Below are 144,179 nucleotides of genomic sequence, written 5' to 3' on the forward strand. Positions count from 1 at the left end.
CCTACCTACCAAGCTTAATTTGTTCCCATCCTGCCATGAGCAAAACTGAAGGCAAACACTGCCTTTAATGGCAAGAGATGAAGAGGAGCAGCAGCAGGTCCCACCTACGTCAGGTCATGCACAGAGGTGTACCTCAGTTCCCTAGCCTTGCACTTCGGAATAGGATCCCAGTCTCAGGCCATCAACCACTACCTATCCCACTCCATTCTTTTTCAGTGCAGAATTTTGTGTTTTCCCTTGTTTCCCTTCTCCTCTCACATGGATCAACCTCTTCAATGCCCTAATTTACCTCTCAGTTCTAGTGCTCCCTGATACATTCTGTCATGATCTACCACTGTAGCTTGAATTACAAGTACTGATCCTAACTGTGACTCATTACAGATTTTAGGAAGCAAAAAGAAATAAGCTGGGATTGCAGAGATGTGTTGAGCAGTAAGCTACAATTGCCTTTTGGGAAGCCAGCTTCACCACTAACACAGCTGTCAGGGCTGCAGTGTTGGCATCCAGGCAATCACTTTGAAGTTGTTCAAGGGTAAATACAAATAGTTTGGGATTTTTATTCGCAGATCAAGATGTGTAGCATTTACAAGTTTGCAGCATAAAAAGCTGTCATGGCTTTCTCTTAGAGGTCTGATGCCTCCCTGATTTTCAGCAGGATGCTGATATTTGGTAGAAAAGTAATGCTATGATATAGAAAATTAAAAGCTAGGACAATTGCTTCTGTCTGTGTCTCATATGGCACATAGCTAGATGGTGTGTGTTTTGGCAAAACACTCAAATCTCTTGACAGCATGAACACTTTAGCATACACCAAACTGAACTTTTCTCTGTAGCAGACAAAATGAAAAATATCAGTGATTTTCAAAATTTTGCTCCTGTTTTCTGCTCAGATTACAGAGTGAAAACAAATGACCATGTGATCATAATTGTTACTCCCCCACTCTTCTGCAATTACTTTCATGTAGTTCAACTGTATTAAAAATATTAAATATAACAATAGCAAACTTACAGAGAGTGGCTGGAACAGTCTAGCAGAACTCTTCCCATTATATGAATTGGAATTAGTAAAGTCATAAAAATGTCAGTGGATGTTTACAACAGAAGGAAAGCATTGGAACAAGAACTTCAAGAGTCCCATTTTGTTTACTTTCAAAATGTTTACTTATTAACTGGTGGGAGTGGCAAGGTGTGACAATCATCAAGCCACAAAGACTCTGGGCAGTAAGGGAGATGAACTGTCTGGGGCTGTTCTGATGAATAAGTAAAATGTGAAGTGATATGTAAATGAACATGAGGAAGTGACTGAGCATAGCAGATATCGAGTTCTTTTTGTACATTAACCTTAAATGTTTGACTGTGGGGCATGTGCAAATAGCTCCTCCACAAAAAAGTTTAAACAGGGCATGTAGGTGCATTATGATTATACTGTGAATCTGACTAATGAAGAAAATGCATGAATCCATGAGCACACAACAAAATAGATATATTTTCAAATACATTAACGATTTTCTTGGTTTTGGGGAATTTTATTGCTCTATTTTACTGCACTATCATTTTCTATTGAGACATTGTTTCAGCCAAGGAAAGGTAAGAATAGTGTGGAATTTGTAAACACTCCTTGCTCCTCCTATTGACTTTTTTATAATATACATGAATTTATGGTTGTATATTTAGATAGTTAAAGCTTTTATTACTAACCTGATTTGGAAATCAGTGTTTGAAAACCATGACAATTTTATTACATGGCACTGGCAAAAACTTATCAAGCAGATAACTTCACATCTCCCTTTTCTCAACTACTGATGAGCATACCTCTACAATGTGTAGCCACATAATTTCTAACATATGTTTCACTCCCTTTACATGTTTACCCATTTTAGAAAGTTATTGGTTTGTTGTAAGTTAGCTCTTTTCTGTCTTAACACTTGTTATTGAATCCTAAATATATCACAAACCATACCTCTTCGGTCAGTCAAGATGATTAAGCTTTAGGGACTTTAATACCTCCCTCATGTTCTTATACTGCCTGACTTCCCGCCTTTGCTATGAGTAGATATTCTTCCTCTACTGATTTTCAGAGCTTTAAATCTAGGTTTAGCTTGATGCCCTACATTTGTGAGTCTGCTTCAGGAAGAGGTGGGCTGATAAAGCTGGGAGCTTGTTTTTCTCAGGGTCCTGGTACAAGATTAGAGACAGGAGGAAAAGAACTGAGATCTTTTTTGTACCTCAAATGGAAAAACAAAACAGAGGAACTGAAATATTCCCCAATAGACAAGGAAACCCCTGAGCAACAGATTCATGCCCATTGTAGAAGTAACTTGTTCTTGAATATCATGCTTAATATTGGTTTCTCCAAAGAACAGTGTATGCCATGCACTAGCTGAAGTAACTATTAACATCATGAGATGGTTTCGACTTTTTCAGTGCTATCATTGTACTAATGAAACAAATAATATGGTTATTTTCTCCTTAAGTCTTGCTCTACTGTCCAGGAGTTCCCCTATGTGATGCAGTGCTACATGGACACCTAAAGTGCTTACGCAACTATGTTAGCAATTACTGAGCCAAGAATGGATTATCAGGCTTTCTTTGAGGCAGCTAGCAAACTAATGAGCTCTTTGATGAAACTGTGCTCCTATTGAACTACTGTTTGAAGGACACAGACCAAACCAGGCAACTGGGCATCTCGCAGGTGAGCAGGAGAGCAAACTATAGTCTTGTGCTGCAAATGAGAGATATATGTAGTCTTTGCTACAAGAAGAGGTGCCCAAGGAAGGATACGTTTGACTTCACACCTCTCAGAAGAAAGTCATCCCCTTTATAATGAAAGCTGTTGCCCTGTAAGAAGTTGTTCCAGAAGCAGCAGACATAACAAGGCCTCTCTTCACTGAGATTCATCTCCTACATCTGCATCAGTGTACATTTTTCCTGTTCTGTCCATCTGCAGGTCCTCCCATGCTCCACTGCAGTGCCCGGGTGGTCCTTCCTGCCCTGCATCAGAAATAGTGTGGCCAGCAGGACTAGAGAAGCGATTGTCCCCCTGTACTTGGCACCGGTGAGGCCACACCTTGAGTCTTGTGTCCAGTTTTGGGCTTCTCACTACAAGAAAGACATTGAGGTGCTGGAGGATGTCCACAGGAGAGCAACAGAACTGGTGAAGACTCTGGAGTGCATGTCCTAGAAGGAGCAGCTGAGGGAGGTGGGGGTGTTTAGCCTGGAGAAAAAGGAGACTCAGGGGTGACCTTATTGTTCTCTATGACTACCTGAAAGGAGTCTGTAGCCAGGTGAGAGTCAGTCTCTTCTCCCATGCAACTAATGACAGGATGAGAGGACAGAGTCTTAAGCTGTGCTGGGGGGGTTTAGTTTGGACATTAGGAGGATTTTCTTCACAGAAAGGACGATTAGACACTGGAATGGACTGCCCAGGGATGTGGTGGAGTCATTGTTCCTCGAGGTGTTTAAGAAAAGACTGGACGTGCACTTAGTGTCATGGTCTAGTTGGCATGTTGGTGTTCGGTGAGAGGTTGGACTCGACGATCTCAGAGGTGTTTTCCAACCTAAGTGATTCCGTAATTCTGTGATTCCCAGGGCTGTCCCTCCAGCCGCCTCAGCGTCTCTCGTGTCACGCCTGCCTCCCTCCTCCGCAGCGACCAGACACTTCACCAGGGCACCCCACCTCCATGCCTTTCCCTCGGGAGAGACCCCATCGAGGGGCTCCTCTGCCTGGGGACCGGCTAAAGAGACCATCGCTCTAATATAACATGGCTGCGCCAGCGTCTGCTCTCCGTGCGGGCGAGTCGCACCGAGGGAACCTTCGGGCGGGTTATCCCCCTCAGGCAGCGCAGCCGCTGCCACACACTTGCCTCCGCGGAGGCAAAGACGGAACGCCGTGAGCCGTAGGCGGCAGCGGCGCAGCCACGGCCGAGAGCGGGAGCGCTGCCTCTGGGCGGGGCTTCTGCGGGGACGTTACAACTCGCCGGGGCTGGCGGCGGCGCCATTTTGAATCGGCCGAGGGTCGGAGGCGGCGGCGGTGGTGGCGGAGCTGGGATCCGCGTCACCCGAGCGAGAACCGGCGAGGAAGGAGCGGATATGGCCGCGAATAGGAACTTGAAACAAGTGCGGATCGAGAATAGCTCGCCAGCGGCGCCGCTGGGCATGGTGGGGGGTGGCGGCGGCGGCGGCGGCAACCTGAAAGGATTGCGGGGCCTAGAAACGGAGAGTGATGCGGCGGCGGCCATGGCGCTGGCGCCGAGCAAAGAAGGTGGCGGAGATGAGGAGCAGGAGGGTGGCTTCACCATCGATATCAAGAGCTTTCTCAAACCTGGAGAGAAGAGCTACACTCAGCGCTGCCGGCTGTTCGTGGGGAATCTGCCTACGGATATCACCGAGGAGGATTTCAAACGCCTCTTCGAGCGCTACGGGGAGCCCAGCGAGGTCTTCATCAATCGGGACCGTGGCTTCGGCTTCATCCGCCTGGTGAGGAGCCGGGCGAGCCCCTGTGGCTGCCCTGTGACCCAGGGGCTGCCTCTGCAAGCGGGACGCTTCGGTCCATTGCCCCCCATCCCCTTCCCTTCCTTTTCGGCGGGTGTAAAAAAATGGCAATGTCTGCCTCCCATTCTCTCTGCTCGCTGCTAGCGCTGGTCCCTCCCCCTCCTCTTCTTTCTCCCCCCTCCCCTGTTACATGCAAGCCAAAGCCTTGCGTTCTGAGTAGCCCTCCCGGCCCCTGGCGTTTCGGACCGCGCCTCACCCGTCGGCGCTGGGCAGAATTGTTTCGAAATACCGCTGCTCACACATCGTGAAAACAGAACATACAATCATGGAATTGCAAAGAATGAGGGACCTTGGTTTGTTTGAATTACTTGTGCCCAGATAAGACTGGATTTTTAGGGGTAGTACAGTATTTGATCAAACGTGCTCGAGTTGAGCATGCAAAAAAAGGAATTATCCGGAAAGTTTATGATATTGTATTTAAATGGCAATTTGATATGCAGTATTGGTTTTCATGACTGCCGTGTCTAGAATGCACCTATTTATATCATTCTCAGAATAGGTTTAGAGTTCCTTGGGTGTCTCTAAATATGATTTTTTCATATATTTTACTGGCTAGCAGTTTTTTTCTTTTTGGTTGTCATCTTTCAATGCTTGTGGCATTCTACCATACATCTTTTACCCTGAGAGTTCCCTAGCCTGAAATAGCAATTTTTTGGAGGAAGTGTGATGTATTTACGTGCTATTATTCAGTTTTGTATGTAATATAGATTAGATAGAGCTTTTATGTGAACTTCCCTTTTCCATTATGTTCAGGAAATGTTTATATATATATATATATATATTAGCTTACCTAGTCAGTTGAACTGTGGAGAAAGATCTTAAGAATAATTTCTTTAAGGGATTGCAGGAATCAAACTCGGTGAAGTGAGGAAAAAAAGCAGTTGTTCATGCACACTGTCTCATGGATGTGGGTGCAGAAAGCCTGTAAATGTGAGAAGATATGAGCAAAGAAGGTGATTTCATCATTTGTTGATGAAATTTGAATTAGACATCCATTGAGAGCAAGTGTGATATTTTCACTTATGAAAAAGCGAAAGAAGCCAAACCAAAACACCTTAGGTGCTGCAGTGTAGTCTTTGAAAATACTGTTCCTGCTATGTGGAGTTAGGAATGCAGAATATAAACATCTGAGTAGGTAAATATGAAAAAGCATCAAGTTTTCAACTCTACTCAAAGCCTTTATGGGGCAGCACTGTCGTAATGGAAATTTGTTAAGTCCTCAAATGTGCAACAAAGATTAGTGTGTGTGTCATTTTTTAGAATAAATCATAGGGGATGACAGATGCCTTTTTTTTTTTTTTTCAATCAAAGGACAGGAACTTCGGTGATTTTTTTTTGATAGGTGGGGGAAAAGGTTGAATGACCCTGATGCTGGTGTGGTCAAGTCAAAGAAAGCAACTTTGCTGCTTCTTGAGGGGGGGCACACGAAAGTGGCATCTGTTGTCTTTGAAAATAAAATCTATGAAATATTTTATATCTTGATAAAGGAATCTAGGACCCTGGCTGAAATAGCGAAGGCAGAACTTGATGGTACTATTTTGAAGAGCAGACCACTTCGGATTCGATTTGCTACACACGGAGCTGCCTTAACTGTCAAGAATCTTTCGCCTGTGGTTTCTAATGAGCTGCTGGAACAAGCATTCTCTCAGTTCGGGCCGGTGGAAAGAGCGGTTGTTGTAGTAGATGATCGTGGCAGAGCTACAGGAAAAGGTTTCGTAGAGTTTGCAGCAAAACCTCCAGCACGGAAAGCTCTAGAAAGATGCAGTGATGGGGCATTCTTGCTAACAACGTAAGTTCCCCAGCTTTTGTCTGAATTTGTGTGAGTGTATCTTTCTGACGTGAACAAAAGCTGCATTCATGGGCATTTTCTAGTTCTTAAGGAGACTGGGGTTCTGCCGAGGTTTATAACAATAATCTCTGGAAAACTTCTATTTCTAGGGCAAGCAAAGGTACAAATTGCAGAACTTCTCTTACATCTCTTATTTCTGTAAGCGCTGAAGAGAGTTGTTCAGTGCTGTACTTCACCACATTCACAGGTGACATTTTCAAATGCTTTCTGAAAGACTGTTTGAAATGATGAATAGTCATGGTTTTTTTTCAATTTTTATTTTTCTGATTCTCATTTGGGAAAATAAGACTGTGCTTTCACAGTCTGGAAACTTGCTGCCATTGAATTGGGGAACATGTGGTTCTTTTTTTGCCTTGGCTGTGCTGTTGATCTTTTTATCCGCTTGAGAACTTCATGATATTTCCGTAACCCTCTTGTGCTTGCTGAAAGAACAGAAAAGCATTCACTTTTTCTTGGGCTCTTTTTGGTCTGTTTAAACACATGATGGTGCTTGCTAATGTCAGGTGCAGGAGAAAATGTTATCAGAAGGAGATTGCCCGTGGGTAAGGGGTCTGGAACTCCTATTTCTTGTGATAATCTCATAAATCTCGTGTACCACTGAGCTGATTTGGTTGCTACATAGTAAATTCATTCTGAATAGGTCTTTACTGTTATCAGGAGGTGCCAGCAATTTGTTCTTATCCCCTGGGTTTTCTTGGCATTAGTATTTGAATGGAAGCGTGTTGAGCCAAACAAGGGAACGAATCTATTCCAGTGTTACATGAGTGTTATTTTTGGCAGGAGAGATGTGGCAGGGGGAAGAAGCCAGGATATGAGGGGTAGTAGTCTTGTTTTACCAGCTGGAGAGATTAGTTGAATTGACCATCTAACTGTGGCCTCGGTGAATAAAAAGCACTTGATCTTTGTCTTGCTTAGGTGGCTGACATGTTCCCTAAAGCACAGTTGCAAAGATAATTAGCATGAATCTGGTGCCATGATATTTTTAAGTTTTGCTCCCGAGTCTAAATCACATTTACTAGCTGAAAACTCTTTGCCCGATGAGAAGAAAATCCTTAAATTCGTGGGTTAAATGTATCAAAACAAGACATCTGAAACAACGATCTATAGATTTAAAATTGTTTTGAATCGTAACTTGTTAGCGCCACAGTTCGGTTGCGTTTAAAAAGCAGAACTGTCATCAATTGCCATGCAGATAGCGTCAGAAGAAACAGTTGCTGAGTTGTGCCCTGTGATTCCAGAATTCATCTTTTTAATCTAGACTTGATGCACCAAGTGGTGGGCGATGATCTGCACGGTGAAATAAAGGTGTGGAACATAATAAATGAGTGCTGGTGTTTTGTAAATAGTGTTTCTAGCGGTTTAAAGTATGTTTTGTAGGCTCTGCTCCCAGGACTGATGCAGAGAGTGTTTTACACAGTTCAGGATTCTTATACTGCTATCTCTAGCAGTACTGCCTAATACTTGCCTCTAGTTACTACATTTCAAGGACTTGATTTTCAAAGATAAATTAGGATTCTGATTTGTGAGTGTATGGTTGTTCAAAGAATGGGTTTTAAATAACTTAAGCAGAAATGTCTTTCTAATTATCACTGGAATATTAATGCCAAATTACCAAGGTGTTTTCAATTGTAGAGAAACTTTCAATAATAAGTTCTAAAAGTCTGTAGAAATATCAAATTAGGTTGTGTTATTCTGTTTTGAATTTGAGGCTTGCTCAGTATAATCATGGCCCCTGTGTTGCCTCACTGATAGAAACAAAAAGGTGTAGTTCCTTCCTAAGTATGTTGTAATTGTTGGTAGATGGTTTTGATATTTTCAAAAATCTTTGCTTCATAGCAAACAGAACTATGTCAAGTAAGTTGTGGTTTCTGGACTGAACAGCTGGTTTTGAGCATAGAAACAATTATTTTCAAAGGTAATTCTTAAAATCAGGATTCATTGAAATTCTGTGATTTAAGGCAAGATACAGGAATTATAGAGTATGTATTAGCTTTCTGGAATGTTTCCTCAAAACGCTAAAATAACTGTAACTGCTTGATCTATGATTCAGTTATTAAATTGGAAATGTTTTCCAGAACACCTCGACCTGTTGTTGTAGAACCAATGGAGCAATTTGATGATGAAGATGGACTCCCAGAAAAGCTAATGCAAAAAACACAACAGTACCACAAGTAAGTTGTGATTAGCTTTATTTTATAAAACATGATTTATGTACTTAGTTACCTTGATAAATATACACAGATTTTCATTTTTGGGTTTGAGTAACAGGAAGTAAGTACTGTGTTGTATGTCATGCTGTTTTGTGTCAGAGGATTAAACAGGGCCTTCCAGGAATTTTCTAATCATAGTAAAATTCTGACTTGGCTTGTTGGTTTTACATTCTGTGTGGTTTTTAAAGTAGAGAGATTCTTGGCCTACACTGCAGTCAGTGGGAGCCTGGTGCCAGACAAGCTGTAGTCTTTTATGGATTAGGGGTGTGGTCTAATCCTGCAGAGATTTTTATGTACCACAGATTTTTATGTTCTGTGAACAGTCCCTTAATTGTTTGCAAACTCAGTGGATGGTACATCTTTGCAGCTTCCACAGTTCAGATAAAACTTTGAGCATGACATGAAAAAGTGAGTCTTGATCATGAGGTAGAGAAGTCACCTAATCTGAAAATACTTATTTTTAGTATTGTAATTTGCCATTAAAAAATCATGTTGCTTGAAACTAAAATGTTTATTCTGGTAAGGCTGTAGAATACCACTTCCTAAAAATTTGTGACTGTTAGGTACAGTATTAGTGTTAGAACAGGAAATAAAATGTTGACACCTTTTAATGTGTACAGATTCTGGTTAATATTCTGAACTGTCTAGTAAGCTTTTGTAGTTATCTAAATAACTGGTTTTATGAATTGACTGCTTGCTTTAGAAGGCTGAACACAGTTAATCTGGTGTTGTACCTTAGTATTTCGTAATGATGTAAATATGAATTTTTATCTTAAATTGGACAGATCTTTATTGGACAGTTTTTGGAAAACTGTTACTTTGTTACTTGACTTAACAGCTGAATTAAGCTTTGTCTGGTTTGGAATCTGGCAGGTTGATGTAAGGTCAGATCTGCACTTGAAGTTATTGTTTATACATTCTCTGGCTGTTGCAGCTGTTGATTTAAACGTGTCCTTCTGTACATTTTAACTGCAAAATTTTTATTAGGGAAAGAGAACAACCTCCACGTTTTGCTCAGCCTGGAACATTTGAGTTTGAGTATGCTTCACGATGGAAGGCTCTTGATGAGATGGAAAAGCAACAGCGTGAACAGGTTGACAGGAACATTAGAGAAGCCAAAGAGAAACTAGAGGCAGAAATGGAAGCAGCTAGGCATGAGCATCAGTTAATGCTGATGAGGCAAGGTAATATTGGATAATCTACTAGTATTAAATTTGTTTTGTCACAGATTTTTTTTTTGTGTAGCATATCGTGCTGTATGTTATACTTGGAGATTTTGCCAGCCACTATTTAATGAAATGCATTTAACTGAGAAAAAGGAGGTAACGTTTCTCCTTACACATATTCCTCAATGATTTGCAGAAATGAATTAAGAAACTGAGAAAGGGGCAATTGTCTAGGTCTGTTTTCTTCACTTAAATTTGTGTAGTTACATAGTTCGTGTAAAATAATTGACACTCATCACTCTCACACTCAGCAGTAAAGATTATTTTCCACTTTTGATGTTCCTTATGGTACTAGATAGGACTGAGTACTATTTGCCTGTCATGTGCAGGAAAAAATAAAATGATAGCTTGTACTTGTAGCTGTTTTGTACACCTCTAGTATGATATTAAATGTTCCACTAGCTAATGTTACTTTTTTTTTCCTTTGAAACCCAACTGAGAAGTCTGATATGTGCCTAGTATTATATGTATGTAACAACTCAAAATAGCACACAGTTGCCGTGAATTTCTTTTGTTGTTCAAATTTTATGTATCCCTTTTTTGTAATTATTTGAACATCTTGTCTTCTTTCCTAGTTGGGGGCAAAAAGTTCTTTAGCAATTGCTTTCAAGCCTTATCTTTACTAATGGAGCAGGGTGAAGCTTGTGTTTCTTGGGCAGAGAGAACAGTAGCGGGGCAAGTACTAAAGATTTTTGTTTTTTAAATCTAAAGGGAGATCATGGCTGCCTAAAAAAATTCTTATCCCTAGGAGTGTTAGATCATAAGACAGTACAACAAGTAGTTTGACAGACTGAATAAGAATGCCTTGTCATTTTGGAGTGATGTGAACTTGATGAGATTCTAAGTAGTGGATGCATTTCGAAACCTAAACCCAATTAACTGGCAGAAGTTGTTTGCTGCAGTTACTTGGCTTTACTTAAAGCTTACACTTACAAAGGGACATTTTTGTCAACAGTATGACCTCCCTGTGTGGGACTGGTTTCTTTTAATTTTTTTCTGCTTACTTGGAGGCAACGTTGAAAGTATATGAGGTAGATTAGGTTAGTCACTAGACTGGTGGAATTAGAGAACCTAAATGCTTGAATATATTGCATGTAAATGCAGAGTCTTCTAAAATAAGCTTTAAAACATTTTCATAACTGGGAAGGAGTTTTAAAGGAACGTACTTCATTTTTTATATAGTATTTTTAAAACCACTGCAACTGAAAGTTGTCATTAGGAAAAAGTTTATTTAGCGGTTTTTTCCTGACTAGGCACAAATGCTTTCAGTGTGAAGCCATGCTGTTTTTATAAGGTCTTATATAGAGCATAATTACTAAAAACATAATTTATATATATAATAACATATAAAGCATAAGATCTAATACAGAGCGTAGTAACATCGTAAACTGTGTTGCAGCACCTGGAATGACAACTGTCATGTTGTTTCTTGGTTTACTTTCCAAGAAAAAATGTTAAAGTGTTTAGTTTGTGTGTAAGCATAGGTGTATCTTACAGGTGAGGAATGTGCATGTTAATAGGATATAACAGCAATGCCTGTAATACACCATACAGCCCTCCCTTTTCAATTAGACATATGTTTTTAATTCTGTGTGTATATGTGATGGATATTTCCTAAGATGGTTCAATGCTGAAGATACAGGTTGGATAAATTTACCATTGACTTACCTAATTGCTAATATTTAACTGTGTTAATGGTCCAGTTCTAGAACTCATGCTCTTGTATTTTCTCAGAATTCATTCACCTGTTGCCTGTGCTTGAGGGGAAGATTAGGGATTACTTTTTCTTGAATTATCATGCCTTAATTATGTTGAGTGAGACAATATGACAGTAGCCTATTTATTAAGATAGCAAAGCTCTTGATGGTAAAACATGGGAAAACAGCTTAGATGTGTTTTGTAGATACTGGGGTTTCTTTTAAGTACAATGTGAAGGAAAAGATATTCCTCTTTTGGAATATCTATTAAACCCTGCTTTTATATGGAAAAGGAAGAGAATTACTGCTCCCATTAAAGAGCCACTAGAACATAAATGCATTTGGTGCTAATACTCCAGTGAGGAAATGTGCTTTCTGTTAGTGTGGGAGGAGGATTTTTTTTCCCCTCACAGTTCAGTTAGCAGAGTACTTTCTTGGTACCAGATAACTTGGAATTTTGTTCAGCTAATTAGATTTCTGCTGATTCACCTGCAGATGTTTTCCAAGATCTAGGGATTAGTAAGTATTCCTTCTGTTTTAAACTCAATTCTCCAGCTTCAGTATGTATGAAAATAAGGTTGTGGGGTTTTTTTGTTTTTTTTTTTTTTTTTTTAGAGATTAGCTGCCTGTAAATGTTATTGGTCTAAGCAGTGTCTGTGGGTCTAAGTTTATGCCATGCTGAGAATATTAATTTTATTAATGAGATTGCATCACAGGGTTTTTAAGAAAGATGCAGTGAAACTTCTAAGGCATCAGAACCTAGAATTAATATTTTTGTATACCTGATGCACCAAGTCAGATTTAAAGGTGCATTAGTTATTATAAAATATGAAATGCAATATTTTAATTATGTAGGAACTAAAAAGGAGATGAAAGGATGAGCTTACTGGTCCATATACTCCTGCAAGTGAAGGTTTTGGAGAAACTGCTTTATGAGGGTTAGTAGGACTTGAACTCTAGAATGTGTTGGTTTAAGTACTCAGATTTTTGTGGTGTGGTATTAATACTGAAGGTAGATTTCATTCTTTTGATATGTGTAATTTTTCACTTTTAAGTGTCATGTTTTGACAGACTGAGTCAGAAGTAATTTGTAAAGCAGAATACGTGTTTCCATGTGTAAGTAAATTACATGGTATTTCTGGTCTACATACTGTGGTATGTGTCAAACTTTTATAAATATTCTCTCATAATGATGGTTAAATAGATTATGAAAATATTGGGAAGCGTGACTGAATTTAAGCAGAAGCTTAATTTTTATATCAATTAATGGAGGCTTGGCATTTATTTTCAAGTTTTAGAGCCTGAAAAATCAGCAGCTAAAACTGCTTAAAAGTCTTTGTGGAGTTGGTATTCCAACTTGTAGGATTAACTTCTGAGGTGAGAGTACACTTTTACCTTCTTCCATGTGGAAGGATGAGGATAAACTGAAGATGTTGTCCTTTTAGAAGCACAAGAAAGTGCAGAGGCTTTTTGGTTTTTTTTTTCCACAGTTGGCTTACTGCAGATTTTTTCAGTTCAGAGAAAGAGCCTGTGTCCAACATCTATCAGTAAAGAACTACCCTAATTGCAGAGCTTTTGATACGAATGGCTCTTGTGCACAGCCCAAACCTGTATATCAGTATTTTCCCTTGGCTCATAAGGCTTTGTGCCAAGATTCTGCTGTTGTCAAATGCTACTGAATCATCGATTGCTATGTTGAACTTTAAAATACTAACAATTTCAGCAAAGGCAATAATCACAGCTATACAATGGAAAAAAATTAAGAGAACAGTGGGAAAAGTAGTGTGCTACACCTTAAGAGCAAAGGGCAGTAAATGATAAATTTGTAGCAATTACTAATGGAGAGAAAGTAGGAAATCCTGTGCCAGTGTGCACGAGAAATAGGGAATGCTACGTAAAATTGAAAGAACAAAGAACTGAAAAGGAAACATCTTTTCCCTCAGTGGACAGTGTTGAGTATAGAGTGGGTCAGTTCTTAATCTCTAATACCCTGAAGCAAGCTAAAGGTTCATTTTAAAAGAAGAGTACACTTGCACTCTGAAATATTCTGAAGGTTATTTAAGAGGAAAAATAGTGTGCTTGTGACATTCCTGAAGTATCAGGATAACAGTGGCCAGGCATTTTATGGCAAGCACTGTTGGAAAGAAGTGACCCTCAGACTTTGTGATTTGAGTGAATCTTCCATGTAGTCATATTCTGTTCAAGTGTGAAATGTGTTAGTTTTGCAGAAGAGATTGGAAAAGCAATCCTGCAAAATGTGCTTGAGAAAAGACTTCTAATGTCAATAAGGATGTTGTGAGAGTAAAAATCTGATAATCTTTGTTAGAAATGAAAACAAATACATGATATTTGGGCAAAATATACTGGTCATTGTAGTTTTGGGATATCAAAGTAAAATTTTAAGTTATAATAATTTATGTTGATGCAATTTTGAGGAAAGTGATTTGCATAGCTAGAAAGATTATTTTATTAGTATAGTGAAGAAACACATAGAGAAATGTGCAGAAGAGTTGAACTAAAGCATAAAAGGCATATAATAGTTTGTATGGGTGGAATGTTCCTGGTGGTGTCTATAAATAATGTCTTGTGGCCAATGTACTCTGAAAATAGAAAAGACAAAGAAGTACTTCCTAACAAAAGGTAGAATTAGTATTCTTTGAAGAAAGGATAAATTTCCAGGCAGGAATCAATAATATGACTGGTCAGCAAAAGTAATAACTATGAGTTGTGCCCTGCTATTTAAGAGCATTTTAAGTGCTTCTAAAGAGGCTCTTCCTTTCTGGTGAGGGTTAAAATACGAGTAATGTCTAAGTTGCTATAGAGTCATGTGATAAATCTCCATGGAGGTTTGGATTTCATGCACAGAAATTCATATAACTTTTCTTTTTTTTTGATGTGTGCCATTTTAGTGGTCTGCAATAGATAGTGGAGAGTATAAGTAAGTCCATATATATTGTACTAGCAGTGTACCAGGTGTAGGGTACTTCATACTTGGTAGTATGACTTTAGCAGTATACGGCATTGTGAGAACATTGATGCCCTGCCCCAGATGTAAAACCAGGATGTGATTTAAGGGACTGTGAGGTTTTTCTCCTTTTCTTTGAGGACTTCAAATTTCTGTTGTCATAACCTGCTGTGGAGGCTTTGCCCGTCCTGTACCTTTCTGCCTTTGTGAGCCATAGATCCAGTGTGTTTTTTCATAGCTTTACGGGAAGAAATGAGTTAAATGCATTGATGAGTTTGTTTAAAATTTGAATGTTATAACCGTAACCCTACAATAATAACAATTTTTATGTTGCCACACTGTTAATTGACAGCTTTTATATTTAAATACACTTTTAATCCCGGTAGATCTCATGCGTCGTCAAGAAGAATTGAGGCGTTTGGAAGAACTTCGAAATCAAGAACTTCAGAAACGCAAGCAGATACAACTGAGGTATTTTGTCTTCTACTGTGCAAAAGTGTGGCATGCAGCTGCTGTAGGCCTGTGTGAATTTAGATACTTCAGCTTGTCGAGCTTGCTATTGGTACCAAATAGAAGTGTTTCTGCTGCTAAAAACTTGCTTTTCAAAAGCATAATGTGTGCTGTTTCTGATAATGTTAATATAATGCTAATGTAAAAGAATGGTTTCAAGTTTTCCCTGAATTTTTTCATTTGTGTCAGCTCTACTAGTTCTGTTGTAAATTTCTGAGATTTCTAAATAGTGTAGAAATGTTTTACCATAGTTTTTTTGTTTCATATTTATTTTAACCTTGTCACTGCAGCATAGCTGTGATAGATGTGAACATGCTTCTAAGATTTTATGGGCAGGGGATCTGGAGCATTGCAATTTTATAGTCTGACATGGGATTTTGGAGGGTGATTTCACTTTATGTTCTGGTATATTGCAAATATTGGTTTTCATGTCTCTGCTAAAATTTAAGAAAATAGACATAGTATCATCATGCTGATTAAGTTTATACTTTTTGTGTTAAATATCACAATAAGTGTTAAGAAAAAAGAACAACACAAACTCAGAGTTAAAAATGTATGTGTTGGCAGTATTGAAATGTTTTAATCCATAGTGACTTGTTAAAAAGTTTTAACCTGCTTACCAGTATGTACCTGAAAGTCTACACAGTATATACTGGTATTGCAATTACCTGGATTCCAGTTTAAAAAAATTTAAAAATACTTCAATAATATTCCAACTCATCAAGTGGAGTAGATTAGTGCCTTACACTGTATAAAAAGAATAAGTAATGACCAGTTTTGTGTATATGCTTGGTCTTACGTCCTGAGACTGAGGTGAAGATACTAAGTTGACATAATTTTTGAAAAATATTCTAGACATGAAGAAGAACATAGACGTCGTGAAGAAGAGATGCTACGGCAGAGGGAACAGGAGGAATTACGACGGCAGCAGGAAGGAGGATTTAAGCCAAATTTCATGGACAATGTAAGTCAAAATCTATGATGAAAGTCCAAATTGCAAAATAATTTTTTTATTGTATTATTTGTTGTATTAGCCATTGAACTGCCATCTTCATGTTTACTGTTTTTAATTTAGAATTCCGTCATTCTCCTGAGAGAAGTGGTGCATATTCAGTAGTGTAGTGGTTCTCTTGTATGATGACATCACTGTTATTTTTCCTACAAGCTGGTGATGTAACACTTCAGTTACCTTAAGGTGTTTAGATAATTTGTCTTTTTTTATTTGGGAAAAGGGGATGGGAATCAATGATGTTTCCCTGAGGAGGTGCCTTAATCTACTTGAAGGTTTAAATTTGAAACCAGTTCATGGTGTTAAGCTTGTTTGAATTGCTTGTTTTGGTTTATGCTCACCTTAAGAATAATATACTCTAGAAATAAAATGGGCAGTGTTAATTTTAATGTGGAGCCTAAAATCACTCTTCTTTTTGACCCTACTGTAAAACTAGATGAAGAAAATATAAAAATCTTTACTAAAGGAGACTGAAAGATTATTAAGGTGGGGAAAAATTGTCCTCTTCTATAATTTCAACATTATTTATATTAGTAATTTAGATATTGTCTGCCTCTGCAGGACTAGCAAAATGGTGGTATCAGAGGAGTCAGCTTCTAAGTTTTCGTGATGCTCTGTTTTGGTAAAGGAATATGGCTCTCTCTACCAACCAAATCAGTTAAATGAATGCAACCTGTGTTGCAAATGCCTTAGTTTCATATGAGTAGGATGTCTTTTACTGTTACAGCTATTCTTAGTGAGGAAGCAATGAATAAGTGATTCACACAATGCTCTTTTATGTTATAAACAACTGTAGTCTGCAGGAGGGAAATTTACTCCCCTTCACAGATACAACTTGATACATGAATCAAAAATGAACTGCTGATTTCTCAGCTACTTTCTGTTTTTGTGGAAGAAATACCTATTTTACATTCCATACCATAAAATTTTCTGTGTGGTTGCAAAGAATTTATTACATATGTTCTGAGACATCCTAAGAGATGCTAGAAAATAAATGATTTCCTGCTCTTGGCAGGACATTTTTCCCATCCTCTGCCACTTAGTGTTTTTAGTAAAGATTGGGAGAAAGCAAAATAGTTCTTTTGATTTTACTAACAACTATCAGTTGATTTTTCACTCGGTGTTTTGAGGGACTTGGATCAGAAAGCAGTTAGTCTTTTATTTCTGTAAGTGCTCACACTGTAAAAGAAAATTCTTTCAGCATGTCTTTTTTTCGGGCTGATGAAGACCAGGAGTTCAAAACTCATACTGTCCTTTAGTGTGTTCCAAATATTATTAAACAGACTTTGGTAAATAGCATGTAACAGTTACCTGATGTAATTTAGAAACAGTACTTACTGATTGTGACTTCTGTACTGCCAAATGTGAAATTTCATTTCACCTTAATATCTTAATGTAGCATCTTTTAGGGTCACCTGACTTTCTGACCCTGTAAGCTACCTGTCAAAATCCTCCTGTGCCTGTTGTGTGAGGCCCGTGCCTCTCGCTGCAGAGAGCTGCACCAGCAGGAAGCTGGGGAGCCAACCCACAGGCTTGGGATAGCAGTAGCTCCTGCAGATTGCATTGCTGTCAGGATGTTGTGCCTATATTCTGCAGCTTGGAGTGCTGGGGAAAACCAGATAAAGTTGGCCACCACAGCCATAACTGCTTTTCTGATTATATCTGTCTTGAGAAAATGTTATTTAGTCTCTGTGCTTGAATTGCTTGCCACGGTTTGGCCGTCCTCATTGCTTATCTACGTTTTTAAATTCCAAACTCTGTGTAAATAGAAACTATGCCAAGCTGCTTTGCTGGACTTGGCAAAAATGTAGGGTAAGAAGGGAAGAGGAGTGGTTCGAATGGAAAGCACTTCAATCACTGTGCACAATTTTTGTGGCTTTTATACACTGAATTTTTTTGAAGGGGAAAGGCAAAGGTGGAAGAATGGTTTGGAAGAATGTAGCCTCCCCACTGTGTTGGGTTCATCTGGAACTAATTATGCATTGCTAGAATATATATTTGTAGCTGTGCAGTAACAGCCCTACTGAAAGTGCAGAAAGTTATATGTAAAGGAATATGTAGTACAGGTGTATTTTTAAATGTCATATGAAGTGGCATATACAATAATATATGACAAAAATCTTTTATCTAGACTAGTCTTTAGTATTCTGGTCATGTTCTGACGTGTGTTTTACTTCTGATGTTCTTTGAAACTTAAAAAAAGGAAGAATGAAACAAAATTGAAAGTTATGTGTTTACTTACTTTCTTTAGCAGCAGTTTCTAATCAGGGCAGCTCTGTGACTAAGCTCACCTGTCATTTTTTAGGTGTTTGTTACAACATTTTTTTAGATAACTGTACTGAGGTAGTGTGAATGGGAATTGAAAAAACCTTTGCATTTTGCAGCAGACAAAAATTGTAAACTGTGTCCGGAGATTGCAAAATGATACATCAAATCTGTTTTCGACTTAGAATTTCTTATACAATGATTTGTTTTTATTTGTTCTTACTAATACTTGTTTACTGGGAACAGATTCCATCTGGTACTTACTTCTAGTCTCAGATTACCATTGTACATATACTGAAAAAGTTATTCTCTACTTTAAGAGTTTAAAAGTTGACTGTTGGTAAGAATTGCATTTTTTTATATTGGTGGATAGTTTTTTACCATATCAGGTCTTGATAAAAACTCTTTTGGCATAATCCTTATAACATATTAAAGTCTCTTGCCAAGCATTTAGAAGGACAATAATAATTGTTTCTAATCCTTGTTTCTGTTTCTTAAAAGCTTTGAAAAGTAAGCTTTCTTCGCTTATATCCTATCCCTTTTTACTGTTCAGTCTAAAAGAGGAAGATAAATGGTAAGTGTGACAACCAGAATTGGAATCTCTCATATAGGGCTGCAGTGTTACGCTTTCCTGTTGAAAGTTTCTATCTCATCTTTTCCCTAAGTCATTAAACTTTGATTCTTTTAAGTATAACTACTTTTGAAAAGCATCTTGTAATCAAGTTTAATGCAGTGTCCAGTTACTTTGTTTAGTTACAGATGATAAAAATATTTTCTGTGGGGGGATTTCTTTTCCTGAAGCATTCTTGTTTCTGGTGATGTACGTTAGAAATTTGATTGTATTGATTGTTAGTCTAATGGGCAGCCTAGTGATGCCTAAAGAATTTACTAATTTGGTTCTGTGATCTCTACTAGATAAGTTATTGATAAACACTTCCATATTGCTTAGAGATTTTCCCTTGCTTTCTAAAAGTCGGTTAGTTAAAATCTGTTGTTATATCTCAATATATGTGCGTTCTAATTTCACAGTGCCTTAATTGGGAAATTTGTTTTCCTGTAGTATTTTGGTAATTTTTATTTTGTGTACATTCCTCTATCTGAAAGAGGATCTTGCTGATGGTGATTGAAAGCAATATTGTATTTTTCAACAGCACAAGTACTTTTTAAAAAAAAGTACTTTTGAGTGCTGGTTAATACATTAGTTGTTCAAACATGCAGTGGTTACTATCCAGTTGTGAATCACTTGCTTAGATTTACACTGTTAAATCTCAGTCGAAGCCTTTTTACCAAATAATTCCAGTTCCAGGAAATACTTTTATTCATGTCACCAGCTTAGAGTGATTTGGATTTAGTATATTAAAATAGTTTTCATGTACCTACGAGAGAGACCAAAATATGTAGGAGTTGTAGTCTTAGTTTTGTGGTGTACAGATTTAATTCTGTAGTAACAGTGTGCAATAGGTGGTTATTGATGAAACAATAGTTGCAATAAAAACTTTCAGCTCTTCTTACTGATAGTTTAAAGGGGGAGTTGAGATTTTTGGATGTCCTTGCCCTCTTCTCTCCGTGGAAACTTCTGTTTTTCAAAGTGTAACTTGCATATGTAAGGAACCGATTCCTGTGAAATGAGTTTAAACTTCTGAATGCTTCGTGTTCTTTCATGTAAGACTTCGTATATTAAATACTTTTCTTTTTAATCTCATAGTCTTTTCAGGAATTATTTGTAGATGTTTTGCTTTTCTTCAGTTTTTCTTGCAGGAGCACTGCTGCTCAAGTGTGTTGTGTAAGTATCGGCATAAAGTGGCAACCACGAAGGCAGTGGAGATTGCTTCAACAGTGGAGATTGTAGTGGACTTGTATCAAAAGCTGTAAGACAGATGAGAACAAGGGAGTAAAAGAGCACATTGCAAAACAAGAGTGAAGTTCATAGCTTCATATTCCCACCATATTTAGTTTTTCTTCTAAGAGTTTTGTCCTTCTTTGGAGCATTTATAAATGTAGCTTTCCGTTTCTTACTGTTTGGAGCCTACTGAGGCGTGTCTTATCCCTCACCTCTATGTTAACTTGCAAGTTAAGCATTAGACATGTTTGAAACAAGACTGTCAGATTTCCTTGGACTTCTGTAATTCAGGAGTAGTTTTTTGCACTTTGTGCCTCTCAAGTGAATGGAACTGTATTTTTATCCCGTCTTCTGATACTATTATGCTCAAAAGCTCTAGTAGCGTAAACAGTTTGAATTGTTCACAGAATCATTTCCTACCTTACTCTAGACTAAGGCAGATGCCCAGTGAAATTAATAAAAAATTTCCAAGGGTCTTTTCAAATTTGATCTGTTTTCTGATAATGTTGGTTATTTTATCTTGACAGCTTAGTATACTTAGTGAGGCTGATGCTGGTGAAGTTTTGAGAGGTTGTATAAAGTCTTTGTTTCTTGATGCTTTATAAAAGCTCTTTTTTTTATAGAGAGAGACATGGTTGGGAGAGATGATTTACCTCCTTACTGCAATCCAGCATACATACTTGTGGAAGCAGTAGGTCATGTTTGACACTTTAAAAGCCTTTTAAGGTAAAAGGAGCTTGGAGAAAGGCAGATCATTAAACATAGAACTGAAAAATGCCAACCTGACAAAACATTCCTGCTTTTCTTGGCAGTGGTTTTACTTCAGTGATCAAGTTTCTTCCTGTGCCTAAAGCAACATGCTATAGGCCTTTGAGCAAGCAGTTTATAAATATGCAGTTTGCGGTTTTGTGGGTGGTTCTAGTTTTGGCAGTAGCATTAAATTATTTTTATTTTTGCAGGAGTACAGTGATATACACCAGTGGAGCGATTCTTAAATCATGCGTTTCTTCTGTTCCTTTGTGTTTTGGATACTAAATTTGTTACTTTAGGCAAGAATAATACTTTCTTAACAGGCCTTAAAATATTCAATTCGTATTATTTTCAGAAACTACATACATTATTTTCAGCCTTTAATTACATTGTCAGGTAGGAAAAATTATTTTAACTGCCATCTGCTTTTAGTATGCAAAGACATTGCATGAAAACAATGCAGAACTTCAACCATCTTTTTGTGGCATATTATGTGCTTATATACATGAACTGAAGCTATTTGTGGAATAAGATATCTTTGGGTTATAAGTATTCTATGACCATTTTAGGATGGTTCATAATTGACTTTCTAGATTAAGTTTTTGTGTCTCAAGGATGCTGCTTAAAGTAATTTTTTCAGTAACACAGCAAATAATTGTTACAATGTTTAATTTATAATTTTGTATTTCTGTATGTGTGAACTGTGAGTATTTAGGTGATGTGATAAATTTTTTTTGTTCTGTATTTAGGAGACTAATCTTTTACTCTGTTGCAGTTATTTTCTAGTGTTTGCACAAAGTGCTTTAGAAAATACTAATATGTACTTCATGTGAACTTGCAAACAGAACAAGTGACTATTCATAAGTAATTTTTGTACCTTCATGTGCTATCAAATGTGCATAAACCTCTAGCATGAAATTAGGTGTTGCAGTATGCTTTTAAGCATTTCCAGATTTGTTCTCTTCTACAGTAATTGATAAGGAATTTTTCTTCCATGTTCTCTAGATTATCTGGTTTTGTTTATAATGTTATTTTCCCTGAGTAAGACTGATGATCAAGAAACTAAACGCCTTTCAGATGTTTCAGATATTTCATATGTAATGGCAAAATGTCATCTGTCTTTGTCAGTCTTGATGTTTAATGAGGCCTCAGCTTTAGCAGATGCCATTTTTGTTCAATTATTAATAGAAAGACCTCAAATGCATCTGGTATGCTTGTTTGTAAAATACTCTGTTTGCATACTTGGCTTTTCCTGTTTCATAACAATTTTATCATAAAATGATAAAATCTATTAAAGAGCAGATTTACTAAGTCTATATTCTTTATTTTAATATTATTTCCAAAAATTATTACTGCTCACAGTTTAAAAAAAAAATCTGCTTATCCAACTTAAGTTCCTCAAATATGGAGTTCTTCAGTTTTTTATATTCTGACAAGTAAGAATGAGGCTTTTGTATTTTGTTTGATAAATGCCGTAGGTATTTTGAAGAAGCTGAAATTGATGTTTGCCTTAATAATTTTCATTTTTTCTTCCTCAGCTACTGCAGTTAAGTTTGACTTGGAGTTTGTACACGTATTTACCCAGACTAAGAAGAAACTAACTTTCAGTTTCAGTTGTCTACTTGGTACCTATTTTGGACTCACCCACCTGTCTGAATCCTGAGATCTTACTTGGTGGCATTGAGACTTGCAGCCAAAATAAGTTCCTCCAGTTAGAAAAGTCTGTCTTTATTCAAAGGGTCTGTGTTTAAAGAAAGAGGAAAACACCCAAGAAGCAAGAAGTGAAATAGTATTTTTTGGTGTGAGGAAACCTGTTAAAGGGTCTGTTGTGTAGTGTGAGGAAAACTTGTTTACAGATCTGGTTTGTCTCTTACAGATAGTGCCTTCTGAGTATTTTTTTTTTTTTTACTGTGACCTTTTGCTTCACCTCTCACGTTTTGCTTCAGTAGCTCTCACAGAGCAGAAAATTTTAATAATGATGATGCAGTAAACTGAGACGTAGAAATTAGCTTGTCTTAGTGCAGTTACTTGTCTATTGATACCAGGCTAAAGGGTTTTTTAATTAAAATATTTATAATTTTTCTCCTGAATATTTCACAGGCCTTTTTGTGAGAGTAAGATTATCTCATTACCAGAACTAGTGCTTTTCTTATGTCTTCCATGAAGAAAATGGATTTTAAATCTGATACTTCTGTCTTCCATCAAGTACACTTTAATTTTCCAGAGATTAGGTGTTAGATTTATTAGCATTTTTAATATGTAGTGTTTTTTGGTAAAAAGATCGGTTTTGGTAGAGCTGTTTTGTAACTGTTCAGATGGGGAGTTCTATAGAAGCTAACACTTAAAGAGCCAATTAAATATATTTAAAGTTTGCCATTTGAAGATGAGTTTTCCTGAACGTTATCTTAGAAACATAGGTTTGGTTTGGAAGAGACCTTTAAAGGCCATCAGTCCAACCCACTCGCAATGAGGAGCCACATCTTCAACTACATCAGGTTGCTCAGAACCACGTCCAACCTGATCTTTAATGTTTCCAGGGATGGAGCATCCACTCTCTGTCTGGGCAACCTGTTCCAGTGTTTCATCACCCTCATTGTAAAAAACTTCCTTACATCTAGTCTGAATATACTCACTTTTAGTTTAAAGCCATTACCCCTTGTCCTGTCACAACAGGCCCTACTAAAAAAAATTGTCACCATTACAATTTCCTACAATGGCTACTGGCTCACTAATTTAGGCCTAGAATTGTGTAGGATGAAAAAGTGTTTGTATTAGTTTTGTTTTATACGTGGCACAAAGCACACTGCTTTTAGTAGAGTTCCTGAATGCAGTTTTGTGTATCTTTTTTTTGGCTCGATAGCTTGTAGTTGTCACTTCTAAACATATTAACAGGAAAGATCCAAAAATGACATGAAATTAGGTTCTTCAGGCTTTGTTTCTCTTCTGTACTTGATGCTGGTTTTTATAACTTTCTAAGTATTATTATTGAGTCTTCTTGTTCATTTCCCCCACTCTTTCTGAATTATTAAACATTTGTTTAACTATAGGGGAACTTTTATGTTTAGATAAGATCCAGCTGTTTTTGTTTGTCCCTAATGATTGTGATCCCCACTGTGTCCCTAACATGATTCTGACCTTTGGGTCTATACTGCATAAATAAAATACTAGTCTTTGTTGGATATCTTTTGATGAAAGCAGACACTGTAGCTGAAGAGTTACTGTGTGTGGACTTGAGTTAGGGTATTTAACTAGAAAGCAATGTTTCTTAATCTTTTTGGATTTGTTTAGATGACCAGTTTCTTAAACTTTGCAAATACTAGAATTACCTGTTACAGCGTGTTTTCCTCAGTCAGATCTTCATTTATTCAAATGAATAAATGAATGAAGATCTATCTTTGTTCCAGTCTACCTCATGTTCCTCCAGTTTTACAGTATCTGGCCTACAGGTTGTAAAAACTACTAGCTGGAAAATTATGGAGCCTGGTTTCATGCCAGAAAGTTTCATTTATGCTTCTCTGTTCATGTTTTTCTATGTTTTATGTGCTGTATTTGTGGACAGGCCAAAAGTTTATTGGAAAAATCTTAAACTGAACTATTCTGGTTGTAAGCAACGTATGTAACATATATAAAAGAGAGTGGTTGCTTGTTAGAAGTTTCTCCTACAGGACCTCTTTGTAGCGTTGAAAAACTTCGTCTTTCAGCTTCCTTTTGGCAAATACTTGCATGTTCTCTTACTTGGGAACTCAGATGAGTTACAGGATAGCAACTACAAGTGGACTGGTTTCTTTGTTATAATTTAGTCAGCATATCTACTATCTGCTTGGTGAGGAAAAATTGTTAATACAAAAGTCTGGCAAAGAGTCAGATTTAGTGCACTGTGACTATAAGTAGTGCTGCTTTTAAAGTGTTTCAAGTTGATTTTGCAGTGTTATCGTTGACACTTCAATTAAAAAGTAGGTAAGATTTTTACATAAATACTTCATGATAAAGGATATTCTTAGGTGATTAATTTTTCTTCTAAGTAAGCATTGAGGACTTTCAGTCCATCTCATCTTTGAATCATTTGGGGAAGGCGGTTGTTTTGAACCAATCCAGTGTTCACTCTTTTTTAATATTTGTATGGATTTGGTTTTTGTGCAAGGAAAAGTTAACATTTGGGAAATCTAAAATGCAGCATTCTTTTATGACACCTGATTTTCATTTAAGTATTTTAGTGCATTTGTGCATGATGGTACAGTTAGCCCAGTCTTTGTTATCAGTTAAGCAGCCCTTCAAATCCACACCCACCAGGGTAAATTATGGAGTGCATCTTAAATCATTTGCAGTCTATTCTGTGAAAGTAAGAAATGCTCCCATGGAAGTCTGTTTTGATACTTACCTGTTCTCATGACATTTCTTTAGCTCAAATAAAACCAGAATAATTCTAAGATGCAGCATAAAATTCTCTAATATGCCTCTGAAGTTGTGAATATATTGTGAATGTAGTGTAATTGTATTACATGTCTCAGTTGTGAACTTGGTGATATGATGGACATTTCTTCCAGAGAGTAGTTTTGTGGGTAAGTAAACAGTAAAGTGCCTTTGAAAAAATACTTGTGTTATGTTCAGTTCTTGATCTGCATTTAATTTATGTTTTTAATTTCTTTACTGTCATTGAAAAAATGAAACTAATAGAAATGGGAGAAATCGTTTTCATATGTTGGTTCCATGGATCTAAGGTGGCTCTTAACTCCAGCAGAACCAGATTAATTGGCAGAATGTTGTAATGAGAAAGTTGCTATTAAGAGAATTAATATATTCTTATTCTTCTCTCTTATTTTTCAAAGGATTTCCAGATCTGTTAAAAGTGGTTACCTTCTAAGCACCTTGTCTTGTGAAAAATTATTTCTGAATTTTGCCTTAAAATATTTGACAAGAAGATTTTGACCTTTCTTGTGAGTGTTAGCTGTTATATCAAGCAGAAAATTTGACAGAATATCTGTTTCTGTTTTTCTCTCAAATAATCAACAGCAAAGGTATTTGGAAAAAGCATCTTCCTTCGCAGTTACATCCTCTGAGAGTGCTTCATAAGCAGTGAGGGGACATGGTAGGATTTTCCTTTACCTGGATGTAAATGATGTAAAGGTGATTAAATAGAGGCATGGAATTAAAATACTTGGATTTTTTTCCTAGTTTCTGAATATATGCAGTTTGTTTGGGGCCTGATTCTGCCTTCTGTATACAGTTAATCTTTTCGTGTGGTGGATAACATTTTCCACAGGTTATGAGAAAGTGAGATACTTTTTTAGTCAGTTTTATTTTGTAGACACTGTATATACAATATTTTACTGTATTACAACAAATGGAAATGGGAGAGGTAGGAGAAAAGCTCAGAAATAATGATATATTAATGCAGTGGTTTAAATGCGGTATTAAAGTTCAGAGATGGAGCAAGGAACTGCAAGACAAAATAATGAAGCAGGAAAGACACAAATTTCAATATGGGACCAAGTTCTATAATCAACAAACTAGGTTCTGTGGTAAATCTTGACTTATTTTAGACTATTTTCTTTTTTGTTAACAAGTTAGATTGTAATTTGAATTTTTGACCTGTAATACAGCATTCTGAAAGTATGAGTTCTGTAAAAACAAAGCTGCTGCAGCTTATGTTATAAAAAGTCTTTAAAAGGCACATAAGCTTTTGAATGAAAATAGTTATTTGTACTTTATTCTAGTTAATGGCTTTTGTCTATTTACTGTACAAGATTGCAGTTCTCAAGTTTAACAGTTTGAGAATTGCAGGTATTTTGGACTGTTTTCCTAATCTGGTTTACTTTCTACCCTAAAACTTAGAAAAAAAACCCCAAACAAACCTCACAGTTTTTGAACAATTTAATGGAAGTGGCTTTTTACTGCAGATGGATTTCACTCTAAGGTATTAGCCACTTGCAGTTGACTGAAACTTTTGAGTTGTACTTGGCCCTAGTGAGGCCACATCTGGAGTGTTGTGCTCAATTCTGGTCTCCACAGTTCAAGAAAGACAAGTTGCTACTGGAAAGGGTCCACGAGGATGATTAGGGGTCTGGAGCATCTCTTACAAAGAGAGGCTTGGCTGCCCTTCAGTTTAGATTTTGAGGAAAACTTAAGAATTTTACAAATCACATTGAAACTAATCTTAAGAAAAAATATTTCTTGCAGTAACATATTTTGAGAGTAATAGTAATGTAATGATTGTTCATTCTTTAACTTTTTCAACACTTATAATCAGATTGTGTTAATAGGACTTGGCAACTGCTACAGATGAGTGCCAGCTTGTACAATGAGATTTACATTGTACTGTTCAGTAAAAATGTGTTTCAGTTTCTGGAATCCTTCAGTCACCTTGATGCTTACAAATTTGAGGGGCCTCTAGGTGGGCTTACTGCTTTAAAATATTAGCCTAGTGGCTGGGTGTTTTGTATTAAATAGTATTTTCTTTCAGGAGATTGTTAAATGTTGCTGATTAGTGAGGTATCCCCTAAAAGTCTTTGTAATGTGAGTAGTATTAGTGCAGTTAAACTGCTTCCTTTTCCAAAACTGTCAGTGTAGACCTGACTGAAACATCACGTGAGGATTAATGTACTGAAAGGAAGTCAGCTTTACTTCAGATTGCATTTTACATCCAACTGTAGGAGAATGGCAAAACCAAAGCTTACTGGGAGGTTCACAGTTGTTCAGCACCATACTGTCAAAAAAAAACACCCAGCAAGTTGTGTGTTTTGGCAAGTAGAAGCTAGCTTTGCCTAAATAAAGATCCTGAACCGTCTTCCATTTTCTAAAGATCAGAATTGGCTGGTCTTAAGGTGAATGTGAGAGAAAACGTAACTCTTTGAAAACGATTTCTTCTAAATCTGTAAAATAGGAGTGTTGAGTGTGTGTGTGCTCTCTGTCACACACAAAACTGCAATTCATTTCTGTCTTTTACAGTGTTAGTGTCAGGTGATATGCTGAGAGGCTTTTCAGTAGTTAATGGAGTACTCTCCTACCCAATTCTTTATTAATCTGTGTAAAATACACTAATTTCCCTGTCTTAATAAAATTGATGCTTCCTTTGCAATCCTATTGAAATAATGGAAATAATTAATGCACTGGACTAATAATTTTTTTTTTTCTGTAAGGGAAAATCAGATTTTTTTTTTCTTATTGTCAACAACTCTAATTATAATTGTTACTACCGTTAGGAATCTCTTTCCAATTTGTAGCATTTACTGGAATATATATATCTGTGTGTATGTCATGCAGTGTGTATTCGTGGTTTTATCAATGTGATAGATTTTTTTTTATGCTTATGTTGTAACTTAGTGAGTCATGTCCATCAGTTCTTTTGATGACTTGAGTCACTAAGGAGTAAATTTCCCTTATCTCCTTTAGCCCTCTTAGGATGTTTTTCTTGGAGATTGAGTCCTGATTGAATAGTTGACAGCTATTAAACCTAGTGAAGATTCTTTTCATTAGGCTTCCTATTTAAAAATAGTTTACTGTATGCTATATGTTTTACAGCTACATTTACTTTAGTTATCTAGTTTAATATATTTGTGCTGTTTTCTGCAAGGTAAGAGAGCTTATGTTTTTCCAAACTCCTGGGTAGGAGCTATCATTCAGTTCATAGAGTTTTTGAGTACTTAAGGCTGGAAGACATCTCTGGAATCATCTAGTATGATGCCCAGCTCAGAGGAGGGATCAGCTCTGCATGTAGACTGCAGCGCTCAGGATTACACAGAAATCTTGGATTTTGAAAGATCAATGTTTTTAATTTAAAATTACTGTTACTGTATGTGATGGAATAAACTGAACTGTTTGGGGATATTGTACCTTTTGGATCTTACATATGAATCTTAATTGAAGGACAAGTTAAAGAGGGAAAGGTGACAAGAAGGGTGGATGGAAGAGGAGAAGGTTTTTATTGCTTTAACTTCTTGCTGGCAGCTTAGCTTCCAGTGAAGTAGTCATTGGAGTGAAATAGGCATTCTGAGGAAAAGACAAATAATGCACAATCAAAACTTTCTCCCAAATTCTGGTTTTGATTGCCAACTAGCAATTTTAATAACTTTTATGATTTATGTCATTAAAATATAGGTATCTTTCAGTAAATTACAATTTGTGTAAGGTTTATGGGCATTATGCCTCCCGAAGAGGTCTTTAGAAATAATTTTTCTTTTCTAGAAAAAACTTAATAAAATGAACCACACTAGAAGGGAGTAAGGAATTCTAGTAAGAGGTACAGAAATGTCATACTTGTTTTGACAGATATACAGTCTGATAGAGACTCAAATTTGGTTTCCATGTTAATGAAAACAAGTGAGAATCAACAGCACTGTGAATTACATTTTGCTCTAAATACTCAACCTAGATGAAGTGCTAATTAAACTACTGTGTGCAAGTTTATAGGGTAAGTGTTCTTTTTTTTGCTAAGGCATTTTTTGGATGCCATGTCTTGGCAGTACTGTGGTCACCATTCCTTAGCTGACAGGTGAGTAAATATTAAGTATTAATTGAGAAGTGTATCTTGTGGCCCCAAACACTTGTAAACTGTGTGAACTGTTATCTTAATATTTCATTGGTGTCTTGCTCTTTGCTGTTCTAAAATATTCCATACTATATTTATTTCATACCATAATTTTTGGATAGCTTTGTTACCATGACTGTTGCATCATTTGGAGACAAGATTTTTAATTTTCTCTGGGGTGCTGCAATTGCAAAGCCTGTTTCTCAGGAAAAAAAGTAGTATTGCTTTGTCTATTAAAAAAGGTCAGTTTTATGACTGTTTGTATTTTTACTTTTGGTGTGAGAAGGGATTTGCATCTGATACATTCTCTTGTATCAATTCTTAGGTTTCTTTTCAAAACATTTGGTTTCATGGTTTTGTAGAATGAATTTAGCAAAAAACTAATACATATAAAAAACCTGAGAAGAATCATCTTGGCAGTTCTCTGTGTACTTGCACTGCTGTATCAGTGGTGTTTAAGGTATAAGAACACTGTGCATGATACACCTCAAATACTAGAGAGACCTGGTTTCTAATACTTGTAAAAGGGGAGAATCCATACCATATGAAATGTAAAATGTATACTTTGAAAACCGAATTCAGTATTTTTGTGTAGATCTGCTTTTTACAATTGACATTAAAATGAGTTGGAATTGTGAGGAAATAAAATTTTTCATGCTTGTATCTAAAGCAATTAGCAAGTATAATTCTGTATTTGCCATCATAGCAATTTTTCTAAAAGCAAATTACTCAGATAAATCGGAGGATTGTTTGCATTAATGAATTCTGAAGTATTATATAAGAATCCTGCAACAGAAGTAATTTGGAAAGCTTTCTTCTGAGTTGTGTAAACAGTGCTTTGACAGTAGGACATTTTTTGGTGTTTTTTTGTTTGGGGTTGTTTGTTTGTTTGTTTGGGTTTTTTTTTTCCTGACCTTCTCAAAGATTACCGTACACTTTCCTACATATTCTTTGTCTTATCGCTTTCTTTTCCCCCTATATTGCGTATCATCCATTTTTCTTGTTCTCTTCCAATTTAAGTTGTTTTCCCAGGTACCAGGTGACTTCAGAGGTTCTTAATCACCACATATTTCTCTATTAAGAGTTTAAGCCCTGCTCTCTTGCTGCTCAGTTTTAACTCCCTCTTATGGGTAGTTATGGGTGGCTTTTGGGAAGGGACTGAAGCAGCTACTACTCAGCTGAAGAAAGGGCAGTCATATAGTGAGGAAAAGAAGCTCTGAGAAGGTAACACTCTCATTTGTTGAGTTCTGCAAAGGGCTTGATTATCCAAAAGTGAAGCTCTCAGGTGGGCTGTAATTACCAGCCAGTACTGGTTCAGCTACTCTATCAAACTGCCTGTTGGTACTCCTTTCTCTGTCATCTTTTGGGCAAAACCCATGGACTAGTTGACCTAACTTACTTGCAATAACATGTTTATGCTCACATAGTAAAGGGTTGTCTAGGACATGATTTGTGTGTGATTGGACTAAATTTTTGTTATCATCTGGACTCCTGCAAATACAAGTTGCTGGTATGTGGAGCATTTAATGACATTAATGATACATACTATCAGTTAACATTTGAAATTGGGTATTTTCTCTGACAGAAAATTTGTGAATTCTGTGTTTAACAGTACAGAAGAGTTTTCCTGTGCTGAAAATTCAAGGAACCATGATAAGTTATGAACATGCAACAGTAGGAATAATAATAATAATTCTTGCAGGCACATTGATAAACTAATGGGCAGCAGAGATCATAAGGCACATTTATGGATCTTGATTCTGTTGCTGAAATACTTTTTATACTGTACTAATTCAACACCAAAGTTAAAGCTACAAAAATGACAAATAATTAATTCATGGGTTTTGTTACAAATGTTAGACTAGACTAAAAAAAAAATAAAAATTGCAAGTTCTACCTGTCTTGCTGTACTTGTGGTTAACTGAAGACTGGTAACATTTCAGGCTGAGACAAAAACTGGTTTATTGCTGGAAGGTAATGTGCTTTTTAAGGAAAGTGTACATTAAAGCTTTACAGAGCAAGCTAGTGCAGCTTTATAGCTCGGTACTTAACATCCTTAGCTAGCCAGTGTTGAGCTTGGCCCTGCCTTATATGGCACTTGTCATATTAAAAAAAGACCAAACACTAAGCAACTTGCAGTTGAACCTGACATGAATCAAGTAAGTTATGTGCACTAATGCAAAATCTGGTACTTTGCCTTGTAGCTAAAGAGTATCTCACAACTGTTTGTGGCGTGTCCTGTCGCACGTGCACATATGCCTGTATGTGTGCACACAATCTAACGAATGTAAATTGATAGCCATGGTGGTTTTCTGTCAGTTTGGGCTAGGGATTGACATTAGGGATGATACACCACTTTCCTTTTTGCTTCCTTATGTCAGGGCTGAGGTGTACAAGCAGACTAATATCAACAAAGTTGTATCTGATTTCGTGACATTGCTAGGATTTTATGGTTTGATTGATCCTAGTGGGGGTGCTGATTTTACTTAAAATGCCAATGGATGTTACTGTGAAAGGTCTGTCAAAGTAGCTGCATGCTCTGTTACAAATTTTTAACATGGGTTCTAGGGTCAAAAGAAGAGATCCTCCTTAGTGTTCCATCAATGGCCTTTCGTAGCTGGACCTTAATATCTACATCTCTCTCTTAGTTACCAGGCCTTATTTTTCCTCTCCACACTAAGTCACATTCTTTTGAAAACAGTGTGCAATCTTCTTATGTTAAGTACGTTTTCTAAGTTAATATGAGTTACTAGAAACAAAATTGTTGACTTGAGAACTTTTTGTCGTGTATCTTATGGCAATTTCCCATAACAGGATATTTTTGCAAAATTATTGATTCTGTTCTGTCAAACAATGATGTCTGCCACTTGAAGGGTGTGGAGATAGAAGACTCACGTTTGGCATCCCAGATATGATTGACCAAAGCGGAGTTTTGTGAACCTGTAAAAATCCTGTGAATGTATTTTGGTTTTATTAATATTTCCATGTAAAAGTTGATTATAAACTGATTAGTTGCCTAGTATATGGATTTGTTTTCAAAGTGCATCTGTACTTATGCTCTTAAATCGTAAGTGGAATGATGTTCAAAATGAGGTAAATTGTTTTGCATATGCTTATTCTTAGCACACGTGTGTTCGCTCAAGCAGAATATGTTATCATTCTTGTAAAAAATTAAGGAGAAAATTTTCAATTAAGGAGAAAATTTTTAATTAAGGAGGAGAGTTTCTTTAGCTTTTGTTTTGCTCTGTGAATTTGTTTCTATTTAATCCTTTTGATGTAATGAGTAATACTGCAATCCATGAAATTATCTCTGATAGTGTAATTTGTTTTCCTTTAAGTGATCATTTTTTACCACTCTGGGTACTGTCCTTTGAGTACAGTTTCACAGCAGGCCGTGGTTCATGGTTAGCAGTGTCAGAACTCTTTTGCTGTTGGGTGACTGAGCATCAATTGAATCTGGATCACTTTGACTTACTTGTCTGTTTAGTATAAATGCATGTTATAGTTTCTGCTAATATACTACAGTTTTGTGCTGGTTTCAAAAGCACGGTCAGTATCTGAACTAGCATATCAATAGCATAAAATCATTTATCAGAACACGTTCTGCCACCAGGTTAAGTCAAAACTTTTGGAAAAAAGATGATCTGGCAGATGGAGTTTATATACCATAATATAACACATCCGAGCTTGGTTTCCAGTCAACACAAGCATTTTTGAATCATGAAGCCAGATTGACTATTATTGAACCACGGCCTTTAGGCAGTACTGTAATAAGAGTTCTTTATTTACAGTTAAAATGTAAATATACTTCTTATTAGTGAAAAACACTGGATTATTTAAAGTTGATTGCATAATTATTTGGGAGCTTTAGACTGCTGCAGATGATAAATTAAACTTGTGATATTTAATCTTTAACACACAAAAATGTACAGCATTGCTATATTGAACTTCTTAATCCATTTGATATTATAAAAACAAGAGAGTATAGTTAACTTCGTTCCTTGTACTATTTTTAATCAATGGAAACTTTTGAAAATTTTAACGTTTTTATTTTTATGGCGTAAATGGGAATGTTTTAAATTCTAAGAATGATAGGTTGATCATGAAAACTATGTTTACTTTCAGAGAGAACAGGAAATGAGAATGGGTGATATGGGTCCTCGTGGAGCAATTAACATGGGAGGTAGGGATCTGAAGGAAAAAGGCTTCTGTAATGTAATTTTTTTTCTTTGGGACTGTACATGTTACTCAAGCACTATTAATCAGTGACAACTACTGGTAAAAAGGAGTAAGCAATATTAGGAAGTAAAAAATCCCACATATTTTACTTCCAAAGAGCTTTCCCTGCCCCCCCCCAAGGTGTATCTTTACTTTATTGCTTTCTCCATACATGGGAAAAAAATAAGATGTGCAAGTTAAGAGAAACAAAATTCAGGGAAAGATGATGCTTTGGAAATTATCTGATACAAAAGAGGAATTTTATGTTCAAAAAATATTTGGCATTCTTTTGGAGGGACTGTGTATTCAGAGAAGTTTATACTGTGATTGCATGCAGTGAAATGATGGAGCGGTCAAAATTGGCAAGTTCTTGATGAGATTAATGAATAATGTGGTTGGAGTTCTACTAATTTACTGCAGATTTGTATTTGCAAATATTCTCTGTTTGCTCTTGTGACTTTAAATGTTGTCACTGCTAAGAACTGTTCTTGTGAAATCTAGAAAAGTATGATAATTAGTGCTTGCTCCATATATGCAGACTGAAACAGTTTGAAATCTTACTTATCCAGTATATCTGCTTTTAAACAAGACTGAAACTTAGAGTATTTCTTCAAGAACACCAAATCTTTCTGAACTGTATTAACCGTCAATATATATCTATCAGAAACTTCCTAGTGTTAATTTAAAATAAATTAAGATGGTAATTTAAGGAAAAGTAATGGAACTATTTTTCTGTATTTTAAACTTGAAATTACATATAAAACTTAGTAAACATTGTTGCTTGACCTTTTTGAGTAATGAGAGTTTATAGACTAATGAATAGACTAACATCTGCTTGGTTCAGCTTTTAAAATACATTATTCACCATTTCCTTGCATTTATTAATTGAGACACATTTATAGCTGCAATATAAAAATAGGCTTTTTCTTTTGGGGATGATGAAAAGCTTTAAAAATAATTCTAAAGGAAGACGTCAAGTTATCTATAAGTAATGAAATGAAGCATAAATTGTGACTAAATTTTTTATTTTATAGTTGTACTTTTGCGTATCGTTGCAGCATACTCGAAAACTTCATTTAACTAAGAGACTTCGTTGTGCAGATCCACAAGATACACTTTTTACATCCAGATTTTAAGTGTATATTTACTGCAATTCTTGCCAGGTTTTAATGCTTAACAGTGATGTTCATGGTATTGTTTTCTAACTTTTAAACCTAATACTTTTAGAAATAAATTGTGTAGTTCCAAAAGAAGTTATAGTAACACTGAACAGCTATTTTAAAATAGCCATAACAAGTAGTCTAGATTTTAGGTTAGCAGACTATAGAGATTTTGGTTTTTCTCCAGTATTTTAGCAACTCCACGAGTACAACCAAAATAATTTGACCCCGAAACCTTACAGTAGACCTTTAAATAGTAGATCTTTAGTTACTGACCTTTGCATCCATTTTCAACATTGCTGTCAGAATTGTAACTTTATTTTTAACTGACCTTTGCCTGTGCCATTTGCAACATTTCATCATGTGGGACAGTAGAGAGCTGGAGTATCTTCACTAATGGAAACATCTGCACTATATTAATAGGAGGCAGAGTACCTCTGGGACAGATTTAATAAGTGTTGGACTGACTTGTGCGGAACTGCTCCTTTTTGTAGTTTTCGGTGAGAAGTTCTGGGAGAGTCTGTATGCCTCATCATAGCACTTAGCTGGATCTGTGATGCTAACTGCAGCTTATAAACTTCAATATGGAAAAAAGGAACTTTTTTTGGGAACTGTCTCTGCATTGATGAGGATTATTGACTGGCGTGTTGCCAACTGTGGCAGACTTTGGTATGTGCAGTTCAGACTTATAGTGTACTTTTTCAGCCCTCCAGTTTGCAGAAAAAGACTTTTTTTTTTAGTGTCTGTGCATTGTTGCATGAACACTGGTGATGGCTTTCCATCTGTTACTAAACCTGGTCCTGTAAGTTAACTGCTAACATCAGTCTCCCACCAAAAAGAATGGGCAATCAAGTTGTTAGGTTTTAGCGTCTTTTGGGTGACCTCTGAGTTAAAGCTAAAATACTGTAGTGGCCTCTTGCTGAAAGTGTGCAGGGCCCCACTCTCTCCTTGTATTGCACTGTGTAATTTTCCTCCTGTTAGAGCTGACTCTGCCTGAAACAGGATTAATATTACAGGTATCATAGTATAGGTTGCTATATGTCACCCTGGAAGCACTGTGGGTGCATTTGTATGATACCGAGCATGAGAACTTTGTTGCTATTGACAGCGAAGTAACGCTGCCTGTGTGTGGCCAGCTGGCTCAGTTTAATTAGCCTGAAAAACCAATTACAAGTAATTTAGCATTTAGGCAATGGCACTACTGCCCGCACTGATTGCTGCCAACGTGATAGTCCTGTAGAGTAGGAAGAGCGTCTGAAAAAAAAAGGGTTCCTTCTTATATTGGCAGTTTAGACATCCCTTTTTCCTCCTCTTCTTAACCACAGAATAGATGATACTAAAAGACAATTTAGGGGTAATTCTGTTGAATTGTAGCATGATCTTCTACCCACTTCCTGAACTAATCATGTGTGGGTAGGTAAGAAACATCCAGCTTGAGCATATCTTTGTTCTGAGTTAGTGTCATAGGGAGAGGTGTGGGAATTTCTCATTACTATGTTCAAAAGAGTTCTGCTTTTCAAAATTACAGGATTTTTGTCTTTTCTGGTAAACTTGTTTAGCACTTTACAGGTGCTGCTGTGTTGCATGGATTGTTTTCGCTAAACAGTTTGCAGTTGACATAATGATCAAACCCAGCTCTTCAGTTTCAGCAGCAATATCTTGGATGCCATGGTTTCACTGACTGTTTTGATATGTGTAATCAAGGCAGGTAATACAGATGTAATTTTGCATACCTGCAGATAGTCATAGTACTCTGTACTGCATGGCCTGCTCACAGTGATGTACATTTATATATTCGTTACTGAAGAAGTACAGTTGTGATGAGAAGTGAGAGGGTTTATTTTTAAAATAACAAGCTTATTGGTCTAGTGACATATCCAACTTCTTTGTATTCTTATGGTGTATACTTTTAAGTGTAGGCTAGGTTCCAAAGGTATTTTCATTGAAAAGAATGGATTATTTGGGGGTGGGGGAGGAGAACGCATCACCACCAGTCTTGATGATATTTCATAATGGCAGATGTGAGCTATATAATCAGACTTTTTTCTTTCTTACAACAACAGGAGAAAATGTTATGAAGGCATTTTTACCTACATGTTGAGTATGTTAATGAGTATTGGCAGAGTGGTGTGTCCTAGTGCAATATTACAGATAAATGATCTCCTCAAAATATGTTTTCAAGCTTTTTTCTACCTCTTACTTTGAATCAGAATTTTGGAGGACATTGTTCTGTCACTTTCAGTTCTAGCAAAATTTCCCATAGTTTTCTGGTACTTTTCCCATAATAAATTACAGCTAAATGCAAGATTTTATTTATGCTGTATTACAAATAATTTATCGTGAAGCTGAGTACCATCTCTGGTATTGCTTTTACTGTGCACTATATACGATTAACATAATATTGATAGAAGAGTACTTGCGAATGTACATTTCGTGTGTTATGATCCCTAAAGAGCCAAGTTGCCTTATAGCTGGCAATATCTGTAAAATGACCTGAGATTTTTGCTAATTCATGGTGTGTATACTGCATATATATGCTGTATGAATGCTTCAGTTCCTGCACAGAAACTGTACACCTGTAAAGCTATAAAGGTTGGGATTTTCAAACACGTGAGGCAAATTATGTAATGCAAAATACTAGGGATTATTGAGAATCTGTTTAAAAGCAGATGATTGAGATAAATGTACAGTCTCAAAGAATATATATTTTTTTTTTATTTCGAGTATTTGAAGTCTTGTACATTTGGCTTTTTAAATATTGTAAATTGTTTGTTTGTTCTTGTAAAATTAAGATAGGACAGCTCTAAGTATAGATTGTTTTGCATAGATGCGTTTAGCCCAGCACCTGCTGGTAACCAAGGCCCTCCTCCAATGATGGGTATGAATATGAACAACAGAGGAACTTTACCTGGCCCTGCAATGGGTCCTGGTCCTTCCATGGGACCAGAAGGAGCTGCAAATATGGGAACACCAATGATGCCAGATAATGGAACAGTGGTAACGTATCACAAATTTAATTACTTTGAATAGCTGTCATGTCTCATGGCCCATTTTTGTTACCAAAGGTATTTTCACGCTGAATAAGTTATAGGTTTTGAATCTGTTAAAAGTAATTGATAAAACTTGTTCATACAAATAATGTACAGCACAGAAGGGCAATATTTTTTTGACGTTACTATGAAAATCCTACTTCCCTTAGGAATGGTAATCTGTAAATTTAGACTTTTGCTGTTCTTTTCTTTTGTAAAACTAAATTCTATGAATTAACTTGTCAGAGGTTTTGAACAGCTAAATGTTGGAAGCTATGTAGTGTGAAGATATCTTTGTGTAAACTATTTAATTTTTTTAAGCAACTTTAGCGTTCTATTTCTTTTCTAACACTGTAAAATGCATGAGAACTGTGACAGTAATTACACCACTTAGAAAATCAGTATACCAACAGCTGTTGGGCATAACTCTCATATCAATACAGGAAAACTAGTATTGCCGAATTGCCATGGGTGGTAGGGAATATCTTGTATACATCTGGAATTTTTATTCAGAAGCAATAGGCCATTGGGATGCAGTTAAAGCACTAGCCATTTTTGCTTTGTTCTCATAGCCAGATGGTTACTTTTCCTAACTGTAATGTCTTATGTAGAGAAACAACTGTATCATTTTAAAATCTGATTTTTACATATTTTTTCAATACTATTCTGTTAATAGATATTTGGGTTACTGGTGGTATGATATAAAGTGATTTTGTTATAGTTTTATTGGAACACGGAAGCATTTTGTAGCTGCATCTTTTTATATATACCTTCTCAACAGTATCTGTCTGTGACTGAGCAATCTGTATAATGAAGTTTGAACAAAAAATTTTGTTCCTTAGAGGAAAAATGAGATTTTGATTTTGCACTAAATATATGATGAGTCTGGTCTTTACAAATTAAAAAGGAGAGGATCTCACTTCATGTTGTAGGAGCCAGCTCATTTTATCAGTTGTATAATTTCTCATGAAGTAGGGAAGATGCTATTCACAAAATACTGGTTTGGGAGATGCTTTTGCTGTAGACCACTGTGTTATTGGTCACCTCTAGAACATTCTCTTGTGATTATACAGACATGGAAAAAGAGGTGCATGGAAAAGAACACGGTATCATAAATCATGGTATCTAACTTAAACTGTTGTTTTTCTACAAAAAGTCATTCCAGGTATGAAAATGTAGGGAATGTACTGACACTTCAAAATGCATGTTTTAAAAAATGTTTCTTTACTTCCATTTTCTTCTGCATGCTTCTGAAGGACAAATTAGGTTTTGTTTTTTGCTTCATTTTGGACTTTGAGGGTTTTTAATTTGGAGGGCAGGCCCCTACAGAAAGGCGTAGCCTTATTGTATTGTTGCTGTTGGAAAGACACTTTAAAGATCCTGTGAGAGGTCTCTACTAAAACACTGTAACAGTTAATTTCTAGTGAGAGATATGGAGACCATGCTTTATAGACCAGAAATAAAAATTTAATTTTTTAAATTGAATGTTTTTCTGAAGTCTTAAGAGGAAAGTTGTAGTAATCTTCTTTTTGTTCCACTGCAGTCTTTTGAACCACAGATTGTCTTTGAACAGAACATTTTCAAAGTAGCTTCCCCCATGTACTTTATTGGAGGTTGTTAATTACTGAAGTTTTCTCATTAGCTGGAGAGAGGTTTCCTTATTGGAAAGATGACTTAACTTTTTGGCCAAAAGTCAAATGGTAAAAATGATCAGGAGTACATGATAAGTTATTTGTTGAAATTCATATCCATTACTGACAAGCTGGCGTGAGTTAAAGGTAATTTTTTAACAGATTTATCCAGTGCTGCAGATTTAAAGGTTCTTTGGCTCAGTAGTGGTACTTTATGCAGCTCTTGAAGTAACATTTCTCTTATTCAATGTCAAACACATATATACAACCATGATCTAAGTTGCATATATTTTTATCTTTACAGATTTAATGCTGTTTTTTAGCAATATATATGTGAACTAGCAGACTTTAGAACTGCAGAGCTCTGCTGCTTTTTCTGGAGTTAGGCTTTCAGAAGAATTCTTTTCTGATTCAGGCATAAAAATAAAGTGCTGGTCTTGAATGTCCTTGTCGAACTCTGAATACCTGGGCAGTTAATGTAGATCTCTATGCAGAAGGAATTTCTTCTGAAAGCATAACTGTCCTCAACAGGTGAATGATGAGTTATTTCCAGATCTGATTGTACCATGTATCCATGCTTTTAATGGTTTATGTTATGTTGAGTTTAAATTTCACCATGTGGGGTTCTATTTTTAAACACTTACATAAATACTGAACTGTAAGTGCTCGGATGCACATTTTCTGTTTTAGCTCTTAACTGGTAAGCAAATAAATTTATGTAAGCATATATACCTTTATTAATATTAGGCACAGAGCTAAGGAAAATAAATGTGGAATATTAACTGGATTTTTATCCCAGATTGATATTTCAGAATAAGCTTTAGATACATATGAAGTTTTTTTAAACTAAGCATAGTCCAGTTATGCATTTTGTGACTAATGTAATTTTATTTGGATAGGGTTTTCAAAGTCTTAACTAAAGATTTCTAAAGTGCCGTGTTAAAAGACTGAGTCCAGGTAGCATGGACTTGAAGTATCCACAGATATATGGATATAGAAGTCTTCACGTTATATTGCTATTAAAAGAATAAATGTGCTCTGTCTGGAAATAAAAAAGCTGATCCTCCCCAGCCCCCAGTTTGCCAATGTTTCCGTGTCTAATTTTTTTAAGGGAGAAGCGTTGTAGTTGATATTTAAGGCAGAATAGTGCTCAGGTATAAAACTGTTTGCTGTCTCCTCTGTTACTTAGAGAATATATATTGCTATAGATGTGCTTGTAAAGATGAAGTTACTTTTAGCACCAGAGTTGATCTTAAGTATTGCTTTTAATTTTTAATTTACTTTACAAAGTTGGAGCGTAACATTAGCACTCTTTAATTTCCAGCTCTTTTCCCATAATAACTAATTGAATTGCTCCTTTCTTCCTTCTATGTGTGATCCTGATTCTGCTGGACTATCTGCTGAACTCCATGACAACATCACTTGTGGGTTTTGTTGTAACTCATATTTGGCATGTTCCAAATGGACTTGTATTAGCATAATGAGAGATTCCCTCAAGGAGGTCCATCACAGATGGGTTCACCTCTGGTTAGTAGGACGGGCTCTGAAACTCCTCAGCCGCCAATGAGTGGTGTAGGTGCCGTCAGTGGTGGACCTGGTGGCTTTGGTAGAGGAAACCCGGGGGGCAACTTTGAAGGACCTAACAAGCGTCGCAGATACTAAATCTGAATTCATTCCTTACTGTTTTAGAAATTCCAGTAAAACTATACAGTATATGCCTTTATAATTTTAGCTGTTATCTGGAAACGGTTCTATTGTTATTGTAGTCTTTAAAACAGTTTCTTTTGTAAAACCTTTTTTTGTATTCAGTCATAGGCTTTGTAGTATAGAGCAGAAATGATGCGGATCATTATGTAAGGCAATGTGTTTGTGACTAGCAAAATACAATGTGTGACTATGCTGTAAAACGTGCAGTTATCTGATAACAATAAAAAAATCACTGGAAAGTATTTTGAGAATGTTATTACTAATACTGAGTGAGAATAATTTTATGCTTAATTATAAGTGGCATCATTTTCATTCTTACGTAGTTCCTACTGTGTGTCAAAAAAGTTCCATTCTTAATAGTGAATCTGTTTAGCTAAACTGCGTGGTGCAGTACGTACTATGAAAAACTTATAACACAGCTGCTTTTGTTTTGACTTTGGAAGAGCATAAAATTTTATACAAAGTGTTCTCAAGGCTACTGTGTCCTTGCATCTCAGTGCACCATTGCAAACTTAGTCACAATAGGCTTATCAGCAGAGTATATCTGTTAAACAAGTTTTTAGAAAATTTAACCTGGGAAAGAAAAAACTTTGGAAGGGAATCTGTATGTATGCTTCACTTATAACAAATGAATGAATTTGCCTAAACCATACTTATGCAGAAGAAAATTTGTTGTGACATCTGTGTTCTGGTGATGGTTAAAGTATCTTGCCATTGTGAGGAAGGAGACATTTCTGCAAGCTGGTTTAAAGCCTTGCACTGTGTAGTGCATCATTATTAAAAAGTATACATTTTCCCCAGAAGTTGTTTTGAATAGAAGCACATCTGTTATCAATGTGTAACAATTTAATAAGGAAGCAAATATATGTTTTCTAGCGAAAATAAGTGTTTGTTTATAGTTGAGTAATATGCATTTAGAAGGATTGCACTAGTGTTCTTCATAAAGGTTTTACAGAATGACGAATTTGAAAAATACCCAACTCGGGATAGACTTGCTGATTGAGTTGTAAGATAAAACTGATGGTAAAGCTATTAGGAAGCTTGTTGTGATTCTGATTTTGTCAGTCATGGAAGATGATGGAAAAGACCTATTGGTTCTATTCCTGTAATGGCAAATAAGTAGGGATGCAAGAACTGTTTTTATCAGTTCGCTCACATTTTCAGAGATAGAAATGACTTAATTTTATCTGCATGAATACTGTTACTAAATTGATTAAAAACTGATTTGAGATAACCTGGTGCCCTTATTATATCAAAACGTTATATACATAGCTGAACATGGAATGCACATAGCAGAGAGGGCATGTACGTGTTATTTGTTAATGTAGCAGTGATAGTCTTGGTGGCTTTAATATTGAGCAAATGGGTAACAAGAAAATTGCAGCATTGCTGGAATTTTGGAAGTACCCTGTTACTTAATTGCCAGTGCAATCGGACTTAAGATAGCTATCGTTTTCATAGAATGCAGGAGCTATGTGTAGGTCCTCACTTGTGATATCTATAACTGATAAGTGTTTTGTTCTAGACTGTCTTTAGTGTTACCATTTTTTGCTTGATTTGAGATATATGCTACACTTCATAGTTTGTAATACAACAGCAAATTATGCTCAGTGTGAAATACTTTTCCCTTACTTGATCTATGTATCACATTATGGCAGTCATTCTTAAACCACAACCAAAACTGCAACTGGTTTTGCTTAGCAAGCTAGTCCGAAAACTCAACTTCTGGAAAATTTCTGGTTTTTCACTAGTGTAAACCAGTGTTTGCATGTAGCAACTACTTAAGCTCTCTGCTTTGGTATCCTGCATTCAGTTGAAAATGCAGTTTGCATTGATGTCAAGTAAGGTTTCTAAATATGAGATTACTTTTTTCTCATCTTTCTGGCCATGTCCATGACATTTTTTAGGGGATTGAGAAAGCATTGGTGTGAATTGGTAGTTCTAAACTGTAAAGCTGTACCAGGAACATGTTTTAAATATAACTTGACTAGATTCAAGAGATTTGTTCTTTTTTTTTTTTTTTTAATGCAGAAGACTGTGTCATTCAGGCCTTTTAGCTAACTTCTGTGTATTTGTTTATGAGATATAACTTCCTCCTTGTAGTGTCTTGAGTATGTTTCAGAAATACATTAAACATACCAAATCTGCAAAAGTGGTTCATTCTTTCCTTGCAGCTTCATGCTATTTTAAATGCATGTTTATTGCACTGCATTTTTGCTAGCAAGTGGAGGTATCTATGTGTTTGAAAGTTACTGTACCTTTTAATTAATATTAGCGATTCCACAGTTGTGAGCTACCCTTCCTGTAAACCTCTGCATGGTAGCAGTGGATTTGTCATCTGTCCTTACTGCATGAAATCATCTAATCTCTTACGTATCCTTGAACCAAGTGCTAACAAATAAATACTGAAGTGTTGACTTTGGGCACACTAAAGATTTCATGAAGAATGCCTTTTGTAGCTGATGACACACTGCCAATATCAGCTCTTAATAAAAGCTTTCTTAGGACTACCTGGCTGTGTTGGTTGCACACAGCTCAACTCTAAAGGGAGGGCTTCTTGTTTTGCCGAATGTGCTAGTAACTGATTCTAGCTATACAATAAACACCTAATTTCCTTAAAAAAGGAATGGTCTCAGTTTGTTTCCTAAGCGGTGTTGTTTCTTGAAGGTTCTGCCTTGGCACTGAAGTGATTGATTTTTCTTGCTCCTCGTCTGGCTGATGGGTTTATAATTTTTTCTGTGTACACATGTACTTAAGTTTTTGAGTACCTTTGCTCTGTTTGAGCAGAAAGCACAGTGGAGTCCTGACTCTCTTTGCTGTATGCTGTGCTAAAACAAATAGGTTTGGAATGTATATGACATTGACAACTACAACACACTTGCTTTTGTGACCTACTTACTGAACTTTTACGTTATTCCTGAAATTTCCGTCTAAACTGATTAATTTTCATGTGAGATACAATTTTAATACTGAAAAATAACAAAGCTTTATGATTCCATTTAAGTAAAGAAAACATGCCGCTACCAGACTCTGGCTTGTCTAACTGCATTTGCATTTGTCACTTCAGTGATTTGAAAGGGAGCTACTGGGCACTTAAGAAATAAAAAATTCATTTTGGTTTTGAGTTACTATCTTTGTAGTTCTGTCCAGTGTGCTCGTTAGATAGAGCATGTTGATATCTTAGGAAACTTTGTGGTGATTCAAATATACTTTACTGTATTTATTTCCTAAGAAAAATACAAATTACTATGGATTACCTAGAAAGAAAATTCCTGTCCTTAAGTTGTTTCTTTTATGTCCATTTATATTTTACCCAGTTGTACATAAAGACACTATAAACTGGAGATTCTTACTGGAAAAGAAGGCAAGAAAACTATGAACTAAATATTGCATTAATTTAATTCTCACCATAATCCATTAGGATTTTATAGCATGCCACCTTTGAGGAGCATTCTGATCTAAAATATCTTGTCATATTTTAAAATGTTATACCAAAATAATTTTTTCCCTTTTCCACTTTTGATGTCTGGTGTAGAATAATCTTTAATTGCAAATTCTTTGAAAACGCAGTGACATTGATGAACTACACTCTGCTAAACGGTCACGATCTGCCTTGAGATAACTTGGCTCAAAAATGCTGAAATAACCCAGCTAAAGGCAGATTCTCAAGTGAAAACTAAAACCCATTAGGCCTTTTAAAGAGAAAAAAATGCGCTTGGAGGTGAGATGTTCAGCAGATGAGTGGTGTGCTCTGATGGCTTGAAGTTCATTTTACTTAAGCATGTTGCAGAAACTAATTTTTTTCATACTTTATATCTATTTATAACAAGTTGGATCATAATTTTTCCCTTCGCAAGTCAAAATAAACTGTAATTGAACTATTTAAACGGCAAGGAAAGCTGGGTAGTGACTGGAGTCAGTTTACATTGAACAACAAATGTGAAGGGATTATTCTAAATCCCATCCCCAAGACTTGAAGTGGTGCATATCCGTAGGTGGTTTTAAAGTCTGCATCCAGCATCTTTTGTTAGCTTGTGCTTGTGCCCAAGGCTGGGGGACTTTAGAGAGCACATACTTCAAATGAAATTTGTCTTCTCAGGAGCCCTGAAATTATTAATATTGGCACTGTGCTATCATTCAGATGCAAAATTATCTTGGGATTTGGTGCTTTCTTTGGACTGTTAGCTCGCTTCTGTAGCACGAGGGAGTATCCGTCCAAACTTCCCTGATTCACGAACAGTAAGGAAGGAGTGAGTGTGGTCTGTGGGAAATGGAGAGGTTGGACATTACTACTCCAGATGATTCCATTCAGTGCTAATTTAGTGGAAAATGTTGGACTGTAGTAACCCAAAAGCATTTGCTTTCTTAAAAATTCACGTATTGAACTGTGAGGACTTAGTGACAACAGGGTCGACTAAAAAGTAGAAGTACCCAATGTCAGGTATAATTTTCCCCATTGAATTGGGGTTTTATTGCCTTTTGGGATATACTGCAAAATAGTCTTAGTAAGTAGTCTCACTAGTTTGGTGTTTTGTTAATAGTTTTGTGGGTTTCCCCATAAAGTATTTTTAAAAAATCATAGTTGTAGCCATTTCAGGTGTGTCTTCACAGTACTCCATGGAATACTGAAGTTTATAAAAATTAAGTTATCTATGTCTAAAATGTTACTTGTAGAATAGATAAAACAGAACATTTTCATGAAAACAGTACTTTTGATGATTTTAAATGCATGGAAACAAACCCTTAATTGTTCATTTTTAGTGGGATAGATTTAATAGGTCTTTTCCATCTTTAACTTCCTTAAAATACTATGGAAATTTATATAAGATTGTAATTTGGAAGTATTCTTATTAATGACCTCAGCCTGACTCTTAAAAGCAATGAGAGATGGGTTTCTTCAGAAAAGAGTTTGGAAGAGCAACCATTTTTCCCTAATTAAAGGAACTACTCAAAAAAGTTTAAATTCAGAGATGAGTGTAGCATACTTGCAGGTAAAACCATTAGAAGAACCCCTGCTTTCATATAATGATTATTATATACCCAAATCACATTAAAAGAAAAAACCTGATTTTGTGAATGCAAGTAAAAACTTAACTGATTTTTATGTGGTCCCTCGAGTAGAGAACAAAATGCTCATAATGAGAGATATGGGATTCAAAAGGAACTTGACTGTGTTACTACATACATGTGTTGATAAGGTTTTTCCATTTGTTTTGGTAAATGGTTTGTCTAGCGTTTCCATTGTTCCTAGTTTTACTAGTGTGCTTTTTTATCTCAATTTCTGTAGAGTAAAGCATAGCTGTATAATTTGATTGAATTTACATGCTAATTGTATGTGGGACATTAAGTGCTTGACTTGAAAGAATTGCAGTGAGAATAAAGATACTGTTCTTGCCTTTAAGTGAAAAAAACCTGTGTAGATCCTGGAACAGGAATAAGTGTGAAGGGTCCTGTATGTAAATTGAAAAAAAAAAAAATGGGAGAGAGGGAATAAAGTAATGTAATAAAATGGGAGAAGTGTGGTTCAATTTTATATCTACAGCAGATTCACAAAAGTAACTTGAAATCTTGTTCTACGTGAATACCACAAACCAACTAATTTTTAATGTAAAAGATGGAAATACCAGGTACATTCATGCTTGGATTTTTTAAACTGAGTTTAGTGTTGTGGAGATGGCCAAGGACTAGCAGAAAAACTGAAATTAATTATTGTTCTAAAAATACTTAATATTTTTTGGGCGTACAGTGGGGTCCCTGCAGTTGGCTGTGTTTCTTCTATGTTGTTATGAAGTTGTTCTGTAGGGCTTGGTTTTGCGGCTGAATACAGCAACTGTGTACAGCACACACACATGATGTTGTCGTAAGTATGAAACAGCTGATTTTAAGATTGGTAGCCTCTCATCAAACCAGTGAAACTCCAGTCTTACATCTGTGTCAGACAGAGAAGCACCAAACAGAAGACCGTGGTAAAGAAAAATAAAACAGTACATATTCATTAGTAATGGTGGGATGGGATTAAGGTATTTTCATTAATTTTTTGCCTTGCAATCAATTTTTTATTTGTGCGACAGGGAATGTAATTTTATTATCAGTGAATATTTGAAAGAAAAAAATCCTTTCCTAAACAAAACACCTCTCCCAAAAAAAAAAACCCAACCCCAAAAAATCTCGGTGCAAAACCCACCCCCGAGCAAAACAGGTCTTCCCTATTAAATGCTTAAGCAGGGTGGAAGAGGAAATGTAATAAATGTAAAAATATGTAAAAACCACAAGGATTTGTTGTAATTCTTTTTGCATCTGTTTGCTCTTGACGTTCTGGGCATTTTAATGTGCTTCTTTTTTTAAAAAACGTTCTATTACTGTTCATTCTTAGCTCTAAAAGGATTTATTTTGCAGTGCTGTTACTAAGCATTAAGTATTTTTATCTAGTGTAAAATTGCATGAAAAACCGCTGCTGCATAAACCAGCTCCCACAGTACTATAGAATGCAGTCTTTGAATTGCCAGCTGGAATTAGTCTCTCAAACTGCTTCCAAATGTTTTAAATATTTGTATGCTAATGGGAAACTGGAAATATTTTTGTGCATATTTAAAATAATTCAGTACATGCATTGCTGCAGATATGAATAGCCCTTTGCCCTCCTTGCTGCTCGGTCCTGCTCCTTGCCTGCCCTGTGTCCCCCTTGCATCCCTGTGCCCAGGCAGTGAGCAGAGTAAAGGAGACCCAGTGGGAGTTACAATTCTTCTCATTTCAGTGTGGAAGGAAAGAAGAGCAAGGAGCGGGCAGTAGAGCAGGACTCTTAATAACTGTGCAGAAATAGCTTAGTTTGGGCTGTAGACACAGAATGTAATTTTATATATGTTCTCATTAAGTGACTTTTGTAGGATCTTCAGTACTTCTAAGAATTATATATCTTAGAAGAAATAGATAAGAAGCATGTTGAGGACTTTAGATATATGAATAACATGGTTATGTTTTATATTCTGAGTGATAATTGGTCTAAGAAGAAAAGTATTTGAAGTAATGAAGAAAAAAATGTGCACTAAAATGTTGAGCCAAATTTTTTGTGTGAGCTTGACCTGTCTGTTCACTTTCTGCAGTTGCCAAGAAGGTTACATGCAAGCCAGTAAAATATGGAAAATAGTGTTCTCCGTGATTTCTCCAGGAAAGATGCTATACACAGTTGCTTTAAAGAAGCAAGACTATTCACATGTACTTTTTCTTGGAAGAAAATATGTAAACTGCAATTAAAAAGATGGAAATACTGTCTTTTAAAATGCTAACGTTCTTCATTCTTTGACACAATAGCACTGTGTTGTTCCATATATTATGTTTCGCTTTTAAGGGAAAGAGCATGTGAAAGGTAAGCCACAGCTCCAGTTCTAATCAACTTCAAATCAAAAGCCTTTTCCAGAAGGCACAGAAGGAAAACTGTAATAATGAAACAGTAGTTCATTTTCAGTTTTGTTCCAGTTTGGAACATTGTGATTCTAGAACTTCCAGCATTGTATCAGTAGCAGTTCCACATGTGACATTTTCAGAACCAGAACCGTGCCAAATAATGTAAATAAAGTTTCTGCCTTAGTGTGTGAAGAGTGCGATTACTGCATTTCAAAAACTGAATGTTTAGAGTTTTTAAAGAAAATGTATGAAAGCATTGTCATTTATTGAATTGCTGGTTTAAAAGTGAAAATTATGTCAACTTGCCGGTTGGGATGGCTGTGCTTTTAGAACCGTTTTTGGATATGTGTCAGGTTATCGTTGCCATGTTAGTCTTTGTGTAGTTTTTGTAATACCACTTCATGCAAGTTCACCATCATTCTTGCATCACAATTGTGTACAGTTTCATATTTTAGTCGCATTGATGAATGCAAGTGACTGTAGAACGGGGGTTCTAGAGCATTTGTTTTGTAATATGTAAGTTGTTTAGGAGAATTTTTCATTGCTAAGCTTGCTTTCTGTTTGGTGTTCACTCTGCATGTTTTGAGCAAAATACATTTTTTCTATTGCATAGGGGGAAAAGGTAACAAGTAATGGAAAAGTATTTATTAGGAGAGTTAATGGAAATCCTGTATCCCTCTTACGGCTTCTAAAATGGCAGCTGATTCAGGAGAATAAAATCACTTGGTATACTTCCTGCATCATTACTCTAGACTTTTTCCTGCTTAGGGCACACTTCAGTATTTATATTAAAGATAAAAAAATAAATCTGTTTAGTTTCCATCTGCTTTTAATCCCAAGTATATGTACAAGACAGTAAATTAAGTCCAAATGTCTTGATGTTTGCTCTGAATAGTACTTTTAACACCCCAAGTTGCATTAAACATGAAAAAAAAAATCAATTTGAGTTTCATAGTTTTTAAAAGGAAACTTTTAAACTAGTAAGTTAGAGTAAGCCAGTCCCCTGGGGCCCTGAGAAAGCACAAATCTATGGAGAAATCATGCTCTTGTTTTGAGTTGCATTATGTTACTGAGCATGCATTTTTTATTCTTTGGGACTATTGTGTGAAACTGTGTTACAAAGATTTAATAAGAAATGTAATTTGTCTTATTTTATCCAGTTATAAGTATTAATTCATTACTAGCATCCTAAAAATAGAATTGGTAACTTAGCTACATATACTTTACTGCAGATGATGGCATGTAGTATATCAGAAACAGGGTAATTCAAGTGTTGGTAGTTACTAGTAGTATGTTGTGCTTTTAGACCTAGTTGGATAAAAGCTGATCTTGAGCATACCAGTGTTTTGCCCAGAACCTTGAAACTACATTTGCATTTCTGCTTTATTGCTGTCGTAGTCACGGAAGTACTCACAGGTTTGAAAGTGTACATCTAGATATTTGAGAGAGAAGGAGATAAATGATTGATTACTGTATGTTGCTTAATTGAGGCATTGGCAGCTGGTATTGTAGAATCTTCTTTGTATGATAATTTTTTAAAAAATCAAAATTTTTTAAACAGTCTTGTATATTCAAAACTGCCAATGTGGAGGTGTATCATTAAAGAGGTGGAAAAACTGTGTTTTACTAAAAGTCTTATTTGAGTTCTTGATCTTTCACCGATTAGACATTGAGGATATTGTGCCTCAACCCTAACTTTCTGTTACGATTATGGTGAAAATTCTGCAAGGCTTTAAAAGGGGTGTGAGGATGTAAGGTGACATACTGACTATAGGATTGGGCCAGATCATTAGTCTTTGAAGCTTGTTACTGGCCTGCTCTGGTTAACCCATTCCATTTAAGACACTGTTTTCTATTGTGTATTCCAGGTTTTCTTCTGTTGTAAAAACATTAAATTTTCTTTATGATGTGGAAGATATGAGCTGTATGAAGTTTTATTTGAGGATTCTAACACTGAACTTGATGGAAATGGGTTAAAGAAAAGCATCAGATGTCAGATGCACAGTAAAAACAGTTCTTTGTATGATTTGGCAGGTTGTTACGTATTTCTCCATATGTGTTTTATAAGTATATGAATATCATTTATGTATTCTTAATCTGTTGTGTCGTTAAAAAGAATTTGTCTCTTCCTAAGGGGCAAAAAAAAAAGGACTTTGTTCTGGATTAATTAAATTTCAATTTTGTGTAAATAAATACACAATAATTAACAGAATATATGAGAACTTAATAGTTATCCTTTCTAAACTCACAGGTGTGTGGAAATACTAATATGGAAAAGTAAAAGTAGATAAGTGCTCTTCATAGATTTACAGATGAGGAGATAATATTGTGGAAAAACAGGAAGATGTGGTTTGACCTCATCTTTCAGTTTGCTGCATCTAAAAATCTAGAAAATCTCATAGAATTAAATCCCCAAAGAAATGACTCTTAGAAACTTCATCTAAAATTCTTAAATGTTGTTTCAGAGTTCTGCTATAAATAAAACTAGTTCAGTGTAAACATAAATAAAACTAGTTCAGTGTGAACATTCAAATAAAACACATGTTTTAATGGACAAAGTAAGTCTGAAAGCCTATGTTTCATTAAGACATGGAGAAGAGTTAACGTTATTGGAGAGTTGGCTATATTTTCTTATATTTTTAGTTTTTATCTACATAACCTTAAAGGAAAAGAGGTGAAACTACATTAGTGACATGCAGGGAAAGGTCTAAATATACAAGACAAAACTGTGCTGGGAAAGGGCTGAAGTCCAAATATGTATAATTTATGTACCAATGCATCCAATAGAGGACTTCTATTTCAAGTTCAGAGAGCTCCTGAGTAAAATCAGGTGCTGCCCAAATCTGGTCCTGCTCTTATTGCAGGAAAATGTCATCTTTGCCTTGGTTGTGACAAAACACGAATAGGGTTATCAGGATTCAGGTTTATGAAGAACGTAATTATCTTGCCATAGTGATAAATCTGAATGGTTGAAGAGTTAGTATCTTAGGTAGCTTGTCTGATTAGTGGGTGTGTGTACAGCTGCATGACGGTCACAGCCTTCCCACTACTTGGAATATGGTAGTGCCTTTGGTTGTTTCAGCAGTTGCTTCATGTGCCTCAGTTAATGAAGCTCCTTTATGGCTACAAGGATGCTTTTCAAAGTCTTCATCTTTTCTGCTAAGCAAATATCAGTTACACAGTGACAGCCACCACAGATGGGGGTTTGGAGTGGTATAGTCAGGAAGTGCTTAAATCAGCATTTAGCTCTTGCCAGCTACGGTTGTCTTAGTTTACACCTTTTCAGTCATTGCAGTGCACTTCCAAATACTACTTTTCTTTAATTAGAAATGTGGTATTCTCAATTAGGCATCAATATCTGAGCAAGCTTGAGTAGAGACTTAAGAAATATCGTAGAAAATTTTCAAAAAATACAAACTGTTTATATTTTTACTGTCAGTGATACAAATTCCTTTATTAATTCAAGGTTTGGTACAGAAACCGAATTGTTGAATGACTGATTCCCTAATTTTGTAATAAAGATATGAAAACTTCATTCTCTCTCCATTTTCTAAAGACCGCCTTTAAACTGTGTGCATATCTGCTTTTATTTTAGCTTACATAGCTTGGTGTAAACTAGAATCACTCAAACTTTATGAATAAGCATATCCTGTCAGAGCATACCAAGTAATTAGATGCTGATCAGATGTGAGATTTTACAGAGCTCAGAATGAAAGTAAGTTGACCAAAATAAGTTCTTAAATAAGATGGAAATAAAGTTATGAGAAGGCAAGAACAAAGTTGAGCAGAATGTGGAAACAAACTGAGTTCTGAAGGTGGTCTGTGAGAAGTAGTGTGAAAGAATCTGATAATGGGTAGATATTCTGTTAACCTGTCAAAGAAACGGATGCATCGGTATGCAGAACTTCAGTTTGAAATGTGGACTGCTTTGGAGAAGCTGCTGCTTGCTTACGTGGAGTTTCTTTTTCAAGACATTGCAAATAATGTTTGTTGTGTGTTGGAATGGATGTTTGTTCATTATGTACATCAAAAGTCACAAACAGGTAACTGAAGTAAAAGCTTTTATGTTTTAGTCTGTATTTGTAACCGTTGTCTCATTAATGTGTTGATACTTACAAATTTGTCATCTGAAATAATTTTGATAACTTAGTTTAAAATTAATATTTTTAATGTAAGAATTATAGTATGAGCTTCCATCTTGAAATTTGAATGAACCATTATGAAAAATAGTACCAAGAATCAGTCTCTTTGATTAAAAATATTTCGTCTTGAATATGATGTCAACTGACTGCCTTTGCATGTGAGATGATAACAGAAGGAAATTACCTCTTTCTTACCATGTGGTCTTGGCTTAGTCCTGTGCAAAGGGGTTTCATCACTGAGGCCTTTGTACTCTGCTCTGAAGTGAAGAAAATGGTACCCAACTGGAGTGTCTTTTAAGGGGGGTATATGGCAGAAGGGTTAATAGTATTCTTAACACTCACTGAAATGCCTGATCTATTATTGAAACTTGAAATTATTGCTAATACAGTGCTTTTCAGTCCTATTTGTTACATGTTGGTAGATGCTTCCTTTGCTCTGTGTATGAGACCTAAGGCTTAATGCTTTTTAAAAAATGTTTGATATTCACTTAGGAAGCTACTTCATTTTGGGTAGGAAGAACAACTTTATCTTGCAGGTAGTAGTGACTTCCACTACAATAAGGAATGTGAAATGGTACTAGGAAGCTAGGATAAATCCTGCTTTAGTGCAGCATCAGCAATATGTCCAGTTGTGCAAGGAAAGGACAAAAAACTAAGTTCATGTCCCAGCTTGCCGGATGATGGAGCTTGTACAGTAGTAGCAAGAAGAGAATCTTTGCTCTTCAGTTTTATACAGTTGAGTTCCCCACTTACCCTGTTTTCAAAATTTTCACAGGTTCCTTGGTGGCATTATGCTCAACTTTTAGCCCTGGTCTGAATAGTAATCTGCTAGACTAGGCAAGTGCAGGCTTTGTTTGTTGCAAGGTCTAGTTATGTCATGTTGAAACAGATCCGTAAATGCTTTCTTCTCCCCAAGACAAATTTTTGTGAGAAATGGTTCTCTATTCAACATTGCTGTGTGGTTTTGTTTGTAAACAGGTAAGTCAGTGGGCCAGTATGTGATAGAACATTTGCAGGATGCCCTGCAGTTTGTTATGGTTACTGCTGTTCCCTTGTCTTTGTCTTGAAATAAGATTCCATTTCCTGTATATTTCATATCTAATGTAACACTTTCTGTTTCCTACCAAATACAGCTTTATTGTGGGGGAAGCTAGAAATTGGTGTTCTCTGCTTGTTATGAAGTAATCTGAGTTAGAAGTTGTCACCCATTACAGTTAGGACAAGAAAGATGTTATTTAATTCCCACAATGAAGTACCAAATCTTTTAGGTACAAACAGAAACACAGGGGGTTCCTTCTGAGCATCAGGAAACACATCTTTACTGCGAGGGTGACGGAGCGCTGGCACAGGCTGCCCAGAGAGGTTGTGGAGTCCCCACTCTTGGAGACATGGTTCTGGGAGTTGGTTCTAGGTGGCCTTGTATGAGCCAAGGATCTAGAGGATCTCTAGAGGTCCCAGCTTTAACCCTTCTGTGATTCTGTCATCTAAATAAAGTTTTGACTTTATTAAACTTTATATGGTAAACCCTATTACATGCTTAGGTATTTGAATGCTTCCTTACTAGGTGTCATTTCAATATAGATGTATGTATTGAGTAGTGTTGTTAAATTTCACATTTTCAAATGAAGCACATCAAAGGTGAAAGCTCTTTGAGTAAATCTTGAGTTGTTGATAATAAGGACTGTGTGACCACGTCTCGCCCTACCCTTCCCCCAGCACAGTCTTATGGCTTCAGAGATTTTAGCCCCACAAAGTTAATCAGTTCTGCTGTCATTATTTTGGAAGAGGAGGTTAGGACACTGGCCTAACTTGGCACCTTCTGCAAAACTGACAGGTAAGGAACCCTACAGGAGGGAATGGGGAGCATTGTGTGAAATTGTGCCAAGCAGCATTGCTAGCGCTTCAGAGGCTGTGTGTCAGTATGTTTCACAATTTCTGAGGAATAGTGATCTTTTAAATTGGAGAAAATTGGATTATACACAGTCTAGGAAGTTTCCTGTGAGACTAGATTCCTCCTTAGTTTTTGAAAGATGCAAAATGTCCTCAAACTAGTGAGGTCATCACATCTCAACTATATCTAAGTATTTTTCTGTAATACAAATATATGCTGGTTTTTTGTAGTCTTAAAACTGTAAAATCTGAGAAAACTATATGAGGCTTTGCCTATACTAATTTTTGCTACTTTAAAACAAAAAACATTTTGAAATTAAACTGATATTAATAGAACCATGCATATTTAAATGTCTCTAAAATCTTAGTGGTTCTCTTATCTCAGATTGCGTAATTGTAAACTTGTTTGCACAGTGTGTAGCACAATGGTATCCTGACTTCTGGTAAAGTAATAGACCTATACTGATACTTCTTAATTCTTTGCTAGCTGTGCTGGCTTAACTTGTTTACAAGCAGACTTTTCTAAATTTGTTTGAAATTCTATAAGTTTCTGTGATAGGTGACCTCAGAGTTTACAGAAGTTGGCAAAACAAGCTCATGAAATTTTAACTGTAGCTTCCAATGCTGAGTGATGCAGCAGTTTCAGATGCTTCTGATCTGAGTTTCTTGAGTTTTCTTTGTTCATGAAGTCGCATCTATACATCATTATTTTTAGGTGAAAGATGATGAGGGTTAAGGGTTAATCCCTTGCTTCTTCAACAGTTTTGTACTTTTGAGCTGTTTGTGACAATGTAAAGCATCACAAAATGCTCAGAACTTCACATCCATGTAACAGGGCATGTGAGTATTGAATGGAGAAATTTATACCATTCCTTGGAGGTTTTTCCAGACTGCTCAGCATGAACGCAGTCATTGAAAGTAGAAATCTGAACATTTGAAGATATTTCTGCTGTATTAATAACAACATAGGTAGAATGGATAATTATGAAAATCAGTGATTAGCCAGCTATTCTGATGCTGAAGTTTCCTCGATATGGGAATGTCAGCAGTATAGGGGAGGGGGCCATTTTAAAAAATACAGGATTGAGTTGCTGTTTTATATAGGATTGTCTTAGTGACTTTGACTACAGCTTGGCAGAGTGCAAGATTTTGCAAAAAAATATAATGTATACATTTATATATATAACAAATTATAGTGTGTGATAGAAGCTTGAGTGATGCTAAGAAGTTAGACTTCATTCCCTTCTACTGATCAAACCTAAACTTCTTAAAATCATGAGGAATCTTTTTTACCAAAAAAAAGGGATCCTCCTTTTGTTTTAAATGCATGGCATCTAGGAACATAATGACTTGTAAATGAACAATTTTTATTAATTTTACAAAGTACTTACAAATGCCAGTATCTTTGAATTCAGACCTCACTTAAGCTGCTCAGGTGAAATCTTTGTCCTTTATTTTTAAATATTTTCAGACATGGTCATCATTCCCTAAATACTGAAGTCCAGCTTCTGTATGGTGAAGTATTGCAGTCCAGGCAAAACAGAAAAACAAATGTCCCTTGATTACAGTATTGTCACTGGCATGGGTTTATTGCCTGGCTGCTAGAAAATGCCACAGTTTGTTCTTTTTTGAAATCTAATTCCAGAAGAGGAATATCACTACATTCACATTCCTCATTCTGTGTAACATGCTAACTTCAGGTACCCTACACCTTATAAATTGAAAGTTGTGAAGTAGATGTAAAATATTTTTAATAATCTTGTCAAGGGAATTGAATGCCTTGCTGGCTTGGTTGAAGTAGTCTTTGCTCTTTTGTTTCTGGGAACTTAATACTCCTTTTGGTAACGTTATTTTTTTTCCCTTAAATGCTTACTTGCTTCTACTGCTTTTCTGCAAATATACCCTCCTACACGGAGAATTTGGCAAACATGAAATTGGGGAAAATTATGTTGCAGTTTGTCTCCTGTAATCCCTGGCAGCCATGCAGTGATGCCAGGTGACGACGTATTCTCTGATTGGTTTACTGTCCTCAGCAGGGGCTACTCACAATTAAGATGAGCAGGTTTGGCCAGACTTAAGTGAAAACTAGATGAATGGGGAGGATAAGATTGCTTGACCATTTAAGAATGTCTGTAGCACTGTATCTTTTGTTAGTATGTCAGCAGCAAAAATTGTTATCTTTTACCTTTTGATAGGTAAACCTGAACAAAAGGAAACATGAACACAGTTCTGCGGATCATCTTGGGTTCCCTTTGGAAACCCCAAATAAGTGACCACAAGAGATTGTGTGTTTTCCTGAGAACAGCTCAGCATTGGAGTTCTTCCTTTCTGTGTGATGAATAGTGGTTCTGCTACTCTCAAAATGATACCTTATGCCTGCTGGTGCAAAATGCCATATGGTCACTTGAGGGGAAGTCAGAATTTACCCACCCTGCTGTTGTGTGTTCCTAGGTAATTTTTAAAGCAGACCTAAAATAAAAGGGGAAATGCAGGGTAATTTAGGGGGGAAGCCCTTTGTTATAGTGGCCACCAAAAATCCTGTTAATTAAAGAAACAAAAGCCAAAAAAACCCTAACCAAACAAATCTCAAAGCCTGTTGTGTCAGTCAAGCCAGTGAAGCTGCCCGGCATGAATGTGCAAGGTAAATGTAAACTGTCCTTGGGTGTTGCAGTGTCACAGCTGTTCCTGCTCAGTATGCAGCACTGGCAGCTTGGAGCTCGTCCTGCACAGCTGTTCTCTATTGGAAAGACAGTAGTGCAGATACCCTGTTATGCTGAATATGTGTTATTACTTGAGATAGGAGAACTTAGGAGTGGGTTTTCAATTTTCCTTGATGATGGCACAATATATGCACAGTATCACTCAGTTCATGTGTGATGCATCTGTTTTCTTCAGAATATGCATATGTATCATGCTGTTAGCCTTTTAGACTATTTCAGATTCATTTTGCTTGGCACCATATGCAGTTTGAGCTTTAATTTAAAGAAAAGCTTTATCACATGAATCAAAATTCAGAGTCTGTTACTTTGAAAACAACTTTTTGCTGTGTTCCTGCTCACTCTTAGAAATCCATTTTTTGTGACTCACTGTGAAGATATGTTCGGGTCTAAAAAATTAATTGCTGTTAATCATAAACTGTAGGGTTTATATAGGTTAATACAGAGTAGAGAGGTTGGAATAATCTTAATTTTTTGTAGAGAGAGAATTCTGAAGAAACAGCATAGAGGCACAGACACGGTAAAACCCACACGTATTGTAGCACTACCAGTAGTCTTACTGGCTGGTTTCAGGGCCTGTCTTCAAAAATGTACCAGATTTATGTGCCTACAAGTTTTATTAATATCTGCTAGTTGCCAAGAATATGGTTCACTGCTTTCTCTTCAGTAAATCTGGGTGGCCAAGAGCAGGTAATATACACTGGCTGTTGCAGAAACTGGAGAGACTGTGTTAGGCCCATGGTTGCTTTAGCCTTGTTAATAGGGGGGGGAACTAATTATTGACAGATGTGCAGTTTGTAATTATAGCTTCCCTTTAGGATGGGTACATAGCTATCAATAGCTGCATTAATTTCACCATGTGAAGGTAATGTCCCAGGACACTAAATGCTTGTCCAGATGACAATTACAGCCTGGACCCTGTGACTGACAATTTATCACTGTGGCCATTATTGCTTTTGACTTGCCAAGTGATTTTAATCCTGGCACTTGCAAAATTATAGCTGTAGTTAGAAAGGGTTAGTGGGCTGTGCTGTGTCATTTTTGCTTTAGAAATAAGGTAACTATCTTGATTAATGTCCAGTTCCATAGATAATGGAACTTTTGAAATTTGATAGATAGCAAGCTGCACCATGGAAGTGGGAGTTGTGGTAGATGAAAAGGAATCAAATGGGAGAATTGATAAATTGACAGCACTTTTATAGGACTCACAAGTTGTGCCAACTTTGTATTTATTCTGAGCTGCCAGTCTCAGCCTGTTTTCAGCTGTGTCTGATAAGGTAAATGTTACTTTTATTGTAAATGTTTGTGGCTGTGTGCTGTAATTTACACGTATGTCACTTCTGAGTTGCTTTTTGGGGGCTGTTCTTGAAGTGAAGCTAGCCTGAAATGTGCTACCTGTGTGTGGCTTTCCAAAGGAATTCTTTCTGTAACAAATACTTTGCAGAGTGTGCTAAGTTTTATGATCAAACAGGACCTCAGGATGTTGGTAAATTAAGAAGTCTTTATTTGAGAACATACAAAGTTCTTCACCTCTTTGCACTGCTGTAATTTGGATCTTTCCAGGCACCTTTCTGCAGGAATTTCATTAGAGCTCCTGGGCTCCACAACACGTTCTCATGCCTGAGTAGTGGATTGTGTTAAGCCTATCAAACATTGCAGTGATCACATGTTATTTTAAGTTGGAGGTATTTATGGAGAAGAGGTGATTTTAGCTGGGGGAGGAGGGAATGAATGTGTGTGTATAGGTGAGAGCTGTTTTGAAGCCTGGCTGGGGCATGGAGCTATTGAATTTTAAGCACTTTGGATAATTATTTGCTCATGACTCTGTGAGGAGGCACACAGAGTTCAAGATGCATACCCTTATTAACACTTTTATTTTGGCATTTTTAATAGAATTACGGTCATTTTAATTATGATTTATTAAATGTAATAGGAATAAAATAATATTCCGACTAGCTGTTTGTTCTTCTAACTGCACTTACTGCAAATACAAGCAGATGTATTGCAGAAGTTGTAAATTTACAAAAGTCTTAAACTTTTGTATCAAATGCTTGTAGTATTAAAATGTATTTTAATGATACTTGTATGCAGTTCTGTTCTGAGATGTTATTATATAGTGGGACATTTCAGTCCAGTTTAGTGTAGTTGTATTATTTTGATATACAGCTTTGCCCCTTATAAATGTCAGTAACTAAACTGACAGGAGGCTGTGGAACAAGGAGGCGGCTGCAATGAGAGCAGTTAGTTCTCAATGACTGTGTTGTGTGCAGGGATCCTGATTATTGTAGTGGCACTAATATGACAAAGATGGAATGTCACTTTGGCCAAGTGCATTGGCAGGCCTAGAAGACAACATGTGGTATGTCTTCTGTCACGTGAAGTATGTGTGTTTTAGAAAACCTCCAAAAAGAAATAACTCGGGACTCTTTGGAGCAGAACTGCACTTAATCTACTCCAAGAGAAGTATGAAAATCTAAGAACTTGTTAATATTCTTGGAACAGCTGTTGTTTAACTGCTAAGGCAGTAAAAATAAAATTGGGGGACAAGTCTGTGTAGTAACAAGTGGTAAGAGTGGGTAGAGAATAAATGGATTTTTCTATAATTCTGTAATTTATGGGTGTTTGAAAAGAGAAACTACTGTATTTTCTAGTTTGTTTGAAGTGTCATAGTTATTTACTGTCTCCTTATTTTTTAGGTTACTATTAAAATCTTAAAATGCTGATGAAGACTGCCTTGTGCAGAATCCTCGTGTATCTTAAGCACACGAAAGAGAATCATAAACCAAGTTTTAGTACAAGGTATGTATTAGGATACATGGCTTTATTCAGCAGTTACTGAAATTAGGAGCCCTCTTTTTGTTCAGATTGTGATTTGACGTAGAGTAATTCTGCTTCCACACTTCAGCTAATACTTTAAGATAATGTAGTTCCTTGCATAATTCCTACCATATGTTAACATGCTTTTAAAGGACTTGAAAAACATGTACACAGCCTCTAGCAGTCAACTCAAACTCTGGCTAGCCATAATGTGTCTTACATCCAAAACTCATAGTGCCACATTAATAGGATGCCAGGTCTGAGCTACTGGATGTTACTGATACACTGCACTCAGAATCCAGTTTACTTGTAGGACCAATATAGTAGTTGCAGATTCTGAACAGTCCTTGGCATGAGCCAGTAGGCTTGATCTGGAAGGCTGTATCCACGTGCTCTGTAAAACCTGGGGTAGAGTTCAGAGTGTGGTGCCATCTGCCCTGGCTGTTGGCAGCATCTCAGTGGGACTGACAGATAAGAAGGCTTTAAATGGAGTTTTATGCAGCTTGGTTCAGTAGTTCTGATAGTTCTGAAATTCTAAAATACCAGTTTTAAACACTGATGGGATTTGACCAAGATGTGCAAGTTCTACTGGTAAAGCAAGACAAATTTGGGTTAGTTCTCCTCTCTGTTTAGCCTAGTAAAAAGGACTCAGCTCTATTTTTTAATTATGTATAAAAAGTCCATGGCAGGGTGGTCAAGCCATGTGATCATCTCTCCGTAAGCTGGCATCTGTCTTTGTAGTGCAGTGCAGGATGCCACTGACCACCTTTGTGGCCAGGTCGTGTTCTTTGCTCTGGTGGTTCTTGGAGTTGGTGTTCATCAGGACCACCAGATCCTTACCTGCAAAGCTACTTTCCAGCTAGTTGGCCTTCAGCCTGTCCTGGTGCCTGAGATTATTCCTCCACAGGTACAGGATTTTGCATTTCCCTCTGTTGAATTTCATGAGATCCTGTGGGCCCGTTTCTCCAGCCTGTTGAGGTATCGCTGGATGGCAGCGTGACGCTCTGGCATTAGCAGCCACTCCTCTCAGGTTTGTATCACCTGCAAGTCTGCTGAGGAAGTGCTCTGTCCCATCACCCGGGTCGTAAGTGAAGATGTTGAAAACAACTGGCCCCAGTACAGGGATACTCTGCTACTCACTGGCCCCCAGCAGGATGTTGTGCCATTGACCACAACCTTGTGGGTCTGGCTGTTCAACCAGTTTTCAGTCCACCTCTCGGTCCAGTTACTGAGCCTGTAGTTTTTATCTGTTTGTCAGTGGAGATATCAGGGCAGTGTCAAAAGCTTTCCTGAAGTGCACTGCTCTCTGCACGTCCATGGAACTGGTCACCTCATCACAGAGGCTAGCAGGTTGGGATCCTTAAGAGTTTACAAATTACCTCTTTGTAAGTCCATGCTGACTGCTGCCACCTTTGTCCTTCTTGGTCTGGAAATGGTTTTCTGGAATAGTTGGTCCATCACCTTCCCAGGGCCTGTAGTTTCCTGGGTCCTTCTTCTTGCCCTTCTCAAAGACAGGAGTGACACTTGCTTTCCCCTGGTCCTCGCACACCTCTCCTTGCTGCCATGCCTGGTCAGCAATGGAGTGGCCTCACAATGCCAACAGCCAGGTCCCTTGGCATTCGTAGTTGTATCACATCAGGCCTAACACACGTGACTTATGTCTAGTCTGTGTTCCCAAAGCTAGACCCCATTACCCATCTGATACTGGAAGGGGCACTGAGGAGGTAAGAAAACTGTTGCGCACCTCAGTTTGTAGTTTTGCCTTGCCCTTTACTAAGGAGTCCCCTATTATTTTCTAGTTGTAGTAAAATCAGTATAAAAATAATCACACAATAATGTGCAATATAAGCCAGGCTATGGAAATAAGCAAGCTACAAGCATTTACTAACAAAATTAAAAAAGATAAGCAGCTAAAACTCTTAATCAGAAAAGTAGTAGTAACAGGCAAAACCACTTATTTTTTTCAGAGTGTGACTCAAAGATTTTTTTTTTTTATTCAGGGGACATTTTGTTTTGGACATTTTGTTTTGACCACGTAGCCGTTGGGAGTTCAGTCTTGCTTATTCCTATGTATCAAGTGTTCCTGTGCAAGAGAAACATTTGGGAGCCTCTGTGTTTGGCAGGTTTCCCAGGCATCTCAGAATTTTTCTGTCCTCAACTTCCAGTTTCCTTCCTGTGAAGGGAAAAGCAGATGGCCAAGGTTCCTTGGAGATACAAGTGTTTCTTTGACTACCTAAATAACAACTCCTTGTCTCAATGGAGTGATAAAATCCTTTCTTCCTCTTTCCCTATTATTCACTTGTGTGTGTGCACCTCAGACTGCAGTGTGAACCTGGCTGACAAAGCCTAATGGCCTAATGAAAGTGTGTTAAAAATTGAAGGTAGATTAGATAAAAATGTGAGTGGATTTCATTGTATTTGGGGCAGAGCATGCAAAGCAAACTGTGAAAAAGATCCACAAGACTGGAAGGGTGAGCCAAGTCAGTGACCTCAGTTGGATCTTCCTGAACTTGTAGAGACAGGAGCTGGCCTCCATGCGTCACTGCAGTCTCTTCTTCAGCTCTGAAATAGATGTGTGCACAGTCCTGTTACACCAGGATATGCACCGGGAGATCAAAGTGTTGGCCCAGGCTGCCTGCTGCTGGGGTTCCTGAACAGAGAGAATTCCAAGTAACTTCTGGGGAGAGCTGTCTGGGAAAGTTATGGCATTTCTCAGCTCCTTATCCAATTGTATTTGTTAATGCATTGCTCTATTATTTGCTGTCTTATATGCTGTACTTTGATTACAAAAGTGCATTTTCAAGGAAGTTATCACTTAAGTTCTCTCGTGACTCCTCAGCCTGAATCGTACTTAATTCCTGAAATGTTCCTCTCCATTGATTGCATTAGGTTTCAGTGAAAGCTGCTGGTGGCTGCACACCCTGAGAAGTGAAGGTGGCTTTCTGCTATACAGTGATGATGTGAAAAATGCTGCTCTTCACCTTAGAGTTACAAGGACCATCAGTGGTGAGAATTGTGGTGTCACCTGCTAGAGCACTTAACAGCGGCTGTGACTTTTGTGATGGTACCAGTTTCCTTTGTGTTCAATTATTGGGCCCTTTGTATTATTTTTGTGCTTAACATGTAGTTTTTTCTTCGTTGCTCTCTGTGCTCTTGGGCACACAAATAGTGCTGTTATCTAATTAAACAGTAATTAAATCTGTCACACATGCCTGAATGGTGGAGAGGGGTGACCTGATCACTCTCACTTAAAGCTGTTTTCCTTCTGCTTACAGACTGTCCTGTCCTGTGAGACCTGAGGAAAAAGGGCTGTTTGAAATGATAAGAAGGGACCCAGCCTGGAGGTGGTGCGTCCTCACCAATGTCCCAGCTTGGAAAAGACACATTGGAAGAACGTGAATACAATGTCTGTGGGGGTCCAGAGACTTCTTCCTGTATGAGGATAGGAATTATGATTTTTGTGACATTACTGTCTTCAGCCTCTGGCACAGACGGTGGTACCCAGGGAGAAGCCAAGTCCAGCATTTCACAGGAAAGCTGATGTTGGCCAACTTTGATGTGTAACTGAGGTACTGACACCCTATCTAAACTGCACTGGAGCAGATTCTCTTTCTAGAAATAGCGCTAAGGAAACAGTGTTTGATAAAAGGATTAAAGGTTGTACATGCTACAAAAAGAATCAGAGTAAATGATATATTAAAAGACTGCTACTTGGTTTCAGTTATTGCTTTTGGACTAAAAAAGCCTTAAGAGTTAAATAAATAAGAAAATACTTTCAGGCCCTAAAATATATGACAAAAAATAGGAAAGGGGTGGGAGTTAGAAAAAAACAGTAGTGTGGATTGGATTTATGCTGCAGTAGTTTAGAAGAACACAGAAGTATTAATTACCAAGAGAAAAATGATCTGAGCCAGTGACAGCTGAAAAGAACTGGAAGGAAATAACATTGGAGTTATTAAGCATAGGGGAGACCACAGCTGCAGTAAGCTTTCCGTTGAGGTCTGTCCAGTTGAGGTGGAAGTTATGCTACAACTGCTTGCTGTCGTAATGTAGCCCAATAAAAAGATGAAAACCCATGAATGAATAATGAAAGATTAATTTTTATGTGATGCAATTAACATTGGCCTGTAATGTATCACCAGGGGTTTTTCAGGGTTTCTGTAGCTATTGTTAAAATTGTTTCAAATTAAATAACAGGATGTTTACTTTGTTTCTTGAAATCAGCGAGGCAGTGAACATGAATTGAAGGCTGGAGAGGAACCTCACCCAGTTCAAGAAAGGCAAATGCAAAGTCTGCAGCGGGAACTGAATTAATGCAGTTTTTTATCCTGAGCACAGACTGTTTGCAAAGTAGCTTTGCAGAGGCTGATCTGGGGCCCTAAAGGACGAGTGAAGATGAAGGTGTCCAACCACATTCTAGCTCCTTTACAAGAGCACTGCTGAGCAAGGGCCAGGAGAGCAGTCTGTCCTCTCTGTTCAGCATGTCTGAGACTACAGCTGGAACACTGTGACCAGTTCTGGGCTCCTGAAGACAAGATATATTGGGAACAAGTCCTGTGGAGGCCACTGGGATGACCAGAAGTTTGGAGCACAGGAGCTACGGGGCTGGACAGCAGGGTTTGTTCTGGCTGGAGAACAGGAGGTGGCAGGGCCTAGGACATATTCTTAATCCAGCTGCATAACAGAAGGGGGTAGGGAAGATGGAGCCAGACTCATCTTAGTGATGCACAGTAGTGTTTCAGTGTATGGAAGTGTTGCATCACACTGCTTATAGAAACAGTGCAGGTCAGTACTGTGCTGCTGTACTTACTTGGACTCCCTGCACTGTGGAACCATTGGGGGGTTTCTGGGAATCATTTTGTTTCAGGAAGGGTGCATGCAGGGGACCTGGTCTGTGGGGTTCTCTTGTGGTTTTAGGGATCTTGATCCTGCTCTTCATAAAAGAACTATTCCAATATTGACACAGTAGACATGACAGATGCAGGAAAGTAAGGGACCTTTCAAAGCTTTTAAATGTCCTGTGCAAGCTTTTCCAGACAAATTGTCTCATCCAGCTTTGTAAAGCCTTTTTGAAAAAAAAAACTGTATGTCAGCACAGCCTTTACAGGCTGGGGCTCTGCTGTTACTGCTTGGGGCTGGGAGAGCAGCTTTTCTCCCATATGGATGATTGTGTTCAGTGTAAGACATGCAACTGCTGTGACAGGCCTAACTGGGCTTTTCTTCCCCAAAATTAAAGATCCTTTTTAAACCTTAATTTTTCCTGCTGCCTCAGTCCTCCTCAAATTTGTAGTCTGTGGTGGTTTATGGCTATTTCTAGGATTTTTTCCAAACTTTTATTTGTCCTTCACTCACTCAAACATTTTAAGACATTCACAAGGTGAAAAATATCTTCCTCAATGCATGCCCATGGCTGCACCAGTAGCCATGGGGCCTTTATAGTTATCTTGCCTTCAAAAGGGCAAGACTTCATTACAGACTCATGCACATGCAGGGTCATCACTGCTCCCGTGCTGCCACCACTCTGACAGACTGACCTAAGGAGAAAGATGTTACAACAGCTGTTTTCCAGTACTGTAAGGGAAGGCAAATGGCACTAACAGAATTAGAGCAAGTACAGACAGGCAGAACATTTTGGGACAGTCCTGATGCACTTGGAGCAATCCTAGCTGGCTAGGATGGCAGCTCCATTCTGTGCTGTCTCCTCCACATGCTGGAACAGCTTTCTTAAATTCAGACTGATCAAAACCCATCTTGTTTTTGAAAAATGGGTGCAGAAAACACAGAAGACCTGTGCTACAGTCAGCTGCATCACCCACCAATCCTCAGGACCTGTGAGAGAAGCCAGGAACACAAGTGCTGGTGATGAAGCAGGGGAAGATAATGATCCCGAGCATTCAGAACCATTTACTGCCACTGCAGTTCATAGGAACTGCAGCTGCTGATGCAGAAAGAAGAAACTGAGCAAGTACTTTAAAGTATTTCTCCACATTGCCTAAAAAATTGGTTTTTATTGTAGCTACCTTCTCTTCAGCCTTTGTCCACTGAAACATTTTTTAGCCATTGGATTAAAAAAACCAGACAAAAACATGCTTCAAACAGCTTTTCATATGTCTTTTATGCATCTCCAGTAACGATTCTGAATTTATACTGCCAACTAAAAGAGAAAGATAGCTGCAAAATATCCATCCTTTAAAAGCATCCCAAACCCAAATTTTATTCCCATGTCCTGTAGAACTCCCTCCCTTCCTCTCCCGTGCCTCAAGAGAAAAGACAAAGCAAACCCCCTAACTCTATGGCCTTTGAAAAAACTGCTTGCTACATCAACTCTTGGAGCATTACTAGACACTTTTAGGTTACACTGTACAACAGTTTCTAAATAGCATCTATATCATACGGACATTTGTTCAAAAACCTCTTATCCCCGCCTTGAAGGGCTCCACCATTTCCCCAACAGAGGAGCACACACACACTGTGCTGTTCTATGTGGAGTGCCAGAGTAACCGAGGGAGGGGAGCCACAACCACAAAAACTGTCACTCCAGCATAAGGGAACACAAGTGTCCCCTTTCCTTATTCATCATCCAGGGTTAAGCACAGTGACTAAAATTACAGCTACACAAAGTCCCAAGTGCTGGCAGTGACACACCTGATTCTCAAACAGCTTTTCATGCATTTCAGGTGTTCACACTTGGCAAAGTGAGGTATCTAATGTATTTCACAGAGGTGGAGACACTAAGTCTGTACAGAACCCAAACTTGTTATCATTTCATCAATACTGTCTGCAAAAAGATACGCAACTATTCCAAATCAAAACAGAAATGACTATTTCTATGTCATGTTGCTGTTCTAGTTTTATATAGCTTGATGTGACATTCCACAAAATTGCAAGTGTCCTTTTTTCCTTACTCATTTGGCATCTCCTAAATACAAAAGATTCAAACTTTCAAAACCAAAAATTAAAAACTCGTTAATTGAACCTTATATTAAAGAGTCACAGTTCTTTGAAGGATAATTCATAATCTGCATCATTGTGATGATGAGCACTCAAATACATTAAGAATTTATGCACAATAATTTTGCTAATAATATAGGCACATAGTGGCATGTAAACTACACATGGCAACTAGAACAGCAAAGGCACGATCTGGTTTGGTTTCTTTTTTTTTTCTTTTTTTCCTACTTTTCAAGATGTTGCTTAATTAATTTACAAAGAAAAATATTCTATACTCCATGCAGAAGTATTACATTTGTATTTTACAGCACAAGACCATTACAAAACTGCTGTCATCTGATAAAATGGGTCATTTAAATAAAATAATAATAATTAAAAAAAATAGCAGCTTTTTGCACCGAGGAACTGAATTTCTGAATTAAAGGACAATACATGTTCTCATCTGTCGGGCTGAGAACGTGTGAAATTCTCTATGTATCTTCTTGTCTACAAAAAGCACTGCCTCCACACTGAAGGAATTACACATTTTCTGGTTTGCTATTTTCAGTTTTGTTTTTCCAGATGTCACCTAAGACCTCAAAAGCTAAGATGTCTGTAAAACTACAAGCTGCTTCTCTAACACAAAAGTAACTTTAAACACTGATACAACCAGGAACCTGACTGCAACTCTCTGACTTGAGCCTATTCAGATGTCTTTGTTCACGCCTGCAATTAACTGTGTTAGTTCAAAGGGAATCACTCTACGCACAACTGCTGTCTCATTGGGAGGCAGGAACAGTTTTAAAACAGAACACAGCCCTCAGCAATTTGAAGTTAAATCTAATGCAGTCATTTTAAAGTGTAATTTCCAAGAATATGACCGTTCTGCATTTCACATAGAAACATTCGGGTAAGTAGAAAACTTTAGTTTACAAATGAAAAAGATCTTTCTATTAAAAAAGAAATTTCATGTAGTTACCTTAAATAGTTCTTATATGCACCATTCCACATTGTGGAAAAGCTGAAATATGCAGTCTGGACTCCACAAGTAAAGAAAAACAGAATTATATGTATCGGCACAAATACTTACATCTACATCTGTACAAAGTACAAAAGCTGACAACCCTGTCTCACTACTGCAGCACATTCAGCTGCTCTCCAACACACTTCCCTACGTGACTGCAGTGAGCAACAGTGAGCTGGGAACTAAGTCTCAAGAGAGTGGTGCTAAAAAGTTCCAAACTGCTTTGTCAGTCTCTGAACAGAAGAATGAGAAGTATATCCAAAAATGTCAGTCCACTCAACACGCTCGCAGCTGGGAGGTCACTGCAACTGCACTCTGTACGCTCCTATTAGCAGCTTTACCTGCAAAAGCAAACAAAGGTTTCATTTTGGCATTGTTCATGTCTAACTACTGTGTTAAGCACTCATAACGTAGGAACAGCACAAGTAAAGGCACAATTGCTAGTAACTGGAAAAAAAAAAATTTACAAAGTCTTTAATAAAGTCAGTTTATAGCACCCTGCTGAGCTATCAATGGCTTGTAAATAGACTCCAGTAGAACAGAAGTGCTTCAGGTGGTGTCTGAACAAGTCAGCCCCAAATCTGAACTAGACAGAGACATATACTTCCATCTGAATACACCTTTTTCCCCTTAAGAAAAGAAAACCCAAAAAGCACAATTTTAAGAGTGTAACTTTTAAATCTGAAAATGTGGAAAATTTACTGATGTATCTTCCAACAATGCATCTTGCAACATGTAGTAGGGAGTATTGCCCAAGCCACCTGTAAATGCAACAGACTGTACAGACTATTTAAAAGCAGAGTGCATAGCTTGGTAAATACTTCCAATACACAAGCAAAAACATCTCTATGCAAAAAAAAAGGACACTCCATGTATCCTTTAATTATTAAATTCACAATATAGATGGGGAAAATGTTTAGCTGTAACATTAGTTTATCCTGGTGCATGAATTATTCTGACTGCAGCATAAAACATTTAATTACAACAGAGCTAACCCTTGGCAATGTTCCTGAGTTCTGGCAATGCCCCAGGATGGAACTGTAACTGATGGGAACCGGGATGAGGAGGCAGTGGAAAATCCTTAGTTCTACATTTGCAACATACAACTATAAGGATTTAGACTATGGAAGAATTATTGTACAACTAAGTAACATGCACATTTAATTTTGAGAACATTTTGTACCTTGGCAGTAGGAGCGTCTGCCAACCGTATGAAAAGCTTGTTAGGACCTACAGTAGGACTGAAGGAATAAATAAAGTGACTATCCTAAAAGGAAGAAGAAAATGGACAAAGTTAATGGCAGGATATGGCTAAAAGACCATTGTGAGAGGACTCACAGAACACAACATTTTCACCATGCATTTTTTTTGAAAGAACGTTGTGTATACTGCAAAGAACCTTTGGTGCAACCACTGAGAAAACAAAAGAGGACTTCAAATTGTGCACTGAATAGATTAAAAAAACCTCAGAAATTAAGCATTAGAACTATGAGGTAGGTTGTTAAAAAATATTTAAGAACTTATTTGGGTCAAAAGAACAAGAGACTTAAGTGAATTTGAGAGTGACACAGCTTTAAATTCAGAACTCTCACCAGCCTGTTCAAACCTGCAGTTCTGAAGTCCTGGAACACGTGGGTTGAGGTTGGAGGAGACCTCTCAAGGGCATCTAATCCAACCTACTGCTCAAACCTAGAAGGAGCCTGTCCAGCCTTTTAAGTCATAAATTTTTACGGAATATAGTATGAGCAAGGTTTGTAGTCCTCTCCACATACAAAGAAAATTAAGTTTCATTTAAAAAACCCACATGACAATAAAAAAATGCTTCATCCCAGTACATGAAATCCAAATTACAGCACTGAGATTTCCCAGGCTGCTCCATGAAGATCCATGAAGAATTTATAAAGTAGGTTTACAGTCAGTTATACAAAAAGATTTACCAAAAATACAGGGAGCTGGAATTTGTCATTTAAAACCACAGCTTGCACACTGCATGGTCCACAAAGCCGAGCGCTGACTTCTTTACCACAGAAATTTGCATGGAAAACAAAGAGAAGAAGTCCAGATCCTGAAAGGGAAAAGCAATTCAGTCACACCAATCTGAAATGAGATCTATTATTTAGAACTGCCTACACTGAACCTTTCTAGACAATCTGGTACAAATATATGTATATATTAAAAAATACTAGAAAAACCCTATTATATGGTATATACAAAATCCCAATGGATTTTCAAAGCAACATGCAAAAATCCCATTTCCCGAGCCAGTGGATCCAGAAAACAACTGACTTGGTCATTAAGTTAAGGTCTTTTGGCAGCAGAAATGATTTTATGTGGCTACTAGAAAGGAATGTAGAATCCAAACAGCAATCCTCAGCACAGTTCACCTCTGTGGCTTCAGGTAACTCTACAGAGAGTGATGGAATTTAATGCGGTTTGGGTCTAGTCAAGCAACTGGAAACTGAGCCCAGTCAATTATAGATCCTTATGAACTGCACCCAGATTCAATAAGCAGCAACTTTAAATACCCACAAATGCCTCATTTTAATACATAAAAATTCTATAAAATAGGATACTTACAATCCAAAACTGGAAGACTTACACAGCTCTGAACTACCAGAAAACTGGGCAGACACTCCACTTTCAGTCTTCATTTAAGTGGAATCTAACAGTCACACTAATGTATTACTTTGTGAAAAATCAGTATCAGTATATATTTCCCTGATATACTCAATAAAAATGACTCAACTAAGCCAAGCAAGAGAGTATAGAATCTGAATTCCTGAAAGAATGAAGGTAAACCACTCCTTTCCTATAATGCCTGTCACTTAGCTAATGTAAGCCATGAACAGAAAGAAGCTGCGTATGTGGCAATTAAAAAAAAAGCTTAAAAAAAAGATACACACAAACCCTACCCATGACAGAAAGTATAATTGCTCTCCCTATGCTCCATGATCAGAGCATCTCTCATGTAATTTACTGCAATGTCATACAAAAATAATTTTGCATAGCAGACTCTAAGACATACTTAGAACGCATTGTTTTTAAACAAACAAAAACCCCCACCACAACAAGAAGTCTCCTACCTTCTGGCACATTTTGTGGGGGTCTATAGTGAAAATCCGTGGAGAAGTCTGGCCCTTCACAGAGACGATGACAGGCAATTGGAAAGACTGGCTCCAGCAAAGCAAGACGAGCTTCGAAGTACTTCCTGATGGTATCTTCTGCTACTTTTGAGAGCCTGGAAGACCAAACAAGTGAGGTCTCTACTTCACACAGTAAACTCTTTCACCAGGCATAGACATAGTGAGAGATTCTAGACCACCTTTTTAGATTCCTGATTTTCAGGAGTGAATTCCTTCATCATTAGCATTTACACACAGACGAACCCCAGATTCCACTGCTTTGTTACTAAAATACTTTATCAGCAGATTCCACTGCTTTGTTACTAAAATATCAGCAATCTGTTTGTGAAATGCATTTATCAGGTCCACAAAAATAAAATGGTAACACAAATGCATTGTAGCAGATTAAAAAAATTCCAACTGGCCACATATTTTGAAGGCTTTTAATGTAGAAAGATATCCCTTAAACATCAGTTTCTACCTGGTGGCTAAACAGAAACCAACCTGGCTGATTTATCAACCTGACTGTAAGTACGATGTAAAAATAAACAAGTCCGGTATAATTTTACTGGCAACACTACTGGAAAAATGCAGTTCCCAGTTAAACTCTATGAATATCACAGTGAAAAAGTAGCAAGAAAATAGCCAAGTTAGGCTTTCTTGTTTGGTTTTTTGGGAGGTTGGGGAGGTGGGGGCAGTGAGCAGCCTAGCCTTCAGAGGAACCACGTTAACCAACAGCATTTGGCACCCTTGCTCACAGGTTACTCAGTGATCCCCTTCAGAAAGCTGTTTGTCAGAAATGGGTTTTAAATCCTTGTGCACAGCAAAGGTCCCGACTATTGCAGCTTTATAGCTTTTATTCAGTTATTATTCAGAGCACAGTTTCCTGCCTTGCTAGCCAAGATTACCACCTGCAGAAACTAAAATTTATGCGTTCACCTGGAAAGAAACCCCAGGAATTGCCATGCCAAAGCGAGCCTGGAAGTGCATGTAGCCTAGTTTCCAGTTGCTTGACAAAGTTGTATTAAACAGTCATCTTTTTTTTGGTACACTGTCCTATTTTCCAGCAACCTGATTTAGAGGTATCCAAAACTAGAGACTACAGCCAAATCACATCTCCTTAGATCTATGTAAGCCATTCTAAAATCTCGTGCATTCGTGACCACAGCATTCTGCAACGAGATCCATAATTCAGTTTTTCTGTGCAAAAATATTCCTACACCTCAAAGTTATCACTAAATCATTTACTAGGAGGGCCTGCAGAACCTGTCTCATGATTTTGGGTTATTGTCTGTTGTTGTTTTCAGATTCTAGATTTTGAGCTTTCAATCATTTTATTTTCAGCTCCACTACTACTGTATTAGCCTCCTTTTTGACTGACAAAAAACACTGAACTGGTATTTTCAGGTAATGAGTCTAGAAGCTTCCTCAATTGGCAAGAGCTGTGTTACTCCTTGTATAGTTCACATCACCACAGTAACACCCCGTGGACATCACTTTGCAATTATCGATATTTAATTTCAACTGTCACTTCACTGGCAAAATTACATGGTCAAGGTCTTGCAAAACTCATTATTCAGATTAGATGAAATGGAAGGTGGCAGATGTTAAATAGGAAACAAACTGAAAAAAGCATCAAATAGCGAATGAGTGACAAAGTGTCAATGAACTGAACAGCAGGTACCAGATCACTTCTCTGCATGCTTGCTGTTGCCTTCAAAACCTTAACTCACAAGTCACAATTTTCTTCCCTAGGGAAAAACCAGCATACTCCATTTATGCACTTCAGCTGCCCCTGCTCACTTTAACAACCTTTCTATGCTTGAAAAATTATTATTAGTTTTTATGCTTTTAGCACTTTTTTTCCATTTAGCCTTGTACAAGAAAAGAAAACATTTCCTATAGTGTTCACCTGCTCAGGACAAAAATTCGATGCAGTGATTTACAATACCTCAGACAACCTTTACATGGCATTAAAAACTTTCACAATGCTTTCCTCCCAGTATGAAACTGGATCAGAACACATTACTTCAGCAAAAATCATGAGCACAAAATCTAGCTGGAAACCAGTCACTACTGGTGCACCCCTGAAGTCAGTACTGGGCCCAGTCCCATGTAAAATCTTCATTAATGACCTGGATGAGGGCGCAGGGCACCTCAGCATGTCTGCAGATGAGACAGACCTGGCACTCCTCGGACCTTCTGGTTATCTCTGTCATCCACAGGAGACCTCAACAGGTTGGACAAATGGGCTGACAGGAACCTCATTATGTTCACCATGGAGCACTGCAAAGTCCTGTCCCAGGTACCAGGACGTGCTGGGAATCACCCAGCTGGAAAGCAGCCTGGCAATAAATGACCTGGTGGATACAAGGCTGAACCTGAGCCAGCAATCTGCTCTTGCTGCAAAGGCAGCCAACAGCATCCCGGGCTGCATTAGGCAGAGCACTGTCACAGGATGGGATCCTTTCCCCTAACTCGGCACCGGGGAGATCACACCTTGAGTACTGTGTCCAGTTCCAGGTTCCTCACCACATGAGAGATGTACTGGAGAGAGACCAACGAAAGGTCACAGAGATGATGAAGGGACTGGAGCATCTCTCCTAACAGTAAAGGCTGAGAAAGTTGGGACTGTTCAGCCTGGAGAAGAGAAAGCTCAGGGGATCTTAGGAACTCCTTTATGAAATTACGGAATCATAACAACAGAGAATGGCTGAGGTTCGAAGGGACCTCTGGAAGTCATCTAGTCCACTATCTCTGGTCAATCAGGCCCAGCTAGAGCTGGTTACCCAGGACCCTGCCTAGATGGCTTTTGAAAGTTTTCAAGCATGGAGACCTGATAACCCCTCTGGGCAGCCTGTGACAGTGCTCTATCACACTCAACAGTAAAAATTTGTTTCCTGATGCTCAGAGGAAGCCTCCTGTGTTTCAGTTTGTGCCCACAGCCCCTTGTCCAGTCACTGGGCACTACTGATAAGAGCCCGACTCTGTCCCATTTGCCCTGTCTCTTCGGGTGTTTTTTGATAGACACACATTGACCATTACAAGGCAGTTTCTGTCCAGACAGATTTAAGACATCAGTTGATGGGAAACGCAAGAGATCAGAGCCAGAAAACAGCCAGGGCTCTCTAAACACTAAAAGAGAATGAGCTTGAACTACAAACTACTTGATAGATTATTTCATACTATGTCAATGAATCACTAGGATTAAATCATTATGAAACAAGAGAAGAATCTCGCACTGAAACAGTGTTCTTCCAGCACTAACTATGCATTCATGGCAAAATCTCACCTGCTGCAGAAGTCCTGAGACCCTGCCTGAGTCTTCTCCAAGTTTACAGATTGTTGGTTTTGATTTTCTGCCCTGATACAGTAACTATCAGTATTCCTATAAACTGATATTTAAAGAGCTTCTTCCTTCTCTTTGTCTCAGTTTAGGTCAGTATATTTTTACATGACCATATGACATCAGCACTTCACGTATCACATACACTGCACTGCTCTTCAGTCATTCTGCTGCACGATAAAAGATTTTTATTTCCATCATCTACAGGCATGAAAGCTTTATCCCTGGCACTCTCAGTGCACAGCTGATTTTGAAAGGTCCAACCCCCCCCCAACTATCTGCACTGATTTTTCAGTGGTTTTGTTTGGTGTTCTTTTGTTTGATTTTTTCCTATGCTTTCTAGCAAGGTATTTTATTTGGCATGCCCTACTAAGAGTTTACATTCAACTGTCCAGTGCTTATACACTTTCTAGTTTTCATGATTGATGTATTTCTAGTTTAAGGAATCTTTTACTTCTAGTAATTACCTTTTCCTCTTTTCCATCTTTTTACTCAGTGTTTGAGCAAGTGTATGCTGATTCTGGTAGCTCACATAATTTTAATTTCACGTGATTCATTAGTTAGCTTTCTGCCCAAATCAGACCTGTTTTCTTTCCTGAAATTTTCCCCTCTTCCTCGTAACTTCAACCAAAACTATAACATGTCTAGTGTTACAAACTTCAAAGTAGTTTACTCACGTTTCCAAATGGCTCCTGAGCTGTTCATACACCAGTATGTTATTACATTGTTTAGCATAATGCATCGCATTGTTCTGATGCTTTGACAAAATGTTACAATCTGCTCCGCTTTCAATCATAAGCCGCACGATATCAGAATTCCCCCTTTTACAAGCCTGTGTAGAAAGGGAGAAGGTGGAAGGATAGAAAACAACGACAAATCCCTGTCAGAACACAGCATAATGTGATGATAAGCAGAACCATAGAAATTAATTAAAATCCAAAATTAGTTACAATCCAGAAGACAAGTTTAGGTAGTTGGTCTCTGAATGGTAACAGAACCAGAAACTCAGGAGCACACTCCATAATTATTTTATCTTTATCCAGGCAATATAACACATCTTATCCCACAGAAGCAGCAATGCTCAGGATTACCAGTGGACATAATTAGAGAAAAAAAAAATAGATAAAGCAAGCCCCAAAACTTCTGTGGAAACATGCAATCTGCTGGAGTTCAGCAACTGTAAATTTTATTGCAATTGTTTACCTGAATAAATATGTTTCTGCAGAACTATTGGGAATGACTAAAGTAACATTTCCAAGTGCCTGTTTCTAGACACCTCAGTTCAAATGGTATTTTGGGTGTGCAGTAAATTAACAGAATTTGCCCCAGATCATTATTTAACTATGTTAGACAGTCACTGTTATCCACTGCTTAAGTGTCCAAGGCTGTTCACTGTGATTTACACCAAGAATTTCAGGGTATGTCAACCAAAGACTTAACAAAAGCACAAGGAAATCTAAAAAAGTGTTACTTAGAAGAATGCAAACACATGCTCTTGGTCTCTTGCTTTCAAATGCTTCACTCAGACAAATTAGGGAAAGTCACAAGTGATACAACTTTCTATCTCTGTAAGGCCTTTCAGAAGTTAACTTCTGAAATTTGTTTCCACTCTGAACTTTTATTTGTGCCTTCAATCCATAATCTTCCATTAATAAACCAACCCACCTGCCTCCCTCAAACCAAAAAAACCACAAAAATCCCACACCACCTCACAGAAAGGAATTAAGTGCCAAGACTTCCCCCCCCCCCCTTAAAAAGTATGATCCAACTCCTAACATTAGAGTGTAATAAACACACTGGTATGTTTATCCACACAGGGCTAAACCTGTTCCATAAGTTACTGGAAATGAAGATCCTATTCCTTGTGTAGCAAAACAAATATCCACATTAAGTCACTGCAGGCTGCCAATTACAAAGTATGTACAGTTGTGCATCAAATACTAACAAAACCTTTAAAAACAACGAAGGTCAAAACTGAGGTTCATGGAGGTAGCCAAATTATGAAGAGATTTTGGACTGAAGTGGCTGAGGAAACCACAAGGGTGATGTTGTTTTCTTTAGAGCAAATGTGAAATCCCCACAGTTCTTAAGCCTCGCAGAGAGTAGAAGAGAAACAATACCACATTGTCTGGACAGAAAAGCTTTTGTAACTCATCTGCAAACAAACTGCATAAATAGCCTACATATAAATACAGCAAGTTTATCCAAAGGGGAACTCTGGTGAAATTATTTGATATAAAGAAAAAATTATTAAGAGAACAGGTTGTTTTAAGAGTCTTAGAATTTTCCCATTACAACAAAATAAAAAAAATTTCCTTTGTGACTGGGGGAAGAGGTGCAGAACAGGCAGTGGGAAGGAGACTGAAACCCAGCTATTTTATTTCTGGCTTGCAATGAAACGACAAGAGTCAATCACAGCAACACCCAAGGGAAAGATTTTCCTTTCTGGAATTTCTCTCTTCCTGCTGACAATCTGATTATCTCACTTTAAAGACCACATCTGCACTTGTTTGAGCCAAACAACAGAAGAAGATGATGAGCCACAGTTAGTACTGCATGCTTGACAACATCTACATTTATTGTTTAGATATTACAGTACATTTAAAAAAAAAGGATTAAAGAAACACTGCTTGGAGTAACTATGAATAGTATTGTTATTTCAAATGTAGTATGTTCCCTAATTGAACTCTACAAATATGTTTTTATGTTTTATTAGTTTGCCAAAAGTATTTACAATTAAACTGTGTCAGGACAAACACTGAATTTACCTTCATTAAGGCAGTTTCACCACTGCTCTGCCGTATGTTCACATATGCCCCAGCTTCCAGAAGAATAGCTACTGTTGTTAAAAAATTCTGAAAAGAAAACCAACCCAAAACCAAAAGATGAGTAAGTAAAAAATATTCTGGTTTTGTTTCGGAGTATAAAATGACATTTACATAAAATCCACCCCTAAAATTCAAAACATGAGTCATTACATAATTAACACTTTTCTCTCCCATGGCTAATAAAGAACAATTTAGACTCAGGCAAGTAGGATAACTGTAAATATTCACAATTCTTACTTTTTTCTAAACCCTGTAATAATGAACATTATAGGAAGAAAGCAGTGTGTTTGCATTAGTCACCAAACTGGAATCAAGCTTCCTTTTGGCCTTCTATATACTGTATGTGGGAAAGCACACAAACCAACCTGAACAGAGCAGGACACCTGTGAAACTCTAACTTACTATGATTTTACTAGTTTAGCTGGTCTTAGTTTGAGAAGACCTTGCCACTGTGTCCATTGCCCAACTTTTAAACAGTAAACTCTACTTAATCAGAGATCTTCTCTCTAAGACTTCCCAGTTTGGATCCTGTGTAGCCAGAGAATATAACAAGCAATTCTAACACAAGGACTTCAACTCCCATGACAGACTAAAGTTCAAAGAGATCCTTTGCCTCCACTTTTCCTCCTATGATATTCTCTACTCAGGGTAGGGTTTGTGATCAGAACTTATTTACACTGCAGTAACCACAGCTGTTGAAATCATGCATTTAAGGTCACCCCGCTGTATCTTGTTAACTAGTTCTAGGCATCATCAAAAGGAAATAAATTGTGTCCCACCTTTAAACATAAGTAAAAGAGCCAAGAACCACAAATATGACAATAACCAAGCCAACCTTTTCAACTGCATGTATCAATGCTGTTGTTCCATTTTTCTGTCTGCCATTAACTTTAGCTCCTTTCCTGATTAGGATCCGCAGAAGGTCATCATGCCCACCAGCAGCAGCAAGCATTACTAGGGTCATTCCATTTGAGTCCTGTAACAAGAATCATTGCCATTACAAAAAATAATAATAAAAAAAAAATCAAATACTTCAAGAAAAACCAAAGTTGCAAGACAAGAACTGCAAGCGCCTCAACAGGTTTCCCAAAGATTTCCCTCCCTGGCAGAAGAATTCACACACGCATGGCTGCCAGATACTGACAAACTATCACCTCCCACTTCTCTGGTCCAGAGGTCTCAGTCTGAACTCCATCATCTGCAAAATTCGTAACGTTCTGGGGACCAGAACAAGAAGGAGGAAAACCAGAATGAACCAGGAAGTCAGACAGTAAGGTATTTGAGGGTGGGCATGACAGCAAGACAGTGGAAAATCGGCAGAAAATCAGCAGCCACTGGAAAAAAAAAAACCACTATGGCTCAAATCATTTGGTACCACTACAGAGTTTCTTGATTTTATTAGAGTATAAGTATAAAGACACTTCTGTGAGTGGCCAGTCTCCTCACTCCTTCCTGCATTTTCCACCAGACACTGCAATTCAAAGAACACATGCTTGCCTCAGTAGTTCATTTGGCATCTTTTCTACTATACTACAGAAGCCTTAGCATAATGTAGAGTTCTCAAAATGCTACACAATACAACTACACAAGATCATCAGTGAAAATACTGGTATCAGAGATTTTAATACTAAAAAATGGAACTACAGTACTATTTCACAGGAAAACAGATCCTTGAAAAGAAAATCCAGTAAGAACACAGATGATGCGATGGCAAACTGAAAGAAAATTAATTATGGAGTGAAGTGGTCCCAGTGTGCCAGACAGAACTTTCAGATTTTTGGTTTTTTGTTTTTTTTTTTTTTTTTTTTTTTTTTAATTTTTTTTTCCTCCACATATAATGTTTCACATATTTTTAGCCACTTGACCTAATGGTTATCATTCTTTATAGCATGCAAACTTTCACATTTAATATTCAGTTAAACACAGTGGGCAAATTGGCCGCAAATCCAGTTATTGCGACAGTTCTATCAAACTTGATATTTTCTTTGGAAGACATAGATAACAAATACTGAAGCCTCTAAATCTGTACTCCCTTTTGTCAGCTTGTGCTTTTTTATCAAGGTGAGATACAACACCAAAGGGGAAAGCTTTTCAAACAAATCAAAATTTGTACTCTTCCCTCCCGCTCCAATACTTCTATTGCTGAAAAATTACCTCCTGATCCAGATTATATTCTTCATTTGAAGAAAGTGCCATTTTCACTGTCATGTAATCTCCACTTTTAACAGCATCCCTCAGGAGAGCTAGAAAATAAATTCAATGCACTTATAAGATATTTCCCTTTGAAATGTCAGCTAAGAAACACTCCTTTCTCCTGGCAAATACTCACTGCTTGATATTGGTTCCGTTAATACGTGATTCTCATCTTCTCCATCAAGATGCTTCTGGAATTCTTCTAGTGTCAGCCATTCTAACTGCATGTCCATACCCAAACTCAGGACTTGTTGCTTGCCATCTATCATGTATTTGATTTTGTGGATGAAAAAAAAAAAGTAAAATAAGTAACAAATAACTTGTAAATTTCCAAACCATTGCTTGCCATTACTTCAATGATCAGCAGCTTAACCTGCTATTACTGCTTTTCATTCAATCATGATTATCAAAGGTGGAGTTACCTAGTTTTCCTCAGTTCATCCTCACCAGAGTAGTGAAGGAATTTATCCTGAATAAAGTAATCTAGTTTTTCTGAGATCAAGAGCAGTAACACTTATGTTCCATTATACTAGTAAGAATACAAATACAATCTAGACATTTTTCTGTGTGTATCAAATAATTCAGTTCTGGTGAAAAGACTTTTGCTTCATAAAATAAAAGCAGAATTCCTTGTTTCTGGTGTGTGTGTTACAAAACTATACAATATCCACCCTCGTAGAAGTAAGAGGAGAATGTCCTGAAGTGTTGTTACCTTCTCTCTTTTAAAGCACTTACTTTTTAGACTCTTCTGTTCTTTTCTGCTTTTTTCTTCTTTTTCAGAGTCTTTTCTTTGAGATTTTTCTTTACTTTCCATTTTCTTTAATTCTTTCTCCTGATACTGAGAACAGATATCAAATTTCAGTGGTAGAAAAAAATGGAAAATGAACTTTCACCACTCCAACAATAACTACTGAAACCTGTATGCAACAGACTTGTGGACATTCCTAAGAAAATAATTAAATAGGTGAGTGAGGAATTAAGCCTGTGAAGGCTTCCTCCCTAAGAGAAGAGGTGTCATATCCAGCACAAAACAACTTCAATTAATATTTTTACAGAGCCGTGCAAGGTCGCTCTATGGTACGAGGTGCAGGTATGGCAAAAACAGCATTTTGAAGGAAATTCAAAATTATGAACTTTTCATTTTTTTCAAATACTGAACCTGAATAAAATGTAATTATTTCAAAATATTTAACAATTTTGTATTACCAGCAGTTATGACAACGCTGACTTGAACCTCAACTGAGAAAACTTGAAATCCTGGACACACAAGGTGCTAAATTTTCCAATTTACACATACAGAATGTTATAGCAACAGTAATTTGTGAAAAAGACACTCAGAAAAATCCACCGAAACTCATCCACACAGAAGTTCAAGCTCAGCAATACCTACTATCACAGAAAAAATTATTGTAGATCCATAATCAAATTTGCCAAAATAGGGTTCAAGTGCCTCTACCAAAGTTTGCCTTTCTCCTCCTGTAATCATCTCTCTCCATTCAGACAGAAAATTCAGCTGCAGAGTAGGCAGGACAAGGCTCCTTGGCATGGCTTTGTATTGGCCTCCAACACTAACCTGGAATAGCACTGGCTTTCTGAAAAACTGCCCCAAAAGAAGCCCACACAAGAACTACAGACTGTATTCATCATTAAATGTTACCATTTCTCTGACATAGGAAAAAACCTTAATCAAAATACATTAGTTTCATGTATCATAATGTATTAGCAGAGCTGAGACATTTAATTGTCTTTCTTGTCACCTCCCTTTCCTCCACAAAACCTCGGCTTCTGATCCCTCACACGATTAACTAGTAACACAGAGAGCTGCTAATCCTGGCAAATGCTCAGTATTTAGGAGGAAACCTGTAGCTTACTAAAGGGACTACTGGATATTCGCTACAGTGGGGCTGGTAAAATCAGTAACCCTGAACTGTAGTCCAAATTTCTAATAAGGATCAGATGCACAACATACACATTTATTTTTGGAGGTAAATCAAATGAAAAGAAGGGTTCAGCACGCAAACTGATTCGAAACAGAGAATACTGTGCTATAAATTGATATGATGGTGGTGCTACAAGCAGAGTTACACAAGGAAAGGCAGGTAGCTGAAACATACACGATGCTTTTATTTGAAAAGAATAATCTGCTTGGGCCAACAATGTAGTGAACAAAAAAACCTCCAGAACACTCCACCAAACCTACCCATACAAGTCCACAGCTGCCCCAGAGAGTAACTAACCAGTTACAGAAAACAGTGTTTAAGCTTCCTAAACTCAAAAAAAGCAAAGAGCAGAATGCCTTCCCTGCTTCCTTGGTACCTTGGAGCATGACCTTCCATGGAGCGTGACCACGAGAAAAGCATACAGACAACCCACTGAGAGTGCTGGCTGAACATAAGTAAACCCACTTTCATCTGCTGTTATGTTCAGGGTGACAGGATTTTTATACTACTGGTAAAAAGTACAGAACAGAATTCCAAAGATTGATCTGATTATCTTCTCTGATAGAAATGCTATAGCCTTGAACAATGAGTAAAATACTTGGGTAATAAAGGGCCATACCATTTCAGGTAATTAAATTACCTCCTGAAGCTGGGCTATGCCTCATAGTACTTGCTTGTTTTCAAGAGCTTTCACCACTAAGACCCTGCAAAAACACTCTTCTGTGTAGCTCTCCTCTGAGATTATGCCATGGAATTCTCTATCCCCAAATGAACTTACTTATGTTAAAGGTGGCCTACTCCATACACACAATCATAAGTGGAGGACTGCTGTTGAACCCACAGAAGAAACTTCCCACCATGGAATCATGGCCTCAGAAGAGGGATATAATCCATTAAGTATCAAGAAGTTTTGGCTACAATCCTCTTAAATCAGAACAAGGCTTCTCTGAGCTGCCAATGTTTTATGAACTGCAAACTGTATTAGAACAGTCTGAAGCAGCTGAAAGAAGTTATATTTCCAGAAACATTAAAATTTTATTTTTTCCATCAAATTTTTTCTTTCACCTTCACAACACTGCTTTTTAAAACACTACTGTATTAAATAAGGAAAAACAAATAGTATGGTATTTGCTTACCTCATTTCTTACAACAGGTAAAGCATTTCTAATTCTTATGAAACTGTGCCATGAAACTAAGCATTTTCTACAAGTACTCCAGGAATTCTGACACAAGACTGCTGCACAATTATCTGGAGTCTTGGTTTTAGAAGCGATTTCAGCACTCCCATTCTCAGCTAGGTACTACTGCATAAGGTATAATGGAATGGCCAGTGTCTGAGAGAGATCAAATATGTGTTTCAGTTCAAAAGTGCACTTTGTGCAGTGCTGAATGGACTGCTGCTCAAGACTGTATCTTTTACTACACAAGCAGAAAAAACTGAAACTGAGGCAACTGTTGAAGGTGGGCAGGAACAAAGCTAAAAACAACAGCATGCTTTGGAAGAACAGTAGATTTCATTCTAAGAATGCATAACAAAGAGGAGAAATTTATCCCTTCCTATTTAAATACACCCTTCTTTCCTAAAGCATTCCCCTTTTATAGCACTCCGAATCCAGAAATTCTCTGGTCTCTCATGCATTGTGCAGTGGGCATTTCTTTAGCTTCATGCAGCTCAATACCTTTCCAATTTGTACTTCTGTCTTTGCCATCCTGAACAGTCACTGTTTGAGGTATCTGTACCTCAAAGTTGATTGATTTTATCCTCAACACCCACCCTAATACCTTAATATTGCTTACCTCCCCAGGTGAATCAATGGTCTTGCACACCCTTTCATCAGCACTTAATTTCACACCCTTCTGCACTGGTGAAGGAGCAGGTGACACTTTCTCCAGCTCTCCCGGTACTTTTTCTTGACTTGTTTGTTTTTTATGCATGCTTTTTTTCTCTGAATAAGTATCCTGAATTTCCACTTTTCCACCTTCCTCTTTAGAGTCTTCTGTCTGATTTTTTTTCTTCCTTGTTTTAACCTTAACATCAATACTATCATCTTCATTACTTGCTGATCCATCAAGCTGCCTATCAGCAATGGCATCTTTTTCATCACTTTCTTGTTCCAGTCTCTCTTCCCTGCTTATCACCTTTTGCTTCTCGTCTTTATTTTCAGAATTTAAGTCTGAGTTTTCATTATCAGTTCCTTGAGAAAATGTATCATCTAGAGTACCTGATTCTGAGTCAAACTGAACATCTCCATGCTTTTCCCTCGGTGATCTTTTATTTTCTTTATAATCTTCTTTAGCTTTTGTTTTTAAATCTTTAACTTCACCTTTTTTTTTCTTGGTTTCTTTAGTATCTTCTTTCCTTTGCTTCTTTGGGTCCTTTGAGTCCTCCTTGGTTTCTAAAGTCCTTTTTTTTGGTTTTGAATCAAAACCCAAAGCATCTGAGGAATTTTCACATTCTGTTCTGGGTTTTTCTTTGAGTTTTGCTGACTTTGACTTTTTCTTTTTCAGGTCATCTGGACTTCTATCCTCTACATCTTTTGACTTCTTCTTTTTCTTCTTTCGTGAAACATCATCTTTTCTTTCACTTTGCCAGTCACTGTCAGATTCTGCTTCAAATATATCATCGTTTAGAGACAGTTTCTAAAAGGTAAAGAAAAAAAATATATTTCTTTCCCCAATAAACTATCATTTTGGTGCAAAGTCTACAAAACTGGTAGCGGTCATGTCTGGGAAAAGTAAATTTTTAAGCACTTTAATCTTTTGGTCACTGCCACAATCATTCCTCATTGCCAAATTGCAAACTTCATAAATACAATTCTAGCTTACTTGACCAAGTTACATTACTAACTGCATGGATAAGAATGAACACATAAACAAGTCAAGTACAATCAATTATACATCCAATAACCAGATTCCAGAACAGAACTAAATCTGACCAATTTTACACCACAAATATTTAATATGATCCCATAAAATTTAGCTCTAAGTTTCCCAGAAGCAGGGTACCATTTTTCAAAAAAGATCCTTACACTTCTTTTTCAAACTGACTGAGCAGTTAAAAATGAGAAAAGAAAAAGCCATATACTTTCTTGCAACTAATTTTTCTGTATTTCTTTCTTACCAAACTTAAATGATAACATGTAAAAATTCATCTATCTGCTACAGAAAGCAGGAGGGTGACGGGAGCAGTGCACCCAGCTTCATGGACAAGACAATACCCTTGTGGGTAGGGAAAAGGGGTTATTCACGTTGCCAAAGACAAACTAGAATGGTCATACATTCTTTATATAGTCCCATTAAAAATGGAAATAAAGTTTGGATGGATTCAGAGTCTACAAGCAAACTTGTCAGTTAAGAAAAATCCCTACCAGAGAACAGCAATAACATTAAGTTTCACAAGAAACAAAATCGTTTCAGATGAAAGAGATTCCTTAAGTCTTCTTAATTCTACATTTCAAATGTCTTCCCTTCTCCATCCTCCCATTAGCAGACCCTAGACAGTGAATACATCTTCAGTGTAAGATACTGAAAGGTGAAACGCACCTGTATGTCTTTTTTAACAGGTTTAGGCTTATTGTCCACAAATTTTTTTCTGAATTCAAGCAGCACTTCTTTGCAGTCTTCCAAATGAACCTCTGGTTCCCAAGTATCATCATCAGAGGTATAACCTTTCCACCGTACTTTATAGAGAACTTTACCCTGTAAGAAAAAACCACAACGTTTAATACAATACAGCATAGTATTGCATCAGCTACTTAATTCTTGGGGATCTTTGTGGATATATCATTTTGTGTATATGGTAAGCCATGTGATGGGAGTTCAACCCAATGCTGAGATAAGAATTCCCAGAATTATTTCCACCTGCACCACATACTGAACTAAGAAGGCTGTAAGGTGTTTCTGTAGTTGGAGCAGTTTAATCCAAAATACTTGTAATATCTAACATTTGTTTAGAACCATAGCTATAATGTACATCACGAATTCCCGGTCATTTTAGCAAAATGGAGTGCCTGACACTTATGAAACTATTTTTTAAAGTTTTAATATGTATTCTATTTATATTTCAAGCTTGAATTGCTCTTCTTTGCTGAAGAACTTTATATAAAACAATAAGATTTCTAATGAATTAACACCATTCACTTAGTTCTATATTGGAACTCATAATTTATACTTGTAATCAATTCCATTTTTTATAAACTGAAACACCAACAATTCGGAAAAAGAACAAACCACCAATAAGATCAAATTAAACATAGACAAAAATCTGAGTGTGTGCATCTCAGAAGAGTTAATTACAAAGATTTTGGTAAAAGATTACATACAAAAAGCCGAGACCAATTGTTTCGACAGTATTTAACTTCACTGAGGAATAAAATTGCACTTTTTAGTCTCTCTGTACTTTTTTCTCCTAGATTAGAAAGTATTTTACCATAAAAATAAATTTATTAGGAAATGTACTGAGAAAAGCACCTTTGGAGAGGCTTTCTTTCAAACATGGAGTGATAATGCTCTGAAAGACCCTACACTGTTAACCAAGTCTGGAAAAAGAAAGACTCAAAAGAACTGCCATTTGGCACTTACTGTTAAATGTATATCCATATACCCGTACACTTTTTGCCTGACCATCAGTAACCTTTGACCAAGTGTATATACAAGCCATTAAACTTCAGCAATCAGCTCTACTTACAATCTTCTGTATTTTGTTTCACAGACATATAAATAAATAGCCACATTAGTTAAATACTTAAAATTTAGCAAAATGCCCTCTCAAAGCAGGACTAACTAGATCAGGCTGCTCAGAAATCTGCCCAGTCAGTGTATCTATTCAGGTTTCCCCATATTCCAGCTTGTGTCCACCGTCTCTCTCATCCTTTCACTCTGTGCCTCTGACAAGGATCTGACTCTGTCCTCTGTACATCCTCTCCCATCACACAGATACAGATACCCCCATGATCTCCCTTGAGTCTTCTCTTCTTACGGCAAAGCAAACCCAGCTTTTAGCTCCCTAACTGTTTTCATAATCCTCCTCTCCAGCATGCCCATGTCTCTTCTGTCCTGGGCTGCTCAGAACTCGACACAGTAAACCAGGTGCTTTAATTAGAGAGGAAGCATCATCTCCCTCAATCTTCTGACTACACTCTTGGATGTTGCTGGCCTTCTTTGCTGCAAGAACTGCTGACTCATGTTCAGCTTACTTGTCTGTTGGTACTCCCAGCTCCTTTCCTTCAAATCTTCTTCCTAGCCAGCTGGACTCTCACCTCTAGCCCTGGGGCACAGGGTTATTCATTTCAGATGCAGGACTTCTGTTAGCTGCAGAGTTACTGTTACACCCTTGCAGCTCAGGTACAAAATGAGGTAGAAGTCCCTTTCCAATTAATTGAGAAAGCTGGAAAAAATGAAGTCTAATAGAAACATAACACTGTTTGGCTGCTGAATGACTCTGCATTCCATACATGGAGAGTGATACAAAAATGCAGCTTAAATGAAGACAGGATATTAATTATCACACTAAAGATACATAGGCAGCCTTACACTTGCCTATCAACATTATTTTACTCAATATTGTTATTTTTTCCCTCTATTTCACTCAGAAATAACAGAACACTTCCAAGCATTTTTATACTGCTGTAGCTTCTATGTGAACTAGTGATGGGCTAGAACCAACTCCTATGGAAAGGGGTGCCACCATGCCATTAAACAGCAGAGTTAAGGTTACCCATTTCCACTGGAGAATATCACAATTTGCTCTGGAGTCTGTTGTTTTAGTGCAACTGTGGTGCAGTACGAAAAGCTTTCTAGATATACTAAGAAAACACATTTTCAAACTTTCATTGCTTGTTCTCTTAAGTAGGACATGTTAATGTATTATTTATCCCCAGGTCTAACTCCCCAGCGCAATCCCAACCCAGGAGTGCAGTCTCTCATCCTACCACTACTACAAGGTCCAGCAAAACCAGGACTGTGCCTGAAAAGTGTATCTCCATCCAGTGCTCTGTGGCTCCCACGCTCCTGTCACTGTGACACAGGAACACACTGATGCTGCACTGGACAATGGCCAACCCAGTCTACCTGCTTGGACTTCATGTCAGACTTGGGAATCTGCAAGCTGGGAACCACTGTTCTAAAGCAGGTTATGTAATACATACTCCACCGAAGGGTAACACACAGCTTTTCCCAGCCATTTTGGAAGCTAGAAGGGGTGAGTTACTTCCTTGTCCTGTACTTCTGACGCACAGTAACACAGGGCCCACTGCAGAGCAGTGGAGAGAGGACCTGATCCATTTGGAGCTCACACCACAAAACCACAATCAACACATGCTGAGTGAACCCTGTTGCACTGAACCAGCTCGGAAACCTCCGCTTGGAAGAGCATGGAGGCAAGACATCCTTTCACCAGTGAATGCCAAAGACATCTTCAAGAGATGGCACTTGATGTATTCTGCTACTCTTTAAAAGTGTGTGGAATCATATGCCTCACCACCACCTAAACCTACAGATTTTAGGTTCCATCGCTGGGAGGGGGGTAAAGGAAAAGAAAAAAACAAATCCTCTTGTTTTCAAGCCTGACTTATGCTGACCTACACTTCATACAGGTAAAGTTATAAATATTGTATTACCCCAGAAGCATAACATTCTTAAGCCATCAACATATTTCAGCCAAGGTACATCACATATCTCATAATAACACCACAAACATCTAAGAAATTATTGATCTGAACATTCTCCAACCTAAGGGTTTCAAAACTCTGATGTTTTAGACGAAATAGGTAGAATTTTATAGCATCGTGTACCTCACTGAACCCTAAAATAAAAATCATAAATTAGTTAAAATAAAAATTTTTCAGACACAAAATCTTAAAAAAACCCCTCTGTATTAATTATTTTTTCTATCTGAGGTTTAGGAAATTTTTTAAGAACTTCAACCAGTCTAGGTTGCTTTCAAAGAAAGAAATTAAGGTCTGGTATTTCTGTTTAAACAATGCAGAGATACTACAACTAGTTATTTTAATTGATAGAAGTCTCTCTTATTTTAGGAGGTCTTCACGCGTTTTGTAACCCAGTGAATACGGTCTCACTGAACATATCTTGAAACCACCTCTAAAGTCTCCTTTATATTCAATCTTGTCCATGTCTGCTCTCAAACATTTCAATCAAAACACTACTGCAGTTCAGCCGTAAAAGCCAAGAGCAATTTAACAATAGAGACAAAAATAAAAAACAAAAATAGCAAAGGTACAGCTTTGGCTGAGGAGACCGAATCTGAAGTAAGGGGCAAAGAGCTTCTTTGCAAAAGCTGTGCACAACGAGTTTTAGATTACAATTGTAACGGGTTACTGTTTTCGCGTGGTTTCCGCCCAGTGTCAGAGATCCGCGCACTCACCCCCTCGGTCTTCACGTCCAGGATCTTCTCCACCTCGAACACGTCCTCGTCCTCGACGTCCTCCTCCTCCTCTTCGCTCACTCCGCCGCCAGCCTCCCCGCCGGCACCCGCCGCTTTGCCCACCCCGCTGCCGTCTTCCTCCCCGTCCTCCTCATCCTCGGCCGCCGCGGCCGCTGCCGTCTCCTCCTCTCCGTTCGCCCCCTCCATCCTGGCCGCCGCCTGAGCTCCGCTCCCGCCCGCCGCCGCCATTTTGGGCCGCGTTTCAAGCGACAACGACGCAGAGCAACTGCGACATCCCCGGCCGCGCGGGGGGAGGGCGGGGCCTCGGCCGTCGCAGCCAATCGCCGCGCCGACAGCCCGTGACGCACGGGGGCGGGGCCCCGCGCCCAGAGGCCCTCGCGCCCCCTGCGCTGCGGCAGACGGGCGGGACGGGAACGGGAGAGCCTGAGGGGCGGGGCTGGACGGGACCTGAGGGATCGTGCAGTTCCAACGGCTCCAGCTGTGGGAGAGGGGAGAACTTCCGGTACACCGGCTTGTTCAGAGCTCCATCCTGGCCTTGAATACTTCCAGGAGTGGGGCATCCACAGCTTTCCTGGGCAGCCTGTTCCAGTGCCTCACCACCTTCACAGCAAAGAATTTCTTCCTAATGTCTAATTTAAATCTCTCCTCCTTAGTTTAAAACCATTCCCCTTTTCCCTATCTACCCGTGTAAAAACGTCACTCTTTTCTATACTCCCCCTTTAGGTACTGGAAGGTGCTGTGAGCTCTCCCCGGAGCCCTCTCTTCTCCAGGCTGAACAGCCTCAGCTCTCTCAGCCTGTCTTCGTAGGGGAGGTGCTCCAGCCCTCTGAGCACAAATAAGAATCTCTTTCTTTCCCCTTTCCTTGGGGGAATTGCTCTATTAATGCAGTCATCAGAAAAAAATCCCTAAACTAATACATTTAAACTAAGCAACTCTGAAGAAAAGGAAGAATAAGAAAAGACATCATTATCAGAAAGAAAATCTTATCTGTCATTTTATTTACTTTAATCAATTCCAACACTGGATGGACAGAATAGTAATGTGAAGACTCTGCATTTAGCCTCTGCAGCATTTTATCTTATTTAAGAGACAAAAAAAAAAAGGAACTGAAAATAATGGAGTGCCAGGGATTTGACAAAATGTGGAAGAATAATAACCTGGAATCACATATTTTAATATATCCTCTTGAGTTTTAAATGTATTTCTCGGTCAAGGAGTTCCTGTGAGCGAAAGCACACACTCCTTTCCTACCTAACGTTTTATTAATGTTTTCCAGTGGTGGTAATGACACAGCCACAGATGGATTCTGTTTGTGGGTGCTCCAGAGTGTCAGAAGTGCCAGCTGAGTCTTTTTCACCTATTAATGAAAAAAGATTCAAACACCTTTGAGAAAAATCAGTGCAGCAGTAATAACTACAGCAGAATGCAAAATCATCTAAGGCCAGATGCCTTAGAATAAAACACTAACAGATTCTATACATATTTGTGTGTAAATACTAAATACAGTCCTACGAATTTAATAGTTTAATAAATTGCTTCTTTTTAATTAGTATAGCAATAGCATGCCTCTGAAACAATTTAGTTCCAGTCTCAGCCATGACTTGTTTGTTCACGTCAACTGCTGCAAATGCAACATCTGTATCAAACACTGTAGTCACGTTTCTAGGAAATACAAACAGCAGCACAATAGTTAGAAACCCCCCATGATTTAACAGAAATGACTGGACAATGTGTTGAAACATTTACTTGTATGAGGAAAAAGATAAAACAAACTCCTCAAGACTCGAAGCAAATGAAAAGAAAATTAATTTCTGGAGAATACTCAGCTTAATGAAACTGATTAAATTGTCCACAGTGTGAAATTGTTCTTTATTTTTTACTCATCAAAACTAAACTGTTCCTGTTTATTTTGTTTTAGCATATTCAGTATTGCCTCATGAACGGTACAAGCTATGCATCATGTCAGTCATCTTGTTGGGATGCTTCTCTACCCACTTCTGAAGGAGGCAGACCTGAGAAATCTAGATATCTAGAACAAAGCCTTGTTTTGCAGTCTGTTTTCTAGAAGAGGGGGAAAAAAGCATTTAAATATTTAATTAATAACAATACAGTGAATATTATTTATTTGGTGAGGACAGGGAATGACAACAGCAGATTTAATAGAGGTAGTCCTAAAGCTTATTCCCAAAAAGGTTTTAGGAAGTTTACAAGATACACTTTCTATTTATGTATTACATTCTTTAAAATATCACTTTCCTGAATGCATTTTTAGATAAGACAATAGCAAACCCAGAAAGACTTCAAGCACAACAGAAATTTTCATCTGAGAGAAACAGAGAACCAAGCTGTTTGCAGAATGAATAGTGCACAAAGCTAAAGAGATGAGGCATAAGTATTTTCCAGGATAAATTTTTAGGATGTATTTTTAAATACATGGCAGAACTGCCAAGACAGAGGCATAGCTACAGTGAAATTAATTTACCTTTATTTTATCTGGACAACTGTGAATGTGTTTAATATTAGATGGCATCTCAGTAGACATATCCATGGAAAATCCACTAAATAAAGAGGAAAGAAAAAAACCTGAATGGCACTCCAGGGAAGATGGTGTTTAATCTGCATGCCAGGACATCTCCATGAGAAGGAGCTATGTTTCCTGTCCTTTTTAACATTTTGGATCAAAATGGAGAATACCAAACTACTTAGACAATTTCTGTTCCTGGGATAACCAAAAAATAACCATGTTGATTCAGCAGGGGTATTCATAGCTTAAAAGGTTGGAAAGGATCATGAGGTCATTTGACATGATCTCCTTTATAACATATTACATAGCATTTTAGCCAATTATCTCATTTAACCTAATAATTTATTTTCTAAATCAAAGCTGTATAACAGACAGCCAAACCGGATTTCAGAGAAGGTGAGTTCATCATTTTCCCTGGCTAATTGTTTCAAAACTCATTGCTAAAACTGCATCTTTGCTTTTCGAGCTTTAATTTCCAGACTTTGCTTCTTAGTTTATTTCTGTAATAACATTAGAAATCAACTTGATACATCTAAATAATACAAACAAGATACCAAAAAAGACACAAAATATAATTTAATATCATGGAATCACCTCCCAGTTTGCAGACAGAGGTTGATATGTGTGACTATGAGGCAGGGTTTTTTGTTTTGGTTCACTTTTTATTTTTTTAAGGTCTTCTGATTGGCATTTTGCCAATTTTGGTCAGACTTGCCTGACAAAGTAAATAATATTCTCTCTTCATTACTTCTTGATTTGTATACTTTGGGATCATATTAGCTTTTTTTACCATGCTCATTCCAGGTTGTTGACTAACTGGGTGAGTAATAAACTTTGGATTATTGGTAGTCACTGTATTTCAGGATATAATCTCCTAAAATGGATTTGTGCAGGGCTGCAATCATTACATCTACTTGTAGGCTTACATTTGTCAGTCTTACAGCACTTTTATTACATGGGCCCATTTTAATAAATATTCTCAACTATTCTGAGTCTTAACCTCAATTATTATTAATGTACCACGAACCTGTGTATCCTCTGCATATCCTATAAGCAATTATTTTCTATTTACAGCCACATCTCCATTATCCTTAAGATGCTTGTAGATAAAACATGCAGTACATATGCACAGCCCCAAAGTATATGCAGAAAGAACCAGCCTGCAGCCAGAAAAACATATTATGTAATTAATGTAATATTTACAAGTTTGCAACTAACTTGGATATCTTTGTGCTGCTCCCTCTAGAATCTGAAGTTGAAAAGAATGAGATAGAGATACTCAATTTTCATCCTTACACAGTAACTATTCTTAAGTGTTTCCCACTTTTTTCATGTTTTCTAGTTAAATTTTCCCTTAACATTAAAAATCAAGTTATATTACAATTTTAAATTTGTTTTCTACAACTGGATTAGTGTATGAACTTATTTAATTTATTCCTGATAAATGGCAGAAATAGCATCAAATCTTTAGCTTATCGGTACAATTTTTCTACTAGCCAATAGTAACTGTACGGAATAAAAGCAACTTAAAAATAGGAAACACTATTTCAAAATTAAATATAACTTTAGAAACTTATAACAGATGTGGGTTTGTGCATGCTTTGCAGACAGATCAGTGAAGAAACTAGGACATGCTCATGGAAAGCACTTTTTCTGGTTTTTAATATGGAAATATGAATAGCATTAAGTTTTGACACATTTACTGATATTAGTAGCTTGCATTGCATGTTAGACTGGTTGAGAATTCAGTTTCCAAGAAATCTTACTTTACCAGCACCATCACAATTCCAGATAATTGTTAATTTTTATTTAAAATGCAAATGCAAAGAAAGCCTAAAATATTAAGTGCAGTGATATTAAGAAAAAATGAAGATCATAGTCTCATTAAGTTTTGTGACTTGGGAATTTATATTAAATTCTTACTAAAAGAAATATTTCTGAGACAAAAAAGAGTATTTAGTGAAGAAAAAGAGTATAACAATTAAAAGTTATTCCACTATGATATTACCTACCTGGACAAAACCAGATTAGAGTGAAAGTGGAAATTAAACTTGTTTTTTGACAATGCCACTTACCATCAAATAATTCATATAAATAAATATTAAATTTAAATGTTTTAACTTAATCATTGAAGGCAGTGATAAAATAAAAGCAGACAACAATATTCATGAAAGCAACTTACTTTTTATGTGTTTTTACTTGTTTAACAGAAACCTTTTAAAGGAAAAAATTATTTTTTAACTGCACCACCTATGAAATATTTGTATGTCATTCCTGATGGTTTTATTGCCTTGGAGCTCCTTTCTCTTATTATGTCACTCTTAACTTCATTTAATCATATAGCTTTGTTATCTGAGTGTCAGAGCAGCTAAGATGAAGCTGAATGTTTCCCTCCCAAGGTCCCAGTGAAGTTCAGAGCTCAATATAATACATCTCCAAAGCAGAAGATATGATTGTTAAACAGTCAGGTGTATGATACGTCTCTGTGGTCTCATAGGGAGTAGGACCAAAAGGACCATCTCTGCCTCTGTGCCAGCATTTAAATGCAGAGATGGCCTCCACTTCCACCTGGAAAATTCAGGGGCCATCATGGGCAACCTTGTCCCTGAAGCAGAGAAGGATAATAGCAGAGTGTTCAGCAGACACTCAGCTTCTGTTTCATAAAGGAGATAGTATAATGTCTCTGCAAGCCAAAGGAGAAACATCAGCACAGACACAGCAGATAACTCCAAATATGAGATCTAATGTGCCAACTCAAGACAACTTTCCAAGTCCTGCAGGAGCAAATACACCCTCAGAGATAGTTAGGAGGCTTTTTACCCTACCACAGCATGCCTAAGTTTGTGTTTAGGTTGCTTTATGACAAGAATGATTACAATTATCTTCTAACAAAAGACAAGAAATTAAAAGGAAAACAATCATAAACTTACTGAGTTTAACAATGTAACTCTAGTGTAACTCCATTCCTATAGGCACAGAACTTTTGCTTCAAAATAAGATGTTATTTTATGACTATGTTTTAACAATATGTCTTCATTTACTTCTTTGTCCTATTGCCATGGTGACACAGAAGCAGACCAATGAAAGGTGACACAGCCATTCTAAAAACTCAGTTCAGTGATGTAGGTGTTTTTGATCACAACTGTAGAATTTGAAGATTAGTTTCCAACACTTATTACAAAAATATCCTAAGAAAACCCCAAGACAAAACCACAAACTAGCTTTAATGACATCATTAAAGCCTATGTTGTACTTTAGAAATGAAGGTAAAATATTCATCAGTGCTTGACAAATAGATATCTCCAGAATTATATAGGGAGATGTAGAACTTTTGCTACCTAAATCATTAATCAAATCTCTTCCAGAAGAAGAGTAAAAAATTACCTTCTAAAAGTTATTTGATATACTGGCAGAGCTGGAGGTGTCAAGCTATTACCTGCAAAAGAAGTCAGCATTGCAATATAATAGTAAAATAATATTATTTGCTTTTATGAAGCTACTTTGACACTGAAATCCCTGAATACAGATTACTGTGCAGAGACACAAGTGACAGAAATTAGTAAAGCCATATCTTCAGCATGATTGAGTCTACTCCAGGTAGAATGCAGTTGGAAGGGGTGGAGACTGTGGAATTATGCGCTGTGATTGGGAAAGATGTGTTCTTAGAGCCCATGTACTAAAAAACAAGCTGGGCCTTATTTTAGCCTGCTAGGGTAACTTTTATTAACTTATTTTCAGGTTAGAATGGCAAGTTCTTCTGTATTGATTGATGTTTCACTTGTGACAACTAATTTAGGTTGTCTAACCAAAGTCAAAACCAAAAGGGGACAGAATGAGTACACTACTGCAGGAAGTTTCTCTACAATAGTCACTTGCTTACACATAGGCAGAAACAGACTTAAAAATAAAGCCAAATCCTTTGCTGACCAAAGAACTTTAGGCACTTGTTTGACTCTACATCTCTAAGAATAAAAAATGTTTCCACTCAGTTTCCAGACTTGCCTTCATTTAGAGATTGAGTTGCCTTTTTTTTTTTTTCAATTAACTAAACACTAAATAGCATTTTGACTGAAAGACTGTTTAACAAATGGATTAATTTTTCAGGGCTGAATTATGAAAAAGGACAATAAATAGCATACTCCATCTGTGCTACAAAGCCTATTATCCTTGCCTTGAGATAAACACCTTCCGGAGGGAGAGGATTTCCCAATCTGTCCTGAAGACCAGTTTTTAAAGGATTCAAAAGATTTGCATTTGGTAATGCACAGTCCAAACAAAGAGCTTATGAAAGATTTAGAAGAATTTTTTTGAAATATACATTTGGGAAGGATGATTGAAACTAATCCTGTATCAATGACCCACATTTATTTATTCAATTGAAAAGACAAAAGTAACACTCAGTTGCTGTTATAAAAACCTGTGTAGTATTGCTGAGCTGTAGGCTGTTTGTCTAAGGGATCATGAGTTCATGATAGCTCTTTAAGCTCTTACAAGGTCTTTGTTTAGAACCTTGCATTTTAATTAAAGACCATCTGATGATTTATGCAAAAGTACTTTCTTTTCTTCTCTTGAAACACACTGTGACAGAAGGAGTTGCAACTGCTGTTGCTAATTATGCCTATAGTAAATATGTTAAACAGATGCTACACAGATGCCAGATGGTAATCACTAATCTGGTAACATTCACAAACAAACTACAAATTATTTTTTATTATATCATCTTCATACAAGTACTCAAAAAAGGGTTCTGATAAGTATTTAGGATACTCGAGGAGCAAGTCAATATACAAACAGAAAAATCTCTTACTTTCATGCTGTAAATGACATTGTGATTGTCTCATTGCTCTCTTGCTCCATTTACACCCCAATTGCAGGCTGAAATGGTTTTATTTGATCTCCAGCAAGGCAAAACTTCTGGATATCCTTTGCAAAAAGAAAGAAGTATCTCTGGCAGAATCTATGGAATATACATTATAATTGCAGTAAAATAAGGAAATGTGAGTTTGCTCTGTAGTTACAAGAATCACATAGCTGTCAGAGCCCTGCCTGCCTCTCACTTCTCCATAGGTGCTTGGGCTCAGTGCCTGCTTTGTCAGTGCTGCTGTGGAGTCTTGAAAGAGAGCTGTGAGAAGACTCAGCAGATTCCTGCCTCTCCTTTGCTCAGGATAAGCCTTTGAGCTCTGGCTTTTACCCTTGGTCTCTCAGCTGAACTATGTTGCCAACATGTCTGTATCCAGCTTTCCACTCTCCCTGTTTTGACTCAGATCCTGTGGACTCAAGTTTCTGGTTTGATCTTGGACCTGCAGACAAGACACCACGAGAAAGCCATCTAGACTGACCCTGGCTACTGTCACCAGCAGTCACTGTCACCTGCTCTGCTCTTCCTATTTGGGTGCTGTACAACCAGAGAACAAGATGTACATAGATTGGTAATTTTAAATACTCTCTAGAAACTGTTCCTTCATATGCAGGAAAGGAAATGGTACAGAGAACAGTCTATGCACGTAGTTAAAACAGCTTAGATATATTTTGCATATAGTTTAAGATAACCAGTAGAAATTGATTACGTATATGCTGGAGTAGTTGCTAGGGTCAGCTGGAGGATGATTATAACAGTTCCATGATTCTCATTTGATGCAGCTGAAGATGCCATCACAATGATTGCAATGGAAGCTCCTGTCACCATTTGGACAGCAACTAGTCTTCCTGTTCAAAGCACCGAACTCCCTCGATGAATGTTAGTCTATTAATAAGATTCCAATAAATTATTTTTTTAAACTGACAGCCCATGACCAGCTATACAAAGTGTTCTGTCAATTTAGCTAGTGAGCATGTTTAAAACTGGTGTGGCACAGTGCAGATCAGGGCTTATAAGCAATCTGGAAAAGTTACCTGACACAGGTCATGTCTTCTAGATAACTTTTTGGAAACTGTATGTTCTATTTTAGTGTTGTGATGTGTAACTTGATAGAATTGATCATCATCTCTTGTAGTGCCACTTTGCCAGCTCCCTCATCCAGTAAATTCTTTACTTGGAGTAAAATACCTTCTGCTTTGCTCACCTTTAAAAGAAGAGATTATCAAACTGAAAGCTAAATTGGAGAAAGAGAGCAAAGCCATAAATACTGAAGATAGATCATTTAATTCCACACTGAAATAAAACTTTTTAGTGCAATATCCACACTATATTATGGATATTATTCTACCTTTATTCTGGGCTATTTGCAAAGTACCTCAAGTAGAGCTAAAGAGACAGTAAAATAACATTCCTAAAACAAAGCAGAATATAAATCAGATTCAAAGATAATATCTTGTTGATTCATATTGTCAATTTTAATGCATTGATGAAATAACAGAAAGTAGAGGTTAATAAATTTATTACTAAATGTCTAACTGCACCAGTTCATCCTAAAATACACAGTAGAAGCCTTATTTATAAAGTGCAACATACAGATGAAATAAAAGCAATGAATACTCTATTATTTTGTCCTCTCAAGGCAAGAGGAAAAAGGCAAAATGCTTTTTAATTTACATGAACCACAGGCAACAGCTAGTAAAATGTTGACACTGTGAGGCTGCATAGCGCTGCCTTACTGCAGTTCAGCATTTATCCAAGACTAGTCTCTGTCTCTCAAATGCCTTTGGAAAAAAATGGAGGTTTAATCTAACTGAACAGCATACCACTTCTTAATTATCATGAGTGTTTTTTTACTGAGATTTTTTTTCTTTCAATACAAATGCTATTTCTCTTGTAAATTAATTATAAGTGGGGAGAGTTAGTGAAAACAGTTTTATTGTATTCTTACAGATTGATACACTGAGATACAGAATGTTTTACGCCTATGGTTCAGTTCTTGAAAAAGCTACCAATGATTGAACATTATTTGCCAAATATTTATCAAATTTCATCCACCTGAAATATGTTAGGAATCTTAATACCCCAACAACTGCATCTCATAAAAAGCATTTACCACAAGTCATGTTTCCTTGTGTCTTTGCTGATTTATGCAATATACTCACCACAGTTTCTTAGTACACTTACTCAAATTGCTAACGTACTACTTAGTCACCAGAACCTACAGAAATGTGTATTATTTCCACATCAAAAAGTGAGGGAATATTCTTCTACCATACATCAGTTGAGGAACAGCATCAAAAGCGAGTTTCATGTAATAAGATTTAGGCAAAGTCATTCTAGAATTGGGGACCTTCTAGTGGCCAAACTCTTCAAATTTAAGACTAACAATCTTAAGATAATTTTGCCTTCAGTGATAACAGAGATGAGCAAAACTCTCATCTTAAACAGTGATTTTCTTTGTTTGTTAAGTTATAGGAATTTAAATTACATGAATAAACATCCTCTTCAATGTCTAGTTAGCAAAATAAAAGAATTGAGGTATGTGGGAAAGTGGGATTAAATGAGCCATAGACTTAACAAAAGGGTGAATAACTCGTAATAACAGCTGTAATATCCAAAGGCCTTCAACAGTAGCTGTGCTTTAATTACGTCATCTGATAATGGAGACAAGGACCATAATTAAAACTACTTTTTCATCATAAGAGAATGTCTAACTGAAGTGTGGTTGAAACTTGCTGTATGAACTGCCTTCTGTGACTATTATCTTACATGACTTATCTCATGAAAGGAATCCTAAGAATTATGTAAATTGCTATAAAATGAAAAGGACAACCATCTGCCCTGGGGAAGTACAGCATGTTTTTGGTGTCGCAATCGCAATTCTAAAGCAAAATTTGAGATAAAATCTCTGAAGCAATCATTGGAACAGGCTGCCCAGGGAAGTGATGGAGTCACCATCCCTGGAGGTATTTAGAAGATGTGTAGATATGGCACTTAGGGACATGGTTTAGTGGTCTTCGCAGAGTTAGGTTTATGGTTTGACTCAATGATCTCAAAGGTTTCCTCCAACCTAAGCAGTTCTATGATTCCATGGATTTGCTGAAGTGCAGAAGTATCAAATCCCAATATGAAAACACAACATACATGTTTGCTGGGAAAAAATTACTTCTAGTAGCATTTATATATTCCTTCTCACAGAGTAACAAGAATTAACTTACATCATTTGGGCTGATTTTGTTTATTGATTCAATTAGTAAACTATCCAGGCCTTAAGATTGTACTATCAGGTATATGGACATAATAGTCTGCAGACCTGAGCCACTTCCTTTTTCACATAGCTGGTTAAAGAACAGATGATTCAAAATGGCCAGTGTTTATAACACCTCTAACAGATGACACTAGAACTCTAGTTCAGAAAGCTCTGGTGAGAAAAACATTATTCCTCTGAAAATAAAAAAAAATCAGAGTAACAAAGCTACAGGAGAATAGAGAGGCCATGAAAATCAGTGCAATTCATGCATTAAAAAGATTTGTGAAAACAGATTTTCTTGTGAGCTTCTGAGGATCATTGTTAAAGCATTTACTTGGGCTTTTTCTCGCTGTTCTACAACTCCAAAGCCTCCCATTAAACTTGGTGCCATTAAATTATTCTCACACAAGTTTGGACATTCTACATTACTTATTTGTATGACATAAACTGCACAGCTTCTGAGAGCACTAGAGGACACAAACCAAATCATTAGACAGAAAAGTGTAAACATGCAAGTTGTACAAGTCTTCTGCAATTTTGTTGAATCTAAAGATTCTGCTTGTGGTAGAAAAGTTTCTCTGAGCAGGAAATCCTTGCTCTTCAAGTCTGCAACAAAAGTCCTGTACTCTTCTCTTGAAAGAGGAAAGTTAGTAAAAAGAACTATATAGAGACTTAAAAAATCAGAAAAAAAGAGTTTTACCAGACACTGCTCTAACAGCTGACAATCTCCACTTACCTTCTGGGTTGTGATTTGACAGGCTTCCAGCAAGACAGTACTTTCATGAGGGTTCATGGGACACAAAGAAAAAGGACAGGGCTTCATATACAAACCCTACAGTGACAAGACAGTTTCACCTAAATGTGTGCTGAAATAAACTGTTCTATAAATTGAACTATTTCAAATTCATCCCTGATACAGCTCCTTTGACTTCAATCTAATGTTGTTACAATGACACAGACTGCAAGTGCTATACCAGAGTGTGTATACATAACTTTTATGCTGAAAATACATTTAGGCTGCCCCCAAGACAAGCTTTTCTGTCTGTCATGAATATGTCATTTAGCATGCCATTTAGATATTGCCAGGAAAATATATGCATACAAGGCAGGTGCATCCATACTGTGTTGCTGCCAAGTCCCCAAACAGCTATTTTGAGCATGTTCTAAGCAAACACACCGAGTAGAGGAACCAACTATAAATCATACATTTTATCAGAAAGCTTAACGGAGTGGCCTCGTATTATCTGTATCCAAGTATTAGCCTGCAAAGAAGAATGAAAAGCTTCTGAAGAAACAGGTGAGATCAATGGGTGGTTCATACCTTCATTCCCTTTGATGCACTGAAGTGTGTGCATATGTGACATGGAAACTTATAATGCTCTTGGGAATACTGATGCACTGAACTGTGCATCTAGGTGACACGGAAACTTGTAATGCTCTTGGGAATACTGGATTCAATAACTGCAAAATCTTTGCTTTCCTTGGATTTAACCTAAATTCAGACATAAACAGAGCCCCACAAACCCCAACTAAGTATGTTTCATTCACATGATATTGCACCAAGTACTTCCCCTTGCCCTATTTATTTTTTCATCCCACTTAGAACCATGTATTATATCTAAGAAAAGTAGCAGAATTATTCATTATTTGTTTCATAGTAACAAGCAGAAGCTCCCCCCAGGTTTTCACTGTACTGAATGCTGTACATTTCCATAATTTTTGTGTTTTGAAAGATTTCTAATAAAAAAAGTTTAAAATTTGAATGAGATTCAACACTCAACAGCCATGATAGCATATATCTTATCAGAAGCAAATACATTCTATTGCAATATTTTGGTGAGAACAGTACAGTGATAAAAGTTTTAAGTGGGTAGAATTAGGCTGCACTGGAAGGCAGAAAGGATTCAAGTACTTTCCAATACTCCCCTTTGAAATGCAGTACATTATAACATAGAAGAGTTACCGTTGATGTGTATAAAAATGTAAACCTTTTATTCATCTATTGATCCTCCTACATTCTCTCACAATAACAGGCTTACTTTTTCAAGGACACTGTATTTTGCAACTTCAAAATCTTGATGTGAAGAAAAAGTAATGTATTCCTCATTTTCACAGTAAAACCTGGAATGGAATCAGAGTATGCCGCTTAAATACTGTACTGTGATAGCCTGAAACATCATAATAAAGAAAGAACTAAAATATAAAGATAAATAATTTTTTTTGGCAGGAAAATAACAACAAAAAAGTTTTGCAAAATGAAATCCCGCCCAGACAAACTGTTGCACTAACAGGCCAGAATGTCTAGCGTGAACCAGAAGATGAAAACTAGATTTCCATCTTCATTCTTTAGAAAAACTATGGAAGCAACACAATAAAGGTATTTTCACTGCCTGGTTACAGGTCAATTTTTTAATAGCTTGGCCAGCTACCTGTGCAGTCTGAGGCTAATTCCTCCCTTATTGCTGACTTCATATTACGATATATATGTGTAGTCATATCCTTCAGCATCAGGACTTTTAGACTAAGTGTAACTTTTAGTACATTCCCCCAGAGTAACTAAATACCTACCTATGACTGAACAGCCAGCTCTAAAAGTGAAAGCTGCACTTTAGTAACAGATTTCAGAGTGCTGGAGCTGGTTTCATTCCTTTAACGCAATACTTAGAAACAGTTATAACAATACTGCTTCCAAATCAACAAAAAGCAGTCCCAGTTATCTTGATTTTTCAGCTCTCCCAAGGGTTTTCATGAGGAAGAGATGCTTAGAACTTCTGAAAACAACGAATTGGACTGGATTGCAAAAACCTCTGTGAACCAAGAAAAGAAAAAAATTATGATGATAAACAATCAAAAAATCCCCAATCAAAAAAATCACAATGCTTGAGCCATACTAATGTCTGTTGAGTTGACAGGAGCTCTGCAGGTATTAAGAAGCTGGACTGTAGGTATACACTCAGATGGAAAAGTGGAAAATTAATTTCCAAGGCAAATGGTAAAGGTAAAAAAAAAAAAAAAGGCAGCATTGTAAATTCATACACACAGAATACAGAAAATTAAGAAAGAATAATTGTATTATTTTATCTTCCACTACATAAGTAAGATAATGAGAGTAATTTCCAGAAGTCACTGAAACAGACTGGGAAATGGGCTGCTTTTTTTTTTTTTTTAAATTTACAGAAATATTAACATATATGTATCAAAATACATCTTTAGTTTTTATTTTATTTTAAGTCCCTACTTTGGACTCAGTTTTTTTTCTCATTGCCTTCAATAACAGTAAGGTTGGAATTGCTGTTTTAATTTTTCTTGGTGGTATTTATACTTTCTGAAGATGACAAGCCTTCCACATATGCAACCAAAACATTAATTACTCGGCATAATATCTGTTTTCTCTAACTTATGAATAGGTAATAAAAACATTACCATCTCCTCAAGGTGGATTAGAGGTAAGTGCTCTAATATTATAATATTAGAAGAAAAACAGTATGGCAATTTTAGCCAGGGAAAAACCCTCCTTGGTTCTTTCGTGGAGGGAGAATATAGCTCGTCATTTTTTATATGACATTTCAGTGCTGCAGTCACATGCATTAAAAATGTAAATGGAAAATGTAGATGTAATCTCTACAGTTCTTATTTCTCTATGTGAAGACAAGATTAACAGTCTACAACACCTGCACCACTTGGTATTTTCCTACTGAGATCTCAGAAATAAATCTGGTCCTCACCTCGTGATTAAGCACAAAATGAACTACTGCACTCTTTTTTTCGTGGATGCTTTCAGCCTGCTCTTCTCCTGAATGTGTAAGAATTTCACTTTAATAATGAACACAGAGTTTTCAAGGATTGCCACTGCCCTCTTGTTAAAAGAGAAAAGGTATTTTTTTTGGCTGCAAAAATTTTTGTTCCCACTATCTACCTGACTAGTCTCTCATATTCTTTGCAAATCTAGGAAGTTCCAAAACAAATTCCATTTTATCAGCATGCTAATCAGATCCACACAGAACATCTCTTAATCAGATCTAATAATTTTGTTTAATTATGTGGAAAATTTAGTGTGACCTACATTTTCAGTAAAATTATGGCTTGAACTAAGTGCAAACTCTTGTCTTGATCTTTTGCTGCTAATACCCGCTGTTAGTAATGTGGAATTACCTTAATTTGGCTGGAACAACCTCTCCTTCAGTCCCCCTTTCACACTGAACCATTATAAAATAATTCTCCTTTTCAAGAACATAAACTGCTTTTCATGTTTCTTCTCACTGACTGCAAATACTAAAAAAAAAAACTGTTGCAGGGCAACATTTAAAAACAATGGAAAAGTAATCCAGACTAAACCAATGCAGCAAACACATCCTACACCCCCAACAACAACAAACCCTCCAAAACTGAGAGGCTAGTATTAATCCAGATCTGTTTTCAGATAGAATTCACCCTCTAATCTACAGCAAAAATTTACACAAAGAAGTACTGTAGCAGTGGAAGTGATGGGGAGGCAGGGGGGAGATGAAAGCAGGTGGAATGCTGCTCTTCTCAGCAGAGTCAATCTAAATTGTCTGTAAAACAACCTGAATGAAAATCATCTTCATGTCATTTGTGACAAACTATGCTAAGATATGAGAAGCTGAGGAAGTTTCATTTAAGCATGAGCAGAATTTGTGACAAGAAAATGACAGCATCTGGTTTAAGTGATTAAAATATATTATCAATATATTTGTTTTCCTGGATGCTTAGGAGTGTAAAGTTATTTTAAAAGCTGGTTAGAATGATAATCATTGGGTAAATGAGCACACTGCATAGAGCAGTGACTTCTTAATATAGTATATGAGCTCCTCACCATGTCATGGGGCTTTCTTGGGTTTCGAAGCCCGGCAGCTGTAAATGAGTGTTAAATGCAAGCTAGCGGGTCTTGTGACTGGGTGGGTTCAGACAGAACAAAGCCAAAAACAATGCCCCCATTAAACTTATTTGAAGCACAGTACCCAGTTTAGTTTTCTCTGAAAGGCAGACTTCAAAACCACTTTGAGAACTTAACATAAGGCAGCTCTTGATTTGGCTTAAAATTGCATCACTCCTCCAACCCAAACTGCTAACGCAGACGCACTGCTAGTAACTAGCGTGAAGAGAACATACGCTTGTAAATCAAAACATTCAGGTCATAAATTCTTTTTACTAACGAAAGTTTGGATCCCAGTACACCATGTCCATATCTCATCCAGAGGGTTTGTACCAGTATCACTGGTAAAGACTTTTACTCTATTTATATATCTGAAAAACCTACTTGATGATGTAAATTTTCCACAGTGACTTAAGGTCTAGTAATTTTATTTGTGAGATAACTGGACAGAGTTGACCCTCTAGAATACTTGACCTCTCCAAATTCATCCTGGGCTCACAGGATGAGACAGAACAAATCAGAAACTGCTTATTCAAAGTGAATGTGAAAGGAAAGCACTTCTGGTGTTAGGCAAAAACATCTGATATGAAACTGCCCTCTCTCTTGGGGAGGCCTTTTGGAGCAAAAATGACCTTTCTCTAGCTTAATGAGAGTTCCACATAGACTGCAAATTCTGATTAAGCTTCTGTCCTCCTACTTCTATTAATAAACAACATCTACATTAAAGAGTGAAAAAAAAGAAAGGAAAGCAGATGCTGTTTGAGGTACTTGTGTTCATTTACTAATTCACATTTTTCTGCTGTATGTATGTACAAATGAGGAAACATTTATGAGAACAGTTTCTTTACTAGTTTCTTAGTACTAAACCCAAAGAACTTAATTACCCAATAGGTCCTTCTAGCTTTAAAATTAGTACTGGTCAAATAGCATCAAAGCCTTTACAAGTCAACAAAACCTTTGCATCAACCCTGCAGAAAGATTCCCCTGTAGTGTGGACATGGAATAAACCAAGAGACAGTAACAATGCAGAAGAAACGTTTAAACAGCACTGACATCAGCATTTCAAAATCTAAGATAAGATTATGGTTTGATTAATTTATTAAGGACCCAAGCTGAGAGGAGATGATTAGGATAAGGTTTCAGAAAAAAAAACCCCTCCAACAAAACACAGTAGCCTAAAGTAATTTTAGGGTGAGATTTAGAGCATGTTACCTATACTTCATCTGAGGAATATGTTTATTTTCTTACTCTATGACCTATTTGATTTTCAATGTATGCACTGTTTCTGCAGTGCAGTAAAAAAGGAATCAGATGGCCAGCTACTGTGGAATAACATAAGTTACTAGATAAAAAATAAGAAATAGTTGGTCAAGGAGAGAGAGCAACATAATCCATTTGAATTTGGGGTTTCAGTAAACCTGGAAAATCAACACTATCAGACACAATTTTATCTATGTCTGTATACACTATATACCTGATAGAACTGGCAACTCTATAATGGTAATAATATGTGCATTTAGGTCAGGTAGATAGTACATCAAAGGGCATTCGTTTTGGTTTGGGTTCTTTTTTTTTTTAATAGTAGCACTTTTGGCATAAAGTACTCTCTGCTAACACAAAAGAAACCAGGACAATGCAGTCATCACTCACAGCCAGCATGGGTTCCATAGGGGAAAGTCCTGCTTGACAAACTTCATTTCTTTTTACAATAAGGTAACCCACCTAGTTGATCAAAGGAAGCCAGTTGATGTACTCTTTTTGGATTTCAGTAAAGCTTTTGAAACTGTCTCTCGCAGTGTCCTCCAGTTGAGGGAGAGGGTTGTCCAGCTCTGCTCTTCACTGGTGCGGCCTCACCTTGAATATCGTGTGCAGTTTTGGGCGCTGCAATGTAAGAAAGATATTAAGCTATTAGACAGCATCCAAAGGAGAGCCACGAGGATGGGGAAAGGTCTGGAGGTGAAGCCACAAGGAGCTGCTGGGTTAATTGGCTTGTTCAGCCCTGAGGAGACTGAGGTGGGACCTCACAGAGTCTACAACTTCCTCATGAGGGGAAGAGGAGGGGCAGGCATTGATCTCTTCTCTGTGGTGATCAGGGACAGGACCCAAGGGAATGGCCTAAAGCTGTGTCAGAGGAGGTTTATGTGGGGTGAAGTAACAGCCCTACAACTGAAGTTTGAGGGTTTTGGAACATTATAAAGTGTTGGGCCCTTTTCCATGGGAGCAGTAGAGCTAATTAGATAGTTCCCATGGACACAGCCTTGACCTGTATGGCTGAGTGCAGGTGCCGCATTCCTGGATGTTGTTGTAAGAAAATGTTTGTAGTGTATGTGTGTGGGAAAGTGGAACTTAGCACCTAATAAAAAGCTGCCTGCTCAGCGTAGGGGGCAGACATCTCTCTGGCTCTTCATCCTAGTGTGTCTCTTTATCCTGGTGTGTGTGTCGCGCGTCTTTCTTCCCCCCCTAGGACCGAGACCTTCGACAGATACCCAGCGACAGGTTTAGGTTGGACACCTGGGAAATGTTCTTGATCCAGAGGGTGACTGGGCACTGGAACAGGCTCCCCAGGGAAGTGGTCACAGCACCAAGCCTGACAGAGTTCAAGAAGTGTTTGGGTGATACTCTCAGATACATGGTGTGATTCCTGGCATTGTCCTGTGCAGCTGGACTTTGAGGATCCTTGTGGGTCCCTTCCAACTCAGAATACTCTGTGATTCTATGAACTGTGAGAGCAGGAATCTGAGTTAAAACCTGTTCAAAGCCTGTCCCCAGAAGCTTTTCTCTCCCTTCAGTGAGGGAGATTCTCCCTATTCTCCTTTAGTGTTAATTAATGCCATCACTAGATAGTAGCCTCTCTTCTGTTTCCCCAGAGAACACTTCTTAAGAGAACATCTTAGAAAAACTTCTTAAGGAATTTTAGCAGTGTTTCGTTGACAGTGTTTTTGAGTGGCAAAATTTCTAAAATTCAAAATCAGAATAAAAACCTACTGTATTTAATCTATGTATTTAGAATTGATTAACTGCTAATAAACACTCTTATAATTGGAATACTGTGTTGTTGCAGCATCAAATAAGGAAGTTACGCAAACTGGAACTGCTGAAGATTATCACTGGTTTAATTCTTACAATTTTAATTTATGTTGGTGGAGATCCATGAGGTCCCAGTAGCCTCAAAAGGATTTCACACAAGCACACAAGCTTGTACTTCATGATCAAACCACAAACTCAACACCACTGTTAGCAATAGATTATATTTTTAGCACAGAGAGGGAGCAAAAAAAAAATGTTTATCATCCAACAATAGACTATGAAAAATCTGTAGTCCTGAAAGGTAAACTGAAAAAAACCCAAAAACCAAACCTACTTGTATTTTCCTACTAAAGGGACTCTATTGTATTTTCCTGTCCAAGGGACTGAATGTGATGCTGTGCTTTAGAAAGCCAGGAGTACAAATCCTTCTATAGTCTAGCACAGTAGCTTATCACTCTTAATGCAGAATCCAGTCTGAGTACAATCATGTAGACAGTATATTCCATAACTTGCCAAACAAAAGTCCAGGAAAAATGATAAGAGGTATGGCAGAAAGAGCCCTATGGGACTGTTGAAAGAAACAGAAGAAATTAAAACTAGTAGTACGCACCTGAAAGAGCTGCTCTGGGTTTGTACAACCCAGTTCGTTTTTATATCTGCCCACAACAGCTGCGGAACCAGGACACAGCCGGAGACACACCTGTCAGAGACTGAAATGGTTAATGATTTATGCATTCTAGGAGACTTTTGCAGGCTTTTGACTTGCATGATACCTCTGATGAGCAGTCGGGCCCCTCCCTCCCTCCAGAGCTGAAGGTGTGAAGCCCTGAAAAGGCAAGAAGCCGAGCTGGCAGGCTTTTGACTGTTGATACATCTGATGAGCAATCAGGCCCCTCCCTCCCTAAAGGCGGGAACCGGGCGAGACAAAAAAAAAAAAACACAGATCCGGGAGATGTTGGAGGCTCGAGGCATGACCCGTGATATAATAACTCATAACTTCTTAGAGTATGGGGGCTTCCCCCCTTCACCCCCAGCAGATCAAGGCCACCACTTCAACTGACAGACATGGAAGCATCGCTGGACCCCGTGGGCGGTGACTATATACATCTGTCCACTCTCAGCTTTTCTTTCCCTTACTCTCCCTTGCTCTTATCCTGCCTTTCTCTCCCCTATGCATTTTCTTTCCCTCCCCAAAGGTTATCTCTGTGTCACATTGTTATATGACAGCACCCAAACTGCTAGCATGCCTGTTAATACAGAATTGTTAGAATAAATCTTGTCAATATATGTTTTCAAACACCGATTATTTAGTGTCGTTTCGCTTAATCCACCCCAAAGGAATTATTGATAAAACCTGGGTTACCCCCTCTGCCCCCTTTTTCCTGGGGCGGGTCGTAACACACACCCCACGATTTTGGAGCGTGATGCTCTATCCCTGTCTGGAGTTTAGAGGAAAACACTAACTTCGCTCAGTAAAAGCATAGCTAAAGCACAAAACGTCGGGGAGCCGGGGGTTGCTTTTTGCCCGCTTATCTTTGCGTTCCTGCCGCTATTTCAAGTTTAAAATGTGTGAGTAGCCGCAGGAACAGCACGCTGCAAGTCTCACTCCGGCAGCTTCGCCCCAGCAGCAGAGCGGCGCTGACCCAAGATACACTCCGCTCCGCCCCACAAAGGGGAGGGACCCGAGAGTCACCTGGACCCGCGGAACGCCTTCGGAAGCAAGGAGCAATCCCAGCTCCGGAGCGAATCCCGCCGCCACTTCCCGCCCCGACTCCCCGGACAGGAGCCGGGCAGAGCTTTCGCTGTTGATGCCTATTAACGGCCTCTTCTCCGCGGGGCTCTCGGGAGCTGTAGTCCCAAACCCCTGCCTTCCCGGCCCGGCCGCCGGGCGGATCCACGGCCTTCGAACTACAGCTCCCAGCGTGCCGCGCGCCGGGGCGGTGCCCGCCTGTGGCGCCGGGAGGCTGTGCGATGGCGGCAGGTTTGTAATCGAAGGAGAGGGCTGGCGGCCGGGACGGCGCGGCTGCGGGACCACCGTGAGGAGCGGCGCCGGGGCCGGGGCTGGGGCTGCCGGGGCCGGGGCTGGGGCTGCCGCTGCCGCCCCGCTACCTGCGAGGTGCCGCGGGTCGGAGCTGTCGCGGTGCGGGTGCTTCGGGGCCAGGAGAGCAGCGGGCGCTGTGGGAGCACTTAGGGCGTCCTGTGTGACGGCGGTATCCGTGTCCGTGAGGCAGGGAGGGCGCCGGGCCCGACCCCTCGGCTCGGCTGAGGAACGTGGCTGTGCTCGTCTCCCCACTGTCGAGCTTTGCGGGGATTCCTTTGTCCCTCCTCTCATTCCCAGTACGGGTCGGCCTGATCCCTGCCGGCTCCTGCGGTTGGCACCTCCGGAAGGTGCTGCTGCCGTGACCTTCCTGGGAAGGTTCAGACTGGCAGGCGGCCCCCAGAGGGTGTCCGAAAGGTGACGGGTAAAACAGACCGTGGACCTTGAGGGCTTGAATTTGCCTCTGCGGGAATCTGCACCTCACTGGGAAACTTCCCGTAGCGTCACAAAACAGGAGGCAGTCGGAAAACATCTCAATAAGGGAATTGCGCTGTTCCTCCCAGTCGTGCTTTCAAACTCTGCTTGGAAGCATAAGCCTTTTTACAGTAGGAAACTTAAGTGAGAGCTGACATGAACTGATCCCTTGGGAACAAGGAAGCTTTATGAAGTTACTTCCTGATCGGCAGGACTGTTGAGCCTGGGCTGCTCTGGTTGCCTGTCCTTTGTCCCCTGGCCCCTTCTTTCCTCTGTGTTTCCCCTGCCACACCATATGCACAAGCAGAGGGTTACTTGCCCTGTGGCTAGTTTGAGATAGCAGGGCTGAGTGGCCCGGCTCCTGCTGCCACACTGTCATCGCAGCAGATCTGTCTCTTTTTCTTCCTAAGCGAGGAAGTCACTTTGAGTCTCCTCCCTACCTGAATTCATTCATGGTTGATGGTACTTTTAGGATATGTTGCAGTCTTCAAACTTTCTTCTGGATGGAAAAAAAAAAAAAAAAAAAAAAAAAGAAAGCTTTTGCGATAAAGAAGCTGACAGGCAGCACGGTTGTAGAGTTTCCATGAGAAACAAAGGAATACAAAAAAATGATAGAGTTGAATTGAAATATATGTAGTAAAATGTTTGTATTTAGACGGGCATATTTGAAACTTTGTATTAATATGAACGGGAAATCTTTCACCTCATCACCTGTCTTCTTTTGTTGCAAGTGTTTAAAAGAAATTCTGAATCCTTCTCTGTACTACTGAAGAGAATATTATACACAGCATTGTAGTATTTGAAATGATATTAACTGCACTCAAATAAGACGATTAAGAGTTGAATTATGTTTATATTCTGCACAGAAAGTGTTTGTAACTTCCTGTCCAAATGCTTTCTATTGATTGTGATGTATTTTTATAAATACACCAGATTGGTTAAAAGAGGGTAGCTTACTGGGAATCTCTTATTGTAGATTTCTTATTTTGTTTATCTGCTTAATTTTTAGGTGCTAAAAGGAGATAACTGTCCATACCAAGTACCTGGAACTTTGAAATTTATACTGTCCTAACCCTGCATAACGTAATATTGTTATGTTAATGCTAATCAGCAAAGAAAGTGGAGTACCATTTACAAGATGCCAACTGTTGAAAATCCGAGTGGTGAACAGAACTTCATTGCACATTGGATGTTCAATAGTTCCCGTGCTGGAGTCTTATTAGATCCTAGTTTTACAGGTTTGAACTGCAAGAAAGAAAATTTGTTACCTGGACCTGAAAATATCACAGCTTTACCTGCCGAAGTGTTGCATCTTTCAGACACTTGTTCTGTAAGTGATGACTCCCTGTGTGAAGAGTCTGGCAGCTCTCATACACTTCAGCAATACGGCACTGGAACATCTTTTCCAGCAGCAGCATGTGATGTGGAAAGCTCTAAACCAGACTTTATCTGTGGTGAAGTGGATGGTCAGAAAAAATCCGGGTACAGTGACCCACTCTTAAAAAGGCTTGAACAGGTAAAAGTCCTAGAATTCCTTGACGTACATCCATTAAGATTTAGTTTTTTCCTGCAGGTGATTTGTCATATCTGGAAGTAAGCAAACTCCTTGCAATGTATAGACCACAGCAAGCTTAAAGAGCAAGTCCTAAGTTACGGTTATGTGCACATAAAAGTTGTTGTCCTCCTCATGATGTGCAGTTACAGAGAGTCTAACTGCCATTGTTTCCAGGTGGGGCAGGTTCCAGTTTAAGGCTAAATTGTTCTCAAAATCATTTTACCTTTAAAGGTGCACACAGTTTTACAATGTCCCATTGTTTCTTCATTTGAAGCTGTGGAAATGGGGTGCTGGTCATTACAGTGGTAGTATTTCACCACAAGTATTCACCACGTAGTGAAGTTGTATGTTCTTGTATCTATAGCAACATCTTTTGTTAGTTCTCAAAGTAGGTGTGAACACTGATATACCTGGTTCCGTTTAGATGAAGAGAGATGTTAGTGTTGAATGTGTATCCAAGACATCAGGACAAAAAGATCTGGAATTATAATGCTGTGATGTTGCTCTACCTTTTTTTTCTAATGCAAGAATGTCAGGTAATCCACTGTAAGTGTCTGTACGTTGGCTTATAGCTCTTCCCAATTACCAGATACAAATTGTGTTAGCTGAAAGTGTTCAGCAGCACTTTAATAGATCTTACTGTTAAGGATTAAGAACTCTCTTACCTCCTTGTCCACTCTGCCAGCAGCTACATCAGCACTAATCTCTGTGTCTGTTCACTCGACTGGAGAGAGAGAGAGCATGTCTCTAGAGTAGAATTCCACAACTTTCCTGTTGCTATAAAAGTTTTGTCCTGTATTTTACATGATAGGAAAATATTTATTCACCTTTTAAATATTGTCAGCAGTATCAGTCAGTGGCTAAATGACAAATATTAGCTGGTTAACTGGTATCTTAAGTGCAGTTTTTAAGTCTCCTGTCTTAGAAAGTTATTGACAATCTATAACAAAAAAGTAATCTCATGCTTGTCACAGCATGAGATTTTTTTCAGTTTGGTTTTCTGAGGATATTATTATCGGAACAGGTATGATTAATTTAGTAAGTGAAGGGGTTGGAGATGAGTCTCAGGTGATCTTTGGATCTTGATCACTAGCTCACAACTTCTACTTGCATAGTGCCTTCTGTTTATACTGGGACTACAAGGGAAATTCAAGGGAATTTTTTTTCTTACCTGTTGAATGACAGTTGTGGTCCAGTTGTTGATCTGTGGAAGGAATTCATCAGACCTTTCCTTTGGAGGAGCTGCAACTAGCACATATGTATGCGTGGGAGATACAAAGATGGACACAGAGGCTCAGCACCCATTGCTGTGGTTTGGTAGCGTACAGAATGCCCTGCCTTCATATGACCCTCAAAGTTGGTATTGAGGCAGGGCCAGGGACTCCTGCTGCACAAGAAGATGAAGATTGGATTACTGAATTTAATCAGCATTTTAATTCTTTTTTTTTTCAAGTAGCTTCATGGGTCTTAATGTTGCTCAGTGCTCTTTCCCCTCTCTTGTTCCTTTGCATCAGTATTGTTCACTGTAACTGAGACCTTGGAGAGAGGAAAGAAAAAAAATCCACTTTTTCTAAAGCTTTAATTATTATGAAGTATTTAATACTTTAATAAAAACACAGCATAGTAGAAGTTGACATTGAAAGAGCACGATTGAAATGTTTTTCCCATGCAGTAGAAATGAATGTTCTGATTTCTATTTTTGGCAGATTGGTCAATTAAAGACTGGTGGAACTGTTAATCACGCGAAGTGGAAGTAGCATGTGTATTCTTAGATAGAAAAACTCTTAATTTTCTCTATGTTACACTGGCCTGATGGAGCATCTTTAAAACAATAAATACCTGCTGTCTTGATGCTGCTAATGCTGTGGCACATTCTAAATAAACCGAGCCTCTAATACATTTTTTTTTTTTGTTTGAAAAGCTGAAGGAATTGCAACGACAGAAACAGGAACAGCTAAAGAAACAGCAGATGGAGCAACTTCAGTGGCTAATGGAAGAGCAGCAGAAGCTACTTAGCATGGTATCTGGCCAGACAGCAGCTCTTGGTAAGTTGAGAAAAAAAAAGCACATGACGTACTTCGAATAAACTGAAAAATTTGATCTCATTTTCCAGTTAAAATCTTAAAGTGTATTCTGTGTTCTTCATCTTAAGACTTGATTAGTCTTCATCTTTGACTTGATTAGTCAAAGATAAATGTTGCATTGCTTCAGTGCCTGAAAAATTGAGTGCTGCTGTGGAAGGAATACCGTCCTGTTTTTATAAAATGCCGGCTGTAATTGTAACTTGATCAATATGCACTATGATGTGAGCCTTTGTTTTGAAGTACACATATTAATTATAAAGTGTGAAACAAAGTTACTTTCCTTTCTGATTAGCTGTTTCTCACAGTACTTTTGATTGCTTTAAACTTGCAGTGTAGCCAAATGAAGTTCCCCAGTGTTTGTGTTCACGCACATCGTGTTCAGGTAATGATCTGAACTAGACTAGAAAGCTGATCTGTATTTAAAAACAAACACTTGTAACTTGTATCAGTTTTCCAGTCTTGTTTGCTGTGTGCACAGAGAGGGGGCAGTTCATGGCTGGAAAAAGCTTTTAGAGTTGAGCAGTGGTATTTTCTTCTCTTGGCAGTATCAGTTCAACCTGATTTAAATGATTTTCTGGAACAATTCATTTAGGGCTTATCTTAGGACAACAAAAGCAAGATTGCCTAATCACTTATTCTTGATCAGTAATGTAAGAATGGAGGCTGGGTGATCAATCTTGTTCCTCAGTGCCATTTCTTTTCTCCTGTGGAACAGTAGTGTTGTAATACTGATACAATGACACAGCCGTTTTTTTCTTCTAATTTCAAGGCTATACTCTAACAGCTGAAAGTCAAAAGCTAAGACCTGGGCATTCATCAGGCTTAACAACTTTACACCAATTGCCATCATCTGGATATCAGAATGTCTTTGAAGACAGAACTCATGCTCCGATTGTTGCTTCATATACACAAGACAATGATTCTTTACCAAAGTTAAACAACAAAGAATGCACCTCATCTTTGAAGAACAGTCTTTCAGAAGTGTCTGCCTGTGAAAAGCAAGGTCCATGTGTGCCTATGAAAAGGCCAAATTGTTTGAACAACAAGGAAGACAAATACATTACTGGTTAGTCATTTATAGAAAGATAAATTGGTGGTGGGTTATTTCCCCCTTGTAGTTACTGAGCATAATTTTATACTGCTTATTTTGAAGATCTTCTGATTTTTGTTGGTTTACTTGATTTATTGGTTGGTTTACTGACAGCTTACAGACCTCAGAGTGTTCCTGTTGTTGTCCATGGGAGCTTTGTTAAAAGCAGTATGAGACAGAAATCAAATTATTCTCAATTTATACATACATATGTGGGAAATAGAAGCTTGATAAGAGAGCTCTTCAGCAGAGCAGACATCAAAATTTGTTCACTTATTTTTTTAAGCCATACATTAACAATAGCAAAGAAGATAAACAATCAGAATGGATTATTTAAAGTCTGTGGAATTTTTTTAATGCATAATTGGATGTTCCCGTAAAAAGAAAGTGCAAATTCAAATAAAAATTAATTTGGGGAAATCTTAGGACTATTTTGTAGGAATTAAGATGACATTGCCATGAAGCTCCCTTCTGGTTCTAATCTGACCTGAATGCTGCTTAAAGGATGTGCTGAAAACTGATTTGTTGTTGGGACAAAAAGAAAACTCTTGTTACTTTCATAGGAAAAAACATGTGGTGTCCAGAAAAAAACATGGAACTATTAAAGGAGAGTGAAGATAATCACATTGATTCTTTATGTGTGGGAATTGCAGATCTCTCTGAAAATTCCAGCGGAGGTGAACATTTGCGGACTAATACAGAGGAGAGGTAATTCAGACCATGCTTACCCAGTTCTTATCAAATAACACAAGTTTGGTTCAATTCTGAGTCCTGATTAGAAGAGTCTGATACTCACAATTTATGTAGTTTTCTCAACCAAGGATTCATTTTTTCTGGATACTCTTGCTTGAAATTGCTTGTGCTGTAAAAGATGTGATGTTGTGTACTGGAGGAAGAGGTGTGTGTGCAACCTGGGGTAATGCCAGCTTAGAAGCATGTTTTAGTATAGGTCAGTATATAAGCAGTTATAATTATTGTTCCCAGTTTATTACAACCTCCTATCCACTGTTAGGTGCTAAAAGTAGTAACATGAAGGAGGAGTGCAAGGCTGTGACTTTTTAGTCAGGAGTTAAGATTGTTTAAAATGTTAAATGCCAGTTTGGATGGAGCCCTGAGCAACCTGGTGTAGTGAAAAGTGTCTCTGCCCGTGGCAGGGGGTTGGAACTGAATGATCTTTAAGGTCCTTTCCAACCCAAACCATTTTGTGATTCTGTGAAATGTCTGTATATGGCTAAGAACTAATGACAGTGCTTGTGGCAGAAGCCTTCTCATGTATGTGGCCAGGTTTTGGTAGCGGGGGGCTACAGGGGTGGCTTCTGTGAGAAGCTGCTGGAAGCTTCCCCTGTGTCTGGTAGAACCAATGCTATCTGGCTCCAGGATGGACCTGCCACTGGCCAAGGCTGAGCCCATCAAGGATGACAGTGACACCTCTGTGATAATATACTTAAGAAGAAATAAAAAGTTACTGTGCAAATGAAATTGTGGCCAGAGAAGAGTGGAGAACATGTGAACAACAGTATAAACACCAGGGCCAGTGGAGAAGGAGGGGCAGGAGGTGCTCCAGGCACCAGAGCCGAGGTTCCCCTGCAGCCCGTGGTGCAGACCATGGTGCAGCAGCTGTGCCCCTGCAGCCCACGGAGGTCCACAGGGGTGCAGAGATCCACCTACAGCCTGTGGAGGAGACCCATGCTGGAGCAGGTGGATACCTGGAGGAGGCTGTGACCCTGTGGGAGGCCCGTGCTGGAGCAGGGTCCTGACAGGGACCTGCAGACCTGTAGAGAGAGGAGCCCATGCTAGAGCAGGTTTCCTGGTAGGACTTGTGACCCTCTAGGGAACCTAAGCTGGAGCAGCCTGTGCCTGAAGGAGTGCACCCTGTGGAAAAGTGACCCATGTGGCGGCAGTTTGTGAAGAACTGCCTGTGGGACTCACATTAGAGAAGTTTGTGAAGGACTGTCTCCTGTGGGAGATGGGGAGCAGGGGAAGGGTTTCTCTCTGTGAGCTGTAGCAGAAACAATCTGTGATGAACTGACCATAAGCCCCATTCCCCATCTCCCTGTGTTGTTGGGGGGAAGGGAGTAGAATTTGGGAAGGAGGGAGGGGTGGAGGAAGATGTTTTAAGATTTATTTTCTCATTATCCTGTTCTGATTCTGTTGGTAATAAATTTAATTAATATCCCCACTTTGAGTCTGTTTTACCCGTGACAGTATTTGGTGAGTGATCTCCCCTGGACCTTAACTCCTGAACCCTTTGTTATATTTTTTCTCCCCTGCCCAGTTGCAGAGGGGAGTGATAGAGTGGCTTTGGTGGGTGCCTGGCATCCAACCAAGTCAACCCACTTACAGTATGGTAAAAGATTTGTATATGGAGTTGATAGAATAACAGTAGTAGTTGGCATTGTTTTAAAGCTCATATATAATCAATATGTAGTAGTCACAACCCCAAAACACAGCACCATATGGGCTGCTATGAAAACAGCTCTCTGCATCCCAGCCAGACCCAGTACTCCTGTGAAGGAGGAGGAGTATCAAAGGGGGAGATAGGGAACATGATCTTAGTAGCATTCCTGAGTGGGAAGGTGAGACTGTAGAGCTTGGGAGTGTGGCTAAACTACGAGTGAAAGTTTGGTGATTTGGCCAAAAGAAAGGGTCATTAAGAAAAGCAGTGAAAGAAACCCAAAACCTGCAAACAATATATTTTATATATGTGTATTAACTGTTGCAGGGGTTTGATAAACTGTTTCTCAAAAGATAAACACATAGTGTTAAAATGCATTTCTCAGATTAACCTAATGACTGAAACACCTCATGATTTGTCATCTTTTATACAATTACACCTTAGGTCTTTGAATAGCAGTGATGTAAAACATATTTATTTTATAGAGAATTGTAAGAGTTGTTATAGGCTTATTTTATATATTTTTTCTTTAATTACACTAGACCTATTAAAGCTGCAATACATGAGAAGAAACAGACTTTTGAAGAATTCTTGGAAGAACAGATACAACTAGAAGAGCAGCGTCTGGAGCAAAACCAGAAGTTGCAGGTTATTTATTAATATTTTTAAAAACTTTATTCTTCTTTGTGTTTTGTGTCAAGATGTGATAGGTGCTTAAAAATGTACAGGGTACATGCTGGTATTGAAAGCTAATGTGTTGCATTCCTAAAAATAAAACAGTAAGTGTCAAATACTCCACTTGTTTAAGTCTTTAGAAATCCAGTAGGAATGTACCATCTAAATTCCTACTCTAATGTGAGGTTTATTTGAAGAAATCTTCATACTGCGTGAGGAGCTTTTTAACATTTTGTGATTTACTTTTCTTTACTCATTTTCAGGAGACAAATGGATCAGCTGTTCAAAAACCAGTGACCAAAAGGCCCTTCCTGAAAAGAGGAGAAGGCTTAACAAGATTCACTAATGCCAAATCTAAAATTACAAAACTCGGAGAAAACACCTCAAAACTTCAACAAAGGGCTTCAGATGACAGAAATGTTATTAAAGTGGACAGATCACAAACACAGAAGAAAACTATGCCTCCTGGCAAAGAACTGGTTTCTGAAAATCCTTTTGCACCATGTAAAAAATACAACCACCCCAATAAAGCAAAACATTGCCCTATTCAGAAGACGGTGGTACTCAGGAATCACAATGGAGAAAATATCTTGCCATTGGAAACAAAAATGCAATCAGGAAAAAATTATGATGGACAGATGAGAGATTATTACGCATCAGAAATTAATAACAAAACAGAAAATAAAGAGAACAGAGTAGAATTTGCTAAATCTAATACTGGCAAAATAAAAAACATATTGCCTGGCACAGAAAAGTCTCAGTTGTCTCAAGAGCTGGCCAGTGCCTTCTCTAATTCTAAACATAATATAGGTCACCCTGTAAAAGATTCAGAACTATCTTTTGAAATTTCATTTCAGAATAAGCTGGAGAACTGGGAAAAAGAAAAAGAAAAAGAGACTCTAGAATTAGATGAGTTTTTGTTTCTAGAACAAGCTGCAGATGAATTATCTTTCTCAAGTAATTCCTCATTTGTGCAAAGGGTCTTGGATCGAGATCTGCAAACTTTCAAAGGCCGTAGAATGTCTTCTACCCCTATAAAGGCAAAACAGCAGCAAGTAAAGGTGCTGGCTGGCCAACTCACAAATGAGAAAAATGAAAGGGCAGACTGCATAGCACAGGAAAATATACATAATAGCCCAGTTATGCACTCAGTCTCAAATTCAGGAGCAGATTCTAGAATGAAGGATCCATTGAATAAAACAGACAATGTGATATTTTCAGCTTCTTCTGTGAAAACAGCTCCTGCTTTAAAAAGTAATCACTGGATTGTAAATGAAGATAAGGATGAGGGCAGCGGTGATACTACTACAGATTCTGAGAGTAGATTTGAGGCCACATTGAAGCATGACAACAAGGATGCTAAGACATCCTTTGTGAGCCATAGAGAAAGTGATCCGGAATTTTTTGACTGTGGAAGTTCTGTTACAGACATCAGCAAAGAAAGCATAAATGGAGATGCTGACCTTGACTTGTCAGACAAAGATTGCAGTGCACTGTCAAAGCAAAAGATTAGAAGAGCTACAGACGATCACAGAAGTGTGTCGTGTTTAAGGAGGAGTAAGTTTGAATTTGATGATGAAAGAACATGGAGTGATCTTGATGAAAATTATGTTAGCAGTGATTTACCTGAAAAATACACTAAAATACCTTCGCAGATGGACTTTCCCAGACAGAATGATTCACCTGTCCCAGATAAAGCAATAAAGAGAAAAGTTGCCTCAAAGAAAGCAGATGAAATGTCCAAAGAGTCTGCAGTGGACAGTGATTCACATGGACCTCCTGTATCAAACCTGATGATGAAACTGTTTCCTTCACTGAAACCGAAACAGAAGGCAGGCTGTCGCTTGGAACGTGAAACCAAATCGAATGTGGAACAGGATCCAGGAGGTGAGAGAACAGCAACTGGTAGGAAATGTTGAAGAGGACATATATTACAAGTCTTTCCTTCTAGCGCTTAAGCTGCAACCTGACATTGCACCAAAGGGTGTAAGTACAGACTTCTGCTGCAGGGAATGGCCCTATTCTCCCCTTACATCTCTGCTTGCATGTCTGATGCCAGGTCTGATGATTATGCAGATTGCAGAATGACTATAATTTGTGAAAACATTTTATTTTTATTTTATTATTTAGTTTTTCTTTTTTTCCCCTCTGGAGGCTAGTTTTTTGTCAGATCAGCTCATTGAAGTAACGCGATCTGGAGCTGCTTGATCTCTGTTTCTGAATCAAGGAAAGTATCAAAGGCAAGCCAAAAATGAAGTGGTACCTCCCTTTCCACTACAGTGTGCATTTACACTACAGTAGGTTAATGCTATGCACTGCTAGGTTAGCTTGTTCCTCTTATAAAATACAAGGAAGTGGCAGCCCTGTCCATATTATCAAAGTGTAGTATAGTATCTAGAGAATTCATGTGGAATATTGGAAATCCATATTCAGTTTTTTGCTTTGCCCAAGTTGATTTCATCTATATAGTTACAGTCTGTGGAGGACTGCCTCTAAAACTTCCTGTTGAAGCTGTTGTGTTTCTGCTATCATAAAACATGGAGTTGTCCAGTGAAAGCATGAAGGTGCAGCCTCCCATTTAAATCTTCTGTCTGTAAGGTTGTGATCTTGGTTTCAAATGCTGCTCCAGTGAATGTTTAGGATTTTGTTTAGGTTTTTATGATAAGCCAGTTGATGTAATCTTTTTGGATTTCAGAAAAGCTTTTGATACCATCTCTCCCAGTATCCTTCTGGACAAAATGTCCAGCACACAGCTGGATAAACATGTCATGTGATGGGTGAGCAATTGGCTCATGGGACAGGCACAAAGGGTAATAGTGAATGGGGTGACATAAGACTGGAGACCTCTCACCAACGGGGTTCTACAGGGCTCCATCTTAGGTGCTGTGCTCTTCAACATCTTCATAAATTACTTGGACATAGGACTTGCAGGTACACTGAGTAAATTTGCCAATGATACTAAATTGGCAGGAACTGTTGATTTCCTCGAAGGCAGGGAGGCCCTGCAGAGAGACCTCAACAAATTAGAGGACTGGGCAATCACCAACTGTATGAAGTTTAACAAGGGCACGTGCTGGATATTGCACCTGGGATGGGGCAACCCTGGATATTTGTACAGACTGGGGAATGAGATGCTGGAAAGCAGTGCTGCAAAAAGGGACCTGGGGGTCCTGGTTGACAGCAAGTTAAATATGAGTCAGCAGTGCCCTGGCAGCCAGGAGGGCCCACTGTGTCCTGGGGGGCATCAAGCAAAGCATCGCCAGCTGGTCGAGGGAGGGGATTGTCACTCTCTGCTCTGCACTGGGGCAGCCTCACCTTGAATATTGTGTGCAGTTTGGGGCTCCACAACACAAGCTCTTAGAGAGTGTCCAAAGGAGGGCAGCAAAGATGGTGAAGGGCCTTGAGGGGAAGCTGTATGAGGAGCGGCTGAGGTCACTTGGTCTGTTCAGCCTGGAGGAGACTGGGGAGAGACCTCATTGTTGTCTACAACTTCCTTGTGAGAGGCACTGATGTCTTCTCTGTGGTGACCAGTGATAGAACCCAATGGAATGGCCTTGAAGTTGTGTCAGGGGAGGTTTAGGTTGGATACTGGGAATAGGTTCTTCACCCAGAGGGTTGTGGGGCATTGGAACAGGCTCCGCATGGAAATGGTCACAGCACCAAGCCTGACAAAGTTCAAGAAATGTTTGGGCAATGCTCTCAGGCATATGGTGTGATTTTTTTGGATTGTCCTGTGCAGGGCCAGGAGATGGACTCAGTGATCCTTGTGGGTCCCTTCCAACTTAGAATATTCTATGATTCATAGGAAAGCTGCTACTTCTACTTATTGTTTTCTGGAGAATGGATTGTGTAGTGTTGTTTAAAGGTACCAGCTGGATGTTTGCAGGAAGAGGGCTAGGGGTTTTTTTACAGAATTTGAGAGTATTTAAAGATGAACGAGGCAACTATCTACACTGCAACATCAATATTTAGGATCTTATGTTGCATACTCAGACTATTAAAACCCTGGGATTGTTAAGTAGGGACTGAACAGCAAACTGGGATGGCAAAAAAGCCCACAAAACCCCTTCCTATTATCGGCCTCTGCAAGAGATACCACATCAGTATTGAGTGTGAGCAGAGACATTGTAAGTAAAACTTGAAAAAACTTATAACCGTAAATTTTCCTATTTGATATGCCTTCATATATATAGTATGTACATGTACATACACATTTACCATGTACATTCATTATACCCTTATGCCTTCATTTTATTTCTCTGGTTTGATGTGAAGCCCTTCACATCCAGTTCCAAATATATGTTAGTTCTATGAAGATGACCGATGTATTCAATACTTAAAAGTACTACAGGGATGATAGATCTACTCAATCTTTGAGGTACTTCAGTAAATAGTACAGAATGCTTTAAAACGTTAACTTCTGTGTTATTTGAATAGTAGAAGAGTTTACAATATTACTACTGTCTCTAAAATATTATTATTTTTTTTTTACAATTTTTAAGCTGGTATGTGATAATTGTTTTCTTCAGTCTTACGGATGCTGCTTAGATAACGTGCATCTGGCTGTGCTTTGACAGGAAATACTGTTCCATCCCAGCTACTGAGAGAGAGACTCACTGAACTGGAAACTGAAATAGAGAGATTCCGAGCTGAAAACACAACTCTAAGTAAACTCCGTGAAGAAAGAGAGCAGGCCTTGGCAAATATCAGGTAATTTTAAAATGAAACATTTGGGTTGCATTCACTTACATAGTTTGTTGCAGTTAGTTACCAACAGCACAGGTAAACAATTCATGTGTATCAGTTACAGTGGAGATTGGTCAAGAGACTTAGACAGAAATTAGAGTATTAAGAATCTCTGCTAGGTTAATATGATACCATTAAAAGTTATACTTGAGAGAATTTGTGTACTTTTGTTCTGAGGGATAACACAGTCCTAAATTGGTCTCGCAGAACTGATCTTCACACTAACGTGACTGATGCTTTTGCTTTGGATTGGATGTTTGTACAAACTGAGAATCTTTTAATTTGTACTGAGGCATTTATAAACAACACACAGAGTAGAATAATTGCCTCTGATGACTTAAATGTGGCACACGTGTTCCTACCACAGCCACTTTTGTTTGGAAACAGTATTGTGTCTTTGGCTGATGTTTTGATTTGTGACCTTCTGCTATTGGCAGATTCTTTTCCCTGGTACTTTTAGAGGAATGGAATATTTAGCCAAATCTTTTCTAAATTCAGGATAACTTTTGTGACTAGAAGATATAAAAATATAAATTGTTGGACTTCAAACACTGTGTGATAATTCTTACTCCTTAAATAAGTAATACCATTTATAGGTAAGTCTTCCTGGAGGTAATAGATGTTGGGTTGGAATCAATGACCACAAAATACTGAGTCTTCATTTTTTTTCTTAAAATCCAGATTTGAAGTAGATTTGGGCTAAAACAACAACTTTGTTTCATAATTATAGGAAAGAAATTGCAGACTTTGAGCAGCAGAAAGCCCAAGAACTGGCTGAAATAGAAGAATATAAAAAAAAGGAAATGAAAAAACTGCAAAAGGAGCGCAAAGTTTTTGAAAAATATACCGCAGAAGCTAGAGCAATTCCAGATAAAAAAGAGCGTGATGAAATTCAGGTATAAGAACTTATTATTCTTCTAGTCCACACAGAAACATGGAAATTCAATTAAAAGCAGTCAACAACTATGTTGTAACTTAGTTGAAAGTCTGCAAGTGATTTCAGGATGGGAACTGGTAGCAGACATGGGTTAGTGGTGGACTTGGCAATGCTGGGTTTTACAGTTGGATTCCACGATCTTGAAGTTTTTTTCCAATCTAAATCATTCTAATTGAGGAAGAAAACTACAGTCTTCACAAAGTTGTTTGATGGTTTTTAAGGCAAAAACTCCTAACAAGCAAATCTTTTTGTCACATTTCCGTAGTAAAAACTGCTCGTGACTGTGATAGAATGATCTTCAACTCTGAAACAAAATTACCAGAGTTAAAATATTAAGTTGTAAGTTTTTATTCATGGTAGTGGATCAAAATGCAAAGTAGAACTGCACAGGAATTTTATTCTAACTGTTGTACAGTTGATGTAGTAATCTTCTACAATTTTCAGAGTTACATTTTATCTTCTGATATCAGAGATGGTTTGTTCCTTCCTTGTCAGGATGTATCATGTACGAGATGTACAGACAAGTCACATTAAGCACCACACAGGGATTTCCCTCGTCCTTCCCTACACATTTTCCTTACTTCAAAAGACTGAACTGGCTGTGCAGATTTACCTGTGTTTTGTGTGACTGTGTCCTCCCTTGTTTTCCTGTGCCAAGATTTTTGAAGGGCCCTGTCAAGGGTAGCCTTAATGATTTAATGTTTCTGTCTCGAGTGTATTTGTATTGGCCAATCTATCAAGTGTAAAGGATGCCAAGAGAGCAGTAAAAACAATTCCCGTGATAGAAGTTGAGCTTATAAAGTTGGTAGTCTAAAGTAAATCTCTTTCAAGGAAGAAAACTTCTCCTATCTTTCACCCTCTGCACTACTAAGTTAACCTTACTTTTTTGCTACTCTTGTGCCTTTTTTGTGTGCTTGTATTTCTATTAGAAATTAAAAAAATATTTTGATATATTAAAAAATGAAAGCTCTTCAATTTTTAAATGTGCATTTTTCTAAGGCTTTAAAGCAACAGATTGCAGAGTTACAGGAAGATTTAAAACGAAAAGAGGCAAAATGGTCAACTACCCATCGGCGCCTAAAAGATCAAATAGAAGCTTTAGTAAATGAGAATTTGGAGCTAAAAGAAGAAGTCAAAATTATGGAGAAGTTCCGTCTAGAAGCCTGGAAGAAAACAGAAGCTGCTGGAAGCAAGAGGAAAATAGAAAACTCTGCGATGGCTTTAAAAAGAGCAGAATCTGTACGTTATTAATTTTGGTGTTTTACATGTATCTGTGTGAATACTCATGGGTTTTGTGTCATATACTTGGATTCCAATAGCTACAGCTTAGCTGTTTGATTTACTAATGTGGGGACTACAGTAGTGGTGACAGAGATTTTTGTTAATGGCACATTCTTTCCAAATGTGAATGTTCACAATGTGCAGCGTCCCTTTTGTTGAGGAATTCATCTTAGAAATTCAAAATTATGCAGTTATAAGAGAAAAATCATTGGTAGGGTCTAACCTGTGACCTTCTGCCCCTTAAGGATCAACCACAAAAAGCAGGGAGTTCACAACTGTCTAAAGCAGTTGTATTAAGTTTTGAAACTGTAACTATTATTCTGGATTGCTTGCACCAAATTAACATTCTGTAGTTGTTGTTAGTGAGGGAGCAGATGGAGGAAGAGCTCCAAAGTGCAGCTTGGGCTACATCACATAAGCCTTTCTGCTGACCAAGTCTCAAAAATGTATAGTTGGTGAAAAAAGCTTCCACTAACTTTCATGTCATATGGTCAGTAAATTTTGTTGATGCTGTATGAACAGTTTTATGTCATATAAACCACAGATACTCCCTTTCTTTTAGTGTCTACCAAATAGAGGCTCCAAAAGTCAAACTGCATCTCTGCTTCTTCCAGTACAGAAGTGCAGCAAAATGAATGGCAAAAGTTATTCACAGGCAAAAGGTAAAAATGTTTTTTCTGATCAGAGAATTCTGTTAAGTCTTTAAAGTAAAACTAATGTGAATTTTTGCTTTGTGGAGTGCATCACCACCTCAAAAGTATTAATGGGCTTGAGCATAAGGTAGGATTCTGCAGGGTATTTTTTGACACTTCTGACAGCTCAACCAACCATCATGTTACATGTTAGAGAAGTATGTTCCAGAATTGGAGGTGTTTTTATTTTGGTAATTTGAGAGGAGAGACATGGGAAAAGTATGCTGATCAGTTCCTGGTAAAAAGCTTGTATTAATCTTATTTTATTCATTACAAGGCGTAACTAAAAATGTTGTCTAAATTCCTGGGGGGAGGGGAGGGAATCCTTTGTAAATCTACAGAGATGAAATAGGAGAAGAAAGTGTGTTTATGCCTATTGCAATGATTCTTCAGTTGTAGATTCTTGCTGACACAAGAAGCAATGATAGTGACTGATTCTTTTAATAAATATGCTGCTTTCAGTTACTACTGCACTTAAGAAATGTAGGTTTCCTGTACAACTTGACCTCATATATAATTGTAACACTTAAACCATACTTTAATTTCAGTGTCCAATTTAACTGTTACATGTATCTGAGTAGGAAAACTTTCTAGAACACCTGCATCCGGACCTGCTAAGGACAGAAGCAACTCTGAGACAATAACAGCACTAGAAGATTCTTCTAAGACTTTTATGGTAGTAAGTCCTGATTTTTAAGGGGGAGGAAAAAGCCTAAAAGAAAATGTTATTTGTATTTAAATGAGTATCTGGAGGTGACTGATAAGGCTGTTGACTCACCTTCTTATGTTCAACTTTTATGGTCATACCAGAAAATGGCTAGTCAATGAAGAGTGTTTTACCTATATCTAGTAGATGCATTATTCTTTGGCTCAGGAAAGAAAATAAACTAATAATCTCCTGCTCTTCTGAATTTTGCAAAATGTTTTACCCTTTAAGAAATTTAAAAAAGATGGGTGTTTGTATGCTCCATGTAGGGCAACTGTGCAAGGATCTTGTAAGTAGTTGAATTAATTAGTACATTAATTGCTGTAGGTAACATTCAGGCTTTATGGAACTTCATCATTTCATAGCTTAATGTGGATCTCTTAAGGAAACTGAGCACCATGCTACAACACACCACTGAATTCCACTTTAGTTCAGACTACAGCTGACCAGGGTCAACCAATTATTGCTGAGTCTGAGTCTGTTTTACCACTTGAATTATACTAGGAGTTGCTTAAACTCCAGGTGTGCCTTCCCACACTTGTCTTCCTCCCCCATGCTCCTTGTTTCCTAAAATAGCTGTCAGCCTGGGGAAAAAAAAAATGTATACAAAGCTTGATTTAGTTTTTTTGTCATCTCAGGACATCTCTCCTGATGAAGCTCATGTGTCACTACCATCTGGTCCTGCATATATGGGCAGTGAAGAGATAGAGAGAGAAACTGCTTATCCTGATGGAAAGGTAAAATAAGAGCTTGGCACTCTGAAATTCAGGAAGACAGCTGTTGTGAACAATGAATGACAACATAAAGTGTGATGGCTCAATACTGACCTCTCTGCAATGTTTTCATTAGGTTGAGCAAGTTTTGAAAAACGGCTGTCACCTCGTATTTTTTCCCAATGGAACATGGAAAAAAGTGGGTTCTGATGGAAAGACTGTAACTATAACCTTCTTCAATGGGGATGTGAAGCAGGTTATGCCTGATCAAACAGTGGTATGTATCCTGCATCTTTAGCCTTTTTCAATAAATATTTATTAAATATATATGAAGAAACACTTAAAATTTCTTACTAGTTATGTTAAATCTGAACTGTTTTCTGCAGATTTATTATTATGCTGATGCTAAGACTACACATACTACATACTCTGATGGCTTAGAGGTCTTGCAGTTTTCAAATGGACAAATAGGTAAAGAAAACATCCAACCCACCTGTCAGAATTAGTGCCTACAGATATCTATCTATTTGTGTAATAAGCATCTTGTCTCAAAATACATTTCAGAGAAGCATTATCCTGATGGCAAGAAGGAAATTACCTTCCCTGATCAAACTATTAAGAACTTATTTACAGATGGACAAGAAGAAAGTATCCTTCCAGACGGTACCATTGTTCGTGTTCAGCCGTAAGCTTTCCCTTCTTGGGTCTCCTGGCCTGGGGATGGGACAGGGGCACTATATGGTGACAGATCTAGTTCTACCAGTTTACATTTGAATGTACTGTACTGTGAACTGCTTGAGTTTTGGGCTTGTCTTTTGGTAGCCTGGAGGAGACAAAGCCTGAATGCCTGAGCGTAGTGTCCTGACCTGGGAGACTTTTCTGATTTGTATGTAATTCTAGAAAACACAGGAGAACATGACTAGGGAGTGGGTCTGACTGGCAGTGCTCAAAACATCCAGTTTTAAACTTTTCTTGGATTGTTGCAGCAATGGATTTAGTGCAGAGAAAGAGCAGTAGAGGCTCACAAGAAGCCATGTCAGTTTTGCAGAAACAGGTTTTTGAGTAGGACCAGCTACGGTGATATTTTAACAGATTTTTCCACAAATACTGTATTTCTTAAAATTCTTCCTTCGTTTAGGCTTGCACAATTGCTGTTCTGAGATTAATCTTAAGCCTATGTATGATCCTTACAAAGTATTGGTTGTTTTTTTTCCCCTTTAATGCAGAGACGGAAGCAAAACTATAGAGTTCAATAATGGCCAGAGAGAACTACATACATCACAGTTCAAGAGACGGGAATACCCAGATGGTTCTGTCAAGACTGTGTACATGAATGGACAGCAGGAAACAAAGTATGGCTCTGGAAGAGTCAGAGTAAAGGACAAGGATGGAAATATTATCATGGACACTAAGTTGTAGCAGTGTCAAAACTGCTGAAGTGTTAAGACATCAGCAAAAATAATGTACATTTCTGTAAACAAGAAGCAATAACCCTTTAAGCTTGTTGTGTATATACTGTTTATAGTTTTTACAAAATAAATTTATTTTTAAGTGAGTGCTACAACATCAGAGTTTTGCCAATTTTTTTCCCATTCCAATTTTTAAGGAGCAGTTTATTGATTCAGTATTCTGGCATGTGTGATTTAAAGGCTGTTTTTTAAAATCAGCTGTCAGAGGAAATCTAACAGCTGTAGATTACGTTATTTTAGACATCTAAGAGAAGATTCCTCAATCCAAGTCATGCTGTTTTAACCTCTGCTGTGGTGAAATACAGCAGGTGGCTAGATTTAAGAGCCTGGGTGTCAGGTTACTTACTGCTTGACTTAAAAGTGTAAATGAATGGCAGCACTCCTATTAAGTCAGCCTTAGGCTATTTGTCTTCCTTCGTAATGTTTTTTTTTCATCTCTCAGTTAGGAGGCAACAGCATTTGCAGACCACAAAATCTGTTCTATAAACTGCTCATCTATATTCATAAGGCTAGGACTGGGGGACAAGTTAATTCTCCAAGCTACTCAGAAACACCAGAAAATTAACAAAGGTCATCTTCATCCAGTTCTCCTACCTCACAGATGTTTTTAATCTGACTTGTCTTTTAAAATTCTGCAGTACTCTAGAAAAGGGTTGCTGCCAGGCTGACCGCTTCAATTCCATTTCTGTGGATGGCGAAAAATTCATTCTCTTGCACAGTAGAAGGCATTCACTTTCTTCACCTTATCCCTTCTGCTCCCCCTCCCTTTTCTCCTCAGTGAAAGCAAACTCTGTCCTTACTTTGTCTACGCCATTTTGTACTCATGGGGAAGCAGTGAGAACTGCTTGTCTAGCCTGGTAAGCTGCCTTCACAGCACACCTGGGCACCACTGCTAAGGTCAGCTTTGTACCTTGCTTTCTTTCATGGGAGCCTGAGGATACAGATGTGTAAGGATATGTGTGTGTGAGCACAAACTGGAGCACAGGAGGCTCCCTCTGAACAGCAAGAGGCTTTTCTACTGTGAGGGTGACTGGGCACTGCAAGTGGTTGCCTGGAGAGGCTGTGAAGTCTTCATTGTGCATGTGTTTTCCTCCATGATCTAGAACAAAACTTTCCACAGGGAGACTGAAAGGGGCTGAGCTTTGCATGTAGAAGATTTAGTACAACGGAGACAGCCAAACAAACCTTACACGCTGTAGCAGTAAAGGAAAACAAACTTTCAGATGCATGCTGAACAAACTTTATTCCCTAAACTCTGAAGTGAAAGAGGTGTAACAAAAGAAACAGAAAACAGCAACAATACAAACATGGTTCAGAATAAAGACAGTAGTAGTCCCCCACCCAAACTGTTTGCTCCCTATCCTAGACTGGTGCTGGAGATGTCTGTCATCAAATAAACCTGAAACACAAGGAGGAGTTACGTCACAATAACAGAACTATCATCTTCCCTTCAAGTCTTCTAACAAGATACTAGAACAACTGTACCTAGCATCAGCTTTTTATCTGTTTCTTTACCACTGTACATTAGTTCTACCTACTCCTGTGAAAAGGGTATCACAGAACAATACTTAGGACTCCATGGTCAAAAAAGATTGAGATGTGAATATAAAGTTTCACTGTTTCAAGATCAAAGGATGTTTGGAACATTATCTGTAAACATCTATTAGAAGAGTGCTTATTAAATGAGAGGGAAAAAATACTAGATAAGAGAGTCAGCCAAGAAATCTGAAAATCCAAGTCTCCGCTGTTCTCTATGGATAACACAGTGTAAAGCTCTTAATTAAAAATATTCCATGTTTGACTAGATCTATGGACATCAACATGTCATTCACGGATGTTTGCCTGAGTAACCACTGGCACCTGCCATTGAGATCAAATGCCTAAAATAAAATTAATTTTTATCATATGGGCAGAGCGCTGTGCCACATATCTGCAAATTACCTTCTTCAGTTACTGGCAGCTAAAGCTCTTTATATTGTATCACCTTAGGGCTCTTTGTTTCAGTACTTGCTGAAACAAGTAAACTTAAACCTGTAACTGTGGGTTTCAGTAATAGTATGTAAATAAAATGATTTTTTTAACAGCTTTTTGTTTTATAGTAAATACTTCACTAACAGAGTGAAAGTGGACAGAAGGGATTTTTTAAAAATAAATTCTAGTTGTCAACATTACTGGCAGTTTATACTTTGCTTTAAACTTCTGAAATCATCCTTCCAGAATAGTATGAACTTGTAGTTCATAGTCACTGTACTTACATGTCACTCATCCAACTCTGCAAGTCCCATTTCTATCAGTTTCAGATGAACTAGTTTTTTGTCATCGCCATACAAAGAAATGGTGACCTCTGGTGAAAGAGTCTGAAAGTTGACAGAGTTGACAGTAACAAATTTAAATCTCAAGCTAACCAATACTGAAAGTTATTTTACTGGCTATACTCACTGCTTAAATGGAACTGTGAATATACAGAGAGTACTTCGTTTTTAAGTAAATAAAACTGGTTTTAAAACAGCAGGAATACTCAAAAAATTTTTGACTGCAGGTTTAGAAAGAGCACCACATCATTTCCTCTTTTCAAAGTAAATGGTTCTCAGTTTTAAATTATGAGGGTAAACAGTAAAATAAATACTTAAAAATTAGAGTGCTAGTAAGAATTTTAGGCTGAGCAAGAGCTAAGAGGGGAAAAAAAAAAAAAGAAAAAAAAGAAAAGAGAAAAAAGTGATTCTCACAAGTATGGAAGCAGAGAGACGTTTTCCTTCCACGCAGTCCACCATAGCCCACAATGCATTCAGGCTCCATTCTGGGGAATAAGGAATTCTTTTCGTGTTTTTGTCATCTGAAGCAGGTTTAAATCCAGCCAAGAGAACTCGTACTGCCTGAACAGGGTACTTCAGGAGACAGTAAGGTAAGTGACGCAATCTACAACAAAAACGAGAAGTGTTTGCCCCCAACAATCCACCTGTCAAGCTCAACTCTCAGTAAGGATGTAAGGACACACTGCTGAATGGTTCATGTAGTAGGTTTACAGTGTGGAAACTGGGATCAGACTCCCTGCTCTATGGTAACATGCCAGCATCAGACTGAACAATTCCTCTGGCAGGCAGGCCCAGGCCTTAGCACAGTAAAGACTTAGCACAGTAATTATTACAAAGCAGTTCAGCATCCTACAGACCTCTTGGCCCACCTGGCACAAACTGCCTCCCCACCACAGCACTTGGGGAGGAGTCTCCAGTGCCTCACAAAGATCTGAGCACAGAAATCCAAGTGCAAATCATCACAGTGCAGGCTCCACAAACCTTTGGGGTACAAAGTGCTTCATGCCTGAATGTGGTCTAGACACACTACTGGAAATAGGTACCTTGGGTCTGTATTATCATCTCCCCAACCTTCTATCTCTCTATCCAAGAAGCAAAGGAATGGGGAAGCAGAGCAGAAAATGCAACCCTGAAATAAAACACACTGTCTCCCACAACCCCAACAGTATGTGAAGCAGGAAATTGTTCAAATCCCATTTTCTCTTCAGCAAGGATGTGTAGATTCCCCAATGAACTCAAGAGCAAGTCAGTGTGAATAAGCAGTACATATAAAAAATATGTACATATGCACTATATACACGCATATATGAGAAATTTAGACAAGCTTAGGGGACCCTAAAAGCCTGGGGTGTTTGATACACTCAGCTGACATCTGTCTGTCAGCACAGGAGCAGTTCTTAGTGTGGCTCAGCACCAAACAGAACAGGGATTTGAACTTCCATTTTCCACACAAGCAGGGCAGGGTGTGTCCCCCTCAGATACTCCCCTATCCTTTTATCTTATTCCCCAGCTATCTTCTGTGCAGACTGCAGTTCTCACAGGATCAGAGGATTTGTTTGTGCACCTTGTTTTGAGTAAGCTTCTTGGGTGCAGAAGCAGATTATACTCCTGAGCCTACTCACTGGTTAAGCAGAGATAAAGGAGAAATCTGATCTTATAATAATGGGCTTTTCAGAACAACCTGAGACAGAAGCGGGTGCACAACCCCATGCTCTGCAGACAGAAGTTATTCAAGCAGCCAACCCACCTTCTCTGCAACTGGAATCCAATGCTAAATTATAGACAATATATATGCAGTTATATAAAAGTAAATAATAATAGATGTAAAATATTTATTTGCAAGTACATATTTAGTAATGTAAGTGTATATATACATACACAGACATTTGACATGCATTTTTTCTTATGTATTTACCTGTTTGTTGGGGCAACTAAATAATTACCGTAGTCAACAAACTGAACCAGAATCTGAACAGGGATAAGCTGTATAATAGAGAGGAGCTTTGCCCTATACCATAAGCCATCCACATATTCTGCAAGGCAAGGCAGTTCTGTAAAAAGAAAAAAAGGAACAACACAAAACACCCCAGAATACTCCATGCAGTACAAACTGAACTTGAAAATCCACTTTACTCTGTGACAGAGACTAAGTTTCCTTTTCTTTCTTAAATTCATGCTATGATTTTGTTCTATGCATCCTCCAATTCTCTCTGAACTCTAATTCACAATCACTAGTATGCAATTTAAGTCAAGCTTCTCTACCTCACACGGTAATGATGAAAAATAACAGCAAATTGCTTGGTAAAGATAGTGACCCAAACAGTTTAATGTTAAAACTTCTCAACTTGGACTCAGTTGCACATTTCAGTTAGTAAAAAGACCGATCTGTAAGAGAATAGACCTAAGTCTGCAGGACATGAGGCAGATGCTGCTTAAAACCTGAACCAGAATTTCACTTGTTAGTAGAACCAAGTATTAGCAGTAACTGTTTTCTTCACAAAGGTTTAGACCCACATACTTTAAGCTATTTTAGACCCAACAGTTGTGGACAAGAGAATTAAAGCCCATTTTTTTGCCTAAATGGAGAAATCCAGGATTAAAGTCATGTTCCTTAGGGTTCACGTTAACTTCTAAACCTTGGTTACATCCTTTTTCATACACAACTTTTGTCTTTGGAATATTTAATAGCAAGGTTTTCACAATTACAACTTCTGTGACAGGCTCCTTAAGGGAAAAGTTCTATTACTACCAAATGCCATCAAAACTCAATTCATAAAACTTTAACAGTCATCAGAATCGAGTTCTGTCCATCATTTTCCAGTGGATCAGAATGACACAAAAGCCTCAATTTAATGAAAAGTAAAAACATTATTATAGTGTATCATATGACTATAGTGCGGTGTTATGCCTTACTCTCAGGAAGTTTTATTTAAAGATGCATAGAAATACAAATATTCCTATTCTCCAAAAAGAAGTTCAGGTTTTTGGTACATCCACATGAAACAACAGGGAAAATAAACACAAATGTACCTTTTTCAAAGTGTGTTAGAAGAGGAAGAGACTCCACAATTTTATTGCACCACTTCAGGGCCTCATCAAGGCTCTCTGAGTCACTGCTGGCAGCTCCCTCTGTGGCAGACGGCTTTGTAAGGTTCTCAGAAGGATCAAGGCAAATATAAACCTACTCCAAGAAAGGCCCTCGTTACAATTCTTGCAAATGACTTAGAAACTTCGAATTCCATTGGTGATCAACAATTACCAAAAGATTACTTGTTCCCATGTTTGAAAGGTTCAGTACATCCTTGCTCCCTTTTCTTCTCTATTTCATCACTCAACATTCAAAGTCCACATAGGAATCCTGTATTTGATCAATGCACCTTACATTCTGCCTTTTGTCTGGGAGACTACTAGAACTACAGAAAATTATGTGGGCTTACACAAAAATCACTATTGTTCTGCCAGATTAAAATCCAATGACCTAATTTCTTATTATACAGGATAAGTACCAGACAGAAGCACAGTAACTCTTAAAGCTCCTTTTTTTTAGAGAAATGATTAGTATTTCTCTGCCCCCACCCATGCAGGTATTTCAATTAAGAGTTCATTCAGATCCTGCCCTGCACAACCACCTGCATCAATAACTCAGGACCATTTTGGAACCTTTCTAATGCTCTAAAACTGTTAACCATGTTCACCAGCTTGATGGGACTGCAACATATGCAAGATGTCTACAAGACTTACCTCCTTAGGAGACACCAAATGGGAAACTCTGACAGGAAAGGTATCTCCTGGAACAGGTAGTGGTGGCAACACGTATGAAGGCGAAACATGAGTGTCTCCTGCAAAGAGCACCTAGACCAAGACAGACTTCAGCTGAGCATCACATTTAGTAACAAAATGGAAACTAGCTTTGGTATGACTTTGGGTTCAAAGCAGTTACCTAAGAATGTGTATAATAATAAACAATGTGTCCTTGATGGAAAAAATATTACTCAACCTTTCCTTTCGACACTTAAAAGGTATTTTTTAAAAAGCTTTAGCTAAAAGATAAGAGAACTACTTCATTAACAGTTTTAAACCAAAAAATATATATTTGAAATGATATGAACATACTGACATGGTAACTAGACTGCTGTTAATTTAAAAATGTATTCCGTTTAAAGAAAAAAAATTATAAAGAAAAACTAAAATCATAGCAATTAGTTAGCACAGATAATCCTAAATGCCATGCCCCTGTGTTCCTGCAGTTTGCCAGAGCAAGTTATCCCTTAAGAGCGAGGCAAAGAATAAATGAATTCAGCCACCACAATTATCACTCTTTCAAAAAGGCAACAGATATTGTAAAGTACAGATACATATTTTTTCAGTAGCATAGTGTCCTCTTTTAGAACCATGTATTTTACAGTCTGAAATTCTACGTGTCATTAATGCACTTGGTTCACAACAAAATAAACCTTGGTGCATTAGATTATGCACATAGCTCAGCTGGATCACAGGTCATGAATGCAGCTCCTATTATGCTCCTATACAGCATAACAAAACGTACAATTTCTGCAGCGACAGCAGCGTGCTCTACTGCAAAATTATCTTCTGAAGCAAAGATGTATGTTGGAAAGAAAAATACACTGGCAGGCTTAAACAGAACTAAGAGAAAAACGAAGTAACGGTCTTAGCAATTTAAATAAACCTGATCCTCAGATTCCAAGAAAAAAATATAAATAAAATACAGAGAAGTTACTTAGGTAGGATTTAAGACAATGACAACAGGTGAAAAATTCAATCCTTCCCTAAAGAACAACAGATATTTGGAATAAAGAACCTAGGTAATTCCCTTAGAAATCACGGGGTTTATGAAGAAATATCTGATTCAATTTAGTTTGAATTATCTCTATCCTTGGATATATTTTTATGAATAACACTAACCCCTTCAAGTGATAAAAATATTAACCTATCATAGCATTTTAGGTTTTAGAGGAACACAAAAACTAACTGGACTTCAAACAGAAATGCAAAAATTTGTTTTCATTATGGAGTCCAGGAACAAACTCTTGGCAACCCCACTATTCCATACAATCTTATCAACATGTTGTATCTACACTTGTTATGCTGCAGACCTGTGTATTTGTCTCACTGCTGTTTACATCAAAAACCAGTACAGATCAATCCTCAAAGGTCACAAGAAACTGAGTAATCTTTTTAATGTTGGAATAACAACACTGAAATAGATGCACACATGTAAGTCTCACCAGCTTTTGTACATCCTGACAATCTTCAGCAACACAGTACTTCTGGTGTGCCATGAAGGATGAAAGCGAAATCCCACCAAAATACAGGCTGATAGACAATTTGTCCCATGGGTTATCTGGTAATTTCTGTGTACACAAGACAAAATAGGTATATGATAGTAATAGTGTGATTGGGGTTTTAGAAATTGTGACCAGGAAATTCAAGCCTCTCATGCTGACATGCACCATATTCATTCATCAAAGATACAAAACAAGTCAGGATGGCTACTAACGTAAGTTATGACACAAATGAGAATATATCTAGCTCTGGAATGGTAGCATCAACTACTCATTTGAACACTGAAATATTATCCCATGTTTGCTCATTCAAACTCTTCTCTTTCACTATTTATTATTAGAAATTAAACTATTTGAAATTGCTTGTTTTCAGGCAATGAAGATGACGTTTCCCTATAAAGTTAAGATAAAAATTTAAGCATGTCCTTACTTAACTATGTCAAAATGTAATCACTTAAAACAGAATTTAGAAGTATTTATGCTGTTGCATAAACTTGTTGCATTCTGACAAGTAACCTAAGCTACTTGTCAGAATGACAACACAGAATATAAACAGGATGAAAAAATGTGAGTATCTCTAAGGGACACATTTAAGGCCTGAAAACGATAATAAAGGTCAAGTCACAGGAGAAACAAGTTTAGTTTTATTTTTGTCTAAGAAATACATTTACTACTATGTTCCTTCATATATTATTTTTAATACCAGTTAAAAGGAAAAAAAGTCCTGAAAAATAAGCTTCCACATCTATGAACAAAGCAAGCTACCTCAACATGTATTTCAACCTCTTCATTTGTAAGTAGCTCTTGAAGGCAACCTACTGCATCCTGCTGCCAAAAATTTCCAATCTATTTGGAGAGAAGCAAGAAACCCACACATTAATATGCTGATAAGTAACATTCTTCCTATTCCTAAACCAGGTGAAAAGACATGACTATCATTAAACAAACTTATCTGAAAATACACATCCTTAGTCTGATTTGTCTACAACCATTTAAATATTATCTGCTATTTGGTGCATTAAAATTTATGTGACAACACCAACCCACAATTTTCAGATTGTGGAATGGCTTAGAAAGATGTGGCTTGCCAAGTCTAACCTTTACTACGTACATAATAATGTAAGTGTACACGATTGCCTGAAGCATAATCCAAAGAAACAGAATTAATCTAAAACAAGAGACAGCACAACACAATACCTGAAATACTTCCTTTAGTCCCCACAGTATCTGTTTGCTTCCCAATCCAACAGGCTCTTTCACAGAACCATACAATGGTTTTGGTTAGAAAGGACCTTAAAGATCATCTAGCTCCAACCCTCCTGCTGTGGGCAGGGACACCTTCCACTAGACCGGGTTGCTCCAAGCCCAACCCAACCTGGCCTTGAACACTCTGGGGATAGTGCATCTGCAACTTCTGCAACTTCTCCAGGCAACCTGTTTCAGCATCTCACCACCCTCATAGTGAAGCTTTTCTTTCTGATATTGAATCTAAACCTGCCTTCTGCCAATCTGAAGCCATCCCCCCCCCCTTCTCCTGTCACTGCATGCCCTTGTAAGGAATCTCTTCCCAGCTCACTCATAGTCCTCTTTAGATACTGGAAGGTGCTATAAGGTCTCCCTGGTGCCTTCTCATCTCCAGACTGAAGAGCCCCACCTCTCTCAGTCTCTTTATAGGAGAGGTGCTCCAGCCCTCTGATCATCTTTGCTGCCTTCCTCTGGACTTGCTCCAACCAGTGGTGCTCTTCAGATGCTCTCCTGCTGACCTGCAATCCCTCTCCAGGGTTGACAAGCCTATATGACCAAAGATGCTCTTGTCTTTCTCTGACAGATGAAACCCAGAGGCCTCCAGCAGACCACGTTTCTCAAAGGAAGTGCCACTGTGCAAGCAGTCAAACCCCTGGCTGTGGCACCAGTTCCATAACAATTTCTTAACTCACCAGATTGGATTGGCCCTTTCAAATCCCTTCCCTTTCACAGGCAGGACAGATGAAAAAACTGCCAGGGGTCCACAGACCTCACTACCGCTCTTGGGATCTGCAACCCTTCTCGATACTCCTCAGACTGCTCCCAGCTGTATCTCTGGGGCCAAGATGAAACAGCAGCAGGTTATAGTGAGTGAATGGTGTGAGGCCTGGCAGTCACCCCGTGACGTCCATGATACAAGTCCCCAGTAAGCAGCACACCTCTCTAGAGAGCACCCACTGCTGTCACTCATCACTCTTTGTAAGTTGCACTGGTGGTTGCACGGGGAGCAGATGGTGCTGCCTTACTCAGCTGATGTGACAGCCTGTCCTCCTCAGCCTGCAAGAGTGCCAAAGCAGTTCCACGAGTGCACCCTGAACTCTGGGAGAAGTCTCTGCTTCCTACAGGTCCTTGCCATTGCAAGCTTCCATTCTTCTGCATTATTGCCCCCCCCCCCTTCTTTGTGTGCCACTGGGAGAGTTTCTGGCTGTTCAGCCACTGGCTGTAGGGCCACTGTAGACTGCACCTGAAATCAGCTATCCAACTCCTTCTTAGCTTTCCTGACATTACACAGACCTCTTACCACCTCCTGCAGCTCAGCCACCTGTTGCAGGAGGTCCTCTACATGGGCAAACCTTTTGCAGGCAGGGCTGCTGCCTGTCCCGGCCCCAGGAGGTAGGTCCAGGCATTTCCTGCAGTCTGAGATCTGCACCAGTAGGACAGATATTGCAAACCCCCCTGGCCTTGGCTGGAGCTGCAGTCTTTCTTCATCTCTTTAACTGCTTCCAGCAATAAAAGGGCTTTCTTTAAAAGTAAGTTTAAAAGTAAGCTAGCAATTTCAGTAATTCAAATTTACTAAATGCACCATATAAATCAAGCAGGTATGACGATACGTGAAGATGTTATTTACCTACCAATTATTTACTAACAAAAACCCCTGAAACAATTCACTGGTATTAGCTTAGATTGTTTCCTACATGGCAGAGTTCAGAATGACAGAAATACTTTTGTAGGACTTGAAGATCTATGATTTTCTGGTCATTCTGCATTAAGAAATCCAGGCCTTACTTTTTGGTACTATTATAAAACAAATTGCCACTTCAGAGTATCACCCTGTCAACTAGTGCAGTGTCCTGTCTCACAAAGGTTTTAACTCCAATGACAGCTGCTTTTGAAGCATGGTCCCTTCATAAAGCCATCTGTCTGTTCCTGATAAAAGGCTGCCTTGCTGAAATGATCCTCATCAGGTCTTCTCTGAATTCGTATAGGCAAGAAAAAATACCAGCAACTAGTCTAAACCCTTCTATGATTAAACAGTGCATTGATGTGAGTAGCTACCTACTAACTGAAATTTGCCATTACTCACCGGTAATGTCTTGTAGAGCTGACATGGGATGCAAAATGGAGGAATAGCAGTATAAAATGTAGTTGGGTATAGATGACACTGAGGAATGCTCTCTATGTAACCACGGTCTATGTACTGTACCTATATGAAATGCAAAGCTTAACTTAAAAAAGCAGGAATAGTTTCAGTAAAGTTTAACAGGAGGAAGTGTTCCATTTACAGCATCCACTTTTCTAGAGAAAAAAATAATGGCGTGATGGTAAGTAGGTGATGTGACAGAAAAAGTGGAAATGAAGGAAAGCATTAAAAACTGGTATGGCAGATTAGAAGTTCAGTTTCTAAACTTCTCTTGTAAGAATTTGTGAACTAGGATAGTGTCAAGACTTTGCAAATCTACACTCAAAAAATCATGAGCAGATTCAAGAGGTTAGGTAAGATTAACAACTAATGAGAAAAAGTAGCTCTATATCTGTGCAGTAGAAAGAATTCAAAATAAACAGATAGCCACAACTTTTTGGGTGGGGACAGGGCAGGGGGATGCTAAACCTAATTGTTTTGAAAGCACTCTGCATGTGGTATGAACAATAAAAGAACCAAAAACTCAAAAAGGATTACTTACAGGTGACCAAGGGTAGCTTTTTACTCAAGAAAGCTTACCATTACTTGGAAAACTATGGGAAAAATGATGACAACTTGAACAGGTAGACAGAATTCATCTTTAAAATAAATGCAAAATTCAGGAAAGTAATCACACTTTTAAGCAAAATGAGCATCTGCATTGCCAGGTCAGCTGAATGAAAAAGTGTGGGATCCTAACTTTAGTTTAGGGGATTGGATTATTTGCCTTTTTTTTTTTTTAAACATATATATGCACACATTCATACACCCTCCTCCTCCATATAATCAAACTTACCTGGAGAGTACTACTGCAGACTTCTACAACTTTACCTCGATACCACATTGTATCTGATCCTCTTACAACACAAGCTTCTCCCTTTTTCCAGCAGTAGGGTATCAGAAGACCAAGACCTTTGAAGGTATTTTGTATTTCAGTCATCAATCTGCTTAGTGCCGTTTCTTGGGTGAGGGGGAAATAAAAAAAAAAAAAAATTCAAAATAGTCTATAACATTCATACAAAATATTTTCATCACAAAAACCCAGCAGATTCAGATGAGGACATATATAAACATAAAATACACATGCTGCTACAAAAAATATTTTCCAACACTGATACAGTATGTATGTTCAACATCTAGTAAATGTTAACAACTTGCTACTTGAAATGAAAAGTAAACCGCATTTCTAATTCTGAAGCCCTTAATTCTGGATTCTAATCTCAGAGAAGAAGGGTCTATAAATTTTGCATCCAACACCTTGGCAGGACTAATACAAGAGCCATACAAAGCACAAACAAGACATCAGACTCCCAAAGACAGTGGTAGGACACCATGAAATTCTGCAAGGAGGTGTCCAGCAGAACCTCTTCTGCTGTGGGTACAGCCTACAGCACTAACTGCAGGAAGAACTCAGTCCTGGACAAGTGGGGTTCCTGTGCTTTGAATTTCAAAGTTTTATGGTGTGATCTAGTAGTTAAATGTGGAGCAAAAACCATAAATTAAATGTTCTTGTATGTAAACATTTTTTTAAAGCATGATATATTATCGTGCTACTGAAGACTGACACTGCATCTGTCAGACAAAAATTAACCCATTTCCAACAGAAAATATTATGAGGTACAGAATCTATCACAATACAAATAAGGAGCCCAAGGAACTTGGGTACTGAGCTCAAACTGAAGGAAAACATCCAGTAATATATGAGAACCAGGTTAATTTGTAAGAATCTTTATGACTGTATCTTGGTTACTTTAAGTAAGTTACTTCATTTACTTTAATAGTAAAATGTATCACAATTTCAACATTATAAAATAAAGCACCTGCCGCCTCACCCAATACTGCCTAGAGAAGAAAGGCAAGTAAACTGCCCATCCAAATGCTTGGGTTTTCTGGATTTCTTGGGATGGTGGGAGGACAGGAGAGCTGATTTAAGGACGGAGCAACACCTCCTGGGGATTTGGGTTTCCTCTGCTGGGAAGCTGCAGGACCTCTCCCCATGGGAGAGGGGCACCTGCCCCTCACCCCCTATGCCCAAGGACACATCACCTCCCAATAACACCCCTCCCAACAGGAATCTTCTAGAACTCTGTTCTGATTCAGCACATGTATACTAGAACACATATCTAGTATATTCTGATACACCAAAGTGCTCAGATTCATAGACAAATGTATTTTCCTCTACGTAAACTTACCATATGATTTAGGTATTATATAAATAGTTCCATCACCTCCAATGCAACTCACTATGGCTTGAAAAATTTTTGCTTCAGGTACAACAGGAAATTCATATGTTTCATCCATTCCTGAATGAGGCAGTGTTTTGAATGGTTTTTGTTCACTCTCTGAAACAGTGATGTTCTCCTCTGGAACAGCTCTGTTTCTTGCACATGCAGGTTTGGAATTATAACCATCCAGCTGCGTGTTCTCTTGCTCTATGTATACTTTAACATGTTCTTTGGAGACTGAATTAGTTCTAGCAGATTCAAACAAATCATATTAATACATTAACTGACAAAGAACTTGAGAAGTGCCAAAGTATAAAATAATAGAAATAAAAACCAAACACACAAAGATGACAAATGCTTGTTAAAATACTGTCAAACATCTTGTCTACCAACATAGAGAACTGAAATGTGCAATGGATACAATAAATAACATTATGCTCAAATAAGTTCACTGAAGATGGAGTTCTGTTGCTACATATGCTGTAGAGGACAATCCAAATTTTTAAATTATTCACTAGCTTATCCCAATGTGAATATCAGAGTCTGAAAGAATATAAAAGCATCCAAACCTTCTGCTTCTAAGAGCCAAACCCTGTTCAATAAGGTATTCAGAAGTATCAATCACTTTTCCTGTTTCATCTTTGTAAAGAATTTTCACAGGCAATGCACATGCCCCATCACTTTCCTGGAAAAAATGAGAGAGCTGGACAACATATTACAATATACATTTCCTCTAAATTACAGGTAGATTTTTCATTTTATTGGTACTGACTGCAAATCAGACATCCTTGAACAACTGACATCCCCATCAGAAGACAAAATTTATTTAATCCATGTGACAGTTCCCAACATTTTACCAACTATTCTGAACATGGCATTAAAAAGAAAGTAACAGAATACAACCTTGCTTTTTCGCCTTGTTTTATTAGAATCAGTTGCCAGACACTTGCTTTCCTCCAGCATGAGCTTTAAACCCACTCATAAGTAACTTTACTCATCACTGCTTTTATTTCCTTACATAATGTAAAACCTCACTGGCAGCTCCAACAGACACTGAACAAATCAAACACTTAAATTAGTACTTTTTTTTAATAGAGGGGAAAAAGAAATCAATTACTAATGACGTTGATACACCACTGGATTCTTTCCATCTTTGATGCCTGAAAACTAATATAGTAACTGCAGAAATCATTCTCACCAACAACTTGAGCATCTTGCTTATCTGTCCATAAAGGATGTCAGCACCCAGTGATTCCAAAAATACAAATATTATTCTCCAGTAACTAAATATATTTAAGACTAAGTTCTTTCCACACTAGGTAGCCAAACTGCTGTAATGCTCTGGTGAATAACACAAACAGAGTAGAAAGAAGAAAATACCTTCTCCTATAAAGAAGAATATAGCTTTTTCCCTACAGCAAACAGCTATCTAAGCAAGTTCCATTCAAGACTTTTAGGAGTAAAATATTCAGAAAAAAAATGAATTAACAGACAGCCTGGTAGAAATTTTACAAATACTACTGGATTTGATTACAAACCTGTATGATTATTTTTACTTGTACTCCGGTTAGGAAATAGGATAAGAATTCACACACTGTTGCTGTCCACTGTGTGCTTCCACCTGTTGGTCTAACGCAGAACAAATGATAGTCTCTAGTACAAGAGAAGTTGGCGTCTCCTGAGAGTAACCATAAACCCTTCCCCTTACTGAGAATTTGATTTTTTTTTTTTTCAAACTTCCTGAACTGTCAGGGAAAAAACCCACAATCTCCATTAATCAACAGTAAAATGAAATGATTATTCATTTCTGGATTTTTATGACAGGAAGGATAAAAGAAGTATAACCCCAAAATTTTAAAGTGAGGAGGACAATGAGTTCCAGAAGTATGACACCTGTCTTAACAGTCTAGAAGAGACCTTCTATGCAGTTTTGTAAGATTTGATTCATCTCAAATTCTCAGCCGAGGGAAAAACAATTCAGTGAAACAAATCTCTTCACTATTTTCTAATTCATCCTATAAATGCTATTCATTTCTACAGCACAGTTTTCGCTTTACTGCTATGTAATATAACCCTTAAAAAACACGCCAAACCTTTACAAAACAAAATCACAGCCACCACCCCATTTCTGCTTTATTCAAAAAGGAAACCACATCCAAATCTTAGATAATCAGTGCTTATACAGGAAAATAAATTATATCGTCATTAGCTTCTAACGCTGCAACTCAGTATAAGGGAAAGCCTACCTTATATCTGTCAATGAACATTCTATTGCTAATGTCCTAATTATCTTCATATTTTCCTCAAGTTTTCTTAGACAGCTAATCTCCACTGTTTTTTCAGCACCAGAATCGTAAAGTACTACCTATTACAGGCAAGAAACAAAATCAAACAGAAAAAAACCTCTTAGAGTTATCTGTAAGGAATGATAATTCAAAGCATGCCTGAAGAGGTTAAAAAAATTTCAAACATTGCAAAAGCCATTTGTTGAATCTTGGTAATGAAGCACTTCATCACACAATACAAATGACTACCACAGCATAGCAAGGAGATAAACCACACAAATGTGCTAAAAGGGGGTTAAATGAATTTATAGACCTTTTGTAAAACCAAA

The 144,179-nt window shown here is 37.9% G+C and overlaps 4 protein-coding genes across 20 annotated transcripts in view; 2 read left to right on the plus strand and 2 right to left on the minus strand.

Annotated features, from left to right (window-relative positions):
• Positions 1-3,971: 3,971 nt before the first annotated feature.
• PSPC1 (paraspeckle component 1) lies at positions 3,972-65,362 on the plus strand. Of its 10 annotated transcripts, XR_003529247.1 has the most exons (12): positions 3,974-4,476; positions 6,039-6,340; positions 8,476-8,571; positions 9,598-9,794; positions 14,885-14,969; positions 15,864-15,972; positions 33,522-33,579; positions 37,602-37,771; positions 59,988-60,090; positions 61,788-61,832; positions 62,998-63,172; positions 63,384-65,362. XR_003529247.1 is itself a non-coding variant. In XM_027652942.1 (9 exons), the coding sequence occupies exons 1-9, from the start codon at positions 4,090-4,092 to the stop codon at positions 41,094-41,096; spliced, it is 1,590 nt and encodes a 529-aa protein (XP_027508743.1). In that variant the 5' UTR covers positions 3,972-4,089; the 3' UTR covers positions 41,097-46,655. The 10 variants fall into 10 exon arrangements, 6 of the variants coding, with proteins under 6 accessions (XP_027508743.1, XP_027508781.1, XP_027508751.1 ...); XR_003529244.1 differs by lacking the exon at positions 61,788-61,832 and having other exon boundaries at positions 3,975-4,476; XR_003529243.1 differs by lacking the exons at positions 61,788-61,832; positions 62,998-63,172; positions 63,384-65,362 and adding an exon at positions 48,242-57,025 and having other exon boundaries at positions 59,988-60,092.
• Positions 65,363-66,081: 719 nt separating this feature from the next.
• Positions 66,082-89,151, minus strand: MPHOSPH8 (M-phase phosphoprotein 8). Its single transcript, XM_027653010.1, has 13 exons — positions 88,873-89,151; positions 85,035-85,190; positions 83,289-84,131; positions 80,287-80,383; positions 79,688-79,813; positions 79,513-79,601; positions 78,194-78,334; positions 77,299-77,385; positions 75,208-75,362; positions 71,146-71,300; positions 70,000-70,127; positions 69,246-69,329; positions 66,082-68,403 (listed from the first exon to the last, which is right to left on the minus strand). The coding sequence occupies exons 1-13, from the start codon at positions 89,119-89,121 to the stop codon at positions 68,362-68,364; spliced, it is 2,352 nt and encodes a 783-aa protein (XP_027508811.1). The 5' UTR covers positions 89,122-89,151; the 3' UTR covers positions 66,082-68,361.
• Positions 89,152-109,331: 20,180 nt separating this feature from the next.
• CENPJ (centromere protein J) lies at positions 109,332-128,393 on the plus strand. Of its 6 annotated transcripts, none has more exons than XM_027653024.1 (17): positions 109,332-109,427; positions 110,968-111,474; positions 113,435-113,558; positions 114,367-114,663; positions 115,251-115,395; positions 117,625-117,730; positions 118,021-119,644; positions 122,335-122,467; positions 123,234-123,399; positions 124,440-124,679; positions 125,284-125,383; positions 125,995-126,092; positions 126,758-126,856; positions 126,969-127,109; positions 127,219-127,303; positions 127,397-127,517; positions 128,059-128,393. In XM_027653024.1, exons 2-17 carry the CDS (start codon positions 111,097-111,099, stop codon positions 128,249-128,251), a joined length of 4,050 nt encoding a protein of 1,349 aa, XP_027508825.1. In that variant the 5' UTR covers positions 109,332-109,427; positions 110,968-111,096; the 3' UTR covers positions 128,252-128,393. The 6 variants fall into 6 exon arrangements, with proteins under 6 accessions (XP_027508825.1, XP_027508845.1, XP_027508854.1 ...); XM_027653044.1 differs by having other exon boundaries at positions 125,995-126,089; XM_027653053.1 differs by having other exon boundaries at positions 115,341-115,395.
• Positions 128,394-129,518: 1,125 nt separating this feature from the next.
• RNF17 (ring finger protein 17) overlaps positions 129,519-144,179 on the minus strand; it is a 41,392-nt gene continuing 26,731 nt past the window's right edge. For all 3 annotated transcript variants that reach the window (XM_027653096.1, XM_027653105.1, XM_027653087.1), the window contains exons 24-37: positions 143,812-143,930; positions 143,104-143,194; positions 142,125-142,250; positions 141,533-141,806; positions 140,137-140,300; positions 139,245-139,364; positions 136,682-136,762; positions 135,860-135,985; positions 134,355-134,465; positions 133,644-133,794; positions 132,529-132,664; positions 131,028-131,217; positions 130,557-130,658; positions 129,519-129,700 (exon numbers count right to left, since the gene is read on the minus strand). In XM_027653096.1, coding sequence (XP_027508897.1) covers positions 130,560-130,658; positions 131,028-131,217; positions 132,529-132,664; positions 133,644-133,794; positions 134,355-134,465; positions 135,860-135,985; positions 136,682-136,762; positions 139,245-139,364; positions 140,137-140,300; positions 141,533-141,806; positions 142,125-142,250; positions 143,104-143,194; positions 143,812-143,930 — 1,788 coding nt within the window. In that variant the 3' untranslated portion in view covers positions 129,519-129,700; positions 130,557-130,559. The remainder of the gene's footprint in view (positions 129,701-130,556; positions 130,659-131,027; positions 131,218-132,528; positions 132,665-133,643; positions 133,795-134,354; positions 134,466-135,859; positions 135,986-136,681; positions 136,763-139,244; positions 139,365-140,136; positions 140,301-141,532; positions 141,807-142,124; positions 142,251-143,103; positions 143,195-143,811; positions 143,931-144,179) is intronic.

This window comes from Corapipo altera, unplaced genomic scaffold, assembly GCF_003945725.1.
Source record: "Corapipo altera isolate COAL_440 unplaced genomic scaffold, ASM394572v1 0, whole genome shotgun sequence".
In the NCBI taxonomy this organism is placed as follows: Eukaryota; Metazoa; Chordata; class Aves; order Passeriformes; family Pipridae; genus Corapipo; species Corapipo altera.

What these genes read in the sequence shown, in the direction of transcription:
- MPHOSPH8 (XM_027653010.1), bottom strand. Translation starts at nt 89,121, where the DNA reads ATGGCGGCGGCGGGCGGGAGCGGAGCTCAGGCGGCGGCCAGGATGGAG. An exon ending in AGAACAGAAGAGTCTAAAAA is followed by an intron (nt 79,814 to 80,286) that starts GTAAGTGCTTTA and finishes AATACATGATAG; the next exon opens with ATGGCAAGCAACAAGTCCTG. An exon ending in GTGAAACTGCCTTAATGAAG is followed by an intron (nt 75,363 to 77,298) that starts GTAAATTCAGTG and finishes CTTTCTACACAG; the next exon opens with GCTTGTAAAAGGGGGAATTC.
- PSPC1 (XM_027652942.1), top strand. Translation starts at nt 4,090, where the DNA reads ATGGCCGCGAATAGGAACTTGAAACAAGTGCGGATCGAGAATAGCTCG. An exon ending in GGGGCATTCTTGCTAACAAC is followed by an intron (nt 6,341 to 8,475) that starts GTAAGTTCCCCA and finishes AATGTTTTCCAG; the next exon opens with AACACCTCGACCTGTTGTTG. An exon ending in TGGAGCAATTAACATGGGAG is followed by an intron (nt 33,580 to 37,601) that starts GTAGGGATCTGA and finishes TGTTTTGCATAG; the next exon opens with ATGCGTTTAGCCCAGCACCT.
- CENPJ (XM_027653024.1), top strand. Translation starts at nt 111,097, where the DNA reads ATGCCAACTGTTGAAAATCCGAGTGGTGAACAGAACTTCATTGCACAT. An exon ending in TGGCCAGACAGCAGCTCTTG is followed by an intron (nt 113,559 to 114,366) that starts GTAAGTTGAGAA and finishes TCTAATTTCAAG; the next exon opens with GCTATACTCTAACAGCTGAA. An exon ending in GTTTTCAAATGGACAAATAG is followed by an intron (nt 127,304 to 127,396) that starts GTAAAGAAAACA and finishes AATACATTTCAG; the next exon opens with AGAAGCATTATCCTGATGGC.